The sequence below is a fragment of the Cynocephalus volans genome, chromosome 9, assembly GCF_027409185.1.
Source record: "Cynocephalus volans isolate mCynVol1 chromosome 9, mCynVol1.pri, whole genome shotgun sequence".
In the NCBI taxonomy this organism is placed as follows: domain Eukaryota; kingdom Metazoa; phylum Chordata; class Mammalia; order Dermoptera; family Cynocephalidae; genus Cynocephalus; species Cynocephalus volans.
This window is the reverse complement of record NC_084468.1, coordinates 37,319,015-37,423,565: the sequence shown is the minus strand read 5'-3', so window position 1 is coordinate 37,423,565 and position 104,551 is coordinate 37,319,015. Positions and strand designations below refer to the sequence as shown.

Here is a 104,551-nt window from a genome sequence, read left to right as displayed (position 1 = left end):
TTAACATGATTAAGGAAGCAGATATATCATGATATAATCCCTTTTAAATTGATTATATACTTATCAAGAGCCTAACATATCTGGCACTATTATCAGGCACCATGGCCCAGAAATCAAAGTAATACAGCCAATGGTTCAATAACTATTTGGAGAAAAATGAAAAAGAATATTAATTATGAGACAAATCTAAAGTTCCCACCAGGCAATTTGTTTTCCCACATGAAGCTATTTTCAAAAAGCTGAATCAGGCATAAAAGGAGAGAAATAAGTGCCACTGAGTCTGTATCTATATCATACCAAGACAGTTAAAATTGACCATCTCAGCCCAAGTACATGCCAGGTCAGGGAAAGAATTACTCATGTATGATTGAGCGTACTTCCAAATCCTGGTCGAATTAATCTTTTTTTCTCCACTTTTAAAGCTGTTGTTCAGACCTCTCATAGGCACAGTCTTAGTGATACACACCTCGTGTTTCAGCCAGAGTCTGTTAGGAAACAGCACACTCAATTTGAGGAGACCTCAACAGAGACATTTGGTACAAAGGTATGGGCAGGATGGACTACAAGGGAGAATTTAGTACCCAGACCTAAGGCACAGTCAGCCTGAAGACTGGAGGGTGAGAAGTGTATGGCACTGGAATGGGAGAGGACTGTGTGCAGAGGGCTCCCTGCCAGGAAATGTGATCTCCATGTAAGGAACATGGTTAGACTTTGCAGACTCTGCAAGAGGGGAGCCAGAAGAATCAATGCCCCAACCTCACTCTTCCTTTCTATCTCTTGCAGAATCCAACTGGAAACCAGAGGGCAGGCAAACCCACAGATATCCTTTCAGGTCAGCCTTCTGGAACACAGACAAGTGGAGAAGGGATAGAGGGAAAATATTCAGCACAATCAATAATGGGGATGAGTCAGATAATTGAAAGGACTCTTGGTTCCACCTCATTGAAATCCTGTTAGTTGACTTCCATACATAGATTTCCTCTTAATTCTTAATAATTTGAAATGTCAATATTTATGAAATCATTGGGTTAAGTGCTTTACTATCATTATTGCATTAAATCTTCTTAATGAGCCTATGAGATGAACTCTAATATTATCACCATTCTGTAGATGAGGAAACTGACGTGTAGATATGTGCCCAACATCACAGACCTAGTAGTAGTGAAGTGGTGAAGCCAAGATACTAATCCAGGTAGTTTAACTCCATGTGAGCCCATGTTTTATCCACTGCAATAAAACTGATCATTGAATGTAATATCTATAAGACTTTCAATAATGAGGAAAAAGTTGCAACTATTAGGCTGATAAAACTCTACCTATCTCTTAAGTCTACCCAGCTGTTGGCTGATCAAACTATAATTCATCTCACAGTTTGGCCTGAGAAGACTGCTGCTTAAAATTCTTAAAATGCACATATCAACACTGGTGCAATTCCTGGGTCCCATATGAGAGTCCTGGTTCTGATTCAGTCAAAGCTCCATAGAGACACAGTCCGAATGCCTGTGCAAACAGTCCTCTGTAATCATTGATCCTGATGTTTAAGAAACATGCTTGCATTTTATGTGTCAACTTAAAAGACAAATAAATAATTTTACTGATGTGAAAAAAAAAAAAGAAATATGCTTGCTGCTTTAAATAAATACATAATGGTTAGAATAAAATATATTGAACATAGAATAATATTAGTCCTTGTACTCACCAACTGTCAACTTTTTAAAAATTGGGTTAAATTGTGCTTTTGAAATATACCTTTAAGGTAAATACGCATTTTTAAATTTTGTGTACCAGTTTAATCCTGACTTTTCAAAAACTTTCTAAGTATTAAACATAAAAATTCATTGAGGCACAAGAATGTTTAAGAATACTACTCATGAAATACAATGAATAGTAGGCGATATGGCTGAATAGAAGCAGCAGAGGGACCGGAAATGGAACTAGATACTGTCATTCTTTAAAACCCAGGGATCACTTCCCAACAATAAATGAGGTTTAAAACAGGGACTTACCACTCTGCCAGATTCTGGGAAGAAACTCAGGCCCTACTGACATATGAGGGGTATAAAATGTCTTCTAGTCTGTCTCTTTTTTTTGTACCAATGACAAAGATTCTTTCTCTTTCCTGGCAACACAAAAGCATTTTCAATTCGATTGAAAAAAACATAATAATCATGTTTGATTGTGGCTTGTGTTATGTTTTCTATTAACATTTTGTGCTAAATAATTACTCTTTAAGTTTCTGGTATATTTTTGGATAGACTTTTTCTGCGACTGCAGAAGAATGTCAAAGACAAAACTAGGCACTTGATGTGTGAAATATATGACAGCTTAAAAACTGGTAAAGATTGGGGCTTTTCCTAATCCTTTCACATTTCTCTTTATACATAATGGGGAAAATCCTCATGAATCCGTAGGGACTATAAACATTTGTTTAATTAAGATGTTTATAATCCTGATGAAAAGTATAAAGGAAGATATTTCTTTGAACTATCAGCAATTGACTGAGAAGTTATGGATAGAAGAAATTTCTAATTCAGCAGATAATTACTATCACTTAAGGGAAAGTAAGGCCCAGAAAATTCTAGTAACCTGCTCGAGTTCATGTAGCAGTCATGTACCACATCACAATGTTTCTATAAACAACAGACCATATATATGACAGTGGTCAGAGCAATAGGCTATACCATCAAGGTCTGAGTAAGTATATTCTATGATGTTTGCACGACAAAAGTGCCTAAATGACATGTTTCTCAGAACTTAGCAAGCAATGAATGACTAGTAGCAATGTCTGAATGAATGTCAAAATAATACATGGACCTCATGAGTAGCCTCATAACCATAAGGTTTTTATAACCACTTGCCCAAATTTCTTATTGGTGTCTCCCTTTTTTTCTTGGCTGCCAGGAAGCCCAATGTTAAGTTATGTAAGTTGTATCTCAATTTCAGTTTCCCTTAGCTCAGCTATTCTAATATGCTTATTCTCTACCACTATCAGCCACCTTTTTCTGTTTGCGTCTTTGCATTTATCTCTAAAACCTTACAGTAATAGTGCCTGCTTATTATAAGCTGCCTATTTCCACTTGGAAATAGGTGAAGCGCAGATAATAAGTTATATTAGAATGCTTCCTGAAACATAAATTGTAGTAGTCAAATTCCTAAGCTAATCTCAGAAATAAGACATCTTCACCACCAATGATTGTAACCTTTTGGGTCAAGACCAAAACTAGGGACCCTCTCCCCAGAGGAACATACACTGAGGATTTTCAAGGAAATTCCAAAGGATTCTTGAATACTCTAAAGCTTATCCATAGCATCCTCATGTTAAGAATTCCTAATCTAGAACCTTCTCTGTTCAGAATCACTTTTTCCCTGACAGTTTATCTTAGAAATTTTCATTTCTTCTTTACAACACTTATTGACTATGTAGAAAGGCTCTGTAGTAAAATGTACTGTTCTAAAATGTTAAAATGAAATGCCCAAATTACTAGTCTGGAAAGAGGGTATCAGAAAGACAAATGGATGAGCCTGTTCCCAAAATGAAAATTCCACTGTTAAAAAAGAATTGTGCTGCAGTCATTATTGAAATTAAGCAGTTTTGCTCCCCCAAATACCCTTAAAACTAATGCATATACCTTCTCAAAGTTATGCCAAGTCTTAATCTGGTGGATTCATTAGTATTAAAAACGGGATAGTAATAAAAATACTTACAAGGAAACATTTTTAAAGGACAATTATTATGAGCTAAAAGCAATCCTTCCCATTTTGTCAGCCAGACAAGCTTGCCCATTTATATTGCAAGCAGGCACACACTGCAGGCTCAGCCTCTGACAGCATTCCCTGCATGTTCCTGCCCTTCGCTCCCTCCCTTTGCTCTAATCAGAAAAGCAAATGGAATTGTTTGAGTGCCTTTACTCTGTGCAGTGATACCTGTTCAGTAAGCAGATGTCTCTATTGCCTAGGTACTAAGTGCCTAGCTATGAAAATATTTGGGGAGAATATCTTAAATCTGGCCACTTAAATTTGTTTCTAAAAAAAAGCTATTTTTACGAACAAGGAACCATATAATAATCCATTGCTTTTGTAAAGCACCTTTAAAATCATTGTTTCTTGTCTCTTCCTGCTCTGGTTCTTACTCAACAATTAGTAATAACTAACTTCAGTTTCATCTCTCTTTTGAGCTAACTGAAGCCAAAAATCCACTTTATTTTATATTTCTTTTTCTTTCTTTTTAAACATTTATTGAGTGTTTACTATATAAGTGGTCAGTCCTGGGCCCTACCTTACCCCTGTTTCCCCAGTTCTCTATGCCTGGGAAAATGATGGGATATGGAGGAAGAGTAGTGTGATCATTTCAGAACAACACTGGAGTACTTTTCACACCAGCTGCAGCTGGTCACTAGGTTCAGACTAGTAGTTTCTGGTTAGAGATAATCAGAACTGGCCCCTGTAAGATCAGGTCTTGGTGAGACAAGGAAGTGCTCCTCAACTTGGTACGAGACCTGGCTCAGCTTCTTCCAGGAACAGCTCATGATGAATTCAGGAGGATCTGAGTACACCCCTCACAGGCTATAGGTTACACTGATTACAGCTTATCTTACAGCTTTTACAAAATGGATACAGACCCATTTTTTAAAAATGGTACACACCTGTTTTTATAATGGAGTGCCTGAAGTGAAGAGTTCTTTTTCTGAAGTCCTATGGCTAAAGTCTGGTATAATGAAAAGTTCATAGTAAATCTTTATTTTAAAAAATCATTCTTAAGGCAGTTGGGAAAGGAAAGGATGAATAACTTTCAAAATAATTGCCGATGATAGACTTTCTACTCAAAAGACTACACTAGAAATATCTCGTGAAAAATAAATCACTTGTACCAGAAAAGAACAAGTGGAATTTGAAATTAAGAACTCAATACCATTTATATTAGCACCTCCAAAATGAAATACTTAGCTATCAATCTAACAAAATATGTACAAGATCTATATGAGGAAAACTATAAAACTCTGATGATAGAAATTAAAGAACTAAATAAATGAAGAGATATTCCATGTTCATGGATAGGAAAATGCAATACTTTCAAGATGTCAGTTCCTCCTAACTTGATCTATAGATTTAACAAAATCCCAATCAAAATCCCAGCAAATTATTTTGTGGATATTGACAAACTGATTCTGAAGTTTATATGGAGAGGCAAAAGACCCAGAATAGCTAACTCAATAATGAAGGAGAAAAACAACGTTGGAAGATGACTCTACTTCAGGACTTACTATAAAGCTACAGTAATCAAAACAGTGTGGTAATGGTGAAAGAACAAATAGATCAATGGACCAGAATAAAGAAATAGACCCACATAAATAGAGTCAACTGATCTTTAACAAAGGGGCAAAGCAATACAATGGAAAAAAATATAGTCTCCTCTACAATTGGTGCTGGAACAACTGGACATCCACATGCAAAAAAATGAATCTAGGGAACACCCTACACCCTTCACAAAAATTAACTCAAATAAATCACACCTAAAACACAAAACTATAAAACTCACAGAAGATAACATATATAAGAATATCTAGATTCCCTTGGGTGTGGCAATGATTTTTTAAAAAATATTATACCAAAAGCACAATCCATGAATGAAAAATTTGATAAGCTAGACTTCATTAAAATGAAAATTTTAGGCCTGGTGAAAAACACTGTCAAGAGAATGAAAAGCCATAGATTGGGAGAAAATATTTGCAAAAGACATATCTGATAAATATTTGCAAAATACTATTATCCAAAATATACAAAGAACCCTTAAAATGCAACTATAAGTAAACAAACAACCCAATTGAAAAATAGGCAAAAGACCTGAACAGACACCTCACCAAAGAAGATATACAGATGGCAAATAAGCATATGAAAAGATGCTCCCAACATATGTCACTAGGGAAATGTAAATTACAACAATAAGATATCTCTACACACCTATTAGAATGGGCAAAATCTAGAACACTGATAACAGTAAATGCTGATGAGGATGTGGAGCAACAAGAACTCTCATTGATTGCTGGTAGGAATGAAAAATAGTACAGCCACTTTGGAAGACAGTTTGGCAGTTTTGTAAGAAACATACTTGTATCACATGATCCAGCAATCATACTCCCTGGTATTTATACAAATGAACTGAACACTTATGTCCACACAAAAACTGGCACACAAATGTTTATAGTAGCTCTTTGTTCATAATTGCCCAAACTTGGAAGCGACAAAGATGTCCTTCACTGGGTAAATTGATAAACTGTAGTACATCCATAAAATGGAATATTATTCCTATGTCCTAACTGTGGTAAGACAATGGTGTACAGCAATGTTTCTGGTTGCTAACACCATCTCATCCTACTCCCTCAGTTGTAGAGAATCTATGCATATCCTGGCCTATGAAGACGGATACAGAAACATTCAAAAAATAATTCTCATATAGCTTCGATGTAATTTGAAAAGTGAAAATATATTTTAGTTACATCAGAACATGGAAATTTAAATGTCACAACTGATGGAGACGTAGGTTTATGAACTGATTAAGACGTAGGTTTATTTATCTAAATTATTTTACACAAACAGCTAAAATGCACATGTGCGTGCACACACACAACACAGTACGATACCTCGACCTTGAATAAGGGCATAGTGGAAGACATATGGAACCTGAGTTCAAATCCCAGCCTCAGTACATACGGGTGTGTCATCTTGGGAAAGTTATTTAAAGCTCTCTCAGTCTCAGTTTTCTTACTGTAAAATGATTCTACCTCTTCAAATTAATATAAGAAGTCTGGCCAGTTAGCTCATTTGGTTAGAGCGCTACCATGTAACACCAAAGTCAGGGGTTCAGGATCCCTGTTTCGGCCAGCCACCAAACAACAAACAAAAAACCAAAAAACAAAATAAGAATTAAAACTAACATCCTGTTATTTTTAAAACTTATCTCATTTTTTCCTTGTTCCCTTTTTCCTTCTTAATTGGCGTGTTTTGGATTAATTCAGTATTTATGATGATTCCATTTTATCTCCACTATTGGCTTAGCTATACCTCTTTGTGCATGCATGTGTGTGTGTTTTAATGGTTGCTCTATGATATTTACAATATAATTCCCCCTTGGTATCCATGGGGGCCCCCAGCAGATACCAAAATCCAAGGGTGCTCAAGTCCCTTATATAAAATGGTGTAGTATTTGCATAATACCTTTGTATATCCTCCCATATTCTTTTTTTTTTTTTTAAAGATGACCGGTAAGGGGATCTCAACCCTTGGCTTGGTGTTGTCAGCACCACGCCCAGCCAGTGAGCGAACTGGCCATCCCTATATAAGATCCGAACCCATAGCCTTGGTGTTATCAGCACCGCACTCTGCCAAGTGAGCCACGGGCTGGCCCTATCCTCCCATATTCTTTAAATGATCTCTAGATTACTTACAATATTTAATACAATGTAAATGCTATGTAAATATGTGTTATATTGTACTTTTAAAAATTTGTGTTATTTTTATTGTTGTAGTTATTTTGGGGTTTTTTCCCACAAATATTTTCAATCTGTGGCTGGTTGAATCCATGGATATGGAAGTCACAGATATGGAGAGCCAACTGTATACCTCTTTAACTTATTGCAGTCTACCTTGAAATAAAGTCATACAACTTATTTTTTTGGACCGGTAAGGGGATCATAACCCTTGGCTTGGTGTCGTCTGCACCGCGCTCAGCCAGTGAGCACACCGGCCATCCATATATAGGATCCGAATCCGTGGCTTCGGCACTCACAGTGGCACTGCCGCTCCCAGCACCGCACTCTCCCGGGGGAGCCACAGGGTCGGCCCGAAGTCAGACAACTTTATACATAGTATAAGAGTCTTACAACAATGCACTTCCATTTCCCCCTGCCTGTCCTTTGTGCTATTGTTTTCATATATTTTAATTTTGCCTGTTCTAGGTTTTTAATTCAATTCCATTGTAGTCAAAGAACATACCTGGTATGACTTAAATTCCTTTAACTTTATTGAGACTTGTTTATGACCAAGCAGATGGTCTTTACTGGTAAACATTCCAAGTGTCCTTCAAAAGAATGTGCATTTTGCTATTTTTGGATGGATCTATGAAAAATATCAGATACATCAAGTTGGTTGATAGTGTTGTTCACATTTTCTATACACTTTTTTTTTTTTTCCTGGCTGGTACAGGGATTGAACTCCAGGCCTTGGTGTTATCAGCACCATGTATACTTACTGATTTTTCTGTCTAGTTGTTCTACTGATTATTGTGAAAGGGGTGTTGATACTCAAAATGTGGTCCATGGGGCCAGCAGCTTTAGACTCACCAATGATGTTGTTAGGAACATAGGATCTCAGGGCCCACTCCATATCCACTGAATCAGAAAATCTGCATTTAACAAGATTCCCAGGAGAGTAGTATGCAGGTTAAAATTTGAGAAGCAAAGCTCTAGCTGATCCTATGAAGAGACAGCATAATTTATAATGCCAATGAAACAACTAATGAAGATAAGGAAATTATTTTCTGATAGATTAGTCAGTGATGACTATCTTTATTAAGGAAAAAGTTAATTCCAGAATTAAGTGTTTAGAAATGTTAATCTTCAAGAGGATCATAGCTAAGTTTAGTTGCGGTGGAGATGGGTATCAAGAAATTATGTAATGAAAATTGAACTCTACTCTGAAAACATTGCCAAGCCTTGAGGGGTGGTCCTATTGCAACACCAGGTGCTGTGGATTGATCGAATTGTGTCCCCCGAAGTTCATACATTAGAAGCTTAATTCTCAGTGTAAATGTTGAAGGCAGGAAATCCTATTATGGTAATTGAAATGTGGGGCCTTGAAGAGGTGATTAGATTGGTGATCAGGGTGTGGTTCTGAGGGCTTTAAAAGGAGAGCACGTGAGGCAGACTGACTCTCTGCTCTGCCATTTTCTGCCATGTGAGACACCAGCATTGCTGTAAAGCCACCACCAAAAAAAACCCTCACCAGACGTTTTCCCCTGGACTTTTGACTTTCCAGCTTCTGAAACTTTAAGCAATAAATTTTGTTTTCTTACAAATTACCCAGTACCAAGTACTTTGTTATAAGCAACAAAAGGATTAATACACCAGGCCTATCTTCAGGACACATCAAGTCTCTGGGCTTCAGAGAAGTGAAGGTAGCTGGAGAACACAGGAAGAGCACTGCAGAGCAGGGTCAGTAAAGGAGTCCCATGGAACAAATAAGGTAGAAACAACTGTGACATCTATTTCTTTCTTCCAGAGGTCCAAACCTTTTCCACTTCAGAATAAACTGAGAAATTCTATATCAAACATAACTGACTGAAAATTTTAAATTGCTTCAATCTGAGTTGAACAGCTACCTTTCCTTTCATCTCTTACCAAATCATCTCAAAGCTACATCTAAAATTCAATAAGAAAAATTACAATAAAAATGAGTTTTAGAGTTTTCTCAGATTTATTTAATATTTCTACTGAGAATGGATAAATCACAATTCAGAACTTCAGCAAGAAACAATATCTTGAAGCCATACTTATGAGGAAGCAAGTTAAACACACTGAACCACCAGAGATTCTATATCTATACCATTTCAAAATAGGGATGAGACTCTTATCCATCGTAATTCTACAGACCCAGCAGAAATGTAGCAAAGTAGAATTTGTTTTATACTGAAGGCTAGAGACAATTTGTTTTAACACCAGGGAAATGGTCCTCAGGAATGAAAATGTACTCTGATACTCCTATTAGAATAAGATTGTATTAGTCTAATTAAATATAACTATCAATTGAAAACCAATAGCCATGTATTTGTACACATTCTGTCCCTATTGCTTAGAACACTCTTCATCCCCTCCTTTCTCTGCACCTGGCCTTAAAAGGGCACTTATTGTAGGAGGCTTTCCTATCCCCATTACCTAGGTAGTTATGCGGTAATACAGTGACTAGTGACACAGGCACTCAAAAAATATTTGTTGAGTGAATGTAATAATTGAAGGCTATTTCTAAATTTTCTTTTTCAGCTTTCCAATTCAATAGGACGACTGTCCTATTCTTCTTTGACAAACATATTGTCTTTAACGTTGATCCATAGTGAGATCCAAGATCATTTCAGATTATATAAACAAAGAGTTAAGTAAATGACTGTGTTGAGTTTCAACAATCACCTTATTTGCAATAGCTGGAAATCTGTATGGGAAACTTTTAAGTTCTCATGGTATTAAACTCAAGTTTTTTTTTTGTTGTTGTTTGTCTTTTTCATGACCGGCACTCAGTGAGTGAGTGCACTGGCCATTCCTATATAGGATCCGAACCCTCAGCAGGAGCGCGCCGCGCTCCCAGCGCCGCACTCTCCCGAGTGTGCCACGGGCTCGGCCCTAAACTCAAGTTTTAAAATAATTCAAAGAAACCTGCTCATTTTCAGTCTCTTCCCTTCAAAACTTTTGGTTCTCACCTCCTCTTGAAAGGAGGTATTTAAAATTAAGATTCTAATTCAAGAATTCTCACACCTTAGTTTTATGATGCTCCCATGTTTTCAATTATCTCATGATTGAAGAATTGTTTACCTTTTTAAGGTAACTTTTTATTATAACAGACAAGCTCATTGTAGAAAATTTCTAAATAACAGAAAAAAAAAAAAGAAAAATTATCCGTGTGAACATTGTTAATATTTAGTGTATTTCCTTTCAGTTCTCTTTCTATGTACACAAAATTGAGATTATTCTGAATAAAGTCAGGTATTCTGTTTGTACTTTTGCACTAAAAAATGAATCTTAAGTGCTTTTTTAATTTTTTAATTTTATTTTTATGTTAACTTCCCAATATACATTGCAGTTGATTTTCATGACCCTTTACCTGTTCCTCTTCTCCCTTCCCTTTCTCCCCTCCCCACCCAACATCATATCTGTTCACTTGTCTTAAAAACTTCAAGGAATTGTTGTGATTGTTGTGTCTTCTCCCCCCACCCACCCTTTATTTGTTTCTTTATTTATTAATTTTTAGCTCCCACAATGAGAACATGTGGTTTTTCTCTTTCTGTGCCTGACTTGTTTCACTTAATATAATTTTCTCTAAGTCCATCCATGTTGTTGCGAATGGTAGTATTTCACTCTTTTTTATAGCAGAGTAATATTCCATTGTGTAGATATACCACAGTTTCCTTATCCACACATCAGATGATGGACATTTGGGCTGGTTGCAACTCTTGGCTATTGTAAATAGTGCTAAAATAAGCACTGGAGTACAGGTATCCCTTTGGCATGATGATTTCCATTCTTCTGGGTATATTCCCAGCAGTGGAACACCTAGGTCATATGGCAGATCTATCTGTAATTGTTTGAGGAAACTCCATACCATTTTCCATAAAGGCTGCACCATTTTGCAGTCCCAGCACTTATCATTCTCAGTCTTTTAGATATTAGCCATCTTGACTGTAGTGAGATAGTACCTCAGAGTGGTCTTGATTTGCATTTCCTGGATGCTGAGTGATGTTGACCATTTTTTCATGTGTCTGTTGGTCATTCATATATCTTCTTTTGAGAAGTGCCTATTCATCTCCTTTGCCCATTTTTTAATTGGGTTATTATTATTATTATTATTATTTTTGCTTAAAAAGTTGTTTCACTTCCTTGTATGTTCTGGATATTAATCTTTAGTCAGATGTATTTTGCAAATATTTTCTCCCACTCTTTTGGTTGTCTTTTCACTTTGTTGATGGTTTCTTTTGCTGTGCAGAAACTTTTTAACTTGATATAATCCTATTTGTTTATTTTTCCTTTAGTTGCCTGTGCTTCTGGGGTCCTATTCATGAAGTCTGTACCCAGTCCTACTTACTGGAGTGTTTACCTTATGTTTTCTTTAAGGAGTTTTATTGTTTCAGGGTGTATATCTAATTCTTTAATCCATTTTGAGTTGATTTTGGTATATGGTGAGAGGTATGGGTCTCGTTTCATTCTCTACATATGAATATCCAGTTTTCCCAGCACCATTTGTTGAAGAGGCAGTCTCTTCCCCAGTACATAGATTTGCTGCCTTTGTCAAAGATCAGATGGCTGTAGGTGTATGGGTTGATTTCTGGGTTCTCTATTCAATTCCATTGATCAGTGTGTCTGTTTTTATACCAGTACTATGCTGTTTTGATGCCTGTACCATGCTGTTTTGGTTATTATAGCTTTGTAATATAGTTTAAAGTCAGGTAGTGTTATGCCTCCAGCTTTATGTTTTTACTCAGAATTGCTTTGGCTATGCATGGTCTTTTGTTATTCCATACAAACGTCTGGATAGTTTTTTCAATTTCTGAGAAAAATATCATTGGAATTTTGATAGCGATTGCATTGAATCTGTAGATCATTTTTGATAATATGGACATTTTTACAGTGTTAATTCTTCCAATCCAAGAGCATGGGATATCTTTCCATCTTCTTGTGTCCTCTTTAATTTCTGTCGACAGTGGTTTATAGTTCTCTTCATAGAGATTTTTCACATTGTTGGTTAACTTTATTCCTAAGTATTTTATTTTTGGGGGTGGCTATTGTAAATGGGCTAGATTTCTTGATTGCTTTTTCTGCATATTCACTGTTGGAGTATAGAAATGCTACTGATTTTTGTGGGTTAATTTTGTATCCTGCAACTTTGCTGAAATCATTATCAACTCCATGTGTCTTTTGAGTTTTTTTGTAGAGGCTTTAGGCTGTCCAATATATAGGATCATATCATCTGCAAACAGGGACAGTTTGACTTCATCTTTTCCAATCTGGATGCCCTTTATTTCCTTCTCTAATTGCTCTGGCTAGTACTTCCAACACTATGTTGAATAGGAGTGGTGGTAGTGGGCATCCTTGTCTAGGTCCTGTTCTTAAGGGAAAAGCTGAAAGCTTGTTCAGAATGATATTGGCAGTGGGCTTATCATATATGGCTTTAATTGTGTTGAGATACCTTTCATCTATACCTAACTTGTAGAGAGCCTTTTTCATAAATGGATGTTGAATTTTGTCAAATGTTTTTTCAGTGTCTATAGAGATGATCATATGGTTTTTGTCTTTGCTTTTATTGATGTGGCATGTTGCATTTATTGATTTGCTTGTGTTGAACCAACCTTGCATCCCTGGGATGAATCCCACTTGGTCATGGTGCATAATTTTGTGTATGTGTTACTGTATTCTGTTATTGAGGATTTTTGCATCTATATTCATCAACGATATTGGCCTGTAGTTTTCTATTTTTGTTGTATCTTTGTCTGGTTTTGGTATCAGGGTGATGTTTGCCTCATAGAATGAGTTTGGGTGAACAGCCTCTGTTTCAATCTTGTGGAAGTTTGTAAAGAATTGGTATTAGTTCCTCTCTGAAAGTTTGGTAGAACTCTGCAGTGAACCTGTCTGGTCCTGGGCTTTTCTTTGTTGGGAGATAGCTTCAGTTGTTATTAGTCTGTTCAGATTTTCTATGTCTTCTTGGCTCAGTTTTGGTAGTTTGTATGTGTCCAGAAATTTATCCATTTCCTCCAGATTTTCAAATTTGTTGGCATATAGTTGTTTATAGTAATCTCTAATGATTCCTTGTATTTCTGAGGTATCATTTGTAATGTCACCTTTTTCACTTCTAATTGTTATTTGGGTCTTCTCTCTTCTTTTCTTAGATAGCCTTGCTAAAGTTTGTCAATTTTATTTATCTTTTCAAAAAACCAACTTTTTGTTTCATTGATCTTTTGTACTGTTTTTCGGGTTTCTACCTCATTTAGTTCTGCTCTGATCTTAATTATTTCTTTCCGTCTATTAACTTTGGGTTTGGATTGTTCTTGTTTTTCTAGATCTTTAAGGTGAAGTGTTAGGTTGTTTATTTGCTATCTTTATATTCTTCTGAAGTAAGCGTTTAATGCGATAATTTTCCCCCTTAGTACTGCTTTTGCAGTATCCCACAGGTTTTGGGATGATGTGTCATTATTCTCATTAGTTTCAGGAAATTTTTTGATTTCCTGTTTAATTTCTTCTTGGACCCATATGTCATTAAGCAGAATGTTGTTTAATTTCCATGTGTTTGTATAGTTTCTAGAGTTTCATTTATTATTCATTTCTAATTTTAATCCATTGTGATCAGAAAAAATACATGGAATAATTCCAATTTTCTTGAATTTGTTGAGACTTGCTTTGTGACCTAACATGTGGTCTATCCTGGAGAATGTTCTATGTGGTGATGATAAGAATGAATGTTCTGAGGTTGTTGGATGGAGTGTTCTATAGATATCTGCCAAGTCCAATTGGTCTGAACTGTTTAGATCTTGTGTTTCTATATTGATTTTTTGTCTAGATGATCTGTCCAATGTTGAGAGTGGGGTATTCAGGTCCCCCGATATTATGGTGTTAGTGTCTATCTCATTCTTTAGATCTAATATTGTTTGCTTTATAAATCTGGCTGCTCCAACATAGGGTGCGTATATATTTATGATTTTTATGTCTTCTTGATGCATAGATCCTTTATCATTATATAGTGGCCTTCTTTACCTCTTTTTATGGTTTTTGTTTAAAGTCTATTTTATCTGATATGAGAATAGCTACTCCAGCTCATTTTTCATTTCTTTTTGCATGATATATCTTTTTCCATCCTTTCACTCATTTTATGTGTGTCTTTACAGGTCAGGTGAGTCTCTTGAAGGCAGCATATTGTTGGGTCCATCTTTTTAATCCAGTCAGTCTGTGTCTTTTGAGTGGAAAATTTGAGTGTAAATCCCTTTACATTTAGAGTTATTATTGAAAGGTGTTGATTTACTCCTAGCATTTTACTGATTTTTGTTTAGATGTCTTAAGTACCTTTTGTTCCTTTCTTTCTAATTTTCTGTTGTCTTCTGTATTTGTTGGTTTCTTGGGGTGGTAGATAAACTATTTTTTTCTTTATTGTTAGCACTTTTGTTTTGCTGGTAGGTTTTGTTCTTTCTTGAGTATTCAGGGCATTGATGGTTGTTTTTCAGGTATCAAACTGTACTTCCTTGAGAATTTCTTGTAGGACTGTCGTGTGATAGTGAACTCCTGTAGTTTTTGTTTGTCTGGGAAATATACTATTTGTCCTTCATTTCAGAAGGACAGCCTTGCTGGGTGAAGTATTCTTGGCTGGCAGTTTTTGTCCTTTAGTATTTTGAATATGTCATCCCATTCTCTTCTGGCTTTTAGGGTTTTTGACGAAAAGTCTGATGTTATTCTGATTGGGGCTCCCTTATAGGTGACTTGCCACTTTTCTCTTGCAGCTTTAAGATTCTCTCTTTGTCTTTGAGTTTTATATGTCTTGGAGAGGACCTTTTTTGGGCTGAGTATGTTTGCAGATCTTTGGGCCTCTTGAATCTGAAGATCTGTGACTTTCCTCATACCTCCAAAGTTTTCTGCTATTATTTCATTAAATATGTTTTCAATGCCATTTCCTTTTTCCTCCCCTTCTGGAATACCCATGATTCAGATATTTGAGCGCTTAAGGTTGTTTGTTATTTCTCTTACATTTTCTTCCATTTTTTAAATTCTTTTTTCTGGTCTGCCTGGATTACTTCCAACAGCCTGTCCTCAAGGTCAGAAATTCTCTCTTCTGCTTCTTCTAGCCTGCTGATTAGAATCTCTGTTGTGTTTTTTATTTCGTTGAATGAATCCTTCAGCTCCACAGGCTCTGCTACATTCTTTTTCAAGGCATTGATTGCTAAGTACATTTCTTCTTTCAGAAGAAATGCATATATTCCAGATCCTTTCAGATCCTGTATATTTTTTCTCATTTCATTGTGTTGTCTGAGTTTTCTTGTATCTCATTTAGTTTCCTTAGAATTGTTGCTCTAAATTCCTTGTCAGTCATTTCAAAGACTTCCTCTTCTATAGGATCTAGAGCTTGAGAGTTATTATTTTCCTTTGGTGGTGATTTATATTCTTGATTTTTCATATTTCTGGTATCTTTCCTTTGGTGTTTGTCATTGTAGCAGGGGGTATCACAGTCCACTCATTTCACACTGATGTCTGGCTTGGATCCTGAAGGGACTGCCAATTCTGGGCAGTGGGGACTAGCCTAGGCTTGGTGTCCTGTGGTGCCTGCCTGTTCTGGCACAGCTGACTCAGGGCATGTGGGTCTGGTGGCTCTCAGGCCTCTCTGGGTAGCACAGACTGACCTATGCTGGAGGTCCCACAGTGGCTGCTTGTTCTAGCATAGCTGACTTGAGGTATGTGGGCCCAGCAGCTCTCAGGCATCTCACTGCAGCGGTGACTGGACTCAACTGGGAGTCCCATGTCACCTGCTTCTTCCGGTGCTGCTGACTTGGTGCACGGGGACCTGGCAGCTCTCGGGTCTCTCTGTGCAGCGGGGACTGGCCTGCACTGGGGGTGCCATGGTGCCTGCCTCTTCTGGCACAGATGACTCGGGGCATGTGAGCCCGGTGGCTCTCAGGCCAATCTAAGTGTCAGGGACCAACCTGGGCTGGAGGTCCCATAGCACCTGCCTTTTCCAGCGTGGCTGTCTCGGGGGTGTGTGGGCCCAGAGGCTCTCGGGCCTCTCTAAGTGGTGGGGACTGACCTAGGCTGGAAGTCCCACAGTGCCTGCCTTTTCCAGCACAGCTGACTTGGGGTGTGTGGGCCCCATGGCTCTCAGGCCTCTCTGGGTGGTGGGCACTGGCCTGGACTGGAGTCCTGTGGTACTCAGCTCCTGCCTGTTCCAGCACAGACCTTGGGCCTCCTGTTGTTGCTTTTTAATAGTTGCAAATTGGTCAATTTGTGGGAGAGAGCAACAATAGGAACCGTCTACTCCACCATCTTGACCAGAACCCCTTAAGTACTTTATAAAGTTAAAAAAAACTAATACCTGTTCATAAAAATATTTTTTAGTGTCCCACCCTAATCCCAAACCTTAGAGTCACAACTTGAACTCTAGGTGTGTGTTCTTACATATTTCTCTATAATAAACACTTTGCCATATTTTATTCTGCAAAAAAAAATGCTTCCAAAGACTACATTATATTCTACCTTACAAATACACCACAATTTAACCATTCTCCTAAATGTTTCCTAATTTTTTCATACAGAAAAAACTCTATTTTGTTGGGCTGTATTCCTACAGGCAGACTCGTTCAAAGTTTTCCAGACTACTAATGTCTACTGCAAAAGTACCCTCCAGATAGATGGCTCCAAACCACACTCCTATCAGCAGCATATCAGAGTGCATATCTCACAAACTTGGGTTTGCTATGTAAAAATTAATATTAATTCACTTAAATAATTGATAAGTACATTATTACACTGTAAGCATTTGTATGGGCCCCTTCTTGTCCACTACCTGAATGCTTCATGAGACTATGTCTCTTTTATCTTTATAACCTCTAGAGAGTTGCATCATACATGAAACATTCACATGTTCAGCAAATATTTATTGAATGCCTATTATTAGTCAGAAAATTCTCTAGCATCTGGAGATCCAGCTCTTAGACAGAGTGGTGGAGATAAAGGGAAAATAAACAAGAGTAAAATTATAGTATGCTAGGTAATAAGTGCTATAATGAAAAATAAAGCAGAGAAAGAGGTTTGGGGATGTGGGGAAATGCAGACGGTTTGATGTTTTATATAGGGCAGTGAGGAAAGGTCTCACTGACAGAGTGACATTTGAGCAGGTATTTGAAGAAATAAAGAAGAATATTGTGCAGGTATCTGAAGGAACAATTATTTCAGGCAGTGCAAAGGTCCTGAGTTGACAGCATACTTAGGATGTATAAAAAGCAGAAAGGAGGTCAGTCTGGATGGAACAGTGAGGTAGAGAATAGTAGAAAATGAACTTACAAACAAACAGGGTCGGGGGGAGGAAGACGACACAACAATCACAACAATCCCTCAAACTTGTTAAGACAAGTGATCAGATATGTTGTTGATTGGGGGGAAAGATGGGGGGGAAGAGGATTGGTAAAGGGACATGAAAACCAACTACATTGTATATTGATAAAATTCAAAAAATAAAATTTTTAAAAATGGGGTCAGAGAGATAGTGGGGAGACTTATCATGGAGATCCTTGTAAGCCTTATCAGTACTTTGTTATTCTGTCTGAGATGAGAAGCCACACGTTTTTGAAAAGAAAAATGACATGATTGGACCTATTTTCAAAAGATCATAAGATGCTTTGCTGAAAATACAACTTGTGGGCTAGGATTATAGGGGAAACCAGTTAAGAGGCTATTTCAATAATTTAGACAAGAAATGATGACTGACATTAATAGAGATGATGAAAAATAGATACTGAATATATTTTGGAGGTGGAGCCAGTGGATTTTGTTAAGGTGTTGAATGTGCATTACATGAGAAATGGAGAGGAGCCAAGCATGAATCCAAGGTGTTGGGCAACTGAAAGGATGAAGATACCATTTACTGAGAAGGAAAAGACTGCAAGAGGTATTTTGGAAGGGGAAGTGAGGAAATTATGAGTTTTGTTCCTCGATGTTTGAGGTAACAGTCATCTCCCAAATGTCAGTGATGTTCAAATTGCATTGGTTATGGGTTGGTTGTCTGTTTCATGTGTTTTTTTCTTTCAGGGATCTAGGCTAAAAGAACAGCCCCTATCTGGAACATGCAATTCTCACAGAAGAGGGAAAACAACCATGGCAAAATCATGCAATAGCTCTTAAAACATCCACTCAGACATGGCACATGTCACATATGCTCACAATCTGCTGGCCAAAGCCTGTTGCATGACTAAGCCTAATGTCAATGAGGCAAGGAAGTATATGTTGTCTGCAGGAAGTTAACTGCAAGTCATATGGTAATGGAATACAACAGGGATGTATGAGGGTACTTCAAAAAGTTTGTGGAAAAATGAAATTAAAATACAATTTTTCCATGAACTTTTTGAAGACCCTTTGTACGATATTCTTACCTAAGGGCAGTGAATAATTGGGAACAGTCATATAATCTAGTACATCACTCAAGTAGAGATATTAAGTAGGCAACTGCACATGTGAGTCAATGATTAAGGAAGAGAATTCAGGTTTCAATAAACAATGGGTTTTTAAGTCATGGGACTCAATTACTTAGTGAATGAATGAAAGTACTTCAAAAAGTTCATGGAAAGATTGGTACTGTCTTTTAATTCTATTTTACCACGAACTATTTGAAGTGCTCTCATATTGACAAAGAGACATAGCCCTGGGACATTCCAGTGTTTGGAGGTAAGGGAAATGAGGAGGAACCTGCAAGAGTCTGAAAAGGAGTGACCAGAAAGGTAGGTGGCGAACCCAAAAAGCCGAGTTCTGGATGCCAAAGATTCAGTTGTGTCAAATGTTGCTGATAGGCCAAGGAACTAAGATGAGAATTTAAGATTGACCATTGTAGTTAGTAGTATCGAAGTCAAGGATTACAGGATTAGTGGAAAGATATTGACTAAAGCCTAATTGGAGAGGGCTTCAGAGAAAAATGGGAGAAAAAGAGAGGCAACAAGTATAGACAACTCTATACTTTGAATTTTGCTGTGAAGGATCTTACTAGTATCTAGTATATCAGAGCTGGTATGTAAGTGCACTTCAAAAAGTTCATTGAAAAATTTAATTAAAAGATATATGAATCTTTCCATGAACTTTTTGAAGACCCCTCATATAGTCAGTGCTTAATAATTTTTGACAGTTTGTCAATCTATACAGGAAGTGTAAGAAAATTGGATCAATTTGAGCAATTCCTTGGAACTTCAAGTAGTGTTCATGTTAGAGCATCTATCACCTAGTCCCTTAATGCTCTTCTAACCTCAACCTGATCTGCCATAGTTCCAAGAGTAATCTAGAATTAATCTTTTAAACAGGAATTAACAAAACAGAGATAATAACACTCATGATGCCAAAGAATTTCTTTAAATTAAAAATACAGATTTATAAATATTTATTTTATAAAAGGAATAAATTCCTGGTGTGTGGAATAAAATGTGGTAAACCTGTAACTCCATTCTTTCTCACCACCTGGGCCCTCCAATCCCAAATTTTCATCTCTGAGACATTTAGGTGATGAATGGTATCATACTTATTTAGCCCTTTGTTGGACCACCAAGTAAGCTGACATGAACACTCAATCACATAATTTATCAACCTGGGTAAGACTTTTTAATAGCTCAAGAACACTTTTTTAGGGTTGACTTGTTATCTACTGTTCTGAAAGTTCATTATGCATTTGAATGAGAGATGAAGTCAAGTTCAAACTCTTCATTTTAAAGATGAGAGATTTACTTGTTTAAAATAACACTAATCAGTTGGTAACCTTAAGTTATAGCCCAAGAGCTAATTATTTATATCAGTACATATCTAAGTGCTAAGCTAGAATTTCCTCTCCTGCCTTCAACAAAAACTAGGCACCATTTTGTGGATACTATAAAGATACTGTCAAATATTAAAAAAGAGATTAGGATTACTCCATATGCCCTTAAAGACCACATCAGGGAGGTCCAAAAGAAATTTCTGTAAGAATGGAAATATTCTATGTTTTATGTTCTATGTCTGCACTGTCCAACATAGTATCCACTAGCCACATATGGCTATTGAGCACATAAAACTGTAGCTAATGCAATTGAGGAACTGAATTTTTTAATTCTGTTAAGTTTAAATTTAAATAGCTCCATACCATATGATAAAGCACAACACTATAATGTATTACCTTATCCTAACGGTTATTTTCAGTGAAGACAAAACTCTGGAAATTGGCTGTACACTTTAAATTATGAGAAGGTTCACTATTTTACTATCTTTGTAGAACAGGGGAAATATATATAATAAATGTGCATGTGTATGTGTGTGTGAATATATACATCAAATATCTGTAAGGATACATCACAAGCTTATAACGTTAGTTGTCTTTGGGTAAAGAAAATGGGTAGCTGGGGGTCAGGATTGGGAGAGAGAATCTGTTTGTCTATAAATCTCATTGAACATTCTTAATTCTGAATCATGTGAATGTTTTCTTTATTCAAATACAATTTTTAAATCTTTAAATTTTTTTATTAATGCTAATTTCCACACCTTTCCTTAAATTTCTTTGCTATATGGTTCAAATCAATGAGTGACAGTTGAACTAAATATTATCTTCTGAATATGTCTCTAAGGTGGCCTATAAGTAATGCTTAAAAACAAATTTTAAAAATTGCCAGACAATGCCTCAGCTTCCATAAAACTTCAATGTTCCACTCCCTACTCCACCCCACCATCCCTCCATCCCAAGTAGTTCAAGTTAGATCCAGCTAGTTGTTCTGACTACTGTGTATTAATCTGCTTATTTTATCATTAATAAAATGAATATTTCACCTCCACTTTCTATGCAATGTTATTTCTCTTGGGCTCTTCTGCTGAACAGAATGTCTGGCAGAGAGCCATACTCTCTGTGTTCAAATCCTGACTCTGCCCGTCACCAGCTGAGTGGCCTCAGACACATTAAATTACTATATATCAGTTTCCTCATCCGTAAAACAGTAACAGTCCCTGTCACTGTTATTTGTGATGATTAAATGTGTTAATACATATAAAACAGTACCGGGCACAAAAAAGCTCAAATTATCTTGTTGATGGCAATTATCATACAACAGGTGTGTTTTATTATGCAAATCCTAAACTGTATTGCTTCTATTTTGAATTTGGGGAGGGAACTATACCCTCTCAAAATATCAAATCACTTTGAATAATTACTTTGGTTTAGTTTCTCACAAAAAAGAAAATACAGTTGGAATTCCTACAGGATTAGTACAGAATTCAACTTGGATCACAGTGCAGCCTGACTCTAGGTTGTAGCTTTTGGTGTTTTATGTTTTGCATTTTTTTCTCTAAATATACTGCACAGACACATCTCAAAAGAAACAGCCTAATTAAAATGTTTAAGTAATCTAGTTTTGTCAAAATGTACTGATAATATATATCACTAAGGGAACATAACTTTTGGGATTTGTGTTTTACCAAACACATGAAATCCTAACAGTATATTAATAATAGTTCCCTTTATACTGAAAACTGATTATAAAATGATTAAGAGTTATTATAGTTTGATTTATAAAACTAGGAAAATCTTACAAACTAAAAAGCATACTGAACGAATTAATTCTGTTCAAAAACACAGACATGATTTTTGGGGTAAAATATATCAGATTATACAATTCAGTTCTTAGCACATGAGGTAAAGCAGAATTTACATTCAACAAACATTTATCTATCAAGGGAAAAGTCCCAAACGAATAAGTGAGTTACTTTTATTTACATATGACATTTATTAAGAAAAAAAATCCTGAGGGACCAGGACCATCATAATCCTACTAACATTAGAAAAATCAAACAAATAAGGAAAAAAAGCAAAGGAGAATGAGAAAGTTTACAAAATGGCAACTACTATGACCTGAAATAGTGTACTGAAATATCTTCATTCAATTCAGTAATTCAGTCATTGCTGGAATGAACTGTATAACTAGGTTAGGAAAGTGCTCCTTTTACACTCAGGTCAAAATCACTAGGGATGTAGAAATAATGTCCATATTCTACAAGAAAAGACAGACTTTGAAACAGAAGGATCATTTAAAAATCACATACCAAGATGTAGCCTGAATATTTAAGATTGGCAGATTTTGATGGAGTCAAATCTTCAGTAGCAACAAAATTAAAAACTGTAATCCTGTGGATGCTACTTACTTTTACCAATGTGAAGAAAGGAAACATGATTGCAAGGTACAATACACACTGACAGACTAATAGAAATTATGAACAATTTAATTAACCAAAATGTTCCCTATGGAAGCATAAAAACATGATTTTCAAATTGATTCAACTTGCACTGTGCCTCTTAGAAGAAGTAGTTTTAGTTCTGTGGCCTGTTGAATTGCTCTTTACATTAAAATATTTCCTCCACCTTAAAAAAAGGAAAAGAAAAGCTTCTGAATGGCGCAGACTCCTTCAGTGTGAGAGTAGGAAACGGGCTTTGTAGAGTGGCTCCACAAACTTGTTTCCAAGGCCCCTGCCATGGTGATCGATTCCATCAAATTTACAGTATCTCCAAATCTACATGGCGAACCTCAGGATTTCGTTTCTGGAAAGAAAAATCACCACCACATTACTCATAACAAAGCAAAATCTTCAGTTTCTTTTTATTCCTTTTTATCACTACAGCCACTGAAAACATTTGGTCAAACTACTTCACCATAGCATACCAACAAGATAAATACTTGTATAAGAAAAAAAAAATATTAAGAGGTAAACAAACACATTATAAATAGTATAGTAAATAGTCCCACCTCCCTGAATTTGTTCATGTGTTCATTAACACAAAAATGCATTAAGGATCTAGAACGTGCCAAGCATGCATGGTAAAGCACTGGAAAGATGTTCTTATTTTCATGGTGAAAAGAATATCAGTGCCAAACAATGATAATCAGAAATAGTAAACTAACAACCACTTATTTTGTAAACTTTAGTAACAATCCATATAGTTTTAGGCCAAGCACTATGCTAGAAAGTGGAGTTATGATTATTAAGTAAGACTATTCCTGACCCTGAAGGACTCAGTTTAGCCAGGGAAACAAGTGTAACAATAACCATCTGTGAGTTAAAGTATTACAGCTAATAATAATAACAGTTAACATTTATTGAGTACTTACACATGTGTCAAGTACTAGGGGTTTTATGTACATGTGTGTGCATGTGCATGTGTTTTAAAGTACTCATAATAACTTAATTATTATTTCCATAATTTTTAAAGAAATTAACTAACTTGTCCAAAGTCACACAGCTAGTTAAGTGATGGAGCCAAGACAGATTCTAGATCTGACTCCAGACCCCAAGCTCCTAACTATTACAGTGTACCAAATAATCTGAGAGCAAAAATGAGAGCCATTACTTTTGCTCATGAGATCCAGAAAGACTTCATTGAGGCTATAACATCTAAGCTAGGTTTGAATGTGGTGAGTCTTCCAGACAGATGATGCTGAATGTCTAGGCAGAAAAAAACGGCAAGAGCAAAGGCAGAGAGTTCAGCAAGTATGCACTGGCACTATGGTACAGAAGGTGCAAAAAGGGCAGGTTAGTAATGAGGGTGGAAAGACCAGCTGTTAAAAATCTTATATGCTCACTTGGGGACTTCAATTCAATTATAACAAATTATATATTATTACATGTCTCTTCTGTGCCAGGCACTGAAGTGTACAACAATGAAGACAAAACAATCATTAAATGGACTTATGTCTAGTGAGGAGATACATGTAACTAAGCAGACAATTACAACACTCTGCTACTACAGAGCAAAGCAAACCTTTTGGGTTTCTTTTACCTACCAGTACATAAAGGAATGACACCTAAATCAATTTGGGAGGAATTAAAAATATAATAAAATGTAATATAATAATATTGTGAGAATGGAGGACACAAAGTATTATATAAAAGAACTAAATCTACACCTATCAAAGTGAAACAAACAATGTTAAATCAGGAGCAGCAGTATAAATTTTTATGTAGAAATATGGCAATAAATAAACAAGAAATATTAAAATATTAAAAATGGTTATCTCTGAAAAGTAGAATTAAGGGACAAGGAGGGTGAGGCAGGTGATACTTATTTCTGTCATAAACTTTTCAGTTCTGTTTGACTTTATAAACATTGTACATTTAATAAAAATTATAAAAATAAATCAACAAGGGGAGAAAAGCTCCTGTGATTCTGATAAATAATCGTTAGGATTAATAATTCCTAGCCAAAAAATAATATACTAGGACCATGTGCATTACTCATGTTAGAGGAATTCAGCTATGAAAACAAAAATCTGGTATACTACTAGAGTTTAGCTCCAGCTAGAGCATTCTATTGGGTGTACAAGGAATTTTTTCTTTTAACTGGTGGTGTTCAAGTGTACTTGAGGGTATTTTCCTTTTGGATCCTAACATGTACGGCCAGGTACCCCGATACATGGGGGCATACTTTTGTTCTCAGCTTTATCTGAAACTATTCCCTGTCTCTGGAACCCCTTAAATCCTTAAATTCAATATGAAATTTAAAAAATTTTATTTTCCCCTTCCAATCAATCCTTACTATCCTAATATGACTTGAAAAATTTAGCTGTTCGTGGGAAGTCTGACATTATTCTATCTAAAAAGCACTATATAATGGGGCTGGTCAGTTAGCTCAGTTGGTTAGAGCATGATGTTATAATACCAAGGTCAAGGGTTTAGAACCCCAAACCCTATTTTTGGCCAGCCACCAAAAATAAATAAATACATAAATAAATAAAGAATAAATAAAAAGCATGTGTAACAAATGCATACTCATAAAAATCTTATCTCAAGAAAAAGAACCTAAAATGTTAATTTACTTTGCTTTTTAAAATCAAGTTTTCACAGAGAAAACGAATGAAAGTTGTAAATTATATGTACACAATACAATGCTGACACACACATTTGCTGAGTGAATAAATAAAATAAATAGGATTAACGTCCTTAAAATTCAATGTTTACTGCCTAAACAAGTTATCATGTGCATAACAGAAATACGTATTTGTTAAATAGAACTGAAAATCAATAATTAGTGTCCAACTTATAATTTTCATTCATTTATTGAAATAAATATTTTTGGAGAAGTATTATGTCCCATGCACTGCTCATGTGAACTGGATTATTTTACACACCACAGATTTTATTCCAACACAAATAGAGAGATAAAAACCAAATTATGTAATTTAATTTGCCATGCTGTAGACTCATGTTAAGAAAATGCTATAGGAGGATGCAACTAGAGAAGGAAAGAGAAAAAAAGAAAAAGAAAAAAATACAAGTAGAGAAGCAAAGGGCTGAGAATTTAACTGGAACATTACTTATATATAAGGAACTTGTGAATGCTATGGCAGCCTCTCACTGAATTAATTTCCAGTAGAATTATTTCATCTCAAACACTAAAAACTTCATGGAGGGATAGGATAAAGGTCATCCACTCACTGAAATACAGAGGTAGGACCAAAATATTTAAAGTTAACAGTTCAAAAAATTTCAAAATAATAACAAAATATATTTTATAATTTTGTAATTCCCATTTTGTAATATGGGAATATATGAACTAGCCTCTATTATTTTTAACATCTTTACATAAAGCTATGCAAGTTCTAGAATTTTAAGCCAAAAATATCACCTATTCTAATACTCAATGGCATTATTCAACAAAGATGGCTATATGCATGCAGAATTATATTAATGAATGTGTTCTGCCAAAGTAATTCAATAATAATTAGAACTTAAACTTAGGGCCGAGCCCGTGGCGCACTTGGTAGAGTGCTGCGCTGGCAGCGCGGCGACGTTCCCGCCGCGGGTTTGGATCCTATATAGGACTGACCGGTGCACTCACTGGCTGAGTGCCGGTCACGAAAAAACGACAAAAAAAAAAAAAAGAACTTAAACTTAGAAGGCGACCATAAGATGCTTAAAAAATGACAGAATAAACCAGTGTACAAAGTTTTAATTTTCAAAAGAAAATCAGTTTATTTCATGACTTGGAAGAAAAATTACATTCATGCATTCACTTTTGGTTTGGCACCTCAACTATGAAGAATTTCTCTTTAACTTAAGATTAATTATACTTCATTGCCTTAGCTACAGATGTTTTCACCTGAATGTGTGGGCTTATATTATTCCAAAACACTATTAATGACTCAATAGCCTCTAATTAAAGTACAAATTTAGCTAAACAAAAACAGTATGTCTGACTGCAAATATAGTTGAGAATGACCAATACGTTAATTATTCTTAAGTCTGACTTCTGACTTACTATTTCTATTAAAGTTCAAAGCAAATAAAGATTTAGTCCTTTATATTCCTTGCCAGGGAAATAAAAGCAGATAGAAGAGAAGAGCAGTTTATTCATTCTTGTGTTAGGTACCCTGCACAAAAATAACCATCACCTCACTACAGAACAGTGCTTCTCAAAGTGTGATCCAAGGATTGCTGAGGTCCTGAGACCTTTTCATGTGGACTCTAAGGTCAAAACTATTTTCACAGTAACACTAAGACATTATTTCCCTTTTTTACTAAGCTGACATTTCCACTGATGGCATAAAAGCAATGGTGGGTAAAACTGCTGGCATCTTTGCACAATTCAAGGCAAAAGGAACCAAAATATACTAGTAGTCACTGTGTTTCTTTACTGCCCATACATTCAAAAGTTTAAAAAACAAAGCCAGTTTCACTTTAAAATGTCCTACATGAAGTAGTAAAACATATCAATTTTATTAAACTTCAACCCTTGAGTATACTTTTAAAAATACTGTGACAAAATGGGAATTATTTATAAAGTACTTCTGCTTCATAACTAAAGCATGATGTCACACAGAAAGCACTTCTGTGATTGCTTGAGTTGTGAGCTGAATCAGCTGCTTTTTTATCAGAACACAATTTTTACTTAAAAGATTAACTAACAAATTATGTTTATTCAAATTTGGGTATTTGGCAGCCATCTTCTGAAAAATGAACAAAATAAGTCTGTTACTTCAAGGAAAACAACTAACAGTATTTGCTGCTAATGATAAAATGTAAGTTTTTAAGTAAAAATTATGAAGTTGGAAAACATATCACCACTGTGAGTCTGACAGCTTTCCAATATTTAGAAATTTATCAATATTTGAAAGACCTGCATAACTCAGTGAACCAATATTTCAGTATATAACGACCAAAATATCAATTTATAATGTTACAGAATCATACATGGGTAAAAGATCCATTCAGAGTACAAAGACAGACCAAAGTATTTTAACCTAACTATGTATAGTAGAGAATTAATCTCAGGGCCAGCCTGTGGCTCACTTGGGAGTGTGGTGGTGATAACACCAAGGCCACAGGTTCGGATCCTATATAGGGATGGCCGGTTTGCTCACTGGGTGAGCGTGGTGCTGATAACACCAAGTCAAGGGTTAAGATCCCCTTACCGGTCATCTTTAAAAAAAAAAAAAAAAAAAAAAGAATTAATCTTACCCAAAGAGGGTAAGGCCTTTGCCCTCAGTTACTACGAGAACATTTCTAGGCCCTTGAAATGTCGTGCCTAGGAATATCTTTGTTTATCTGGGGGTGTTGGCCACCGGACAGCATAACAATGTGATTTATAATGTGATTTTTTGGGGGCCATGCAGTATCTGTTCTACCTCTGGAGGGGCTGGAGATGAAAAGTCAGCCACTTAGGCAATCAACCACAGAGCTCCAATAAAATCTCTGGACATCAAGTCTCAGATGAGCTTCCCTGGTTAGCAATACTCCACAGTACTGTCACACTTAACTGCCAGGAAAGTAATGCCATCCATGACCACACAAGCAGACAACAACTAAAGCTGCATGTCTGAAACTTTCCTGGACTCTGCCCTGTGTGCTTCTTCCCTTGGCTGATTTTAATCTGTATCCTTTCCCAGTAATAATCCATGACATCAGTGCAACATCATTCAGTGAGTTCTGTGAGTCTTTCTAACGAATTATCAAACCCAAGGGTGATCTTGGGAACTCCCTGAACTCTCAGTTGGTATTAGAAGCAAGGGCACTCTTGTAGACTGTGCACATGAAAAGTTCACTGATATGGTTTTAGATTCTGCACCGCAACTAAGTTGTAAAAGGCTACCAGCTGTCAGGTTTTAGTATAGCATCAAAAAAGAATATCACAACTGTCTGAAAAGGCTATAAGAATACTCCTCCTTTTCTTCATATTCCCCAGCCAAAACAATCAAACATCACTTGAGACTGATGCAGAAACAGATATGGGAATACTATCTTCTTCCACTAAGCCAGACCTAAGAGATTTTGGCAAAAATGTAAAGTAACACCAGTCTTCTACCTTTTTTTCATTTTGGAAAATACAGTTATTTTTCATAAAATGTTATTTATATTAACATAGGATTATGTTTTTTAAAATGAATAAACATTTAAAAATTCCTCAGTTTTTGCACATAATTTGGTAAATATTAATAACTATAACTCAAATAAGAGCCCTTTGGGGTCCTCCATAATTTTTAAGAAAAAGACTCCTAAGACCAAAATATTTGAGAAATGCTCATCTATGGAAACTTCAAATATGTCAGACAAAGCTTGTGAACTATAACATGATATTAACAAAATCATCTTATTTGAAGTGTTTCTACTAATTTGATCAGATATCTAGATTCTTAAAGAAAATACAGGAAAGCAGAGATAGAACTGTTCCCTTTCAATTTTTGTTCTTGCTTCTTTTCAATATTCAACAAAACTAAAGAATGGTCAGCATCAACTGGAGAAAATGTATTGTCATCAACAAATTATATATGTCAAACACCATTTACAAGTTTCTATTCACTGCAAACAACTCAAATGCCAATAATTGGCAGTCTGAGAGCACTGAGACAATTTTAAAGACAACCTGATCAGTAATATTTCAGTAACATAACCAATAGATTGCAGTAATCTCCAAATGAGTAGAAACAAACAAAAATACAAAATAATGTCAGGTGACCTAAAAGCAAGATATACGTACATGTTTAAGGGCACATTCTATTTTTTCTAACTTTTGACCAGAGTCTAAGGTTTCCCTTTTATCTTTCTCTAGGAACTTTCAAAATGCTTCTTATTTAAAAACAAACAACAATCCTTTGACTACTTTAGAAACTAAGCAGACAGTATAGAATAAGTGGTTAAAAGCACAGAATTTGGAGTTGAACAATATAGGTTCAAATCACAATTCTCCTACTTCCTGGAGTAAATTATTCAACTTCTCTAACCCAATCATTTTCTTACCTATAAGTACCTACACATTATGGGGTTTCTAAAGGATAAGAGTATGTATGAGATGCACTTAGCATAGTGTCTGACACAAAGTAAGTTCTCAAAAAATAGTTACCGTTATCATTATATTATTTTTATGAATACAACTTACTTTCAGTTCCTTCTCAAGTCTATCTACTTCAGCTCCTAAAGTATCAATAATATTTTCTCCATGTTTAAGCATAAAGGTCTCTAGTTCTTCAGGAGTTTTCACTTCTTGAATTTCCTATAAAGGAAATGAAAGCAGGAAAACAAAATAAATTTTTAAAAAGATCATAGTGGTACACTGATGATTCCTTTAAAAAAAACTAATAACAAACATCATTAAGTTTAATAAAAAAAATTTTTTAAAACCTTTGAACTTTAAGCCATAGCAATGGACTATCTATTTCCAAAAAAATTCAGTTCAAGAATTTGGGTACAATGCTACACAGAGGTAACACTACAAAATTAGTGGGAAGGAAAAAAAATGTTAAATCCCTACCGCAGACCATTAAAAAACAAATTCAAAGTGGATTAAAGACCAAAGGGTAAAAAACACACAAAAAACTTTTAGAAGAAAAAGAAAGTATTTTTATGATAATGGGATATGGAAAGATTTCTCATGCAAGATAATAAAAAGCATAGAGGAAAAGATTAAAAATTTGACATTAAAATTAAAAACCATATTAAATCTTCTGTACAACGAAGTGAATAGGTAAGTCACAAACTAGAAAAAGATATTTGTATATATACACAACTGAGGAAGGATTAGTATCCAGCATATTAAAAATAAAATATTTACAAATCTGACAGAATAATACAAATTAACTAAAGACAAACAAAAAAACAAGCAATGTAGAGGAAATCTCAATGGTCAATTCAATGAACTTCAATGTTTATTAACCTTGCTACTCCAAGAAATAAAATCAAAACAAGACACTATCTCACACCTATCGTATTGGCAAAAATTTCAAAAAACTTGTCAGTATAATCTAGTAAGACTGTGAAGCAATAGAAACTTTGATAGTAGAAGTTAAATTGGCACACTTTGGAAAACAATTTGGCAATATCTAAGGAAGTTGAAGATAAGTACACTCAATGTCTAACCGACTTTAAATCTAGCTATTTACATACTATCCTAAAGAAACTTTCACTAATGTGAATGAACAAAGGAACATGTATGAGAATGCCATCATGGCACTGTTTTTAATAGATTAACACTGTAAACAGTATACACGTCCATCAACTGGAGACAGAATAAATAAATTGCAACATATTCATAGGATGAAATATTACATAACAATAAAATGGAATTAACTAGAGCTACACAAATTAACATGGAAGAATCTTAAAAACATGATGTTAAGCAAATTGTAGAAATGCATATAGTATGAGACCATTTCTATCAATTTTTAAGCATACAAAATATTATTATATATAATGCTAAAAAATGCCCCCCCCCCAAAAGTCTGAATGGAAATGATAGGTAACAAATTCAGCATAATGGTTTGTTCTAGGGGTGGAGGAAGAAGAATGGGATCTAGAAAGAAAACGAGGGCCTGATTGTTAAGATTTACTTCTTTTTTTTTTAAAGATTTTAAACAGTATAGCAAAATGTTAAGATCTGACAAAAACAAGCTGTTCCACTCATTACATATCTTCTGTATACTTTAAAAAAACTATTCTTAATAAAAAAGCATGGATTCCAGTGTCAGAGAGATCTAAATTCATATCTGACTCTCTATATATGGCTCTGCAACTTTAGGCAAGTTACTTAATCTCTCTGTGTCTCAACTTGGCTATACAGTAGTCTCCCATATTCACAGTTTTGTTTCCACGGTTTTAGTTACCTGAGTCCAACCGCAGTCCAAAAATAGGTGAGGACAAAACAGTACAATAAGATATTTTGACAGAGAGAGGCCACATTCACATAACTTTTATTAAAGTATATTGTTATAACTATTCAATTTTATTATGAGGTTTTTTTTTCTATTTCATTATTTGTTATTGTTGTTAATCTCTTACTGTGCCTAATTTAAAAATTAAACTTTATCAGATGTGTACATATAGGAAAAAACATAGTACATAAGGGTACTTCACAAAGTTTGTGGAAAAACATAATTAAAAGATAATATGAATCTTTCCATAAACTTTGTGAAGTACCCTCATATATGGGGTTCAGTATTATCCGTGGTATCTGAAATCTACTAGAAGTATTGGAATGTATCCCCCACAGAGAAAGGTGGCTACTGTACATTTACCTCACAGGGTGTTGAGAGTAAATTAGATAAAATAGATAAAATGTCTGGCAAACAACAAGCACTGAATAGTAAGTTTGCTCTTCTGCTGTATCCTTCGACCAACTCAATAGGAAATAAAAGGGTCTCTGTCAAATTTGGGAACCTAAGAAATTGAGAGCTATCCAAAAATAGGTAAGTAAGACCTGTAAAAGAAAATAGTTTATTTACTTAAAAAGTAATTTTTCCAACCCTCAGCTATATAAGAAAATGATGAATAAACAAACTTACTTGTAGCATTTGGTCAAAATCTTGTTTTTCCAAATATGATCTTGTAACAACTCGTCCATCAAAATCTACTTCTGCCTTAAATCTTACTTTACCTAATCCCAGATCTGTGGCTTTAACATCGTGAATTGCCCTGCAATCAATAACAATGCATACAAATTTATATGTATACATACACACATATACACACTGTCATAGTACAAAGTCCAGAATTCTTGTTTTGTCCCATTAGTGATGAAAATGGATTAAGATGGCTTCAGAGAATTCACCATTAACTGCCACCTATAATTTTCTAAGGTTTACCATCCACTTACCTTTTTTTTACATAATGCTATACAAAGGTGCAAACTTAACAAATACTATTTTATGGTAATTTATACACATATGAATTATAAAGCTTGTGTATTACAGAATCTAATTCTAAATCACTTTTCTAAAATGCTGTCATGTTGTCTTATAAACCTTTCCACCCATATATACACTTAATAATTTCCTAAATATCATTTACAAAAAAAAATTTGTTGATAACAGTGCTTTAGAGGATACTAATCACTTTTCTATCACAAGGAAGTTAATACCAACTACCACATGGGATTGATGTGGGGCATATGAACTAACAAATATATAAAATGCTTAATATAGTACCAACTACAAGGCAGGCATTTAATGAAAGTTGATAGGGTGGCATCTTTATTTCACAGATGATAAAACAGTTCCAGAGGGGTATAATTGACTTGCTCAAGTTAATTCAGCTAGTAAACAGCACACCAGGACTCCCCCACCGCCCACAGCTCTTCATATACACAAGCCCGGTGTCTTTCCATTCTACCACTCTGCCTCCCAGAAAGGAAGGCAGATGTTCAAGCACAACTGCTTTTCATCACTTCTTCTAACTTCAGAAATCAATCTTCCCTAGAAAACTGTTGGGAAATTCTCTTCTTTCAACAGTGATCATCATAACATCTTTTCTTTACAGAATATATAAGAAATAACAAAACACTCTGAATCCTGGGGACATGGAGATACTAGAAAAGCTTAAGTGAGAGAGACTCCAAGTACTCTTAAAACATTTGACCCTAATTTCTGAGTGATATTGAGCAAGTTACTAAATACTGAGTATAAAATTCTTTATCCATATAAATAAAGAAGCTATTATTTATCAACTATCTAGGGTAAAATAAGAATTAATAATTTAGTATTCATAAGGTTATACAAACATATACTTAAGTTAAAATAAAACTTGTTCTGACTGGTAAGAGGCTATATAATTTTTTCATTTTTTAGAAGCATATCTACTTCAGTCCTCACAGCACAGAGTATTAATAAATTTTATTATTTGGCTAATACTTAAGTAGCAGCTAATGAATACACTGTGATATGCTTTTTTCTTATATTCTTATACATAACTAACTGCAGATAGAAAACTCAGACAGGCAGCTTCTGACATGGCTTCCAAAGATTGATCCCTGCCTCCTGTATTCAAGCCCTTGTGTGATCCCCTCTCCTTGAATGTGGGCTAGACCTAGTGACTTGCTTCTAACCAACAGAATATGGAAAAGTAATGAGATGTCCTTTCAGGTGATGAATCTGTGACCTTTGTCTTGTTCACACTCTAATTAAGAAAGCTGCCATGTTGGAGAGGCCCGATGTGGCAAGGAACTAAATCCTACAACAATCACATGAGTAAGGTTAGAAGCAGCTCCTACCCCAGGAAATCAGTATAGTCCCAACCAACACCTTGGTTACAGTCTGTGAGAAACCCTGAAGTAGAGGACCCAAATAAGTTGTGCGTGGATTCCTGGCTCACAGAAATCATAAGAAAATAAATGTTTAAAACACTAAGTTTTGGGCTAATTTGTTGCACAGCAATAAGTAACTAATACACTGTTCAAAAATTATATAAACTTTCTGGATTACCAACATTTATTTTTTCCAACAGTTTAATCCACAGAGCTTCACTATTCCAGAAAATTTCAGATTTGCCACAGTCTTTCAGTTTTTAGCTCTTTATTAGACTTTAATTATAAATTATATATGCAAAATTATATACATATATGTACCAAACAATGGGGCAACAAAACACATAAAGCAAAAACTGACAGAAATGAAGGAAGAAACAGACAATTCAACAATAATAGCTGGAGACATCAATACTCTACTTTCAGTAATGGATAGAACAATGTGGCAAAAAGAGCAACAGGGAAACCAAAGTCTTGAAATCTATAAACCAACTAAATCTAACAAACATCTATAGGATATTCCACACAAGTGCAGAATATATATTCTTCTCAAGTGCACCTGGAATATTATCCAAGATAGACCACACACTAGGCCATTAAAAAACCTCAGTGACTTTAAAAGCACAGAAATAATATAAAGTATATTCTTTGACCACAATGGAATAAAATAAGAAATCAGTAACAAAGATGAGGAAATTTAGCAACACACTCTTATAACCAAAAGGAACTCAAAAGGGAAATTAGAAAATACTTTGAGATGAATGAAAATGACACAACATACCAAAATTTATGTGATGCAAAGAAAGCAGTGCTTAAATTTATAACTGTAAATGTCTACATTAAAAAAGAAGGGCCGGCCCGTGGCTCACTCGGGAGAGTAAGGTGCTGATAACACCAAGGCCCCGGGTTCGGATCCCATATACGGATGGCCGGTTTGCTCACTGGCTGAGCGTGGTGCTCACAAAAAAGAAGAAGTAAGGGGGCTGGCCATTTAGCTCAGTTGGTTAGAGCACAGTGCTGATAACACCAAGGTCCAGGGTTCGATCCCTGTACCAGCCGGCTGCCAAGAAAAACACTAAACCAATAAAAATAAAAAAGAAGAAACTTAAAAACTTAACCTAACGTCTTAAGACACTGGAAAAAGAAGAGCAAACTAAACATAAAGCAAGCAGAAGGAGGAAAATAATAAATATTAAAGCAGAAATGAATGAAAAAGAGAATAGAAGAACAGGGAAAACCAATCAAACCAAAAGCTAGTTCTTTAAAAAGATCAATGAAATTGACAAACCTTTAGCTAAACTGACCAAGAAAAAAGAGAGATGACTCAAATTACTATAATCAGTAATGAAAGATGTGACATTACTACCAGCCCTAAAGAGATAAAAAGGATTACAAAATACCATAAATAGTTATATACCAACAAATTAGAAAATTTAGAAGTAATAGACAAATTCCTATAAAGATTCAAACTACCAAAACTGACTCAGGAAGAAAAACAGACAATCTGAACAGATCCATAATAAGTAGAGATGGAATTAGTAATCAAAAAACTACCCACAAAGAAAAGCCCACATCCAAATAGCTTCACTGACGAATTCTACCAAACATTTAAAGAATACCAATTTTTCACAAACTCTTCCAAAAAATATAAGAGGAACTACTTCCCAATTCATTCTATGAGGCCAGTATTACCTTGATACCAAAACCAGACAAATACATCACAAGGAAAGGATATTAATGTGGATTATCTCACGTTAAGTTAATAAGTCTAATACTGATTTTAAGAAAGTGCAACTTCTACTCTTGATTCAACTAGGTAATTACTTTTCAAGATTAAGAGCACAAAATATAAATTTAGTAATGATTAATATGTTTTACTAATTCAGATATACAGGCCATTTTTAAAAGATTTAACAAAGATTTTAATTATAACACAAAAGAAAAATAACTTATTTAAAAGTCTGAAAAAACATATATATATATATATATATATAGCTAGTGGAAAATTAGGAATTTAAATGCTCATTCTTCCACTTCATTATGAAATCACTCTGCTGCTGAATTTCACTGAAATGTACTATCAGAACTCTGTATCTCTTCTGTTGATTATCTCCTAAGTCTTCAATTCTTCAGTCTTACACATTTTAAAAAGACAAAGATTATAAGGAAAAAATTTTAAAATAAGCTAAACCAAGAGTCTATGTTCAAAATAAATATAAATTAAGTGCAATTTGGTAATCAAATCCTTTCCCCATGAATAAAAGTCTTTTTAAATTCAATATACTCAATTTTTAATTGCAATACAAATGTAAGGCAAACATAAATATACAGGTTCCACATTAAGTTGTTCCACATTAAGGAGCCAACTACTTTGTAAACTACTATTCCCATTATATCATCTGACTGTTCTTTATTCTAAAAATTAAAGATATACAATATTTAAAAGGAAATTTATAAGGAGTTTCCTAAATGAATCCTTGCTTCATCAAAAAAAAAAAAAAAATTCTGAAAAGTAATAAATTAAAAAGTTCTGAAGACTAGGAATCCAAAACTTCTTCTGGAAGTATTTACAAACCAAGCATTTCTGTTTTTTAGTATGTTTTTGTAAGCCTTAATAGCATCACTGGAATAATGCTGACCTTACTGATGGGTCGTTCTCCAGGAGTTCAGTAAGTCGTTGTACTTGTTCTGGCTGGATGGATCGCCCTAAGAGTGCTTCTGTGTTAGTATAGATGAGGAATGCTGAGACCACACCTAATAAGGTGCCTACACCCAAAGAACCAAGGCTGTCATACAGTGGATTGCCTAAATAAAACACGTAAGAAATCAGTAAGTTAACAGTTTCTATTATTTCAATGAGCATTAGAGAGCAAAGAACCAGAACTAGTATTCAAGGGACTTGGAATTAATTCCTAATTCCTTTAATTGCCTCCTTTAGTGACTCCTAATAGTTTTACTACACTACGAAATGGGGATGCTACAACTTGCTTCATATTACCTAAGTATTATGTAACATAATTATTTACAAACTGTTTCTTGCATCTGATCATCACATGGATGAGGGTTCAGAGCACTTTCAGATTAGAGACAACATATACTTACTAATGACATAATGAAGAGTGCATTTCTTTTAGATACATCAGTAATAATTTTCCTATGCCAGATAGACAAAATAATTGTGAAATCAAAAGCTGAAAGAAATAACCATTTTTTGTGTCTTATTCCTACCAACATTCTGCATGAGAATTAAGCCCTACAGAAAATGATACGTGTGATTTCTGTTCTCATTCTACCAGAGATAATATATAGCTAGTACCATTCTAAATACAAAGGAAAGAAGTTAATTGATTACATGCTACGGGTGCCTTAAAGTGGTAGTTCTCAAAGTGTGGTTCCTGGGCCAGCAACATCAGTATCACTTGGTAGAAATGCAAATTCTCAGGCCTCATCCCACACCTTCAGAATCAGAAATTCTGGAGGTGGGGTTCAGCATTCTATGTTTCCCCAAGCCTTCCAGGTGATTCTGATTGTAACATTTACCATAGTTTGTTAGGGCTTAACTCTCCCAGAACCAAGAGAAAGGCTGACTTACTATCTTTGAATGTATAGGTAATATTTATATAACAGACACCAATATTTTTTAAATCTTTATAATAAATTTTACACACATGACTTTGATGATTTGAAGTGTTTTTATTCCAAAGGTGAAATGGCATCAATATAATATTTAACTCTTTTAAAGCTTGATAAAACATACATTTACTTTGCTAAAAATCTCAAGGTATATACTAGTTTTATTAATATTTAGTCAAATCATAACACTAAAAAGTATTCACTTATCTGTACTAAGTGTTAAAAATGATCCACTTGTAACATAATCTAATAGGAGGTTTGTAATTATAGTGTTCAAAATCAAATATTGCTCTTCAGAAATTCAAATTTAAAGAATTATTTTTATTTAAGAGTATACACGTATATAAATAATCCTACAGAAATCATATGACTATTAGCTGGAAGAAAACACTTTTTTAAGAAAAATATTTCTTGGCATGTTATTTAATTTATATAAACTAATTTAGCTAATTAAATAAAATTTAACTCATGTGAAACAGTCTCATACATATTTTTATAACTTTGATTTAACTGGTTTCTATTATTATGTAAAAGAAAATAAATCAATTAGGAAAGTTGACTTATACATCAAGTCACACTTTTCTTAAGCCTAAAATTTTGCTAATAATTTATATACCAAAAAATGTCTAAAACTATAAGGGCACCAAAAAAACAGTATTTTTAGAAATATTTCAGATCACAGTGAACATCAGAGAATGCTGGTTAAGTCTTGAAATGAGCATTCAAATTGAGAAAGAGCTATTCGTATTTCAGACTATTTGAAGAAACACTGCAGAACTGTGAAAGCTTGTCACCTAAAATTATTTTAAATACGTAAGGACAAATAAGGAAGAATGGGAAAAGTTCCATTCCAACAGAATTCCAACTTTATAAATTGAGTCTTTTCATACTAAATGGCTGTTTTACAAAATTTTAAAAAATGGTTTTTCTGTCTTCTCATTTACCTGTTTTTCTGTACTATCCCTCAAAACACTTAACTAGCCACCAAAATGAGGATGTAACAAACAAAAAGAGAGTTAAGGAAACAGAAGACAATAGCAGTTATTACTGCCACTAAGAATGGAAGAAAACAAATGAACAAGAGCCACAATACATATTTATTTAGAACTTCAGAGTTTATTAAAATTCTCTCATATTATCTTAATAAACCTATAGAAAGGTTTACAGCATTACAAAAATCCTCTACTAGTAGACTTATTTCTAATTCAGAGAAACCTGAATACTTTTACTGACCAAATATCTTACACAAATCAATAATTAGCATGGAATTAACATTTAACAATCTATTGGTTTAAAATTACTCAATAATATAAGAGAAAATTCCCATATATCAGAGAATTATTTAAGTAGGAACAAATAAACCACCTGTAATTTAAGAAATATTTACCTGTTATAGAAGTAAGGCCCATGCAAGTAGCTGCTATTATCACTCCCAAGACTGCTGCAGTATCCTCCAATAATATAACATTTGTACTAGGATCACGACTTTCCATTACTTAATCATTGGGGGAGAGACAAGTAAAGAAAATTACTGAAACCTTAATTTGATACCATCAGGTGATAAGTATCTATTTAAAATCAAGATTAAATTAAGATTTTAAAAAATATAAGAAATCATGATTTTAAAAACCTTGTCCAATGTAAATATAATTTCTTAGCTTACATGTCAACAATAACTGATATATAAAGTCAAATTACTTTCTCAAGTCAGATAAGCATATATAGAAAGAAATACAGTACTTCGCTTAAGTCAAATCCAAATATAAAATATCCATGTTCAAACTACACTACATTTCTCTTTTAAAAGAGGTGATATATACATAAGAGCCACATAGGGAAGCCATTGCAATAACATTTTAAACACATCTCTTACGCACAAAGCAATAGTACTAGGTAATTTTAAGCAAATAAAGGAGATGAAATAAACCCCTGGTATCTAAAATACATACCATATTTGTAAAATGACACTCCTTTGGCCCGAGCACTCCTACGAAGTTCATTTACAGCAACAAGAAGTGTTGCTGAAAGAAAAGCATTCATATCAGCAAGGAAAAAATTTCATATCTCAAAACTTTAAAGGTGGCATTTCAAAAGCTAAATAAATAAGTACCACATTTTAACACCAGGGTTGGCAATAAGGAAAAGTTCTATAATAACTAGTCATTATCAAGACCCTAATTCCTTATTTCTAAACCATAATAATTAAATATAATTACTATATCAACAGCCTTAATTTATTAAACAGCCACTATTTGGCAGGTACCACACTTAAGCACAACCACTTTCGATTGTCCCAACCTTTTGAGTCAAGTGGTATTATCACAATTTTATGGACTATCAAAGACGAAGGTATCTATAAATATATACAGTTATGATCTGTTAATTAAAAATAATATGAGGGTACTACAAAAAGTTCATAGAAAGATTTGTATTATCTTTTAAGTCTATCTTTCCAGTTCATAGAAAGATTTGTATTACCTTTTAAGTCTATCTTTCTAAAAACTTTTTGAAGTACCCTTGTATTAATTTAAAAAACAGATGAAGAGAACACTACACATAGAAAATGATCATGTTTCAGGAGTAAAGATACTATGAATTAGGCAGTTTCATAGTGATAGTAGCAGTGCTCTGTCATAAACTGCTATATAGCCATATATTTCAGAAACTTTGAAATATTCATATTGCGAAAAGAAACTTTTGATTAAACTACTAAAAACCTGATTTTTAAAAATTCAGTATAGTTATGTTTTCATACTCCATTTCAAATGTTCTGAACATTATAATATGATACTCAAGAACAAAACATAGCTTTCCCCTTGCCCCCATCCTTTACAAAAACAACCACAGTATATTATACAAAGATTCTCTAAAAGTAGACAAAGCTTAGATTCCTATTCCCACAGTTTTCCTTAATCAACAGAACTTAACAACTGTAATAATGGACTGCTGAATACATATTACTAAATTAGTAATAAAGAGATACTCTGTGACAGTACATACCTCCTTCAGAGACCAATGATCCTGCTAAAATACAATATGCCTAAAAAACAAATGTTAAAACAGAGCATAAATATTTCTCTAAAGACTCAGAACTGTTCATAAAGTTTATAATGTCTAAAACAGAAACATAAATTCAAATCTAAGCCAGATTATAAACATTTTAATAGGAAAAAACTCAAATTAGGACAATGAGATTTGAACACAAACATCTGAAATCTTGAGTTGTGGACACCAGATGCCCTAAGGTCCACACCCATACTCAAGTAACTTCTGGATTTTGCTTAGATGCCCCATACCAAGAGAATTTTGATTCAGAAAGATAAGTAGTTATTAACAGTAATCAATTACTTTTTTTTTAGTAATACTATGTTCCTTACAGTCCCAGGACATTGTTCAGTTAAATAAAGATGGCAAGAGAAGCTTTAGTCCAATGTATACAAAAAGTTAATGTAGCAAAACAATCTTTAAAAAAATTTTAGTAAAATTCAAACCAAACATCTACACAATTTTCAATATACATTTCTGAAACCCTAGTCTTTCCTGAAATAGAGGTTTGAACATTTCAAACCTAGTCCAACACTCTTATAATTCTGTTAAGAAAACAGAACTACCAAGGTTAAGTGATTTGCCTGCATACATAGAAATGATAGCAGAGTAAGAACTAGAATGCAGGCTTTCCAGTCTCAATTCTAGGCTCTTTCCACTGAATCTAAAAGCCAACCTAAAGCACAATTAAAATAACAGGTAAACTTCCCAATAACTCTTTTTAATCCTTCCAATCTCCTTCCTGAAAGTACTTAAGACACACTTATCACCCAATAAAAAAGGATTCCAAAATAATACCTAATAAACATAAACCAGTTTACAGTGTTTTAAATTTATTATTGCCATCTGGGTCTCTCAGGTGAGCGATTCAGTCTTTGGTGAAGCTTCAGGGCGGCCAGGTAGTATTGAAAGCAGCAAGTGGAGGCGCCACCCTAGCAGCCAGGATTCTAGACTATGGTGGCTAGTGATGGACCAGCCCCAGAAAAGACATCTCCAGGTAGAGCTAAGAAAAAAGAGCAGTCAGATGTATCTGTCTCTCCCAGAGCTTCAAGATCACAATCAAGGTCAAGAAAAAGAAAATGGAAGTCAGATAATGAAGGAAGAAAACACAGGAGACAGAGCAGAAGCAAAGAGGCAAAAAGACATGAATCCAAAAATAAATCCTCTAAGAAAAACAAGTCTGAGGAACATAATGACAAAGAATATTCTTCTGATTAAGGAAGAGAGCGACTAAATTCATCTGAAAATGGTGAGCACAGACACAAACACGAAGAAAGAAAGTCATCAAGAGGCAGAAGTCACTCAAGATCTAGGTCTTGTGAAAGATGCCATTGTAGCAGAAGCAGGGAGCAGAAGAAGACCCGATCCAGGAGTAGGGAGTGGAAGAAGTCATGATCCAGAAGCAGAGAGAGGAATAAATCACAATCAAGAAGCAGGGAAAGAAAACGTTGGATTAGGTCTCATTCCTGCTAAAGATCAAGACAAAGACATAGGACTAGAAGCAGGAGTAGGACAAGGAGCAGAAGTCGAGACAGAAAGAAGAGAATTGAAAAACCAAGAAGATCTAGCAGAAGTTTAAGCTAGACTCCTCGTCCACCTCCCTTCAGAGGCAGAAACACGGCGATGGATGCACTAAAGAAGCTTTAGTTAGGAGGCTGGAATGGGCAAAGAAATTACAAGAACAGTGAAAAAAGGAAATGGTTGAGAAACAAAAACAGCAAGAAATAGCTGCAGCAGCTGCAGCTACTGGAGGTTCTGTTCTCAATGTTGCTGCCCTCTTGGCATCAGGAACTCAAGTAATTCCTCAGAAAGCTACGGCAGCTCAAACGGCAGCCCTGCAAGCTAAAGCTTTCACAGAGACTGGAATAGCTGTCCCTAGCTACTATAACCCAGCAGCTGTGAATACAACGAAATCTGCTGAAGAAGACAAAAAAAAATAAAAATGCTTTGGCAAGGGAAGAAAGAAGTGGACAAATCCCAGTCTGTTGAAATATGGGAAAAACTGAATTTTGGAAACAAGGACCGAAACATCAAATTTAGGAAATTAATGGGTATTAAGAGTGAAGATGAAGCTGGATGTAGCTCAATCAATGAAGAAAGTTATAAGACTTTGAAGCAACAGAAAGAAATACTTAGAAATCTAGATGTTCAGTATGAAATGACAAGATCACAAACCCACACAGAAAGAGGAATGGGTTTGTGTTTCATATCTTCAATGGGAGGAATGGATGCAGCTAGCATTCTAGCTTGCATGGGTGTTGCACTGACTTTAATTTATTGAAAAATACAATTTTTTGGTAAATATCAGATCAGTCATACTGATTAGTGTTGTAATCAGGTTAAATCCACTTCCACTAAACTTCACAGGAATACAGAAGGACAATAATTTTTAGTTCTACTTTTCAAACTATATAAAAGCTGCAGATGGGATAAAATCTCATACATGGATTTTTAATGTTTGCTGTGTTGTGTACTTTTGTACTTAGCCTTATACAGTTATTTTCATCTCTTAAAACATGAAAGAAATGTTATGTAAATGTTCTTTAGAAGATCTGGCCATTTGGTACATAAACCAACACAAATAAGTTGAGTGGTGATGATAATCAAAATGGTGTTAATTTTTTTTTAAATTATTTATTTAAGAAAAGGCTATTGTCTAATGGAACCCCATCTAGTCACTAAAAGACACAAGAGCTTCTAAGAGCTTTAAAACTTATACACAACTGAAAAAGTAACTAATTAATCTCTAACTCTAGAGACTGCTTTGCCTCTGGAAAGTGATGGTGTACAAATTAGACAAATGCTAGCACAATAAAGTATCTATAAAATGACCAATCTTTTGGAATAGAGGAAATATATTTGTTTGTTCATTTTAATTATATGAAACTTATTATGGTAAGAAACTAGTCAATAAAAACTATAGGAAACTAGTGAATAACAATATAAATAAGCCTAGTTTAATAGGCTGTATGGTATAATAAGCTATTAAAATGAGATTGCTTCTGTCCTCTTCTGGCTACAACCCAAAATACAGAACAAAGCAGGTTACAAAACCTCCATATCCGGGCCAGCCTGTGGCTCACTTGGGAGAATGTGGTGCTGATAACACCAAGGCCACGGGTTCAGATCCCATATAGGGATAGCCGGTTAGCTCACATGGTACTGACAACACCAAGTCAAGGGTTAAGATCCCCTTTCCGGTCATCTTTTTAAAAAAATAAAAATAAAAATAAATAAATAAATAAATAAAACCCATATCCAAATATGAAGTATTATATCATCTATTCAGGTCTTGCACAGAAGGTGGCCCAAGCCTGGGGGCCTCCACCCACTAGACCATACCCTAGTTCCACACCCACCAGACCATACAGGAAGAACTGAGGTTAAGGAGGCCAAAAGTGAAGATTTCTTCAGTGAAAACTGTTAAGCTATTGAGATTTCTCAGAAAGCTGGATGTGTATCCCCCAGAGTTTGGCTATCATAGCAAACTGTGTCTGATGCACACCTGAACAATAAATCTATAGTCAAGTCTACTAACTGATATTGGCTGTGTCAGCAGAGTAGATGACTATGTTTGGAGAAAAACTGCACTCCTACTGAAAGTGTGTTAAAGATGTCCATTTTAACACATAGGGCTCAGGCACGGAACCCTTAGATCACCTGCCCAAAAGGCATTCTTGCCAAATGCAAGGCAACTTCAGCAGTGCCTGGAACTACACCATCAGATGCAGAAGTTGAGAGGGGGTGCTACATGACCAATTTGTGCTTGTTGGGGAGCTATAGTCAGAGAAGCCAAACAGTGTAATCTCTAAGAAGTGTCCATGACAGAAAAAGACAGCTTTAAACATCTACAAAGGCCAGCGGAAACCAATGCAAAATGACATGTAGCTAGGAAAGTAGAACTTTTTTGTCCCTATCCCAAACTTCAACACTGCCTATGGAGCAGAAGAGAAGGGTAGAATCTCTAGGTGGGAAAACAGAGAAGGTGACCCTCCTCCAACGTCCCATTCCCCCAGGGCAGGCTTCCTACCTGAAGAAGGAGGAGAAGCTTTAACTTTAGTGACCGGTAAGGGGATCGGAACCCTTGTTCTTTTGTGACCGGTAAGGGGATCAGAACCCTTGGCTTGGTGTCGTCTGCACCACGCTCAGCCAGTGAGCGCACCGGCCATCCCCATACAGGATCCGAACCCGGGGCCTCGGCGCTCCCAGTGCCGCACTCTCCCGAGTGAGCCACTGTTTGGCCCCTGAAGCATTAACTTTAAATGCAGTTCCAATTTATGACTATTACATGGAACTGGATGTTTTTTTTTTTTTTTTTTTTTTTGTCTTTTTTGTGACCGGCCGCACCGCGCTCAGCCAGTGAGCGCACCGGCCATCCCTATATAGGATCCGAACCCGCGGGGGGAGCGCTGCTGCGCTCCCAGCTCCGTACCCTCCCGAGTGCGCCACGGGGTCGGCCCAGAACTGGATATTTTAATTACTGTTATGAGACTATTCTTGGGACTAAAAGTGAACCGAGATCTTGTTCTTCAACTGTAACTAGAGAAATTCATAGAACTGATTTTAACCAAGGAGGAGTTTAATAATTGTACTTAGAGATCCTCTTGTTCAATATCATTAAATTATATGAATTTAGAGGTCATGTCCAGTCATGTTCCATAAAACACAACTACAGATACATAACCCTATGACACAGTCAAGAAGGTGTTATTGAGGTTTGTCAACACCAATATGACAAAAGCATTCTACTGTACTCAATTACTACCTCATACTACTTCAAAACTGAGGGGGAACAAACAGGATTACCCATAAAAGGGATTCCATTGGTTGAGGATGAAGCAATCCCATGACTCCATGGTACCAAGATAGTCCTGCCCCCATCATGAAAATACCAACGCCACTAATTAGCGAAGAAATATAGCGCATATTTGAAAATCCATACCTGGAAAACAAAAAAGAAGATTGCAAGAAATACAAATGATTTCCTTTCAAAATATATGCTTAACAGGTCAATGAAAAAGAAAACAAAAAAACTTCTAGGACTATCAAGATGGTACAGTTTTACATTTAAGTAAAATGTAAGTGCCAAATTCAAGTTTAATCAAAAAAGTAATATATAATGTGGAAAAAAACCTGCAATATCTTTGAAAATACACAAAAGTAAAACGAATACCATTTAATTCAGCCTATTTTGATTTAGTAGAGCTACTTTACATAATATGTACCACAGATATAAGTGAAATTAATCTTTTTAAAAATGAATTCAGATGTTTAATGAACAGGATAACAATTAAATTTCCTTGTAATGCAGCTTCTAATTGAATATTTCCGTCTTTTTATGCAGCCAGTCTATGATTTACATTACCTATAAGTTAATGCTAGATACTGAACAGTTAAGTACGTATAATTTATTGCTTGTTCTGAATAGTTTAGCACACAGCAACTATTACTAGAACTAAGAGCTTCAGTTTTCTGGCTAATTTTCTAAAATCTCAATTATTTTTCAAGCATCTTTGATCAGTAGATACATTATTTTGCATTATCATAAGTACTTACACACTACTGAGTATCAAAGGATTTAAAAAATACGACATACTATAAGAGGAAAAAAATCAGGAGTAAATAGGGTAAAAATATTTCAGGGTATATTTATTCCCAAACCCAAACTCTGTGGCACCCTTCTAGGAGATGCAAATTTAAACAAGAATTCTTAATTAATCTGCTCCTTGAATTCTTTTCTGCAAAGATGTAATTTGCCATAGAGAATTCCCAGTTTATAGATGGAACAATGTTCTACCAGCTTGATTTAGAAAAATTTATTTTCTTCTTTATATAAGTTTACCCCCATAGTAATATAAAATATATATTATTTAAGTTAAAGTAAATTAAGAGCTAAATTAAACGGCATTACTTTCTTTTTAGGTGTTTTCAAGAATTTGTAGGTTCCTATTGAAAATTTTAATTATGTAGATCTACACTGGCCAAGCTGATAAGCCACTAGCCACATGTGACAATTTAAATTAATTAAAACTAACTATACTTTAAAATTTAGTTCTTCAAGTTGTACTAGCAACACTTGAAGTGCTCAATAGCCACATGCAATTAGTGACTATCATATTGGACAGATATAAAATATTCCCATCATTGCAGAAAATTCTGTTGGGCAACACTTAAAGTCAATTACTGAAAACACCTTGAGAAGAAATCTTCATAACCTAAAGTTTAAAATTTTTACCCTCTGTTTTAAAATTTTTGGTATATGAAACTAGTCAGGAAAAAAATGTTTTTCTTAAGATGGTAAAACACTGTAATGATGTATAGTTAGCAGACTAGAGAACAAGCTGTTGTTCTCTATACTAGGCTATTGATAATTATAGGATGTTAAACTTTGTTATTATTCATAAGAAAACAGTAGTGCCTTGCTTTCAAGTAAAGAAATGCATTTGTAAGGAATAAAGAAGACTCATTTACAAAAATAAGTAAATTTATTTTGCCTTAAAACTGATCAAATTCTATTACTGAAGCTAGTTAAAAAATGACACATGTGGAACTCAAAAGTTTCAGATGGTTGTGTTAGTAGAAGCAACAGAAAAAAATCTCTATCAAATAATGGATATGAGTCAAAATAATATATTCTAAAACGTATACTCATTTTACAAATAAATAATTTTGAAATATTAACAATAGTATTTCCAAATCACAACAGAAAGATTAAAATTAATTAAAGTAAGTTTGTACTTAATAGAAGTTATCACCAAAATTTTAGATTGGGCAGCCTATGAGTCTAAATCTGGAATATATGTTTCCTTGAACCAAAATAAAACAGACCTCCAAGATCAAAATATGTGCTCTGTTACGAATTATCAAATATGCAGAGGACAAGATCTGCATGCTATGTTATAAAACATAAAAATAATTTAAGCTCTATTTTCAAATTATACCTTGAATTTACTTTGACACAGTGATGGGTCCTGCACTTTAGATACTACAGTGGAAGAAATGATCAAATCTTTAACAAACTGCAGGTATATAAATTGCAGGAGATTTCTTAAATTCATTTGCTTTCATTTCAATGACTTGTCGCCAAAACAAACAAAAACAAAATAAAGGCAATGTCCTTACGGATGAGTAGGATCTGGTGTCTGAACAGACTTACTGATGCCCAGTGCTAGTAAACCCTATGAAGAAGAATAAAAAGGAAATAATCATTAGCAAGATGAAGAGTATAATATAATAAAGCCAAACTCGAGGGTACATACTAACAATGTCAAAAAACACACTGAACATATGCAAGTCTAATGGCCCAGCAATTCTGGTTTCCAATACTTATGTTAGAAAAATAAAGATGGACCCAAAGGGGTTCAAAACACCACTGTTTATAAAGATGAAAAACTGAAGGCAACCTAAAAATATATCAAAGGGAAATGGCAAAATAAATGATAAACCATAAATTACTTCTACAGAAGTTTAAAAGAATGGGGTTGGGGTAGTGCTTTCTGTAGACATACCATTAAGTGGAAGAGGGTAAAAAACAAGTTAGGAACCACGTGCACAGTACAGAACAACTTATGTTTTATAGTTTCTTTTTTTTTAAAAAAACTTTTTAAGTTTAGGAGCCAAATGTGAGCACAGACCTGGGAAACACCATCCAACAGAGTCAGAGAAGTACCCCAAAATCTATTACAAATAACAAAGGCTTTACAGACAGAAAAGGCGGAAGAAAGCAGAAACAAAGAACAAAAAATGGATTGGTCATTTTAAAGTTACTTTCCTTGTAAGGTAGGGACAGGGAGTCAGAACAATAGGAAAATAACTGATTAGTTAATTGTAGTTTCTGTAAACTACACATAACGTAAAGTTCAGGAAAAGATCTTGAGGAACACCCATTTAACTATGTTTATACCTCTGAGGAGAGAAGCAGGATTAGGATGGTCTATACTATCTAATTTTTACAGGAAGAATAACTTGTACAGCTGTACAAATGAAAGACAGTAAAAAGTTTAAACATATATATTGTACATGGACACATAACATTTCTAGTAAAACTGCAAAACCATGCAACCGGAAGTACACGCATCAATGTATATAGGGCAGTGATTATCTGGGGAGTGGAACACAGGGAATAAAGATGGAAGATCAGTTATAACTAAGATTTTAGTTCATTAAAAAAATCTAAAGTAAATATGGCAAAAATGCTAACATGTCACTAATCCAGGTTACCACATTCCTTTCTTTCCTTCCTTCCTCCCCTTTCCTCCCTTCTCACTTGCCTTTCTTTCATTTCTATTTATTTGGTTTTTAAAATTTTATCCATTGTTAAAAGAGTTATCTACTGGAACCTCTCAATATTAGTATGCTTGCTCCTAGTAAGCCCTTTTCGTTCTAATTTGATGTGAATTTAGAAATCATATCATACAACTATCTTAGAACTATTTAATAAAAATACAAAGCCTCTGTGTGAATTCTCTATGTGACTTTACTTGATCTGGAGTTCTTCCTTTCTTTCAGCATGATATCAAGTAATCAGACAGGTAAAGTTTTTAGTTAACCAAATTCTTCATAGATGAAGTTTTCATGTAGGTTATAAGACACTGAGTAGGAACATTTTTTTCGAGTAAAATATAGAGAGATTAAACCACCTTGAAAATGTTAAAAACAAACACACTGGATTTTTACATTTTGATACTGGAAACCCTACCCTAAATACATGGAATATCATTAAGTTTTTTTCTACCGAACTCCAAAGGAAAGGGGGTAAACTACCTAAAACATAAATGATGACTTTTCAGCAACTTAAATTAGGAGAATGAAAGTAAATGGAAAGGAACATATCATTTCTCTTAAAGCTCTACATTAAAATTGAAATAATTATTAGTTCATATTATGTGTACATATGGGTGTGTAGATGTGTATATATGCACTTATAATACGTACAAAATATTCAATGAGTATTCAATTATTTTTAAGATCCTTAATATTGAAGTTGGCTGCGCAATGAAGTGTGGAATATCAACTATTTTATAAACTGAATATGGACCATATTTATTAGTTCTTATGGAAATCAGACACCACAGATCATCCCTAATCCCATTTTGCCTCAGAAATAGGGTAGAATCACAAGTTTGATATATGTCCTTCCAGGCCTTTTTCTGCACATATGCAACACATATTTATCAATTATGCATATATAACCTACACAGCACGTGTCTGGTTTGCAACATAACAAGCATTAACATCTACTGGCCAAGAAGAATTATCAATTCTGCACCCTCCATGGTCATCCTTCCCTTTTCTAGAGTTTCTTCAGTAACATACTATCATGCAGTTGCTTAAATGCTGTCTTGGAATATCTCTCTAGTTGTTTTACGTGCGTTATGACCTGCTTACAGAAGACAAAGAAAGGACCGTGTCTTCTTCTAAGCACTTACTACATTGCAAACTCAGGTGCTCAATAAATTCATGTGAGTTAATATTAAATGATGTGCTGTGTATCATTTAGCAGAAAATTTTTCCAAAACAAACTGCCACAGAAATTGTAAACCTAAGTTATCATTAAAACCACAGGTCTAATTTAAAAGTTGTGATGTTTTAGTCTCTTAAGAAGTGAAGAAAAAAATATTATGGCATAAAAACACTATATAAAAATTTTAAATGCTACTATAGGTCTCGAAAGAAACAACTTTCAAAAGTACATAAGAAATAGAATTTCTATTTATTCAGTAAGGTCCAGATGAAATATTTTTCATCAAAGCCTTTTTGAAAACCCTAATTAAGACATACTCTTCACCCAGGAGTTCTCAAAGCACTTGATACCACATGGTCTCAAGCTTTTATTTACGTCTTATAGCTGTTCAAAACAAAAATTCATTTGTTTTTCTGGTTCCAAACCTAATACATGCTCATTGTACAGGAATTCAAACACTATAGAAGAGGGGACTACTTAAGAATCTGGAGTATATTTCAGACTGCCTTTATATACACCTGTATACAGTTTTTAATGTGGCTTTTGTGAATATGTGCCAGATTTCAAGGAGGGGGTATGTGTGCTTAAAAATATTATCACAAACTTATTGTACCTTATTTTATGAAATTTTTCTTTTTTTTAATTTTTAACTTTTTTTTTACTTTATTTTTCCTTGTCAAGCTATGTTGTAATTTTTTTCTTTTTTCTTTTATGAAAATTTTCTAACACACAGATAGATGGCTAAAACAATTCAAAAAACCCAATAGAATGTTTCAATAAACTTAACTCCTCCATCATTAAGCTTCAACAATTATAAACAGGTGATCAAATCTGTTTTATCTAATCCATATCCTACATTTCCCTCATGAATATTCTGAAGAAAATTACAAACATCATAACATTTCATCTTTAAATATTTTAGATGAATTTCTAAAAACATCAGGCCTTTTAGAAAATACAGCCACAAGACTATTATCATACTTCTAAAAATTAATACTAATTCCTTAACATTATCAAATATCTATTTAGTAATCAAATTTCTACATACAGAAAATTTTATTTTCCAGGTAAAATTCACATACAATGAAATGTACAAATTTGGAACATACAGTTGAGTGTTAACAAATGTACACCCCTTGTAACATTTTCCACAGAACCTTTCCATCACCCCTAAAAGTTCCCCTGTGCCTCTTTTTCAGTCAATTCTCTCCCATATCAGAAGCAAACTATTTTTCTGATCTTTTTTTAAAAACTAAAGATTAAAGTTCCAGCATAAACACTGTTTTGTTTTCACCTTCTTTTAGTATACTACTGGAGATACATACATGTTGCTTGCTGGAAAAGTAGTTCATTCCTCTTTTATTGCTAGATAATATTCTACTGTATGAGGATAACACAATTTGTTTATCTACTCTGCTGTTGGTGGACATCTGGGTTAATTCCAGTTTGGGGTTTTTTTGGCCATTACGAGTAAAGCTCCTACAAACATTCTTATACAAATCCTTTGGGGACACCCATTCCCATTTCTCTTGGGTAAATACTTAAAAAACGTGGAATTGCTGGGTCACAGGATAGATATATATTTATGGACACAGCTAAGCATTTTCAAGAGTGGTTGTACCATTCTACACTCCCCAGCAATGTCTGAGAGATATGGCCACTCCACACCTTCACCAACATTTGGTTGTCAGGCTTTTTAATTTCAGCAATTATAATGGATGTGTAGAGGTATCTTGTGCTTTTAGGATACATTTCCTGATGACTAACGGTGTTGGCACTTTTTTATGTGTCCACTAGCCACAATTCATGTACCTTTATCCGTGAAATACCTGTTCAAACCTTTAAAAAAAAATAGGGTTGTCTTTTTATTACTTAATTATAGAAGTTCTTTATCTTGGATACCAGTACTTTGGATATATGCTTTGTGAGCATCTTCTCCCAATCTATGGTTTTTGCCTATTTATTTTCTTAAGGATGTGTTTCAATAAGCAAAAGTTTTCAATTTTGATGAAGATGAATTTGTATATTTTTTTCTTTTATAGTATTGTTTCTGTGTCCTGTTTATGAAATCTCCGCCTACCAAAGAATCTAGAATATATGCTCCTAAGTTTTCTTCTAGAATCTTCATAGTTTTAGCTTAACATTTGGGTCTATGACCCACCTCAAATTTGTACATGGTGTGAGGTAAGAGTCAAAGTCCTTTTTTCCCCCATATGGATATCCAATTTCTCCATCACTGTTGAAAAAAGTTTCCTTTCTTCACTGAATTGCTTTGGTGCCTTTGTCAAAAGTTAACTGGCCATGTAAATGTGGTTCTCTTGCTGGATCCTCCATTTTATGCCACTTGTCTGTCAATCCTTATGCCAATATCTCACTGTCCTAATTATTGCAGTTTTATTAATAAGTCTTGAAGTCCTCCACATTTCTTTTTCCCCCCCAAGATTGCTTTGAATATTCTAGGTTCTTTGCATTTCCATATAAATTTTAGAATTTATTCAGTTCCTCAATTGGTACAGAAAAGTCTGCTGAGATTATGATTGGGATTGAATTAAATCTATAGATCAATTAAATATTTTGTGATACTACTATAAATGGAATTTGTTAAAATTTTATTCTTCATTTACTTGCTGATAGTAGAAATGCAACTGATTTCTGCACATTAACCTTCTATACCTATTGATTTTGAATATTAAACCAACCTTACATTCCTGGAATAATACTTACTTGATTATGACGTATTATCATTTTTATACATATTGGTAGATGCAACTTGATTATATTTTAAGGATTTTGAAACTATTTTCATGAGGAATACTGGTATTTTTTTTCCTCTTGTAATGATTTTGTAAAGTTTTGGTATCAGGGTTATACTGGCCTCATTAGGGAGCTTAAAAGCATTTCTTTCTCTATTTCTGAAAGCCTGTGTACTATTAGTATAATTTCTTCCTTAAATGTTTGACAGAATCCTCTTGATATTTTCCCACAGGTTACTGAGGCTCTCCTCATTTTTTTCAGTATTTTCTCTCTCTGGCTTTAGTATGAATGTTTTCTACTGTTACATATTCAGGTTCGATGGTTACTTTACTTCATCTCTCAAAACTAAAACAATTTTCGTTGTCTTCTACAAGCTAACTACAGGAACCATTCAAAAAACAAAAAACATTTTTGGTGTTTTTTTTGGTTTTTTGGTGGCTGGCTGGTAAGGGGATCTGAACCCTTGACCTTGGTGTAATCAACACTGTGTTCTAATCAACTGAGCCAACTGGCCAGCCTGCTCCCTCAGTTTTTAAACAGGTCAACTTTTAGATGCCTAAAAAAGCTACTCTAAAAATTAATTTTTTAAAAAAGCTTTTATCCTCACCTGATTACAAGTATCAGATAATGAGTGTATAGCTTCTGAGAACATACTTGCTGAACCCGTATAAATCCAGGCAAGAAATTTAAAGAAACAGTTTAATCCATTGCTAGGAGAGAAAGAGAAAATAATTTAGCACAGGTTTGGATAAAAATTTCCATCAAAAGCTTATTTAAATTGACTGTATGTTCCTCTATAATAGATTGTGTTAAAAGTAAATTTAAAAGAATGCCTAGTCTTAAAGAATTTATTATTGTTTAGGTAACAAAAGTACAAATTTGAAAAATAAAGATTATGGTACCATTAAGTACTCAAATGAAGAGACATGCTATGTGTAACTAAATTACTTTAAGTGCATTTTCAGAACTGATGAGGAAAAGGGTGTTCTATATATAGACAACATGAAATTAAAAAGGAAATCCTCATTTCAGTTAGGTAAAAGAAGATACATTCTTAATACTGTCCAGTAGGCCAGTGACAAAGGCAAGACTTTGGTAAGGGTCAGTTTATTTAACTAGACAGATGCCACAGAGGAGGACAATTGCAGATCAGTCTCACAGTCATATCAGAAAACCATAGATGCTAAAATAAACATGGTTAGTTCTGAGGGAGCTAGATGCTCAGATTCCAACAGTAATGACTAATATGCCTTATCTCAGGCACTATTACTAGTCACTTACCATGTGATATTACGATTCTATTATACAAATAATAACCCCACCATTTTATAAATGAGGAAACTATATAACCCTTCCAGCTACCCTTTTCCCCTCTCCTCTACTTCAGATAATTTCTTGAAAAAATCATATCTATTCTTGCTGTCTCAGTTTTCCTCACTTCGTAACAAGTCTTCAATCCACTAAACAATGGCATCTACCTTCAGTGCCCCAGTAGATTTTTCTTATCAATACTACCAACCATTCCTTGTTGCTAAATTCCTGGAAAACTTTTAGGATTTCCCTTAACCTCTCAAAAGCACTTGCCACTGTTTCCTTAAAAATACTGTCTTCCCTTAGCTTTCATGATACTCCTGGCTTTCTTCCTACCTTGCTCCTTACTGTTCCTCAGACTTGTCTGCAGACTCTTTTTTCTCTACCCATTTCTTAAATGTTAAGCATTCTTCAAGGATTTTTCTGAGGGCTTTTTCTTCCTCACATTCTCCAGGTGATCTTAACTACTCCTATGGCTTCAATTGTCAACTTTACACTTAACTTACAACTCTAAATCTCTAACCCAGATCTCCCTCCTGAGCTTCAGACCAATATATATTAACAATAACACTTAAGTACATTTTATGTACCTGGTATTATGTTAAGCAGTTTACATGTATTATATACATCCCTCCAATGAGTAAAGCTATAATTACTATCCCCGTTTTACTGGCAAAAAGAACTAATCTTGGAGACCATCTCCACCTGGTGCCCTACAGATGCCTCAAACTCAAAGCCGAACTCTTCATATTCTATGCTCCCACCCTGCCCCTCCTTCCAGTGCTCCTCTCAGTGAATGGTGCAATGTCTATCCAGTTGTCCAAGCCAGAAATCTGGGCACCATCCTTGACCATACCTTCTAAGTACTTTTTGAACTTGTCCATGTCTCTCCATCTGTACTATCACTATCCTAGTACAACATCATTCCTTGCCTGTATTATTGTAAATGCCTTCTTCTAGTTTAGTGCCCCTCCAATCCTTAAAGAACTACGTATTTTATCTTTATAGTTCCAGATCCTATCACAATATCAGACACATATATTTTTTTAAAAAAGTATTAATTATAGAATTGATGCTTGAATATATCCTAAAATAGATTAATCAGCAAAATGGATAAAAGGTAAACAAAACAATAGGAATCGGGAAGACAGAGGAAAAAAGAGGCAAAAGCATCAATTATGTTCGTCCTAAGTGGGTTAAAAATAACAAACACAAAGATATTCTTCAGTAGCTGCAACTCAGACTGGCCTAAAAATAACCTTGGCCAATCTAACTTTAACAACAAAAAGAAAGCTTCTATCAACTCCAGTAAAAATGAGAGGATTTTCAGGTAGCAACTATTCTTAGATTTTAACAACATCAGAATTAAGGGGCCAGCCTGTGGCTCACTTGGGAGAGTACGGTGCTGATAACACCAAGGCCACACGCTCAGATCCCTATATAGGGATGGCTGGTTAGCTCACTTGGGAGAGTGCAGTGCTGACAACACCAAGTCATCTTTAAAAAAAAAAAAAAAAAAAGATTTATACAGAACACAAGCATGGGTATTTATATGAACTCATACTCTTTCCCCACCACTCTACTGACAATAATAAAGACTTATTCAAGTTCCTCCAAAAACAATATAAACCTCTAACTCTATAGCTAGGTACCAGGTAATAAAGTTACATATTCAAGGTTATACATATGCTAAAAAGAATATATTTCTATTTTAAGAGGCCTATTTTTCAGTACTTACATGCAAATGGCAACCATCACCACTTTTCCTGGTCCCTTAAAGAACACTGATGCCGTTCTGGAGCGCGGCTGTAAAAACAAAACAAAACAAAAAATCTCCAAAATTTCCCGGAAAAGGACTATAATTGGTGTTTCTGACACACCAGAAAATTTCTCCTCTATCAAAACCTTTGAACAACTAGGTTTACTTATTTTATTCTTGTTCTTCAAAATTTTCTATTTAAAAGCTGGAGGATGGAAAGTGAGAGTGTATCTGGGTCCTTTTACAGAATCTTGATTGTTTATTTTGTTTCCTTGGAATTCATGTCCTGCCTACTTCCAGAAAAGATCTCAGTCAGCCACATAAAAATTAGTAATAAAATCATAAAAAAACTACACTAAAATTTTTCCATTTCTTGAACAACTTTTTAACTTTTAAAAAAGGAACAGCAAAAGCCAACAAGTTTGCTCTAGTTTAACTCTTGACCCCCTGTCCAGATGAAAAACCTCAAGTGAAAATAACGTGTCTAATTCTAAAAGAGACCAAAAGAAAAGGAAACAAAACATGTAGGGAAATATATTCAGGGAAAATATTGTTCTTGAGCTAAATTTTCTTTTCCTGGTCCTTGAATATATACTTCCAATGGTTTTTCTCATATATTTTTTTCTTTTTTTTTTTTTTTTTCTGCACTTTTGCGATGTTTTTCAGCCAGCTCTGCAGATCAGGATTTTAAAAGAGTACCTCTGTCCTCCATACTAATATCAGAGCAAAAGAGTGAGCCTCTAGCTTCAGCGTTCAGGCCATGCCTTGACAAAAAGTGTGAAATCAGATGCTCCAAATTCTGCACTGAACTGTCTTTGGAGTTAAAATAAAGAACTACACAGGGACAAACCTTGCCCACGTGTTTCAACTCACAAATCATTTGTAAGCTATAAACTCTGACCATGGGCCTAGATTTCTGAGTTCTATTGTTTATTGATAAAAAACAGAGGGTGTGTGTTTTATTATAATAAGAATATGCTGTATTCTTTGGTTGAGTAGAGGAAAAACTCAATGAAATTATTATAGGAACAGTAGAAAATTAATATAGTGAAAACATGATGCTTAAGGCAGAAGATAAAGATTTCTTTAGAAGAAAGGTTTGAGAATTTCTGGAGAGAAAGATAAGAAAGAAAATGAGATCTTTAAGATCAGAATAGAATGCAATGATAAGGAAAAAGAGATTCACTGAGCTCAAACCATTCTGATAAAGAAGGTTGTAGAAAAGGGGAAGATGTGTTGGTAGTAATTAAGTCAGAAATAATGACAAGGCCCAAGGAAATCTAACAATAAGAGAATCAAAATCTAAAAAAACCCAAAAGATCACAGGAAGCCAGTATCCACAACCATCTGGGGAAGCATCCTGTCAAAGCCACACATAAATTCTATAATAAAAGTAACTGGTGAATTGTCCTTTTCAAAGATCAGAATGACAAAATGTTGATAATTATTGAAACTAGATATCCAATATCTATTTTCTGTTTTTGTATATTTGAAAATTTTCACAATAAACAAGTTTCATTTCTATTGGAACAAGTATAGAAAATTTAGATAAATTTCAGAAAGGACTACCAGGAAAAGCAGCAAAAATTACTCAAAGCACTTTTGGTGCACCTCTAGGTGATACTATTATTGTTGAGATAAGTAGATTAAATGGAAAGGTACTGCCAGTGCTCTGAAGAACCATCCGAAGAAATTCACAGAATTAGGATTCCAAGGGAAGGCGTAAGAAAGTAGAATATATTAAAGGAGAAATGTATTATGGGGACAATGAAAAATTAGATACCGGAAGGTTAGCTCTGATTGCTCTGATGAGAGAATGCCTTTGGCAGACCCAGACCACTGTGACTTCATATATCTCACTACTGCAGTTCCTATGAGACAAAGAAGAATATAATAGAAATATAAGTGTATGGGTCAGAAATAAAAAAGAAGGCATTTAATTCCAGGAAGCAGGATGAGAGCTATCTGTTTTAGAGAAGAAAAACAACCACCTTCAGTGGGAAAGCAAGAATTCCTAAAAAGAATATGGAAAGAGTAGAGGAAATGAGATACTAGTTTTATCCCATTACTACAAAAAAAAAAGGGTGTAATAGAAAGAAATTCTATTCAAAACTTGGAACATTGGAAAGCTGAGGAGCATTAGTCTTAAAAAGGCCTCTAGTGACAAAGACTTCAGAAGTCAACAGCTACTACTGAAAACTCTAGTGAGGACGATTCTCCATGTGAAACAGATGTAAGGGTTAGGCATAAATCTTTCCAAGAGGCAGGTCTCACCAGCTGAAGTTATTCCATAGCAAGAGGCAGTGGCAGCGACCCTCATGGCACATGAGCGAAAATGCTAGCTCATAAGACATGAATGAAGGCTGTACCACTGAAGAGAGTCCACATCCTCAGTGCAGCACCAGGGTGCCAGAAACACAGGGCTCACAGGGGAAATGGAAATGAAGAGGTCTTGAATACAATGAATAAGAAAGAAAAGCATATCAAATAAGATTTGACAAAAGTTGTCATCATTGCCAATTTCTAAACTTTGCAAAAGGTGAGCCATGTCTCAAATGCCATCAGAGAAGATAATCTGTATAGGTAGCCTTTTCCCCAGATATGGCATTAATGTCTTGACAGGAGATCCCTTCCTGCCAAGTTTAAATGGAAAGTCAACTCTGGACACAGACTGCTTGGCATCTTAGAGGTGTTGCTAACTTTGGTAAGAGCGATTTCAGTGGAGTGGTGGGAATGAAAGCCTAATTGGACTGGGTACAGGAGAGAATAAGAAACGGGACAGTAGAGGAAAACTTTCTATACTTAACCCAATATTAATATCCTTCTAGTAGAAAGGAAAGCATGGTAATTCAGCACACGTGGAGTTCAGTTAGTAAATCTGGTGATGAAAAGATGAGGCTTTCATCAAACTACATCTATATTTTCAGTGAAGGAGGAAGCAAGGTCAACAGCTGACCAGTGAAGAGTGAGGCTATAGGAAAACTAGGAAGAGAAAAAAAAATACGCAATAGCTACTTCACAGAGTGGGAGAGTGAATATACTACAAAATGCATAACTGTCAAATAATACTGTGTGTCCATTGACTTTGTATAGTCACTTTAAAGAAAGAACAATCAAAATGGCTGTGTAACTTTCTTGGGTACAAGCAGAGAATTAGTTTCTGAATGTTCAACCAGAGTTAGGTGCAGAAAGAGAGAGGAAAAAAGAAATTAAGGGTGTATATGAGAGATATAAATCTTGCTAAACCCTAAGAAGATAAAGTCTTCTCCCTCATCCATTATCTACATGCCTAAGGTTCATAAGTTAAGCATTTAAAGAAAACTTACATCCCAATTTTAAAAATTTCAAAAAAATCAGACAAACGAATAGACTGTAATTGAGTAAATTACAATGTGCTCAGGAAAATCTTAGATTAAGAGAATAGACATACTAGAATTTCACAATACACGGACAATAGGATTTTCCTGCAAAATGCATATACACGTTATTAAAAAGATATCCTTACCTGGGTGTTTCCCAAGAAATCTCTATATTCTCTTAATATTTTTTGGTTTCTAAATAGTCCTATAAGAATTAACAAAGTAAATTTAGGTCATATATATTCCTACAAGTCACAGTCTAGATTGACATATTTTTCTCTTTAAGACTATGTTAAATATGCCCTACTAACACCAAAAATATCAAGGTCTTAAAAAAAAATCTAGATTTGTAACACAATTTAAAAATGGGCAAAAAACCTCTACAGATATTTCTCCAAAGATGATATGCAAATGGCCAAAAAGCACATGAAAAGATGTTCAACATCACTAATTACAATAGAAATACAAATGAAAATCACAATGAGCTATTCCCTCATACCCATTAAGATGGCTACTTAAAAAAATAAAACAAAATCTAGAAAATAACAAATGTTGGTGAGGATGTGGAGAAACTGGAACCCTTGTGCTCTGTCGGTAACAATGTAAAATGGTGCAACCACAATGGAAAACAATATGGAGATTCCTCAAAAAACTAAAAATAAAATTAACATATAATCCAGCAATCCCACTTCTGAACATATATCCAAAAGAATAGAAAGCAGGGCTTCAAAGAGCTATCTGTATACCCATGTTCATAGTAGCACTATTCACAATAGTCAAGAGGTGAAACAAACCAAACATCCACTGATGGATGAATGGTTAAACAAAACATAGTATATACACACAATGGAATGTTATTCAGCCTTAAAAAGGAAGGAAATCCTGCTACAACATGGATAAACCTTGGGGACATCATGCTAAGTGAAATAAGCCAGTTACAAAAGGACAAAAACAAATATCATATGGTTCTACTTGTATGAGGTATATAGTCACACTTACAGAAACAAAAAGCAGAATGGTGGTTGCCAGTGGGTGGGGGGAAGGGAAAAAGGGAGTAGTTGTTCAATGGTTATAGAGTTATAGTTCTGCAAGATGAAAAAGTTCTGGACATCTGTTTCACAATTTTGTGAATATACTTAACATTTTTGAGTTGTTAAATTTAAACATGGTTAAAGATGGTAAATTTTAAAAATTTTGTTATGTATTTTTTCTTTTTTTTAACCACAATAAAAAAAAAAGGGCTGGGGGAATCTGGATCTACAATGAGATAAAGGCAGTTTGACAAGATTCTCTTCTCAATACTACCTAAAAAAAATACAAGTTCTTTAAGCCCAATATTAAAACAAATTTTTCATTTCTACCTCAAAGTTTTAAAATACAAGAAAAAACATTTTTCTATTACTGTGTTTTCTCAAATTGTTATGCTTCAAATATTTCCTTTAACATGTGTAAGACTATTTCACAGTATCATTATTTTAATAGCAAAACACTGGAAACAGCCTATGGAGAAATGGTTGAACAAATTATGGAATATCCAAAAAAAAAAAAAAAAAAGTACTATAAAAGGAACAAAGAAATATCTGTATTTGCTGCTATGGGGTATGCCACAGGTCATACTGTCAAGTAAAAAAAGCAAAGAGCAGAAAGCATGTTTAGTATGCTTTATCTATGAAAAGGGAAGGGGAAGGAAGGTTTAATATGAATATGTATGCTTATTTTCTTATATCAAGAAATGAAAAAAAACCCAAAAACTAATTTTTAAAACTGTTACCTATACAAGAGAGAGGGAATAAGGTGTAGAGAACAGAGGTAGAAGCTAGATTTCTCTAAAATATTTTGCCCTATATGTTTGACTTTGGAATCATGCAAATGTTCTACATAATTATAAAATTAAAATCAAATTATTTTTAAAAGTCAAAAGCAAAATGAAACAAATGATCCTAACTATAAACCTATTTGATAGTATATCCATATAGAGAGAAATTTCAAGTGACTTTAAAGCACAGAAATTTAACTATACCTCCCTGTTGGGAAAATGGAACAATCTCACCAGGCTCCCCTTGCCTCAGAGCTGGTTCAGGGTTGTTTGGTAAACACTGTGTGTGTGGGTGGAGTAGGTGTGCCTGCAAGGTGGTGCCGCTTTGTCTGGTGTTTTACTGCCTCGGGTGCCCACTCTGCACAGCCATGTTTTTTCCAGACCTGTAGCTTCCAAGGACCGTGTGGCTGGTTGCCTAGCTTATAGACCTGCATGAAGGGGTCTGGTGACCCAGCCTGGCATGTGAAGGGATTGTGACCCAGTCCATGAATGGGCTTGAGGGGTCTGGGAGCTCCAGACCCACTCCTAGCTCAACCATTGGCCCAGTTGGTGCAGGATTACCATCAGGTAAAAGAGCCCAACAACTAGCGTGGTCACCTAGCTCTACAACTGGCATCACGAACAGGATTAAGAACTAGACAACTGGCACTGTGTGAGGATTCCAAGCCTTAGCCATAACTTAGCAGTAGCCAGACAAACTGGTATAATCGGGCAGGATTATGCCACATTTGGCATAGCGTGCCACAGGACTCTGAGCAGGTACAGGAGCTGAAAGCCCTTGGAAGAAGGAGGAAATGTGGCTATTCGTGAATATACTGTGCCCTACGGCCACTTTTCTGTTGACTAGGACCTGGTTGCTGCACACTGTACTGCAAGGCAGCATAGAACAGGGAAGGGGAAGAAATGTGGCTGTCTTTGAGTGTGCAGTGCCCAGTGGCCACTTTTCTGCTGACCGGAGCCTGGCTTTTGCTCACTCTGCTGCAAACTGATGTAGAGTTGAAGCAGAAAGCAGAGTTGTTGGCGGATGATGTGCAGCTACTGGCAGATTCGAGGCAGAAAGCAGAACTGTTGGAAGCATGGATAGTTATCCTGGAGGATGACGTGCAGCAACTGGCCACTCCTGCCCCTCACACCAGGGAAGAAAACCAACCCAATGGTGAGTTGGGGGAAACTGTGCATCTCCAGGCACGACCTGCTGTGCACGAGAAATTGAGGCACGAGCAGCCTATGGGACCAGATGGACAACCGGTGGGTGATCCACAGGTGACCCAGTTCACTATCTATGTCCCGCATACCCAGGTTGAACTGGTTGACTTGGGGAGACAGCTCAGGCAGAAACATGGGGAGACCCTGACTGCTTGGCTGTTGCAGTTATGGGACCCAGGGGTGGATAGTGTAATGTGCTCTGGTGAGAAGATGGAGAAATTGGCCTCCATCACCATGCACCCATCCCTGAGACAGCGGCATAAGAATAGCCGCAGGTATGCACAAAGGCCAGTTAATCACTCCTTGATAAGACTAGGTGAATGCAGCTGCCCGAACCATGTGGGTAAATGCTGGAGAACTGCCCAAGACTGTTAGTAAATGGCAAACATATGCTGAGCTGGCCCAAATCATTTGAAAGCTGGGGATGCAGGAGTCCATGTTTAATGTGAACACAAGTGGCCTAGACGATGAGAACTTTACAGGCAACATGAGAGACAGTGCTGCGAAATGCCCCATCAGTGTCCTTTGGGTCACAGATGGCCATACTGGCCGCATACACTGGTCGTCCTATACATGAGGTAACAACCACGACAGCCAGCTTGGGTGAAGTAGAGGATAGCAGACAAGAAAAGGGGTCTGAAAGGTGGCTAAGACCAAACCCCCAAGAAATACTCGGGATTTTATCCCAAAGGAACCAAGCAACACTAGCCGTAAGTAGATGTGGCTTGACTTGCTTGCAGCAGGGGTTGATAAAAAGAAAATTGACTGGCAGCCAAATGCACTTCTGTTTACCTTGTGGCAGCAATTGTGCCCTGAACAGCGTTTCACCAAACGTCAGGAAACAGGTAGCAAGGTACGCTCAGTGGATTTAAAGGACTTTTTGGTTGCTCCTGAGGAGGCAGATGAACTGTTCCATTCTGATTAGGGAGCAGGCCAAAGTTCTCATCTTTTGGGGGCAGGCGAGGACTGGAGGCCTCATGTTGAATTGGCAATATATTGGTCGAGGACGAATGTGCAGCATGTTTTGGCATTGGTGGAAACAGGTGCAGAATGTAGCTTGATATACGGCAATCCAGATAAGTTTCCAGGGGCCATGGTTCGTACAGATGGCTATGGAGGACATACTACTGAGGTCAAAGCTGTGTCACTGCCATTGGGCATAGGAAGATTACCCCCTCATGTATATACTGTATATATATTTCCTGTAGCTGAATACATTGCGGGTATGGATGTACTTTATGGTTTGCACCTGCAAACAACAGTTGGACAGTTTTGGCTGCGAATACGAACAGTAAAGCCTGGGTTACGAGGATATGCTAAACATGACCCACAGGTGTTACCCCAGCCAAGACGTGTAGTTAATGTAAAGCAGTATCGCCTACCAGGAGGACATGCAGAGATAAGTGCTACTATATTGGAATTAGAGAAAGTTGGCATTATTTGTCTGGCTCAGAGCCCATTTAATGCTCCAGTATGGCCAGTGAACAAGCCTGATGGTACCTGGAAAATGACTGTAGATTATCGAAAACTGAACAAAGTAGTGCCTCCTTTGTATGCAGCTGTGCCTTCAGTTCATGACTTGATGAATCAGCTGACGACTCAGCTGGGGACTTATCATTATGTATTGGACCTTGCAAATGCTTTTTTTCTCTGTTCCAATCTCGGCTGATAGCCAAGATCAGTTTGCCTTCACGTGGGAAGGGAGACAGTGGACCTTTCAAGTATTGCCCCAAGGTTATCTGCATAGCCCAACCATCTATCGTGGTTTGGTGCCTGGGGACCTAGCCACGTGGACTAGGCCCAGCATGGTTACAATGTTTCACTACATTGATGACATGTTACTAACCTCTGATTCTCTTGCAGATTTAACCCAGGCAGCTCCAACGCTGCTAAGTCATTTGCAACAATGTGGGAGGGCCGTGAACACAGCCAAAATGCAAGGACTTGGGCTGTCAGTCAAATTCCTGAGAGTGTTCTGGTCAGAAAAGATGAGGGTCATTCCAGAAGCTATTACAGATAAGATACAGGCATACCCTCGACCCACAACGGTAGCTCAGCTACAGACATATTTGGGACTTTTGGGGTACTGGAGAGTTTTTGCACCCCATATGGCCCAAATGGCACATCCACTATATGCATAGACAAGGAAAGGAACCCTCTGGAATTGGACTGAGGAAGTAGAACAAGCTTATCAGGCTACAAAAAGGGCAATACAGCAAGTACAAGCTTTACAAGTGGCCAACCCCATGAAGCCATTTGAATTAGACGTACATATAACCCAGGAGGGGTTAGGATGGGGTTTGTGGCAGAGACAAGACCAATTCCACACACCTGTAGGATTCTAGTCTCAGCTCTGGAAGGATGCTGAAGTACACTACATCCTAATAGAAAAGCAGTTAGCAGCTATGTATTCTGCCTTGATAGCCACTGAAGCTATCACAGGAATTGCCAAAGTCCTAGTAAGGACGACATACCCCATAATAGGTTGGCTGCGCATGTGGGCAACCAACCCTAAAATGGGTGTAGCTCAGACTCCCACTTTGTCTAAATGGGAAGCATATACAGAATAAAGGAGCACTGTGTCAACAAGTCCTCTGTCCAAAGAGCTGCAAACTGTGCTAGGCCCAGTAGAGGTTGTGGAGGAAACTTTGACACAACCGTTACCCATGGAGGTGGAGGCTACACCTTTCCATGAGGGACAGGGACCTATCACAGAGCAAGCTTGGTATACAGATGGTTCTAGCATGGGACCTTCAGCATCGTGGACAGCGGCTGCTGTCCTGCCCTTAACAGATACCATGTGGTATGAAAATGGTACAGGGCAAAGAAGTCAATGGGCTGAATTGAAAGCAGTATGGACGGTGATAAAAATTGAGCCTGGGACATTAACCATCTGTACTGACAGCTGGGCTGTGTACTAAGGTTTAACCCTTTGAATTTCTACTTGTCAGTATCAACATTGAATGGTAGGCCACCGACCCCTGTGGGGACAAGCCATGTGGCAAGAGTTATGGGAATTGGGGCATGAGAAAGAAGTAACTCTTTTCCATGTCACAGGACACATCCCCTTCATCAAGGAAATGATGAAGCCGATGCCTTGGCTAAGGTAAGATGGCTGGAGAGAGCCCCAGCTGCTGATGTAGCCCAGTGGTTACATCGATGAATGCAGCATGCTGGCAGTAAAACCATGTGGATGGTGGCTCAAAGATGGGTGCTGCCTATAAAATGGGAAGATGTAGTGAATGCCTATCGTGCTTGTCCAGTGTGTGCCCAAGAGAGTCCACACCCCTGGTGGATGCCCCATACAGATGGGCAAATAACTTGAGGAAGGGTGCCCCTGACTCGATGGCAAGTGGACTTTGTCGGACCACTGCCAAGGTCAGAGAATTTCAGATACATCTTCACAGCTGTTGATATGGCTACTGGTCTCCTGTTCGTAAGGCCTTGTAAGGCCCCAGACCAGGTAAACACTGTGAAGGCATTGAACAGCCTTACTGCTATGTATGGCAGGCCTATAGTTATAGAAAGTGATAATGGAACCCACTTTACTGGACATGGGGTTCAGAGGTGGGCCTCCCAGTTGTCCATTCAGTGGGAGTTACATGTGCCATATCATCCCGAGGCAGCAGGAATGACTAAACAGTACAATGGCCTTTTAAAAAAGGGACTAAGGCTATCCACCCAACCCCCATCCCTGAAGGGGTGGGCATGGCGATTATAGCCGACAGTCGAAATTCTAAATGAGAGACCCCACAAGGGCAGACCCTCTCCAGTGGAAGCTCTGTTGCATAGGGCTGCAGCACCTATACAGCTGCAAATCACTACTAAAGATAAGCTTTTAAAGCCAGGATAAAGCAAGAATGGAAATATTCCCTTACCAGCCCCAACCTGTGCAACAGGGACAGATAGTACAATGGGAATGGCCTTGGAGGATAAAAGCCCCCCACATAAGCTGGGTAGGTTTAACAGGGCCTTTGGGAAAAGGACTAGAGGAAGTCTTGCAAGTTTCACCTTGGCTGACAAGTACCTGGCCTCCTCGAGTAAAGGTGACATGGCCTGGAACAGATGAGCACTCTATTCCAAAAGGCACGTTTGTATTATCATTATGGCCAATTATGAGTTCCCCTATACTGTTACATGTAGAACCTACAGATCCAACAGTGTTAGCAAATAAAGTATGGTATTATAAGCCGGGTAAGATACTTACTCCTGCAACCATCCTTTCTCAGGATGATAAAATGGCATGTATCTTACCAGAGGGGCGAGAACTTCCCCTATTGGTACCAATGACTCTTCTGTCTTTTCGCCCATAGTGTTCTGGCTGCAGGCACTGTACCAGAGTCACGTGATCAATGTGTTGGCCTGCTGAATATGCATTGAACTTCCCATCAGTATGACTGCAAGATTTGCATGGAGGATCACACCAATGGTGACTACTAACCGGACATGCAGCTGACAGTTAAAAGGACAGAACTGCAAGCCTTAAGGTATATTGAATGGACAATAGGTTATGTAAATGTAAATGTAAGGGTCATTTATCCTCGCTAAGGGAACATTGTAGAAGATTATAAATGCGCAGATTGTACAGCACGGGACTCTGAAGGGGTGGATTGTTGGGAAAATGGAACAGCTCGCCTTGGAGCTGGTTCAGGGTCATTTGGTAAACATTGTCTGTGTGGGTGGAGTAGGTGTGCCTGCAAGGTGGTGCCGCTTTGTCTGGTGTTATACTGCTGTGGCGCCCACCCTGCACGGCCTTGTTTTTTCCAGACCTGCAGCTTCCAAGGACCGTGTGGCCAGTTGCCTAGCTTATAGACCTGCATGAAGGGATCTGGTGACCCAGCTTGGCATGTGAAGGGTTTGTGACCCAGTCTGTGAATGGGCTTGAGGGGTCTGGGAGCTCCAGACCCAGTCCTAGCTCAACCATCAGCCCAGTCGGTGCAGGATTACCGGCACTGGGCCAACTGTCGAGCTAGGGCTGGGTCTGGAGCTCACAGACCCCTCAAGCCCGTTCACAGACTGGGTCACAAACCCTAACCATGCCAGGCTGAGTCCCCAGACTCCTCACACGCCAAGCTGGGTCACCAGACCCTTTACATGCAGGTCTATGAGCTAGGTAACCGGCAAACAGGTTCTTGGAAACCAAAAGTTGGAAAGGCATGGCCGCTTGTGCGGCAATGGCCGCCCTAGGCAGTAAACTCCAGCCAAGGTGGCGGTGCCGTGCAAGAGCACTAACTCCACCCACAACCTATTCACAGCAAATGCTCAGCAAGATTCTGAACATCTGAAGGGCCCTGACCATTTTCCTATATTTTCCTAACACCATAGTACTAGAGTTGTGACAAAAGGACTTACGAGCTAACTTGAGGCACTTCCACTGGCCAACACTGGGACAACTTGAGCACTGCTACTTTGCCTACTTTGTTCTTTCCTTGCATGTCTTTTCCTCCCTCTTCCCTTCTCCTTAATCTCCTTCCTATCTCACTGCTCCCCCTCTTGATGCTGAACTCTTTATACTCTCAAGAAACTCTCTCTACCCATTTTCTTCCTGTGTTACTGACCATAATTGTCTCACAATTTCCATTTAGAAATTTTGCCAACTCATCTGGGGAAGGAAATAATTTTAAGCCTTTGTCCTGTGCAGAACTAATAAATATAGTCAAAGAATTCAGAATCCTCCTAAATATTTATACTCAAGGGCTTCCAGTTTTATATCCTCTTATTGCATTACCAGTCACTCTTTCAAAAGCACAGAAACAAATAAAGTTGGCTGCAATTCTAATGAAACCAATGAAATGGGATGGAAAAACGCTTTTGTAGAGGTCTTGATAGCGAATATTTTATGCTTTGGAAGCCAAGAGGCAATATAAAGGATATTATGAAAGCACCTAAAAAGAGAAAACAAATTTCCATAAGATTTTTTGACAAAATGTAAAATAAAATAAAAATGTGAATACAATTCTTTGTAATACAGGTCTACTAATGAAAAAACGGAATACTTTTTGGGGGGTGGTGAGATAGCATTTCACTTAATTGGGATTCAAATTTAGTGTTCCTTACCATCAAAACTGATTGCAAATGTTCATCTGTTAGTGATGATCTGAGATTTTACTACATCATATTTGAAAATTTCTTTTCTTATAAATAGGTACTGCCAAATACTGACATCAATCCATGAGCATATGATTTTAAGTGAGCATATTCATTTATAGAATTTAATAGAATTTTAGTATATTAAATTCTATTAAAGTCTTCTATTGATACTTGCCTTTCAGCACATTGTAGATTAATCACTTTCAGTTGAAGGTTAGGTTCCTCAACTGCATGATTCAATGGATTTTTAAACAGAGAAATTTCCTCTGCATTTGCATCATCTGAAAAACACTTCTGTAACTATAGGTTGGGCCTGAAAAATATATCTGCTGCAGATTCCTATTGTTTAACTTTTAACAGCATGGGAAGTGCATAAGGCAGACTGACATTATTTGTGGTTCAAACAATGAACCTGTTGTTGAAATGACTTTACTTTAGAATAAATTTTGTATTTAAGCACTGTTTTGCCTTGAAATTTTACATTGAATGCATTAAGAAAAAAAAAATCAAGTCTGCAGCAAAAGCTAATTTTCAAAGTCATTCAGTGTTTGATAATAGCGGTTGATGTGTGCATCTTCTTATTCAGAAAACTTTCAATCTTGAATTTTTCAATCCTGAACTCAAAAATTGCAGTAAACTGCTAAGCCATTGAAATTCTGTAAAGGAGGACAAGTCAAGACAATCAGCTTCTATTTCTGACAAAAAATTCACAGAATAGTGACAATTGTTAAGGCTACAAGAGTGAATGAAGTTTACTATTGACACTATCGGTTCAATAACAAATGACAGATTTATGCACTTTCTGCAATGTACCTGCTGATGGTAAGTATTTTATGCAAAATATCTACTGATGAATAGGCTTTAAACATCTTACATTTTCTTTTTTTTTAATTTAATTTTATTTTGTCAATATACAATGTGGTTGATTATTGTGGCCCATTACCGAAACCTCCCTCCCAACAACTTCATATGTTTGTTTGTCGTATCAACTTCAAGGAATTGTACTTGTTGCGTCTTCTTCCCTGCCTCCCCCCAGTTTATTTGTGTATTTTTAGCTCTCACAAATAAGTGAGAACATGTGATATTTCTCTTTCTGTGCCTGACTCATTTCACTTAATATAATTCTCTCTAGGTCCACCTATGCTGTTGCAAATGGCAGTATTTCATTCCTTTGTTTGCTTGTTTGTTTGTTTTGTTTTTTATAAAAAGATGACCGGTAAGGGGATCTTAACCCTTGACTTGGGGCTGTCAGCACCAGGCTCTCCCAAGTGAGCTAACCGGCCATCCCTATACAGGGATCCGATCCCATGGCCTTGGTGTTATCACCACCACACTCTCCGAAGTGAGCCATGGGCCGGCCCAGTATTTCATTCTTTAAACATCTTATATTTTCACAAGCTTTGTAAATTTGTCCAACTAAGACATTTTCTGCTCCACACATATTTTTACCACCATCAACTGTAGCACATCTTAGCAGATTCCACTTAAGGTTTACTGAATTAGTATTCTCCATATCTTTGGTGAATATATTCTTGCCTGTAGTTGTTCAACACAGACTATTCATAAAGGGCAATTCTTAAGTCACTTCAAACCCAGCACCCTCTCCTTGAATAACAAAGACTGAGTAGTATCAACAACATTTGTCAGCTTAAGAGCCAAGGAAAACCACTCAAAATCATTTGCCTTGTTTTTTAATTGACTATTCATGTTGTCCCCAATGTCCTAAACTCTTTGAGCAGCTAGCCTTGTCTAAAGATGACTAGTCCTGAACACATTTCTTCAGCTGCTCCAATTAAACATAATTTAATTAACTCACCAATGGAAAACAGCTTTCCTTGTTTGGCTAACAAACGTGCCACTCAGAAACTATAACTTTGCTTGCAGCCTCCTTCTCATTTTTCATTTTCGTGAAGAAATTCTGCTGTCATGATATTCCCTTATACATTTTCTAATTTTTTTTACTTGCTTTTCTGTTAGTTGAGAATACTGTGATGAGTGATTAGTCTGATACTGTAAACATATATTGTATTCTTTTAACTCAGCTATAATGTCACTGCATAGTAAACACAGTGCCTTGCTATCTAATAACAAAATAATCCGCACTCAACTGTGACTTAAAAGCATGATGCTAGATGTCTACTTTTCTTACTGACAAGATAGGTATGCACTGCTATTAAAAAAATAAAATAAAACGTTGTGTACATCTATACCCATGGCACTAGAAACTCTATTGAATTGTAACTGTGTTACTGCAATTTGCAGTACACTGAGCAGCAGTGCAAATGACAGGAACACTACACATAGTCTTTGTTAGAGCTACTCACTCTGTGTTCGTAGTGCAAAGGCAGCCATAGACAACATGTGAATAAACGAGCATAGCTGTGTTCCAGTAGAATGTCATTTGTGCACTCTGAAATTTAAATTTCATGTAATGTTCAGGTGTCACAAAATATTACTCTTCTTTTGATTTTTTGTCAATCATTAAAAATCTAAAAACCATTCATGGCTTACAGACTACGCAAAAACAGGCAGCAGGTCAGATTTGCTTCATAGGCCATAGTTTGCCCTGACTATTAAAGATAGACTCTACAGCACAAAGGAAAATTTAATAAGAGCCAGGGACATAGATTGTTATAAGCTATCCAGGAAGCCTCCCCCTACGAAAATTGATTAGATTAAGATACAAAACTGAAAACAAAGAAACAAAGAATCAATAGGTAATTTTAGAATTAGATTTGCTAAAAATGAACAATATGTGGACACTGACCCTGAAGTAGAACATCAAAGAATCCTTTATGCCCTCTTTGGTAAAAAAGGCCTTAAACCAAAAATAGGGTGACAGAAAGAACTGGACTAGCAGTTACTTCATGTTGGAAGAACTAAAACAAATTGCAGGGCACCGTTAGGGAACAATTAGAAAGGATCAAAGGAAAGGAAGAAACCTATGCCACTAAAATTAGACAATTAAGACAAGAAAATTAGGGCTTTTTTCAACAGTCACACAATCCAAAATTTATTAACTCCTCAAACCCTAAGCAAGTCTAACCAATATTGATAAAATTTAATGTCACTATAAGGAATGTGAACACTAAAAAAAAAAATGTCCTATCAAACTGAAAAAAGGAATCACAGCAATAATATTCTTCCTGAAAACCTAAGAATGCTCAATCACATCCGTTAGTCATTTAACAGACAAAAATAAACTGTCAAAAAAAAAAAAAATGCGTGTACATTTTTCATAGATACTAGCACTTCTATCTCCCCTTTAATCCTGACACATTACCACACAGGTTTCCCAGAATAACAGAATTATAACTGAAATGGGAGTATCTAATTCCCCAATGGAATACATCCTATTAAAACAACATTCAAATGTATCCTGTGTTAGCACCTGTGTTATCTATACAGAAACCCAATGGAAGCCATTAACTGAACAATATATGAAAACTTTTGGGGCTACCTGACCTCAAAATATATTTCTTCCATTTAAAGTAAACATTTCACGCCTGTGAATTTAAGTGCAGTTTGCTTTAGCATATCAGTGGATAAAGATAGTCAACAACTATTTGCTTCTTCTGAGAGGCCAAAAACCTTTAGACACTAGGATTCACTCACTCCTTCATACTTTTCAAGATGTTAAACCCATGATTAAAAGAACTTTGATTTTGCAAGGAAATCTATACTTATTTAACATGTAGATAATTTAATATTATATATTCCAGGCCACAAGAAATCTTAAATATATTCCTTATTCCTCTTGACTAGATTAGCTTGAAAGAGGCATAATGTTTTCAAGAAAAGCCATCATCAGCAGAGGGTCATTCACTTTACTTGCCAGAATTAAACAACCTAGATATACTACTACAGGGCAACTGAGAGGATTATTAAGATTAACAGGTTACTGCAGGAAGTGGATAGATAACTTTTCTAAAACAATTCAACCACCACCTCCACATGAACTGACTAAATCATACATTCTGACCTTTTAGAGATACATACTGAAATATTTACAGATAATATTATATCTGGAACTGGTTCCAATGTAATCTAGTAGGGTGAGGGTTGGTAAGGGGAATATAGATGAAACAAGGCTGGCCATATATTGATAACTAACTGTAAAGCTAGGTGATGGGTACTAGAAGGGTTATCACACTTTCCTCTGTACTTCTGAATATGACTGAAATTTCCATACAAAAGTGGGGAAAACAAAACAAAATTGAAGACAGAATGTTAGAAAATATTTAGAACATATAAAATTAAGTATTAAAATCCACCAAAACCCTGTGAAAATCAATTTTAAAAGACATACTGTCTAACAGAAGAGTGAACAAAAGATAAAAAAAAGTATTACAGAAGAACTAAGAAAAAACAAGAAACATACAAGGGTACTTCAAAAAGTTTACGGAAAAATGGAATTAACGGATAAAATAAATCTTTCTCTGAACTTTTTGAAGACCCCTCACATATTAGAAGATAATCAATCTCAGTAAAAATTAGAGATATTCAACAAGGTACCATCTGGTTGCCATCAAATACACAAAAAAGTTAAAACATTGTTAATACCCAGCCTTGGTAAAGGTATGGAGAAATAGCCACCCTCATACACTGTAAGTGTAAATGTAAATTGGTACCATATTTCCTTTGGAAAATAATTCTTCAGGAGCTATCAAATTTTAAAATGCCCATGCCATTTGACCCTGAAATTCTACTATTAACACTCTATCTTATACAAATATTCACAATAATCTCATAAGTTAAAAAAAAAAAATTATGAGGATAATCATTAATGTATTCTTTGTCATAGTGAAAAACTGGAGAACACAAATCTTGCTGCATCCATACAATGAAATACTATGCAGCTATTTAAAAAAAAAGAATGAGGTAAAGGTAGATTTTTATATGCAGATACGAAAAAATGGTTATGATTACACTGGTATCTATAAACAGCAAGATGTACAGCAATATGTATAGTATCATCCCATTAACGTTTAAGTAAAAAAATGTGTGTATATAAATTTGCAAATACACTGGAAACCAAATATACACCAAACTGTCAACAAGAGTTTATCTCTAGGAAGGAAAATGAAATGGTATCACAGAAAATGAAAGGAGACTTTTTATTCTATTTCTGTATTCTTTTCTAATCACAAGTATGCATCACTTTTGCTATTAATACATAATATATATAATTCGAAGAATTATCTAAAACATTTTTTAATTTTTAACTTTACGTTATCCTAAATCTAAATTCTTTAAAGGTAGCTTTGTCACTAAACCACTAGACTGTTATTTGCAACGAAATCTCAAGCAATAAGCACAGCTTCTTGTTCACAATAGGTGTTTGATAAATATGTGCTGAATGAATGAATTAATGTGGCAGTTGAATTAATAAACCTTTCTGTAAGAAAACAGTTATTCTATAAATAGTTATGTCTATTCTACCACATTTGTTAACAGGTATAATCTTCAAATCAGACCATAAATTTTAATAGTCATATGTCTTATAAAAACCACAAACTGTAGCTTCTCTTCCTCTCATCATCTTTAAAAAGGTATAGAGGAAAAAAAAAAAAAGAAAGAAAGAAAAAGACAGATCCTGTTTTTTGTAAAGTAATTGAATCCCAAGTCGGAAACTGGTATTTGCTGGGATCGACAGAGCCAAAGCCAAGAGCAAGCACTAGAGAGTGCATAGTTATCACAGGCACAGTTCTTACCTACAAGTTACTTTTTAATTAACTCAGCTTTATACTGAATATACTTACGTTCCCTGTACTCTATTTCTGCTTCCTTACGCAGTTTCTTCTCTCTGGCAAGAGCTTCAGGACTTCCCCAAACTTCCAAAGATCTGCACATACACACATGGTCAACACCAATGAACCATTTTAATAACTTTATTTCAATCATATTTAAATCTAAATGAATATAACTTTATGAGAATCTTACAACAAAGCATAAGATCCTTTCAGAAACATATAAAGCACTTAAGGAACTTTTCTAAATTAAATCTAAACAATATGTAAATTTGACAGCAAATTTTCTTATAAATTATGACATAATAGTACATACTATTAACTCCCAGAATGAAATTTGCAAATATAAATATTGTTTTTAAGACATGTCATTTAAAAAATCTGACTTGATCATTACACATTGTATACATGTATCAAAATATCACACAGTAGCCCATAAATATACACAATTATTAAGTCAATCTAAAATTTAAAAAAAATTTTCAGTCTGTCTAAAATGTGTTTTTATTAATCCCAAATTCAGCTTGCACTTTTAAAACAAAAAAACTATGTTCTTACTTTGCCTCGACATCTGATCTCAAGTACACAGTAAAGGACTCAGTATCTTCATGGGGACTTCGTCGTCTGATTTTTCGAAGTTGTTCTAGATCACTGGAGAAAGACACATGTTGAATTTATTCAGACAAGGTGTATACAGTTTATGTACTTAAAAGGATTACTAAGGGCAGGTAAAAGCAACTAAACTGACCTCAGTTTAACAGAATATAGTAGACCTGTATAGCTTTTTAAGATCAGTTTAAAGATGGCATTTTATACACAAACAATTGTCAAGAGACAGTGAAAAAAAAGTAGTATTCTTAATGTTCAATACAGACAAAATAACAGAATATGTAAAAATTCAATTCCTTCTTCGTGAGTGCTTATATTTCATCTGCTATGGGTACACTACCACCATCTTTAATGTATGGAAAAAAAGTGAAAAGTTGAAAGAACATGGAGTAGAGTATCAGTCCTCTATTTAAGATTTAAATAAAACATTTACAGTCATATTGGTTTACAGCTAGATTAATACTAAGTGATAATATCCATTCAAAGGTATCAAGTCATTAAGGGTATATGTCAATTACATGCTATTTCATTATTTTTCTTTCTCTTAAATTCTGAAATGTTTACAGTTGTCCCTCATATCAGGGGAGGATTGGTTCCAGGATCTCCTGCAGATACTAAAATTCACAGATGCTCAAGTCCCTAATATAAAATGGCGTAATACTTGCATATAACCTATATACATCCTCCCGTATACTTTAAATCATCTCCATATTACTTATAATACCTAATACAATGTAAATGCTATGTACAGAGTTGTTTTACTGTATTACTTAGGAAATAATGACAAAAAGAAAAAGCCTGTGCATGTTCAGTTACAGACAATTTTTTTTCAAATATTTTTGATCCAGTTGGTTGAATCCACATATGTGGAATCCACAGATATAGAGGGCCAACTGTGTATTCATCAAGTCACTGTTAAATAAATAGTCATAATACTTAATCATAGGTCTTCCTAAGGATATTTTGTTAACAGCAATGAAAATACCTGTAATTAAAAATGTGGTGACTATGGAATATCATTAAGTTCTAGAAATTAAACTTAGATATTTTTAAAAAATCAACATCCATCACGTTAGTAAAAAAGTTTGGACCTTGTATCTTAAGATAAGCATTTTCTAGGTTTCTCTCTGTCACTGACTCACTAAATGAACTGGGTGTCAAGTCACTAACATCTCATATTATGTTTCCTAGGCTGTGATGTGGAGACAGCAATATCTGATTCACATAATTCACAACATTTTTGTGAGAACTAAATGAAATACTCTACATGAGACAGAATATAGTTTTATATCAATGTCATAACCAGTTGCTGTTTCAATAGTTATGAAAGTTATAAAATCTATTATAGAAATTCTGATTTCTTGATACTATACCATAGAAAATATGACCATGAAGAAGAGGGGGAAAAGACTAGATCACCTAACTTCTCTAACTGACCCACAAAGGAGGGAGAAAAGTTTAAATTTGTGACAAATATAATTTCAATATATCTCTATGACTACAAGAATATTAATAAAAAAAAATACCAGAAAGAAGTAAAAATAATTTATACTCAACAGAAACCATAGTTGGAGTTAGAATATAAATGTAACTCACTAAATTAAGTACTCAACTCTGCTAGCAAAAAAACCAGAACTTTACAAAGTCAAACACAGAAAAACGCAAAATAATCTTATTGGTAATTCTGCCACACACCAATGACATAACAGTACAAGGTTTTGAAGAACTTGCCTTTGTGTGTTTAAGAAGCTGAGAAAGATTGGAATTGCTCATGCTGTAACAGAATTCAGTTCGGCAAGCTAACAATTTAAACATTTTTGACTATAAAAATATTTCTTCAGTTTAGGAAGGTGCCAGTAGGAAATTTTCTACATATGGATGGTAGCAGGTAACACATTCTAAGAAACAAATTGTTAGATTATTCAGATCGGGCACACTACCACATTTTTTAAAAAACTACTGTACCTGGACTTAAGGCAGAACTCATTTATTGCTCTGACTCCAGTGATGAAATTATTCTGAGTGTACTTTGATCCATAGTCCCTTTTCTTAAGAACTGCTTTGACTAAACCAGAAACATAGGAAAACATATTAAATATGCATATTAAAAGTCACCTTTGAAGATGAACACATGCTGATAGTTAAGTGGGTCACTAACGAATTCCACAAAAAACTGACCATTTTCTTGATGCGCTAAATGGCATTAGAAAAAAAAATTCTCCAAGTGAATAGGACAGAATTGCACTTGTGGCCATCTAGCTTTTGTCTCCCTACTTCATTCATAACTGATGCCAAAATGCCAACCCTTTGTCTAATGGACACCTTGTACAGGTAATACCAGTTATTCTAAATCATATTGACACAATTTAAATTGCGTAGGGTCTGACTGAAAATGAACTGAAGTTTCAATAAAAAATTACAGGCTAGTTCGGTGTTTTTAAAACTGTGGGGTAAAACCGACATTTCATAAAAAGTGAAAATAGAAAGTAATCACAGAATACTGCAAATAATTAAGAATAGTACTTCTGGTGAAAATTTTTGCTTCAGTCATAATGTATATGTATACTAGATCGATCATTAAGGAGTACTTCTCATGTAGGTTGCAGTCAAAAAAGTTTAAAGCCACTGAACTATTTCACATAACATAACAAAACTGACACAAACTAAGAACAATTTTATCAGTTAAAAATTACAGAAAATTTATTACAGATTATTGGTAAAATATTGTCTTCTACTAAATTATTTTCCTATTGTCAAGTATCAAACTTCTAATAAAAAGGCCAGATATTCCAATAACAAATCTCATTTTGGCATCAATTACAGTCTGTGAGTTAAAAATTTACACAACAGTGGTCTATGTTAATAAATCATTAAAAAGTGACACTTTTGGTCACATGATATACATAACTTCAGCAAACATCTGAAGAACAAGAGCAAGACAACAGAAACTCATGTGTTCTGTTTCAAATTGTCACCTTTTCATTTCATACTCTATTCTAATGTCTATTACTTCATAGCTTTCTGTACTACTTCCAAGTTGAAGGAGTGACTTAAGCCTAAAATTATCCATCATTACAGTGGGTAGAAAGACTCCTAAAATAAGACATTAACTACTAAAATTAAATGCATAAATATTACTTCATAAGAATATTTCAAAAATAAAGTTCAGTATAAAAATCAAACCTTATCTGAAAAAAGTACATAAGGAGTTCGGATATCTTTCTGCATGAGTTTCAGATCTCTAAATTGCCTTTCTCCACTAACCCTAAAACTCAAAATCCAGATGAGCTTCTCTGGAACAGAAAGGAGAATTACATTTCTCTTTAAAAAGATTAGTTTTTAAAAAATCAATTTTAAAAATTCTTTCAAAATAGCTAGAAATTCCTGTTGGCCTATCTTGGCCCATATTATTGATGATGATGCTGTCACAACATTAATTATTCTTAATTGTGATTGTCTACTATGTGTAATCTTCAAAGTTACCCCAGAAAAAAGTTCTCATTTTTAGCCCTCTTATAGGGAAGAAAACTAAGGCCCAGAGAAGTCAAGTAAATTGCCCAAAGTCAGAGAGCTAGTAAGCACTGAAGCCACAAACAGAACCCAGTTTTGTCTGACACCAAAGCCACAGTTGCTCCTAATCCCATACAGTTACTAACTCCATGAAACAGCTGCTCTGGAAATGGGAAACACAGCCTGTCACACAGAGCAGAGCTGTAAACAGGTATTCCTTCAGTACTCAATTTCTAGAAAAGGAAGTCAGACAAGAATGGCCAAACTCTACCTGGATTTGAACAAGCTATAGCTGAAAGGTATTGGCTTCTTGTCATTTAATTATATCACTTTTCTAAAAATTATAAAGCAATTGATGATTTTTATTTGCCATTACTTTCTTTGGATTTTTGAAAAAATTTGTGACCAAAATGCAAAATAAACTTCACTGAAAAATTAGCTTATAAATAGGAGAATAAATTCTTATGGTCAATCTATTTAAACAAAAGTAAAAATAACTATACCCATATAATGATATAACTATAAAGAGCTCCATATAAACTAATGTTATACATTTATTTTTTTATCATTATTATTATTTTTTGGTGGCTAGCTGATATGGGGATCTTAACCCATGACCTTGGTGTTACAAAGCTGCACTCTAACCAACTGAGCTAACTGACCAGCCTCATAATGGTATATATTTAACTTAAAATACCACTATAACAAAAAATAGAATAAAATATATTTACCTCTTACTTGGAGAGGTTCTTGCTTAAGTGGAGCTTTGAGTTCTGCACCTATATTTTCTGCTGTAAATTAAAACAAGTTTACATTAAACAGCTGCTTTCATGCAAACCTATGAACTTAATTAATATTAGCCAATTTAATCTAGTAATATATAAAAAAATATATATCATAGACCCCATGACATTTATCCTAAGAATGCAAGAGTAGTTAAACATTAAAAAGGCTATTTATTTCCCTCATTAACAGATTAAAGGGGGAAAACTATAGAATGATTTCAGGAGCTAAAGAAAAAGCATTTAGTAAAATTCAACATCCATGCAAATCTCAAACCTTTTTAGAAAATTACGACAAAAAGGAATTTCTGTAAAGAATAAAGCAAATCTGTTAACAAACGTTGCATTCAACAATGAAAGTTTAGATGCATTCCTTTAAAATAAGGAACAAAACAAGGATACACAGTTATTTTTTCCACTTAAATAATGTTCTAGAGACACTATTCAATGAAGGACAGATGAGTACAAAGTAGTACTGGAAAAACTGTATTATCCTCCATCCACCAAAACAAAAAACCGTTAAATAAAATAAAAGGAAACTGGAACCAATCTCCCACCAACAACAGAAAACAAACACAATTCCAGGCAGATTAATTATTTAAATGTTAAGGCATTTACATGCCTCATAATAGAGAATGTAAAATATGTTTATGGTAGAGAAAGCTTTCTTAAGATAAGGAAAAATAAGTAAATTCTGCTGAATTAAAATTCATAACATCTGTTCATCAAAGGATCCCATAAAAAAAGAAAAAAAGAAAAGCTTCAAACTGGGAAAAGATATTTCCAACAAATATAATCAACAAAGGATTAATATTAAGAATATTTAAAGTATTCCTCCAGATCAATAAGAAAAAAACCCATTAGGGAAAAAATGGGCAGAAGATAAGAACAGGAAAGGGAATATAAATATAAATAACCAATAAACTTATGGGGTACTCCAACAAGTTCATGGAAAAATGGAATTAAAAGAAGTATCCTCATATGAAAAGATTGCGTCACTATTAATAGAATCCAAATGAAACCACAAAATGCTATTTTACAACCATCAGATTAGGAAAAATGAAAATATGACAATACCTATTGTTAACAAAGGTATGGAGTAATGGAAACACATACATGCTGGTGGAAACAGAAACAGGTACCTTGGAAAACAAGTTGGCATTATCTAATACAGTTGAACAAAAGCATAACTTATGACTCAGAAATTCTTCTACGTCAATATATTTGACTTTGAGAAACTCTTGCACAAGGGCACAAGGACACTGGTACATGAATGTTCAGAGCAGCACTGTTCTGCTGTTACAAACTGGAAACAACCCAAATGCCCATCAGCAAGAGAATAATAAATACACCATGTTATATTCATTACAATATTTCATAAAGCAGTGAATAATACTAAATATAACAAGGGCAGTCTTTCTTTGAGCTCTTACTATGTGCCAAGCACTATGGCACTTTACATGTATTATCTAATTTAATTCACACAACAGCCCTGAACAGTATGCGCTATAATTATCTCCATGAAAATTAATAAACCGGACATATACATACACCAATAGTTAGGATAAATCTTAGCAACAAAATTCAATAAAAAAAGTAAATCACAAAAATTCAATAAAAAAAGTAAATCACAAAAGAGTACATATAATAAGCTATCACAACTTCCCCCAAAGTCACACAGCCATTATTTCCTTACGATGAGGAAACTGAGGCACAGAGAGGTTTTGTAACTTCCTCCAAAGTCACACACCTAGTATTTAAACATGGAGGCAGTCAGGATCAAAACCCAAGTCATTTTGATTAGTCTATGCTCTTAATCACTTTCCTATATTACCTCTATGTTTAAAATATTTGATTTATGAGTAGGCATTTGTATTTTTTTTCATAGGGGAAAAAAAGAAGATAGAAGTGAACACTGGATGAGCAACATGGAGATCACTGGAACCTCCTGACAACAGCAGTTTCAGTAGAAGATGGGGGATAGAGGCAAGAGGTTGAACAGAGAATGGGAGATGAAGTGGAAGCAGTATGTGGACTTTTAGCAGGAGCTAGAGAGAATGGAATCAATGAAAGGTTGATTGTATTTTATATAGAGATGGAAACGATGCAGTAAAGAGGGAGAAATTGATGATGCAGTAGATTAAAAGGATAATCACAAGAGCAAATTCCTTGAGCAGATGAGACAGGAGATATAGGATATAAGGGAAGTCTCTGAAAATATGTAATGAAATAGAAATTAACTGTTTGCACATATTTAGAATATGAGTACATTTAAATGATATGGAACATTTAAGTCTGACCACTTGACTGTGGTACACTGGACTTCTGCCATCTTATTTCTGTTTTCAGTTTACCATCCTTTTTTGTTTTTATTTTTATTTTATCTTTTCTGCCACCTGTTAGATTGATAAAGTTTTCTATATCCTCCTCCCACCCCATCCCCCAACTGCTGGTTTGGAATTTATAAGATTGTACTTCAGTTGTTTAATATATATACTTTCCTACAAATTTTCCTAACCATCTGTAAAGTTATTCATTATCTCTATCTTCCTCTAAAACAAGAAGAACTTTTAACCACTGAAAACTTCTTTTATCTCACTACTCTTGATTAAATTTTCAACATTTAATATTTTAAAAAGCTTATTATTTTTACTATCAATAGTTAATTTAACCAACACATTTTATCTATTTCCTGTTCTTCACTGTTTCTTTTATATCTTATCTGCTGCACATATTCAGACTGGATTGGCCAGAGCCTGCGCACAAGGCAGACGGAATACAAGAGGCAGAGGATGGTCATCAGGGGTTTCCAAGAGGGAGGGAAGAAGACAAGGTTCGGAGGCACATGAATTTCTCCCTCACAGAGAAGCCAGTGCACTTCTTTGGCATGTACATTTGCTTGGTAATAAAGCCCTACTATGTTCCGATTCTCTGTCCCTCTCTTCCTTTCCTTTTGCTGGTTTCATGAAAGATTTTTCTTTTCATGGATAAACCAAAAACCTGGCTCTGCTGCCTGGTAACAAAATGACATTCATATTTACATATGTGATAATGTTTTTATTTTTATCTTCACTCTAGAACGATTATTTAGATCAGTGTGAAATTTTAAGAAAGCATTTACTTTCCTCTTACCTTTTCGTGGATATTGCTCCACATCACTCCCTCTTTTGCTTTCTGCACATTGTTGCAGATAAAAAGTCTATTTCAAAAGAGCAACAATTGAATTGAAAGCACTCTGACTTTTCTCTCTGGCAGCTTTTAAGTTGGGTTGTTTCTTCTTTTGGTTTTTAAATCTCTGATTTCTTTACAAGGTGTCTGGGGTGGATTTCTTTTTACTTATCCTGCTTAATACTCGAAGTATACTCTTTTACTTTGTTTTTTTGGCAGCTGGCTGGTGTAGGGATCCAAATCCTTGATGCTGGTGTCACAACACTGCGATCTAAACAGCTAAGCTAACCAGCCATCCCTCAAAGTATACTTCTAATGTGAGAATTATTGTCTTTCTCAAATTATGAAAAATTCTCATCCATTTTCTCTTTACGTACTGCTCCACCACCATTTCTCTCGTCTCTCTGTCTCTCTGAAACACCTATTAAATGTAGACTAGAGCTTCATGCCTCTTAAATGTTATTTTTTTAAAAAGTCTTTTTGCCTTCCTACAGGCCTTCAAAGTGAATTTCAAGTTACTAATTCTCCAACTGACTATGACTATTTAACCTACTAAATTTTTATATTAACTTGAGTTTCACATTACTAATTCTCCAACTGACTATGACTAATCTACTAAACAAAAGTGACTACACTATCATTTCTAAAATTTCTAGTTGTCTCCTGTTCATATTTATTTGTTCTAGTTTTATTTCTGCCAGTTTGGGTTTCAAAACTTTTTTTTCTTTTTAATTGAGTCCTTCATTTATCCTTTTGAGGGTATTAAACTTATTTCAAAGCAATTCAGTCCACTATTTTCACCTGGAGTTAATTCATATTTGTTGATTCTGTTGACTTTATAGCATTAGGATTCTTCATATATTTTTAAATTTTGGAATTTGCAATCTTATATTGCCAGTTTGAATTCCTACCACTCAATCCAGGCTCTAAGTCAGCAAACAGCAGGTTTTTAGTTCCTGGTCTTCCTCTTGCTTACCCAGGCCTGCAGCTTCTTATAAAACATAGCTTCAGGTATCAACTGGAATTGGCCATTTTCAGCATCATTGTTTGGGGGTGGGTGGGTCAATTCAAATAGTGAGTCTGACTCCAGTACCTTGGCTATCTGTGTAACACTTGAAGATCCATTACCCCAAACAAGACAAATTCCTGGCTGCCAGTGCCTGCTTACACACTTGGAGCCCTGATATTACTGTTCCATTTCTTGGATATAGCATTTTGTTGTGTTTTGTTTTGTTTTTTTAGCCCAGCTATGTCTTCAATTTCCTCTTTATATTTTATCAATCACTCTGGTGAGAAAGAAACAGAACGGATGTCTCAAAGCATGTATTCAAGATGCCAACCTGATCAGAAGTTTTGCCTATCCATTGTCTTACCGTCTTTCCAGGCTTATGTGAAGGAATTAAAGGCCGACAGACTAAGCACTAACAAAGACAAAACTCTTTAAAATAAAATCAAAAATGTTACATGTAATTTTTAGTATATTTTTAATAATTTTTTTCATTATTAAATGACTGGGAAAATGACTAAATACGGTATATTATGCTTTGATACCTAAAGCATGTACAGAAAATCTAAAAAGGCTTTAACTATTCACCAAATACAAAACAGGTTATGGTAGCATACTGGTAAATTAAAGATAGGCTTAAAAACACTTTCATTTAATTAATAACTACAGCTTGTAACATCTGACATTAAAGAGTTAAATTATTATAATTTTATTTTTGTCTAGCAAAGCAATTCTAAAGCCTCTTTATATATACAATCTATATATCAATTTCTTAAAACTTTGCTTTGAGGAATAGAGAGTAGGGGAGAGAAGAGTGAAGGGCTGGGATAATAAGCTTTCAACACTCACCTAGCATCTGAAAAACTGAAATCTACTGTCAAAAGTTTCCTCTTTTCCACAATGATCAAAGTCATTCAGCCAAATCACATAAACTGAAGTGCTCTAAAATGGATATTTCTGGATATTCTCCTTACTACAAACTGTCAAGATGTTACTAAATATATAGTGTTATGAAGCATGAACAAGAATGCTAGTAAATGGCTCAAACATGTGTATGAATACTTGTTTTGTACACCACCACCTCAATAAAGTCACACTGCATCACTGGAGTAGAATCTTTATGATTTCAATAAGTAGTCTGACAATCTATCCATAAATATCTCTAGACATTTGTTTTAAGCTCAAACCCTGGCTGTTTGCCACACATCTGCTGTCATTAGCAAAATTAAAACTAATTTTACTAAAATTTAAAACATCTGAATGCTCCTTAAAAACTTAAGGATTCCTCAGCAAGTCTCGGCTTCTTAATGAGCTGTTCCTGACTTTATCATGTGATTTGAATTATTCAAAAGTTAATCTCAAATTATACAAATTATCTTTCACTCAAGAAATTACTTGCTGTCTATTTGATGGCTAACAAGGTCTGATTTGGCCTAAGCATATCTTGAAAATATGAGCCCAAAATAAACTGTCAAAAAACAATGTATTTCTAATATAAGAAAATAAACTAACATTTTTATTCCAGTTGGCAGAGAAAAGAGAAACCTAGTAATGGATTTTGATTTCAAAGATTCTGTATAGTGGAACCAACAATAAATATTTTGCTTGAGTCTATGTTCACCTCAGAAGAGCATTAAACAATATTTTACCCTTAATTATATTATTTTATCACCTGTTTCTTCTCCCTTTACTATGTTCCAACAAACATGCTTATTTCTGGAACTTAAGGACTCTTTACACTCTCTATTCCTTCATCCTATATTATCCAACTCTCAGTCAATATTTACCCCAGCAATACTCCAACAACATAAGAGAAGAAATTGGCTAAAATGGTACAGGTAAGCCCAAAGGGAGGATGAGGCCTAGGAAAAACAATGAACAGGCATCATTAACATGAATACAGGTTTCTCAAAGAATCTGTACAATATTCTTTTTTTTTTTTTTTTGTCTTTTACGTGACCGGCACTCAGCCAGTGAGCGCACCGGCCATTCCTATATAGGATCCGAACCCGCCGCAGAAGCGTCGCCGCGCTCCCAGCGCCGCACTCACCCGAGTGCACCACGAGCTTGGCCCTACAATATTCCTTTGTGAAACATCCAACTAAAGGAAAGATAGTCTTGAAATCTTTACTATTCTTCAAACATTCTCCTTTCTTGACATCATACACTCCTTGGTTTTTCTCCAGCTGCTCCTTTTCAAGTATCCTTTGCAGGCTCCTCTTCTTCCACCTGTCTCTTTCTTATTTGGGGGATTTTGTACTAGGAGATCTTATCTCCTGACTCTAAACACTCTGCCTGTACTGTCTCAAACATACCCATGGCTTCAGTTACCATCTGTGTATAGGTAAAAACTCCTAAATCTTTACGTCCAGGTTAGAACTCTATGCATTCACTCACAAATATTTGTTAAGCCCCTACAAATCACTGCTCTAGGCAATGAGGTTCCTGCTGTCATGGGGCCCGCAAACAAGTGGAGGATGAAGAAATAAATAAAATACTGAAAATATCTATCAGGAGTTAAGTGCTACCTACACACAGAATTAAACTAGAGTAATATTTAAGACTGATTGGGTGGCTACTTCAGACTGAGTGATTCCAAAATTCAGAGCTGACATTTAAACTAAGATGTGAACAACCAGAAGGGGTCAGCCATGTGAGATGGGCACCTTGGAAAGAGAAAGCAACTGAAGCAAAGGCCCTATAATAAGAGCAAGTTTGGTATTTTCTAAGAACCAAAAGGAGACTGGTTTGGGTGAAACATATTGAGTCAGGACTATTTTTAAAAAGACCACACTGGCTATGCTGGAAATGAATTACACAAAAACAAGAGTGGAAGCAAGTATCCCAGGGAGGCTACTGCAGTAACCCAGCCAAGAGATGATGATCTCTCACAGTAGGATACTAGTTGAGTTAAGATGTATGACATTGTTGGGAAAAAATAGGAAAATGGTCAGGGCCCCTCAGATGTTCAGAATCTTGCCAAGTATTTGCTGTAAATATCCTCAGGTGTTCATTGTTACTACTTAATGTAATTGCACATGGGCACCCAGGTGTCCAGGGTTATGGACTTAAGTATAAAAGACTAAAAGCTCTGATCCACAGTGCTTCTCAGAACTCTCAAAGAAGCCACTAGGACAGTTGCTCCTAGATCTGAATAAAACCCATTCATTTTTCTATACCTACAGCTCCCAGGACCTTTTTTTCCCTATTACCTAGCTCACAGACCTGCGTGTGGAGGGTTTGTGACCCAGTCTGAGCAACAGACTTGAGGGGTCTGTAAGCCCACTTTACAGACATCTTAACAGATGATGCAGTTACTAGCAGATTCATTGGACACCCAACCATGTACTGGTCACTGCATCATGTTAAGATGACAACAGGCACCAAACAATTCAGATGTCCAAAACCAAATCATCATCTCATTAAAATATGCTCCAGCTTTGGTATTCCTCATTTTAGAAATCAATAAAATCATCTACACAATTGCCCAATACAGTAACCAAGTACCAGTACTGTCCTTTATTTGACCCTCTCCTTCATCCACCAAATCCAATCACCAAATCCTAAACCTCTTGAGTTCATCTACTCCTTTAAAAAAACATTTGCCATTAGCCTAGTTTAGCCCCTCGTTTGTATGAAGGTACTTCAAAAAGTCTGTGGAAAAACAGAAATAAAAGATAATACAAATCTTTCCATGAACTTTTTGAAGTACTTACATATTACTGCTTTGTCTTCCTCCTTTACAGTGTTTGCCATTTTGCAACTAAAATCTTAAATCTAATCAAGTACTTACTCTACATAAAATACTCCAATAGGTTCCCATTGCCTACAAAACAAAGTTCAAACTCCTGAACAAGAGCCTGATCTGACTACTGCTTACCTCTTGAGTTTCATCTATTGTACTTTCAACACTACCAACAGCAACACCAGGTCCTCTACCCACTAGTCCAGGCAATTTTGCCTCCTTTCTCCACCACTCAACACACAAATACCTACTTTTCTTTCATGTCCCTAAGCAGACATCATTTTCTTAAGGAAAGTTTCCCTAACTACTCAAAACTCAGGTGTTCCTCCCATATGCTCCTGTAGCACACTGATATATTTCTTTGATTTTCTCCATTAGTAATAAAACAAGAATAAACTCAGAAGTCATTCTCACTTGATGCCATATAAGAAGTGCTTCTCATATAAGAAATACTTCTTAAATAAATTAAAGAATAAATGAATAAATAACAGACTTCCTCTTAATGCTTCATGGCAGACAAGATACCTTGAACAAAATCTTTTTAAATGCATTTCTAATCTAGCAAAAAATGATATGAAGAGGGCAAAACGAAGTGAGAGCAGGACTCTACAGAATAAATGAGCCCACCAAAGCCAGCTTTCCCAATGATTTCTGTTGAAACTTGTATTCTTTGAGCTTCTATTTTCACAGCTGTAAGAGATATAGGAGACCAGAGAATAAGAGCAGGATCTTGCTCAAGGTGGGGAGTCTAACAGGAGATGCCCAGATAAAAAGCTACACACGTGGTAAAACTGTGAACTAAAAATAAATAATATGCACAGAAGGGAATAGCATGTAAACAGTAAACAGGCCTGTCTACTCTGGTGTTAAGTAGCAGGGAATAAAAAAAACTCCCTTGAAAATTCTGACGATAAGTCAACTCTTACACAGTGTACAGTCTAAATTCATGCTACAAAATGGTCTAAAAAAGTCTAAAGCAGAGAATTTAATTTTATTTGGTCTCAAGTTGTGTCCCCAGCAGCTAGCAGAAGCAAAATCAAACCCTTAGGCAAGTACACATCTTCAGTCCCAACAAACATCAAATAGTTTCAAGATACAAAACTGCAAGGAACATGAACAATCACAGTTACAACACACAGGTATGGCATCATGAATGATAGCAAGAAAGGAAGGAAAAGTATAACACAGTAAGAACCAAAAAGATTTAATATAGCAGCATTTCCAGTAACAAAATATAAAATAGCTATGTTTACCATGTCTAAAGTAATGAAAGAGAAGTTTAAAATTATAAGCAAAGAATTAAGAGACCAACCAAGCAAGGTGAAAAACAATATCTAGAAATGAAAATTACAGTCAATGAAATTAAAAACAACATACATAGTCAACCACCAGATAACAGGTAACTAAACAGGAAATCTGTGAACTAGGTAGATGTAAAGGAAATAATCCAGAATGCAGGCCAGAAAAAAAAAATATGTTAGAGAGGTTTAGAGACATGGAAAATAATGTAAGATAAAACATAGTGGAGTTCTAGAAGGAGATAACAGAGAACTGAAAAAAGGTATTATCTGAAAAGATAAAAGAAAATTATAGAATCCGCAATTGTGGGAAAAGACCAATCCTCAGATCCAGGAAGCCCAACAAATCTCAAGCAGGAGAAATATAAAGAAATACATACCTAGTCACTTCATGGTAAAACTGCCATTTACACCAAAGAAGAAGACTTTCAAAATAAAGTTCATCAAATAAAAAAAGCAGTCAAATAGAAAACTATGACAACAAAGGCATGATATCTGACTTCTCAACAGCAATAGTGAAAGCCAAGAGACACTGGAATAACATCTCAAATGGGTCTTTACCACAAAAAGATCCTGATCTGAGGGTAATTCTATAGAACTTACACTGGACAGAAAGATCAGAGAAACAAGAAAAGGTGGGTAACAAAGATTTTGGATAAACCTAATATTTTATAAAAGGGAAAGAGCAGAACAGACACACAATATTAGTCAAAAAATAGCATGTAATTTGGGAGGGGATGATCAGAATTAAAGCATTCTAAGTTCTTTGTATTTTTCAGAAGAAATGTTAACTTATCAATTACATTTAGACTTTGAAGTACAAACATAGAGTATATAACTTACAAACAAGTGTGTGTATGTGTGTATGTATGGGGGAGAGAAGAAAATGAAGGAGAAAAAATTTTAAAGGCAAAAAAGGAATTAAAAGAAAAAGAAGGAAGAGCAAGGAAACATATAATAAAATGACAGCAATATGCCCAAATATATCAGTGATTACAGTAAATGTAAACAGCCTAAATTTCCAGTTAAAAGACAAAGATTATCACACTAGGACAAAAAAAAAAGTTAAACTCAAAAGATGGAAAAAATTATACCAGGCAAATATTAACAAAAGAAATCTGGTGAAGATGTCACTAAAGCAAAAGAGTTGCTCTATAATGATAAAAGGTATAATTTGTCAGTGTCATGTAACAATTCTGAATGTGTATGTATCCAGTGACCAAGTCTCAAAATACAAAAAGCAAAAATTTACAGAACTATAAGGGAAGACCATCAAACCTACCATCAAAGTGTGATACTCTAACATCTCTCTTGGTAATAATGGCTTAAAAATAACAGAATACAGATCTGTACAGCATGACTAAAAATTGGAATTGACATACATAAACACTGCACCCAGTAATCAAAAATACACATTATTTTCAAGTGCATGAGGGCCATTTAGAAAAACTGACCAAGTGATAAACCAAAAAGTTAGGCTCAACAAATTTCAAGACTGAATCATACAGATCACATTCTGTAACAATACAAGATTAATACAAAAAGATAACCAGAAATATTCCATCCATCTGGAGATTTAAAATCATACTTTAACAACTAAAAAATCAAAGAAGAATCACAATGGAAATAAAAATACATTCAGAACTACAAATAATAAAAATGCTATATATCAAAGCTTCTAGGATGTGTTAAGCATTATCGTGGCTTAAATGCCTACTTCAGAAAAGAAGGAAGGCTCAATATTAATGAGCTAAGTATCTAAGTGATAGTTAATAAAAGAATAACAGAATATACACACAAAAAAAGCCAAAATGAGGCTACAATTAAAGAGTAAAAATTAATGAAATACAAAACAAACATAAAAAAAGTAAAAAAAAAAAAAATTAATACTTGGAAAAATAATAAAAGACAAAGCTCTGGCAAGATTAACCAAGAAAGTAAGACAAACATTATTAAGAATGAAAAAAAAAAAAAAGACATAACTACATATACTAAAGAGAGTAAACAGAATATTATGAACTGTATGCCAGTAAATTGAAAATTTAGTTTAAGTGGATAAATTCCTAGAAAAGAACAGAATTTAGCAAAACTGAGCCAAAAAGAAACAAAAAATTAAAGAAATTAAATCAGCAGTTTAATAGCTCTCATAAAGAAAACATCAATCCAGATAATTTTACAAGTAAATTCTATCATTCAAGGAACAAATAAATTTACACAAACTATTCCAGTATACAGGAAAAAATGATTTTAAAAAATTTATACATACCTGTTTCATCAAATGATGGTAATTTTTCCACTCTGAGAGTTTGTGATCCCCGTCCTTCTTTCTGAACATTTGTGGAATACAACTTTACTTGACGACTCAGTGTATAAACATATGGGTGACTACAGGGAACCATGTTTGAAAAGCTTCCAAGTGTCACTAAATTCTGCCATTCTAAAAGAAAAAAAAATTGTTTTAATTTCAAACCAACTTCCAGAGGCACAACTGCCAAGCCACCCTCTCCACTGTTGGTGTTTCACTGACCCTTAGGTAAACAGGGACTACATTTTTTAAAGAAAAAAAAGGACAATATTCCAATTTTCTCTAATTTATAAACTTACTTCTATGGAAACTTTTAAAAATGTATAAAAGCAAATAAAACATTCATATTATTTAGCTATGCTGAAAGGTGTCTTAGAAGATAATAAATACTCTTTATTTTGTATGGTGGTTGTATGCTAAAACAAAAATGTTGGCATGTAATGTGCTTTTCAGAATAGAGGACTTTGGGTAGGAGGGTCAGGAGGGCTTCTCATTCAAAATTATCCCGTGTACTCCTTCCACTAGCTGGAGACTTATTCCTCTTTCATTTCACAATCAATAAGTGAATTACATTAATCGGTCATTTATAATTTGTCACTGATTTTTTTAATCAGATAATTAGATCAACATTTGGTGAGATGCCTCAGTATCTGAGAATTTTAATTGAAGGAAGAATAGAAGACTAATTAGGAAGCACTTCAGCTGCTGCATCCGGGTTGACTGTGGGCTTTGGAAGGCTGAAACATAGAAGGAAAATATATTCCTCAACTGCACCAAAGTGGTAGAAAATTAAATGTCTCTACTCCCCTGTGGCCTCTTTCTCTTATGTTTTACTATCAGTAGGTACTGAGAATTTCAGTTTTTGAAAGAACTCAAAAACCCTGTCTAGATAATTCACATTTTCCAAAGCTTTAGGTGAAATAATGAAATTATATCATTACAGTCAAGTTTTTCCAAGAGTGGAGGGTTGAGCATTTGCAAGTGAAAACTAGAGGGCTGGCCTGTTAGTTCAGTTGGTTAGAGTGCCACCTTGTAACACCAAGGTCTAAGATTCAGATCCCCACGCCAGCTGCCAAAAAAATAAAAAGTAAAAATAAAAGTTGAAACTTTTCTAACTGCTTAATAATGATCTTCCAAAAATGTTAATTTATATATGTGTATGTGCAAATATATGCCTTCTGAAATGAAGAAAAACCGTTTCTTAATAGCTCAGAGAATTCATGAGGAACATAAGTTACTGTGAATGTTGAACATAATTTGAAAAGCACGAGGGACATATGGCAGCCTAAGCATTCACTCTAGTTTCAGGCTTGGAGTTTATTTTCTTGAGAAACTTCCTAATGCCAACTTACTCTTTCACTTATTTGGCAAACTACTGAAGGCCCAGTATATTTTTGGTCATTTGCATCTATTTCCTAAAGGCTGAGTAAAGCAAATATAACAATAGAAGACTCCTGCACATTGAAATATGTAGCCTATTAGCAAAATTAGGACTACGCAAAGGTTCAAACAAATTCTCCTAAGACACTCATAGTCCAGAAAAGCATCTTCACTATGGCCACTGGTGTTCTGACTTTTCAGCCCTATTCAAAATATCTTTTGTAATTTTTACCTGACAAAGACAATTATGCCATCAGCACTTTTTTTGACCCAATGATGAAATATTTTTACAGTGTTTGTGCTAAGATGTTTAAAAAGGGATTACTCCACAGTCTAAAAATCCTTCTTCAGAAGATGACTTGTTTCCATGACTTCATGCTAGATTTTCTTCAAGGTTCTCCTTAGTTTTTAAAACATTTCATTACAGACAATTTCAAACATATGCAAAGGTAGGAAAAAACAGCACAATAAACTTTCGTGTACCCATTGCTTACTTTCAACAATTACCAACTCATGGTCAATTCTGTCTCATTTCTACCTGCACCAAAATCTCCCCACCCCATATTAATTTGAAGCAAATCTCAGATGCAAAATAATTAGTCATAAATATTTCAGTATGTGTTTCTAAGAGATGAGAACTTTTTTCACACAGCCACAACACTGTTACTATAAGTAAAAAAATTCCTTAATATCAAATATTCTCAATTTCAAATTCCAGTTGTTACAAATCTTACTATTTTTTCCCAGTTTTTATGCGAACAGATCCAAATAAGGTCCCCATACTGTGATTAATTGGTATGTCTTTTAAATCTCTTTTAAACTGCAGATTTTTTTTTTTTTACTGTAATTTTTATGTTGAAAAAAATCAGGCCATTTGTCCTGTCAGTTTGCCAATCAGAATTCGGCCAATTGAATTCTCATAGTGTTGTTTAACTCATTCTTCTATATGTTCTATAAATGGATGATGTAAAGGCTTTATCCAAATTCAGGTTCTTTTTATGAGGACAACACTACTTGTTAAGTGGTGATGAGTTCTTTCGAGAAGAACCACACAATATCTGGTTGTTGCTTTATTTGTGATGACAGTGTCTACTGCTGTTCAATGCCTAAAACCATTTATTCATTAGGTGATTACAAAGTGATGATATTCTAATTTTATTACTCTTATTACTCCTTCATTTATTAGAAAACTTCTACAAAGAGAAAATTCCCCTCATTTATCTGGTTACAAAGAAGTATAGTTCCTAAAGAAAAGTCAGGCTAACTGCTTAATTCTTTCTCTTTAATTTTATTATTTCTCAAAATAATTAGGTCATTACCTACCATCCTGCAGTGGTGACACATTTTTAATTTGTGTATGTATCATTGCAATTTCATAGATTTAAACGTTACTTGGTATATTTCAATCCATTTTAGTCATTACCCTGATTAATGTTCAAACTGTCCCATTTCTGGCCAGTAGAGGTCTCTTCAAATTGATTCCTAAGTTCTCTTGACACTCCTAGTAGTCTTTTTTTTTTTTAAAAGATGACCGGTAAGGGGATCTTAACCCTTGACTTGGTGTTGTCAGCACCACGCTCACCCAATGAGCAACCGGCCATCCCTATGTGGGATCCGAACCCGTGGCCTTGGTGTTATCAGCACCACACTCTCCCGAGTGAGCCACAGGCCAGCCCCACTCCTAGTAGTCTTTGATAACTTCCTTGCTACCTGTTTTGAAAAGTCCTTAATTTTTAACTTCAGTAGAATTTCAGGTATCAACAACTTTAAAAATAAACATGTGGTATAATACAAGGTCAAAAACTGCACATACAATAAATTACCATCTTTAATAGCTTATATTCTAAAAACTAAACAAGACTACAGTAGACTCAATAAAATATAATACCTAATACATAGCAGTAGAAATACAATCATTTGTTGAATGGATTACTGAATTCATTAATTATCATAGTCATAAAGATAGTAAAAAAATATTATCCACCATTAACACCCTTTCTTCAAAGTGACTTCTAAAATAAGATACATATGGAAGATTAACCTCTAGTTTAGCACTTTCTGTTCTACTGTCCTGGACAAGGACTTTCTTATCGCTGTATAAGGATACTTCAAAAAGTTTGTGGAAAAAGAGAATTAGGAGATGATACAAATTTTTCCATAAACTTTTTGAAGACTTCTTATACAAGGGTACTTCAAACAGTCTGTGGAAAAAGAGAAAAGATAATATGAATCTTTCCACAGACTTTTTAGAGTACCCTTTATAAGGGCTGTTTCTTCATCAAGACTGCAGAGCTACTGGTATCTTATCACCAATCTAGTCACAATATCACCCTTCTCTGCTTTTATTTTACTGTTCTTACCTGTGTAGCTCCTAATGACCACTACTCATCATTTCTCTCTAATCTGGTTTGTCACTACCACTTACCCTGGCTTTCAGAGAAAACCTGACCTTCTTTTTTAGACTACGAACAATAACAACAAAAACTCCTTTTCTCTCATGCAAACTAGCAGTTCAGTTTATTGTATGTGTTGCTTCTACAACAACAATAACTAAAAACAAAAAGATTTTTTGCAGCTTGAGTATATTTCTGGCTAAGTTCAAGACCAGTGTCAAGCATGTAGCCTAAGTCTTCCAGATGTCAATTTCCTTAGTTGAGACTATTTTGGTAGTTTTCTCCCAAAATTTTTAAAACACTGACATATAAATACTAAATAATCATTACACTTGTTTTTAAAGAGGTTACTAAGTGTGAATTTAAAATACATAATAATATGGAATACAAAGACTATTCTTCATGATATTATTTATCACAGGAAAAACCAGAAACAAATGTTCCCTAATAGAAGAATGATTAAGTCATGGCAGGTCCCTATATTTTTATTATGAATTCATTAAAAACTTTTAATGACAAGAGAAAACATTCGTGTTATAACGTTGCATGAAAAAAAGCAGGAAAATAATACAGTATGATTTCAACTCTTAAAAATGCGACTGGTGAAATATTGGGATTATGCATAGCTTTTACTTCATACCTTACATTTTACTGTATTTTAAAAAAATGTCTACCATAAAAAAATAAACTAAAAGTATATCCATTGCTACATTATCTGGGACTTCACCAAAGTCTTACTAACATCATCATCACAATCTGTAATTCAGTCTAATATCGACATTGACTATCTTTAGTTTAATTTTATCCTTTCATAGCCGAAACTGCAGGAAAATCCCTTTTCTGCCTAATCATCCAGCAAGCAAAAGTGTGACCTACTAGCTCAGCCTGGAGGACTACTGCTGATGTGGTTTTTCTCCAGAACAGAGTAAGGAATGGAGAAATCTTTTTTTGAGTGAGGACACAATAGGAGAAACAAACAATTCCTGCACTGCATCTTGGCATACATCTCTACAGCCTTGCATAATTCTTTTTTAATATTTGCATAGAAAAGTAAAAACAATAACAATATTTACCAAGTGCCAGATAACTGTGCTAAAATGCTTTACCTATACTACTACACTGTATACTCCAAAACATATCTCAAATCTATATACTTTTCTCCATCTCCACTGCTATCATGGCCAAACTACCACCTTGCTAGCCTACATAACTATAATAGCCCTCCAAAAACCTCCTTTTTCATATTCTCCCCTTTCCAAACCATTCTACACACAGTAGTCAGAGTGATTTTTTTTTAACATTGACCTTTTTAAACATTTATCCTCAGCAGAGGTACCCCCCCCAACTTCTTTAAATAACTAAGAACACTGACAGTTATAAAAGATCATTTTGGCAGGCTGACAGCAAGATTCTATGTAGATCAAGTTAATGACAGAATTTCTTGTACTTTACTATAAAATGAAGCCAACCATAGTATGTGCCTCATAGGGTTTTAAGAGAGTTTCATTCAGCAAAGTGCCAGGAGTTGTAGTCACCATTCACCCTGCTTATTTCTTTTAAGCACTTTAGATATGTTTTCTTATTTCTGATGTCTGCCCTATAAAGCTGAAAACTTGTCTTGTTCAGCACACTACAAGCAACTACAACACTGGCCCCTCATACCACTTCTTTAGATATGCTCGCCTGGGATTTCACCTTTTCTGGTAAGTGATGACTTGGCCAAGGCACAAAAGATAAAAATGAGAAGATCTGGGGGGAAAGAGCAATCCCAGCAGAGAGAAACTATAAGGACCAGATAAGTAGCATTCAGGAATAAAAAGAAACCTGTAAGGTGGGGTGGTGTGAAATGAAGTCATTTACCATAGAAACTAAGTAACATTTTTATTATTTAGAAGTACAGTGTATATTTACTGTAGATCATTTGAAAAACACATAAGGTTAATAAAAAATATTTTTAGAGAAACCCACTGTTAATACCACAGTGTATATATTTTATTTTTTTTAGTTTTACCTAATAATATATCAAGGGTATTTTCTCATGTCACTATTTTTCTAAATTATGATTTTTTAAAAAATGGTTGCTTATTATAATATCAGCCCATAATAAATGTACCATAATATATTTTAATTTCCAACTCTTCATAACTATAAATAAGCTACCAATTTATTACTATAATGAACTTCTGCAGACATTTTAATATGTATCTGATTATTTCTTCAAAATAAATCCCTTCAAGTGGAATTGTTAGGTCAGAGAGCATAAACCTTTTAAAGTTCTTTTTATAAAAAGAATAACTGACCTCAAAAAACACTGTTAACTATACGTTCCCAATCAGGAGTAAGAGAGTTCCTATTTTCCTCCGCCATCAATATGGGGTATCATCATTATGAAAAACTCAGCCAATACCAGACAGGCAGTGAGTATTAAAATCCTTTAAACTTTTACATTCATGCTTTTTAGTGAGTATGGAAGATTTCTACTGGCTACTTGAACTTCTTTATAAACTCCTTATTCATTTCCTTTATCCACTTTTCTACTGGAATGTACACTGGTTCGCAAAAATTCTTTATAAATTAAGGATACTAACTCTATAACTACACTATCCAATAAAGTAGTCACTTTTTATTGAGCACTTGAAACGTGTTAGTCCGAACTGAAATGTGCTCTAACTGTAAAATACACACAGGATTTTGAATACCTAGTACAAAAAAAGAATATAAAGTATCTCAATAATTTTTATATTGATTACATGTTGAAATGTTTTGAAAATATTGGGTATATTATTAAAATTAATTGCATCTGCTTTTACTTTTTTTAATATGGCTACCGAACAACTCAAAATTACGTATATGGCTCTCGTATTTCTTTTGAGCATGTTCCTCTAGAATATTTTCCTTTTTTACCTTTGAAGTATTTCTCATTTTTAAGTAACATATTCAAATTAGGCAATTCTTCATGGTTTTTGCCTCTCCTTATTCATTATAAGGAGACTATAAAATGCCAGCCACACAGGCATTTTAGAAGCATAAACTAAACTTTATTTCTTGACAAAGAAAAACATGTTTTTGAATTTTTCCTCCCAAAATTTCTTGAAATAGTTTTTTCTTCTCACACACATTCAACTTAAATATAGTATGCTTCTCCTAAATGATTTTTAAATTTTATCATAGTTAGGTTTGCCCTTTCAAAAAATGTTTCAGTATTACTGAAACAAAATTTTAAACAAGGTTATTTTTAAAACCTAAGTGTTTTTAAGTGTGAAAACACATTTTGATTTTTGTAGTAATAAACATTCCAAAGAACTTTGCAAAGTCATTCTGACTGGTGAGATAGGTAATTATTATCTGTGTTTCACAGACGGATGAGACAAAGAGCATACAATTTTCAACGTGATGACAGCTACAGAGAACAGGGATTGCAAATTACACTACTTCAATTCCTTTTTACCAACATTTATAGGGCAGTTTAAACTAAATTTAACAACCACTACACACAATTTCAGTGTAAATTGCCAAAATTGCTAGGTTAATAGAAGCTATTATGTTAGAAACTTTACTCGGAGATTCTAGAGTATAGTAAAACCAGATGACTCATTCTATTCATAAGAGAACCAGGTGTACTGCCAATCTTGGAAAACTCAAGATGTATTTTTCTATTACTACCAAAAAGCCCTGAGATCATTGCGGTTAAAATTAATCCGTCTGAAATTTAAGAGCCAGTTTTTACATTTATTGCAAATAAAAGATACGAATATATTTTCATTTATTTGCACAGCTTAAGAGTTACTATAGCTTATACCACTTAAAAACTTGAATGACTGCAACTTTCAACAATACAAGAGGTCACAAACATGCTACAAGTTTTTTCAAAGAGATTTTTGAGAAATATTTCTGTTAATACTCCTTGCACCCCCCAAGAATCAGGGGGATTAGGTTAGAGGTGGATTTAGCTATCTCTTCTCCTTAAGGGTTCCTCTCAGTGTCAAGCTATGGCATGTCAGGCTATGGCAAAAGCGAAGGTAAGCCTAATTAGAGCTCACAAGTTCAATGTTATTTTGGAAACTCTAGAACAATTTAACTTGAGTCAAAAGAGAATGGTGAGAGAGAAGGATAAAAATTCTCGTCAACCACTTTTTTTCTGGGTTACAGTTCCAGTAGACGCCTTTTCACCAAAAGAACTGTTAACGGAACTCAAGAATTCTGTTTTCAATTCCGTAACTGGGCTCATACAAAGATTGTGAGATACCCTCATACTTCTTACTAAGATACACAAATATTGAGTAGCAGCCCCCTTCCTTTCAAGAAATTTAAGAAAACAAGTTGGGAGTATGAGAAAAAGGGCAGAGAGCAAGAAAATCGCGGCCAAAAGGGCTAAACGAAGGTGAGAGTCGGTGAGCTCAAAAGATCCTGGAACTTTGCGGATCCACAATATCCAACTGCCTAGGGGGGCCACCTCCGGACAGTGCGACGCGCATGACACTTTTTGGGGGGAACAAAGCGGTAGACTTCAGAGGTACAATCCGACCCACGAGCTGCCCGCCTCAAGTGCCCGGGGGGCTGTGCTACGACCACGGGCGGGACAGGGTCAGGGAGACCTGTCAGGATCCCCCGCAGCTGGGCAGGCTGAACTATAAAGGCGGGGGCCAGAAAGGAACGCTCTGAGGTTGGGAAAGGGCAAGCGGGCGACGAGTGCCGAACCCGGCCTGGCCCTCTGCTGGGCTTTCGCGGAGCCAGTCACTGGCGCGGACACTCACCCTGACGGTCGCTAGAGCCGCGGGCCGCCGCCCTGCAGCACAGACGGAGCCGGCACAGGGAAGACCAGCTACATCTGTGGGCCGCAGTGGCGGCGGCCAAGCCCGGTAACATCCTGGCGGGTCAGAAGCCCCCACTCGAACACCGCCTCCTGCCCCCGCTCCGCCGGCAGCACCAACTGACTCCATAGACCGGACACCAGACAGTACCTATGCCTGCGCCGCCAGAGGCGGCCTCAGCGACCCGGAAATCGTGACGTCACTTACAAACGCCCGCCGTGGAGGCGGCGGAAGTGACGTACGCGCTGAGCGCGAATCGCGAGGCCTTCCGTCCACAGACCCGCACTGGCATGGGGAGGGCGTGGCTGCAGATGAGGTGTGGCGTTCTCCCAGTCTTCTTTCGCACCTGTTCTTTTCGCGCTGGCTTGTAAATTGTTTGCATCTTAGCAACCAGGAAAGCCCTAGGAGAAGCGACACCCTCTGAGGACACTGCCTACTTCTTTTTTTTTTCTGGGCTCGAAGCCTGGGCCATGGTGTTGGAAATGGGAGGACAGGTAGGAAGGAAGGCCTCAGATCTTCTGAGCCTGTCTCCCTGGAGCCTTCCTGGATAAGGAATGCCAAGCGGAGGCAATCGTGTACTCATTCTCTCCGAACCTCTACCAGGGTACATCGTTCTCCTTGTAACACCGTTGTGTACGTAGCCAGTACCATGAAGGCAAGTACGCACTTCGGAATCAATTACTTGCCCTACTAATCTCTGAAGCTCAGATTCTCGTCTGTAATATAATAAAATAAGAGGTATATGTTGTTCATGATATGTCGGGGTAAACGGAGACGTGGAGACTTAGAAACAGTCTGGTCCCAAGGAGAAAGAAACCGGAACATTGTTCACCACAATGTTAATTAACTGAGTTGTATCAGACATGCTCATTCAGATCTCAGCTCAAACTCACCTGAGGCCGGCCTTAGCCACCCTAACTATGGCAGACCCGGTCATACTCTACCCCCTTGTCCTGTATACTTTTCTTCAAAACGCGTATCACTGTGAGAAATTATCTATGAATTTATCTATTTTCTGTCCCCTGGAATACAAGATAAGCATCATGATGCTGGAATCTTGTCTGTTTTGTACACTGTAGTATCCAAGTGGCTAAAACAATGACTGTCACAAATAAATTAGTTGAATGCATGGTGGTTTGTTTTAAAGTTAATCTGTGTTGCTTAACTATATTACTACAAAATAATTTCAAGGGGAAATTAATTAGTTTTTTCCTAATTTAGAATCAATACAGTCTTTTATACCGATTGAGATAAACCAGATGAAGGAAGTGCATAAATTATTACAAGAATGGTAAGCAAATTTAACTTTCTATGACACATAGTTTAAAACATTCAATGAACAAACATTAAAAAATTCTGCCCCAGGGCCGGCCCGTGGCTCACTCGGGAGAGTGCGGTGCTGATAACACCAAGGCCCGGGTTCGGATCCCATATAGGGATGGCCGGTTCGCTCACTGGCTGAGCGTGGTGCTGACAACACCAAGTCAAGGGTTAAGATCCCCTTACCGGTCATCTTTTTAAAAAAAAAAAAAAAAAAAATTCTGTCCCATAAATATTCATAGCCTCAATATTACTCAAAAATCTGAATATTACTGAAAAGTTGTTTTCCCTTCCCTGTAAATAGATTTTAACAAATTCAACTTTATGATGTAGAATACATAAAGATATGACTCTAATTTTAGGGTAACTATGCAAATATCCATTAACCTTTATGGATAATTCTTTCTGAACAAAACTGACCTAATGCTTTGGATTCTTAAAATGGCCCTGGTTTCAACTCTCATTTTAATCAAGTCTGATCAAAGCTTCTTAGGTTTTATTTTTATTTTGTGCAACAGGATTTTTATTTTCTTTTTGTTTATATGTACAGTATTTTCTAATCTGTTTTACAGGAATATACATCTCTTGTGATAAGAAACTTTTTAAAACATACATTTTGTGCAGGGTTGTTAAAATGATTTTAATAACACAGCCATGTGATATGTAGAACATAATGCTGGTGCAGAGTAAATTTTCACCACGTGTTAGTTTTTTCCTACCCTTCTTTTCCCTAGAATAGCTGAAGTGTAACTTGACTTAGACACTCAATTTTTATAAACCTCCCATAGCCTTGATTTGCAAAATAATTTTTAAGAACAAAGTGGACCATGCTATGTTATCTTGTTTAACCCTCACAATGCTATATCACATAATAAAGTCTCAACGGACTTGGATTAAAATAATTCTGCGTTTGCCTTGGTGTTCATACTTGTCCTGCCGGATAGTCTTCAAAATTTTCCCAAGTACTGAAAATTAAGGTAATGTCAGTTTTAGAGTTCCTTGGGGGAATTTCCTTTGACCCTAAATTCTTTGAGAAAACCCATCCTTACCAAGAGACTTGGCTTTTATGCTCCATTTGAGACAAATTCAGCAGCTGCCTATATGTACTAAACAGGTAAGATTCTAGCATAATAAAACTTATGTTCTATTGGAGAAGACAGAAAATTTAAAAATAAACAAATAATTTCAAATAGTGACAATAATAACAATATTGATTACTAATTGCCAGACCCACTATATGCATTGTCTCATTCATAGCACCTTAACAAATTACAGATGAAGAATCTAAGGCACAAAGATCTGTCTCCTAAGCACCACTCTCTACTTTCTAAGTCAGTGGGTACTGGCCTTTGGAAGAAAATGTAAAGTCCTTAAAAGACTTGAATGACACTTTGGCCTTTCATTGTTTTCTGGAATGCAGGTCAAGAGAGCATTTCCCCAGATTTTTTTTTACATCATTTTATGTGTGATCAACATGATATTAAGTTTTCTGAATTTCATGAGGAGTCATGATATAAATAGATGCTTAAATATAGGGAAATATTAAGTCAGATAGATGGAAATAGAAGTAGCAAAGGGGTGAAACTGTCATTTGATTATTACCGTACATCATAACTCCTGCAAGATTTTCCCTCACTGAAAAAATTCCAATATCTTTCAGAAATTTGCTTCTATAATTGAGCTGACTGTTCCATGGTTTCATCCTGTCTATAGCTTTGGGGAGATGATGATTCTGATCATGAGACAAACTTGCTGGTTATCTGGAAAACTGACTTAAATAATCCATTACAAAATAAAGTGAGTGGCTCTACTGTTAGGCTTACCAAGAACAAATTTAATTTTAAGCAGAGATATACATGAGTACTTCAAAAAGTTTGTGGAAAAATGGAGTTAAAAGATAATATGAGTCTTTCCATGAGCTTTTTGAAGACCCCTCATATTTGCTGGCATCAGATTTTTTTCCTGCAGGATTTGGGGAGGAAGGAGCTTGCCCACATGAACACTTCAAAATGAAAATGGCTTACACATGGATAAAAAGGAGAATCATCTGGCCACACCCAAGTGTGTCACTCTCTGCTGTACGACCATGGTCAGAACCAATACGGGTCTGCACAGACACATTTTGCATGTATAGGCAAACCTATATATGCAGGAGAGCATAAGCAAAAGAAGTGAATGTGGGAGTTGATACTGTTTCTGACCATATTGCTAATCCTCATCTCCGTTTTTCAAAGAAATTTGGAGATTTTTCTTTAGTTCATTCAGCAAGAATGTGACAGAATATGGATTCAGACTCAGGTCCTCTGACTCCAAATCTGTAAATGTGCTTAAGCGACCATTGTGGGGGAAGGTAGAGAAGAGGGGTGAGTTGCTCTTGTGGGTTTACCCCTGACATTATTCTATAAGTTCACTTGTAGGGGCTTTTTATCAGAATTATTATGTGAAATAATCATATAATACTCCACTAGCATTAAACTTAGGTTCACTTTTTGCCATTTGCATCCAGTGTAAGAACCCAAATGCCCCAAGGGATCACACCCTGATCACATAAGCCCTTCTCGGCCGTACCCCATCATGGCGCTGGTTGCCCTTCTCTTCCACATTCTCCTTCCCTCCCGGCGCGAATCACACGCCAATCAGCTCCCCACCAAGCCCCATGCAGTATACTAAATAGGGATTGTATTTTAAACCAATCAGCTTTCCCTTAAAGCCCTATATATATGTGTGTGTGCTGCCTAATAAACGAGCTCTCTCCGGTGGATTGTCAACTGGTGTCGACTCGTCCTTTCATCCAGGAATAAAAAAGAGAATGATTTTCCAGTGATGACCATATTCCTAGGTCCTAGCTCTCTTATTCAGCTCTTATGCTCTCCAATAATAACTTCTGCAATTCACCCAGTAGGGTAGAAAAATGTGTATATATATCACTTCTGTTACTATATGTATTAGTCCGTTTCTGTTGCTTATAACAAAATACCTGGAACTGGGTAATTTATAAGAAAACAAAATTTATTGCTTACAGTTTCAGAGGCTAGGAAGTCCAAAGTCTGGGGAACACAGCTGGTAAAGGCTTTCTTTGGTGGTGACTTCAGTGATGGCAGGGTATCACACTGCGAAAATGGCAGAGCAGAGAGAAAGACAGACGCTTCCCTGTCTTCTTTTAAAGCCCTCAGAACCACGCCCTGACCACCATTTTTAATCCATTCACTAGGGAATGGTCCTACAAGCCAATCACCTCTTTGAAACTCCACCTTTCAATTACCATAATTAAGATTTCCCACCCTCTTCACAGTCACAGTGGGGTCCAAGTTTCTAATATATAAAACTTAGGGGACACAATTCAAACTTCAGTGAGTTTTGGGGGGATATAATATAGTCCATTGCATTATATATCATTTTCTATTATATTATTTATATTATATACAAGTAGTGTGGAAAATAAACATACATATTCTACCACACACACACGCCCTTTCCCCAGAAGTTAGTGAACAAGATCTGGATTATAGTTACTACAGTAGGGAAAGTCAAGTTACCAAATACTCCTGGGGGCAAGAGAGACTGAACTGTTCTATAACCTTTATCTTTGAGAAAAATAAGCTGAGGACAGAGCATGGAGATTTGGTACTTTTAGAGGGGGCAGCACTTGTGAAACAGTTCTAATTCCCTCCCTAAAGCCACAGGTGGGGGCACCAAGAGAAATTCTCATTGTTTTTAAAACTTAAACTTTTTATTGAAGTATAATACATAGAAGACACAACTCTTAAGGGCACAGCTCTAAGAATTTTCACTGATGAACCGAACTATGTAACCAGTACCCAGCATCGCCAGCTTCCCAGATGCCTCTCTTCTAGTCATTACTCTCCTACCCTGCAACGCACCAGTAATCCTGCTTCTAAGAACATAGATTAATTTTGTCTGTTTGGGGACTTTGTATGTATGAATTGTACACTATGTACTCTTTTGTGTCTGACTTCTTTATCTCAGCATTATGTTTGTGGGATTCATCCATATTGTTGTGTTTATTCTCACTGCTATATAGAAT

General features: G+C 35.5%; 1 protein-coding gene and 1 pseudogene across 1 annotated transcript; one reads left to right on the top strand and one right to left on the bottom strand.

The window, feature by feature from the left end:
• Positions 1-22,699: 22,699 nt before the first annotated feature.
• Positions 22,700-99,386, bottom strand: SLC30A9 (solute carrier family 30 member 9). The gene is made up of 18 exons (XM_063107761.1): positions 99,130-99,386; positions 90,564-90,734; positions 79,030-79,089; positions 76,754-76,853; positions 74,738-74,830; positions 74,192-74,274; positions 59,464-59,522; positions 55,938-56,005; positions 53,496-53,598; positions 47,794-47,849; positions 45,478-45,613; positions 40,627-40,666; positions 39,576-39,647; positions 39,014-39,121; positions 36,633-36,798; positions 32,258-32,387; positions 29,860-29,973; positions 22,700-23,031 (listed from the first exon to the last, which is right to left on the bottom strand). The coding sequence occupies exons 1-18, from the start codon at positions 99,239-99,241 to the stop codon at positions 22,987-22,989; spliced, it is 1,716 nt and encodes a 571-aa protein (XP_062963831.1). The 5' UTR covers positions 99,242-99,386; the 3' UTR covers positions 22,700-22,986.
• LOC134386313 (arginine/serine-rich coiled-coil protein 2-like) lies at positions 41,626-42,952 on the top strand (annotated as a pseudogene).
• Positions 99,387-104,551: the final 5,165 nt, after the last annotated feature.

Bases quoted from the DNA above. Each gene is read 5' to 3' on its own strand.
- SLC30A9 (XM_063107761.1), bottom strand. From the start codon at position 99,241: ATGTTACCGGGCTTGGCCGCCGCCACTGCGGCCCACAGATGTAGCTGG. The intron at 56,006-59,463 runs GTAAGGATATCT...TTGTTTTTACAG, and splicing joins ATTTCTTGGGAAACACCCAG to CCGCGCTCCAGAACGGCATC. The intron at 29,974-32,257 runs GTAAGTTTGTTT...TTTCCTTTATAG, and splicing joins ATTTTGACCAAATGCTACAA to GAAATTCAAGAAGTGAAAAC.